The 114,791-nt window shown below is 41.9% G+C and overlaps 1 long non-coding RNA gene across 1 annotated transcript; it reads right to left on the bottom strand.

Moving 5' to 3' along the window:
• Nucleotides 1-11,464: 11,464 nt before the first annotated feature.
• On the bottom strand, nucleotides 11,465-111,308 carry LOC127189455 (uncharacterized). Its single transcript, XR_007830653.1, has 4 exons — nucleotides 111,168-111,308; nucleotides 34,854-34,956; nucleotides 22,463-22,718; nucleotides 11,465-11,656 (listed from the first exon to the last, which is right to left on the bottom strand). It is a non-coding gene; the product is annotated as an uncharacterized LOC127189455 (long non-coding RNA).
• Between the last annotated feature and the right edge of the window lie 3,483 nt (nucleotides 111,309-114,791).

Consider the following 114,791-nt stretch of genomic DNA (forward strand, 5'->3'; position numbering starts at 1 on the left):
CCTAAGAAACAGTGGTGTATAAAAGGTTTTCTTTTACCCCACCCCCAGGTGAGCACCACACAGCCTTTCTCCCAGGGCTTGACATGGAGTGTGCAGTGGTAAGCTTCGGTTGAAGGGAGTGAGGCTGAATTATGCCTAAGAAAAACGATGCGGATTTCAATTTGGGAGGTGTACACAAATTCCATTATCGCTAAACCACAGGAGCCAGAATCACATCTGGCAGAAGAAATAAAGCTAGAGATGTAAGGAATAAACAGATTAGGAGAAGCCATGAAAACAGGCAGCTGCGTATTAGGTTTGATGTGGTGGGAAATAAAGATCCCTTGAGGCACTCGGAGTATGGGAGTGCTGATAAAAACACCGATTGCGAAAGATGAAATACAAGTGGGACGAATCAGAGGGAAGCACCAGACACCGAGAGGAGGCAGTAATCCAGGCCCCAGGGAGGTGAAGGGAGCCAGGGTAATGGGAGAGAGAATTATGAAGTCTGTACAAATTAATTAACACATTCCTACCTCTAACTCACTTCACTAGCAGCTTACCACCTAGGATTTTTTTTTTTAATGCTCTTACTATATTTGAGAATGCAAAATAAACTCATGAGCAGCTGAATATTTTCATTAAAATGATAATAAAATTTTCATCTCTGTGAGTATAATAGTTGAATATAATAGTTTAACTGTCTGAGCATCCTGCTGAGCAAAAAGCTTTCTCATGAGTATGTGGAATGGTTTGTTGGGAGGAAATGGGTTCCAGGAATATTTACATCAGGCCTCTTATTCACAGACTAAACAAGCACAATGCAAATGGTTTAAGATTTTTGAGTAGTCCCTTGCTGATGTTGCCTAAGTGGCCATAAAAAAGATGTCAGTTGCAGACGAAGATGGTACTGAACTTATTGCCCATGCCTCTCTGAACATGTCCTACACAGGTCAGCCTCTGAGTAGCAGGAAGAGGGGGACCCCTATCATGTTGGGGAGCCAACATGATCTGTCTTGGCCCAACTCAGGGAACCCTGTACCCTAATCAACCTTCTTCTTTCTCAATATAATTCAAAAATGTTCCAAAGACTCACAAGTTATTTTCATTTAAGTTTAAACCTTCAAAAAAATCATTGAAGATATCTAAAGCAATAGTTTAAGAAATATTTTGAGGATGTACACATTTTTTGCCAATTAAATTAAAAGGAAACATAATGGTCAAATATTAAAATGGGGTTCCTTAGGTAAGGACAGAGGTGAAGGGCCCAGAACATCACCTCCTCACTCCCTGGCCCTCTGCTCTTCCTGGATGATGTGCACACACTATAGCAGCGTCTAAGGCTGTCAGCAGGACCCTAGGGTTCTGGAGAAAAGTATCTGAACAATACGTAAGTCTAGCCTCTGTCTCTGTCTCTGTCTCCCTCAGCCTCGTGTGTGTGTGTGTGTGTGTGTGTGTGTGTGTGTGTGTGTGTGTGTGTGTGTGTGTGTGTGTTTCTTGGTACCAGTATGAAACTGTGACCAAGAAAGCTTAAAATAAAACTTCAGTTTCAGTTGTGTCACACACTGAATAGCTGGAAAGCTGCACTCTAGTAGCACACAGAATGCTCCCAAGTACATACAATATCCATTTACTTATTTAATACCTGGACTCACAAGGACAGGACCATCAGTGTGCACACTATGAGCACTCTAAGACAAAGCAAATTCCCGATTCTGCGTGTATCCAAGACCTCTGGTGGCTGTGATTCAGCAGGTAGCGGGATTACTCTAATCAACTGTGCTTTGAGATTTTGGATTGGAGAGTGGGGAGTAATCCTAACTGGATTATAATTGAATAAAAATAAGATTCTATTTGGAAAAATATATATTCTCTCTATACTTACACACATACTCTCCTCTCTCTCTCTCTCTCTCTCTCTCTCTCTCTCTCTCTCTCTCTCTCAAACATTTATGTGTGCTGGTTTTCCATGTAAAGTGCACCTTTTTTTTTGAGTATAGAGAAAATTCTGTGATCTTAATGAGGCTTTTGGAAAACCCATATTCTGAAGCATGGTTTGTGATAGAGGAAAATGAGATTTGACCTAAATAGTCATCACCTGAGGAATGGCTAACTGTGTAGTGATCTGTTTAGGAAATGGCGCTCTACAAATTGGTTCCATGAGTTGCAGGCTCATGTTACATATGAATCAAAAGCTAAATTTCTGGGGAAAAAAATCCAAAACAAGTTGCCGAATAACATGTACCGTATGCTTTTGTGAATTTTACTCATGAAAAGCAATAATTCATCTCACTGAATTGCACATGTAAACAGAAAAGTATGTTAAGTGTGAATTACACACGTACACAGCAAAAACATGTACAAGCTGAATAGACTGCTATCATTGGGGTGGGAAGAAGAGAGCTAGAACTCAGGAAACTTCAACTGTCTCCGACGCAAGCCTGTGACTCTGTTGTGCTGTGCCAAGTTGGATGACAGCACACGATTTTGTTACTCTGTTCAGTTTAGTTGCTTAGGTTGACTTATAACATTTTCTTAAAGTCATAGGCAGTGGCCTGAGACACTTCTTCCATCAAGGCCAGATCTGCTCTGGCCAGAAATCTCCCAGAGTGCTCTCGCTCTGTGAAGGCTGAGCTGCTCTTTCACGTTCCTCGCTTGGCTCTGTGCTTCAACTTTGCTCGAATCCTACCACAGAATGTTAAGCTATTAGAGGGTCAGTGGAGAGATTATCTAAATATGAAAAAAATAAGCATGAGAGAGAGAGAGGGAAAGAAAATGAGGGAGGAAAAAAACAGCTTTGCGTGGGGGAACCAATCTATTTAAGTCAGAATATTGTTGAGAAACTGGAAAGCAACTGTATGTTGTTTCATATAACAGGAATAACTTCAAGTGGTAGCATGCTGTAGCCTTTAATTAAATTAGCTATTTTTTCCCCTAGTCTATCTTAAGGCCAAAACAACAGACAACGGACACTTTGGCCAGTACAGGGAGATTTATGGTGCTTTGGGAAAGCTCGGGGCAGTGGTTTTCTCGCTGGCTCCTCCATGCCCTCCACGTTACATAAGAGGCTCTCACTTCTGCCTCTCTTTTCAGATCAAATACTTAGTATAACCTTCAGGTCAACGTTTGCTTTTCAAGTAGGCAAGCTGAGCTTTCTGCTCTTATACGGGTGATGCTGGCAGAAAATGAAGATAACCCCGGGAATTCAGGGCCCGGAGCAGATCAGTCCATAGGGTTAAGAGAAATGGTCCTCAATTGTATCTTTGGAATGTTTCCTGCTCTGGAAAGGCTGCCCTTGCCGTGACCTATGAACACAATCCTGCTGGAGTACTGTTGAGCGCTCAGCTCTGCGCCCATACTCCTGCGCCTGGATCAACAGCCATGGGCAGCAACTTAGTTTTATTGAGCACGCACACATCTTAGTCACTGTCTCAGTCTTTACCACCTTCTCAGGAAGGTTCTATTGCTGCTTTGTGTTGTAGAGGAACTACTGGGACACATACAGGTTCCGCCATATACCTCAGCCTCAGGGTCAGCAGCAGGACTTACATCAGCCACGTGGGTCTTTTTTTTTTTTTTTTTTTTTTTTTTTTTTGTTTTTTGAGACAGGGTTTCTCTGTGTAGCCCTCGGCCATCATGGACTCGCTTTGTAGACCAGGCTGGCCTCGAACTCACAGCGATCCACCTGCCTCTGCCTCCCGAGTGCTGGGATTAAAGGCGTGCGCCACCACACCCGGCTTGCCACGTGGGTCTTAACGGTCCGGCCTTTTATGTTCCAGTCTTAATCTCACAGTAAAGATTAAAGTAAAAGAAGGTGAGGGTTGGAAGAAGACTCATTGCATAAAGCAAGCACTTGCCATGCGGTCATGAAGACTGGAGTTCAGATGTTCAATACTCACATAAAAACTCAGGGGTGTGGGACCCTTTCTATAATCCCAGCACTAAGGCAGAGACAGAAGATTCCCCCCAGGCAAGCTGGCTAGATAGATGTGCTAAATTAGCAAGCTCCAAGTTCAGCAGGAGCCCCTGCCTTAGCATGGAGAGTGATGGAGGAAGACACCTGACATCAACCTCTGGCCTCCATACACATATGCAAACACATACATGAGAAAACACACACACACACACACACACACACACACTAGACATATTTACTCATATCCATATAAAAATGTTTGAATGTGAAGAACTACCCTGGAGTGTTTTGTTAGGGGCCTCATGGATGCTGCTTCTGCTGCCGTTCTTCCTAATGGGACACTTCCACACACTGCTGATAGCTGAGCAGCACTGCCAAAAGCCAATGGCCAGTGTATGGACTTCTATTTGCCCAGACTATCTACCTCACCAGTAGAGACCTCACAGCACCCATATGTATTTCACCTTATCTAAGTCATGGTTAATTTCTATGTCATCAACGCCCCTCCCCCAGAAGATGGAAATACAGATGCACTTAGAATCAGAATCAGAACTGTTACCTGCATTGCTACTGCCAGCTAAATATATTTAATTATGCTGGTCTCATTTCAGTTTCTGAAAAAAGAACAATAACACCAAGCACAGAGGAATGTGGAAGTGAAAACACAGAAGGTCAGTAAACACCACACAGTGGATACATGGTTTTGTTTGTCCCATAAGATGAAGAGATTGTCACACCACAGTGCCCCACCCATCTCTAAAAGCACTGCATAGATCCAGAAGAACCTTCCTTTGTAGTATGAACATCTGTCTTGGTCCAATCTTGGACTGTCTCTATTTTATATAGAGTCTGGAATCCTAAGCTCTCTCCAATTTGGGCATTTTGTATTTTTATGTCCCAGATCTAGGAGATATGAATCCGTGGTACATGAAAGAGGTAGGTTGGGCACTTATTGGCAACTCTATCCTCCTAAGGCAAATGATCACACTTTTAAAGTCCCACCATATCCTAGGGGAAAGGTAAACAACTGCCTAGAGACACTATGGCTCCAATGGCCAGCAAGTCAGTATCAGAGAAAAGAGAAGTCGTAGAGATCCAACTTAGCAGGCCCCCTGGTAGAAACAGAGGTGGTAGTGTTCTAACACTTTGCTCTGCATAATGACAGAGGAATGAGGTGTGTAAGGCGTGATGACCTTTGAGAGAGACTACTACGCTCCTGTGATCTCATGTGACTGCTTCTCTGATAAGCATCACTTGAAAATGGCACCAGGCATGAACAGCTGTGGCGGGCTGTGAGCCACCCCAGGCTGCATGCCATAGCCTGAGGCATTCGCTGCCTCCCTGATTTTTTTTTTTTTTTTTTTTTTTCTGCAAAGGTCTCTCCCTGGGTAGCCACCAGCAGGATACATGTCTGACATGACAGCAGGGCCTTGAGGGGATAGCTGGAGCATGGCCTGGAAGCAGCTGTGTGCCTGCTGAGTGCTTTGCCAGTCCTTCCAGCACGAGACTGACCGCCCCCCCCCCCCCATTCCAAGGAAAGTGAGCCCTGGCTATACAGGAGAAAACCAGTCCCCTGGGGAACTGTACCTGGCAGGGATGGGTCCATCCCGATGGATAGAAGAGATTAGTTTGGAAGGATATTACCCACTCACATAGACCCCAGCAATCCCCTCCTCTGGGCTGTGACAGCTGTAGCAGATGATAGAAAATTCATAACCCACACTGTATTACACAGAGTTCAGCCAGCAGCCTAAGCTTTGTGAGTGATAAGGAGTGGAGATGCTAGTGCAGGGGAAGGGGGTGGGGGGAGTCCAAAGCCCCTGCAGCATATACCCACCCACAAGCCACCTTTCTCTCTAGCAGGCCAGGCCCACCCCTATCTTATTGCCTCTGCATTGACCCTTCTATCCTGAGTGACCTGGTTCTCTGGGCTTTCTTGATTGACTTTCTTCTACCACACAAGTCTCACTTAAAATGCCAATTTCTTAGACTTCATGCCCACAGCCTCCCTTAACTTACCAGCCTGATACTCTAGTTTATATTACCAGGCTCCTCACCAGCCTAAATAAGCCTATTCATTTCATTCCATGTTTATTGCCTCATCCCTTTCGGAATGTCCACTTAATGAGAGCCAGTATCTTCATCCATCTGCCATGAGGACTAGGAAAACTCCTAGCAGGTAAGGATACCTGAACAAAAATCAGTTTAATCAATTCATGAGTTCAAACTAGGGCAGGGATGCAGAAGGCATAAAGAGCTTCTCTGTGATTTGCACCAACAGAGAGGGTTCAAGGCTTGTGGGAACCCCCAGCACCCACCTTGGGACATCTCATTCTCTCCTGAGCCTACACTCTTCTCTCCTAATAGAGCTGAGCCACTGTCTGAGTCATAGTTGCTGTCTCCTGGCACTCACGTTTTCACTACATAACTCTTCCATTTAGGAACACTTTGGTTTTTTGTTTTTGTGTGGAGTTTTTTGTTTTGTTTTTTAAAGATTTATTTGTTTATTATTTATACAGTATTCTGCCTTCATGTGAATTGGTGGGCCAGAAGAGGGCATCAGATCTCATTATAGATGGTTGTGAGCCACCATGTGGTGTCTGGCAATTGAACCCATGGAAGAACAGCCAGTGCCCTTAACCTCTGAGCCAAATAATAATCAAGATGTTGGTTCAACAGAGTGGTTGTCGTCATTTTTCTCAAATAAGAAACAACCAGGAAGTTCCTAGGCAAGTGTCATGGTGGCAATGTGGCCTTCTCATCCTGCCACTAGAACATGGTTTTTATCTCATGTTTGTCATACTGTGATCACATATAGCTGCTGCTGCACCAGACATCGTGTCTTTGTCTCCGAGAAGAAAAGGAAAAGCAAAGACAGAGAGAGCCATGTCAGACGAATATGTCCCTTTACCTAAGGAAAATAAAAGCTACCCAGAATTATATCCAGCCAGATTCCAGCGTGGGCAAGCATGGAGACAGCATATACTAGAAAAGATCCCTTTTCTCTGAGCTTGAGCAGTTGTCACAGTCTTCTGAATAAGTCAGGGTTTTCATGGGAAAGATAATAATGCAACCTATTGCATATGCTAGAGCTGGGTAGATGACAATAGGCATTTGATCCCAAATAGGGCTTAGAAAATCCTCTTTCTCAAAAATTATAGTCAAGACACACAGCAATTGAGTCTAGAAAATTCCTTATGCTGTCAAGTTTTCATGCCTTAAGAGAATGTTTGAATTCTTTAAATTCTGTCTTTTGCTTCATTACCTTCCTACAAATCAATCTCCATGTCTTAAGCTCATTCAAGGTGGCCTCTGTAGTTTACAACCAAACCGTCTGTGTCACAGGAGCATCCACCCAACAGCTCTATCAAGTCGTCATCCTGCCTCCCTTGGCACATCTCACTAGACCCAATGCTACTTCTCTGGGGTGACCCAGGCAGTGTAGACACTACATCATCAGCTCAATGATACCCTGCCTTCACCTTCAGACAGTGTGTGCTGAGCTCTTGATGAGAGACAGCCCTTGTAGACACCGAAGGCCTGGGTGTGGTGGAAGGCTGGGGCAAGGGATGGGTGGCACATTAACCAGTGTAGCACTATAAGAACTGGTTAATAAAGGCCAATGCATGTATGCTCTGCCCTCTGACTGCTTAGCCAGGGTCACATGCTTGTCAAGACCAAGCTCAAGATGACTCATACTGTCATCCCTTCCCACAATTAGGAAAGTCTCCAGGGAATGCAAAGCCTGTGAGCCCAGCCCAGGGTGCCCCTCCCAACTACCCACTGTGAACATTCACATCCAGGGCACATTATGTGCTTTCCTTCCTTGTGAAGCTCTTGCTCTGTCACCTATTTCAATGCATATCTGGGTCTTAAGTTTATGCAGATTTGAAATAGGATTTCTTAAAATGTGTTGCTTGCAGGTTTTGTAGGAACAAATGGTTTCTCACTCAAGACACCCTTAAGCACACCTGCTTAAACTAAAACCTCTTCTTTGTTGCTGAGTATTCATAAACTTTCTATATCCCAGTAGATACAAAGGACCAGGGAAGGTTCAATATATCACATTTTTTAAATCTGTTGAATCACTGACATTCTTTTCCTTGGCATATAGCAAAAGTTTGATGCTCTGGGGGAATTGCACACTCTCCAGTTCAGGGCATAGACCAGACCAGTCTCAAAAATTCCTTTGAGAAGCACCTGCTAGTGTTCTTCAGGGGTCACAGCCTAAAACCCACTATTACCTCTGTCAGGTGTCAAGTATTAATGCAAAAACACAACACTCACTGCAAAGGGGATATTGCTAAGATTCCTTCTCTTGCAGAGAATATCCAATCCCTCCTCCTATGGCCCCAGTGATAAAGTGGGGCTCAATTGCAATGTTCATCTGGGGGTAGCAAGGATTTTATTAGGCTTACTTACAGAGAAGTGTGTGAGGGGTTATATATGGGCAGCCACAATAGAAGATCTGTACCCAGCATAGATGAGGACTCCCCCATGGCTGTGTATATGGAGTCCCTTCCCTTCACTCTTCCCTACCCATATACTCTCCCAGAGACCAACATACAATTAGGGCAGGATAGCATATGACTTTCTGGGGTGAGGGTGGGGTAGATGGATACTCAGTTGAGGGTCCCATGACATGTCTTCCACCTCCCTTTCCAGGAGGGAAGTTCAACATGACTGTGGACAAGAGGGCCAAGCTGGACTTGAAAACATGCCAGCAGTTTGGCTCAGGAGATAGTTCTGTAACTGAGAGATAAGAGATAGTCTATTCTGAACCCAAATCTGAGCGACCATGACTCAGGAACACAGAATTAAGTTTCTTCACAGTCCATGTTCCAATGTTGTAACAGTCTGATGATGTTTTTATGGTAACAGAACAAAGAAAGTCATAAAGATACTTTACAAATATATCCATAGAAACATCAAGTGAGTAGCTTAAAGGAAAAATGAAAAAATGCTGCATCCTTGGGGGCTATCTAACAGCTGGTTGGTTGGTTGGAAACTAATGTTCTATCTGAACCATCCAAATGACTTTTCTAATGGTCACAACGTTGTTAGGTCAGCTACGGAGGCAGGCAACAAATGACTATTAAGAAAAATGATGGCCCAGATAATTGGTAATTAGGCTCTAGACCTGCAACAGTCCAACCCTTCCATAGTCATTGGAGTTCTAATCAACCAGTCATCAACTCTGCAGAAGGTTGAGGTGAAGATGTGGCTTCCTTCTGGACACTTACATGTTCCCACAAGAAACATGTTCTGTGTTAGGGGTGAGTTTCAAAAGCCTCCCCTGTGTGTGTTGAGGTGTGTGTGTTGGGGGGGTGGTCCTCAGCTGTGAAACACTGCTGCCGTGTCCAGTGAAGCCAAGCCTAAGAAGACTTTGACTGTGGGCTCAGAAGGGGCATGTTGTTAGCCACCCACTTCCAGCAAGTATCTTGGGCCACACACAAAGAGGAAGAATGGAGTCACCGGAGTGGAGCTCAGCATTATGATATTTGTTTTCTGTTACAACAAATCAAAGCACTTTGGGTTGATGTGAAGATGATCAAGCCACATTGACCTTGATGACGTGTCATATGGCTGAAAGACACATCTGCCCTGTTTGGAGCCTTCTTCCCCAAGAGACAAATTGGTCCAACTTAAGAAAACCACTTTTCAACCACTGTACAAGGATGCCTCTCCAGAGTGCTACACTGACTCTGCTGCCTCCTAACCCTCATATGGCTCCAGTGTCCTTCTACTGACAAAAACATTTTAAGTGAATGTAATGCCTATATCACCCTGTCAAAGCTTTGCTTCCATGGGAGATGTTTCCTCCCATGGACTCAAAGGGAGGAAAACTGACATATGTGTTTATTATAACAATTTAATAACATAAAATACAGCTTATGAAATAATTCTTTAAAATTATACCTACAAACTTCAATATCATCTGCCCATCATACAGTAATGAAAAGCTCATAGTTATCCCCCAAATGAGTATATCTGTGCTATATTAATAATAGTCATTGCTGCCTGGAATTTACTTTGGCTTTATTTTACCCTAAACTGAATTCTTTGAAGTGTCTGCAAAAATTCTTAGTTCTAACTACACATTGATATACCATCCCAGTGTGAAAGAAACTGGAAAATGAGAATGCTGAACTTAGTGTGACTGGAATAAAAGCTAACGAAGGTGTTAAAGAACTGGGTTTCTCTCAGTCTCAAGTGATGTTAGTGGCTGAATTCTGCCCGCTCCATATTTCTCAGAATCCACTAATGAAGTCTTGCACCCCCCCTCCATGACCTCAGAATATCACTGCATTTGAATAGAGCATCTTTACAGAATCAATCCAGTTAAAAGGATATCATTATGGGTGTCTATAATCCAGTATTACTAGTGTCCTCAAAGGGAGTAGAATTTGGACACATGCGACCATGAAGAAAGATCTCATGGACAGACATGGAACCAAGGCAGTCACCAAGAAGCTAAGAAGAAAGAAGTAGGTGACATCTCTCTCACACACAGCTCTCTGGAGGAATAGCCTGCCAACACCTTGACTTTGGACTTTCATCCTCCAGAATTACAAGACAGTAAATCACTCTTTGAACAAGTTGAACATGGAAGGTTCTCAAATTATCCCTGGCACATTAACATAGCTGTGCCTATCAGTTACTTATTAGTTCTTTTTGTTGCTGGGATAACACACACAACCAAAGTTGGCTTAGAAAAAGACAGTTTATTTTGGCTATGGTTCTAGAGGGAGAGACTATAATGGCAGAGGAGGCATGGTGGCTGCAGTCAGCTGGAGCAGGAAGCTAAGAGATCACATTTTCAACTGCAAACACAAAGGGGGGAGAGAGAGAGAGAGAGAGAGAGAGAGAGACAGAGACAGAGACAGAGACAGAGACAGACAGAGACAGAGACACAGAGAGGAGAAAGACAGAGACAGACAGACAGACAGACACACACACACACACACACACACACACACACAGGACAGAGAGAGAAGGGGGGGAATAGAAACATACACAATGAGTCTTCAAAGCACACCCTAGTGATGCACTTCCTCCAGAAGGCCTCCACTTCCTGAAGACTCCATAACCTCTCAAAATAGTACAATAAACCAGGGACCAAGAGTTCAAATACTTGAGTTTACTGGGGACAGTTCTGATTCAAAGCACCATATACCACTCCTTGGTCTTCATAGGCCCACTGCCATAATCATAATACAAAATACATTTATTCCAATTTCAAAAGTCCCTCTAAGCTCCTAAATCTCAAGGTTGTTTTAAAGCCCAAAGACTCTTTTGAGACTGGAGGTATTCTCTTAACTGTTACGCCCTGTTAAAAATGAAAATGACATGTTTTCAACATTGAAGTGGCATAGAATATACACTACCAACCTAAAAAGGAGGAATGGAAGTATGGTGATAAAATATTGGACCAAAGCAAGACTGAAATCCATAGGACACTTACCAAATCCTTTAGCTCTGTGTCTCATATCAAGGGTGCTAATTTCCAAGGGCTCATATGGTCTCATCCCTCCAGTCTTGCTGTCTGCAATGTACTTGCCCGCTCATTCTGCTCTCTATATGATGTTCTCCTTGGCATATTTCTCACTGCTCTCCCACCTCGAACTTCTTGAGACCTTTCCTGAAGCTTGGGATTCACTCTCACGGCTTCATGCAGTAACCTTTTGTGGCCTCGTGGCTTCCGGGGGCCATCGCCTTGCAGTGACTCCAGCACCACCACACATTGACTTCAGCAACATTCTGAAAACATAGAGGAAGATTCTATTACTCACTCACACACACACACACACACACACACACACACACACACACACACACACACACACCACCACCACCACCACCACCCCACCACCACCACAACCACCACCACTACCACCACCACCACCAGAAGAAGAATTTTATTCCAGAATATGGCTGCTCTGGCAAGAAATCACATCCAAAGATCATCTAGGTCTCTGTGATCTGGCAGGAATACAGACACACCTTTAATCCCAGGAGACAGAGGCTAGCAGATTTCTGAGTTTAAGGCCAGCCTGGTATAGAGCAAATTTCAGGTAAAGTTTAGGTCCAGGTGTGGTGGTACACACCTTTAATGCCAGTACTCAGATGACAGGGGTTTGCAGATGCCTGAGTTCTAGTCAGTCCTGTTTGGGCAGTTCAGCTGAGTCAGTGAGATGAGAAACAGTGCAGTGGAGTTGAGGTTGTGTCAGTGCAGTTTGTGGAATACAGAGGCCATTTTACTGGAAGAGTTTTACAGAGTCAGGTTGAAGACCATACAAGTTATAGACACAGGTGAAAACAGAATGAGCCAGAGAGTGAGAGGGAGCTAGACCATTAGACCATATTACCAAAGTTAGTGTGAGTCCAAACACAGCAATTCAGTCAGAGGCCGAGCGAGAAGCCAGATTAAATCAGTCAGCTAGGAGAGGAGTTTGAGCCAAAACAGCTGAGTTGAACCAACCACCAAGAGTTCAGTAAGAAATATAATCTTCCTCAGCAGTAAGTCTCAGAGGCTGAAAACATTCTAGACCTACATTAGATTGTACAGAGCCTAGAAGCTTCCATGACTAGGCCTAGGTTAGCAGAGAGACATAATAAGCCCCCGAGACAACAATTGCATCAGGTGAATACAATATACTACGTTAATGCCCCCTCATGACTCCAAAGCCAGTACCACATGGATACGACTGCCAACTTCAGCCACGTGGTGGGGTGGTCTTGGCCCCTTCAGCCACATTTTCAACAGATTTTGTATATTGAAGCAATTGCTTTCTAGGAACAAGAAACTTTTACTTCTTTCTTCTTTCACAAGTCGGACTTTTAGCAGACAGTGGCGTCTTACCCTGAGGACACTCTTTGTATTACCTCAGTACAGAACAGGAAGTCTCCCTTTAATGACATTAAACTCCTGAACAGTTACAGCCTCTCTTTAAGCACAGTCTTTGGTTGTTAATTAAGCTTCCTAGTATTCTTTTTCTCTCCGAACTCTGCATCTTGTATCTCTTTTTGCCACGCTCGCTCTTTATCGTCATAGACTCGCGTAACAGTTGCCAGTACCACCATGGGACGCATGAAGTGTTACTCTGTCTTGAAATTTCCTTCACCAAAGGGATGAGACCATTTCATTTACTTCGGTCTCAGGCAAGTTCTTAGGGCACAGGCAGAAAGACTCTTCACTAAAAATCATCAGAATGGCCTCTAGCCCAGTCCTTAGCGGACATTGGTCCTAGCTGAAACCTCTTGAATCTCCATAGTCTACGTCATTCTCAGCATTTCTGTTTCACAGGCTCCTGCTAGGATGGCCTGTTACATTCTGCTGACAGAACACTTATAGTCCAAATTTCCAAAATCTTCCACATTCAAAAATAAAAACAAAAACAAACAAACAAACAAACAAAAACCAAAGCCTTGTGAGGCTCTTCACATTATCAGCCCACTATCTGGTACCAACTTTTGTATCGGTTTCTTGCTGTTGCTGTGAGGAAACACCATGAACAAGATTGACTTATGGAAGAGCAGGTTTAGATTGGCTCTTGGTACCAAAGGGAGAGTACGTAATGGGAACCACCACACTGTGTGTCTAGGTACATCTTTGAAAATCCATATCTGTAGCACTGGGGATGAATGGCTTTTGAAAGTCTTCATTTCTTCAGGTCTAAGATGGAGACAGCCTCTCCCCAGCCCTGCAGAGATCTTCCTACACAAATTTCATGAGAATGGATCAGAGACTGGTTGAAATATGCAGATTTAAATATCCTTCCTGACCATCCTAATGCATTTTTAGTAGTAATTTAGAAAGCAAAAGAGGCTCAAAGTGGTGCTCATGAAAAGGAAAAAAAAATATGAGTTCATATCTTTTCACTAGAAAGTCACCAGAAAACTAACAATAGATTCTAATATAAATGTTAGTGTGGGGCTCTGACATTGAGACCAATCACAAGCATCAATTATATGATAGGCTTCTCTGTGGTAAAACCTCTATGAACAAGAAAAGCACGAATTTCCCCCTCTTTTTGTGGTCTATGACTGGGCTCTCTTTCACTAAAATGTTAATCCGGAACCATGCTTCAGGGATAACTATCAACCTTCTGAGTGTTGCCATCCTATTCCATCTCATCAATAAAATGTTAATAGCAATAACTTTTGCATCATTTATCAACCTCTCCTCAGTATGTTTCATTTTGCTATAAGCCCACACCATTAATGCATCTTCAAAGCTGAAATATAGAAATGATGCCAAAATCACAAGGAGTAAGAGCTGCATCTTGGCAATAGAGAGTGCAATTCTAAACGCTATAAAGCAGAGCCGGTGCTCAGGCCCCTTCTCTGCTCTCTTGTGCCAAAGGAAATAGGAAGATAAGCATTTTGCGCTATACGTTTTTATCATTGCAGACTGGGTGACCTTCGTGAACAGCTGAACAGGCTGGCATAGCATCAACTACACTAAAAGAAAAGTCAACACACTAAGCAAACATAAATCCAGGGTTCACAGAAAACATCTCTGATTTTGGGTCACAGAGTGAAAAGAACATTCCTATGAGGATAATTCAAAGAAGAAGGCATGTTTACTAAGGAAGCTTCTTTTTTAATTTATCTATTTTTTACAAGTGTATATAAAGGTATAATAGAACCACAAGAGTTGACAGATGCTGAAACACTTTTGCCACTGCTGGGCCCCACACAATCAGAAGAAGCTACCAGAATGTGAAGGGAGAAAGGCACTGTGAAAAGGCATGACTCTAATGGTAGCCTCGCAAGGAGGAAACATCTTGCTTTTGCTCATCATCTTCTCATCAGTTTCCTACTGGAAGCTGGAGCCCAGTGATCTCATACACACAGGGACAGAAAGCATGGAGCCCACTGATGTGGGCCACAGGGGTTAGCACTGAGGCCAGATTAAGAAGAATTCAGTGGGTAAATGGATGGTGTGAGGCATTATGCTAAAGAACCCTAATAAACTCATTGCATTGCTGCAGAATTTGAGAATGGAAACATTGTTTCTGGTCACCATTTTATAGCCAGGTATATCATTGAAATATCAACTAGTTCTTCAGTTCACTATACTAACAACAACTAGGTGGCCAACAATGGAATTCCTTGGATACTTCTTAGCTAGTGCAGACTTCATGAGTAAAGCCATAGAGACAGAAGATGTCTCCACTTTAGACACGACCTTCTACTTCAGTCCAACCTACCACAGATTTAGGTACCATTCCCCATGTACACATGTGTTCAGGAATTTCTTAGAATGACTCACTGAAAGTAGGAAAGCTGCCTACTTTCAAATGCAGTTTCAATATGAGTGATACATCCAGGAACAGCCAGTGGAAGAGCTCCACGGGGCCAGGTAGAGGAAGGGTGTGGGTACTCCGAACTACCACGCCCTCTCTGGACATGTCATTTTCTCAGAATTGCCTTTTGTTTACCGACCAGGAAGCTTATATAGACCTAGGATTTTTATAGCAGCTTCATTCTGGAGGCACAACTTACTGAATCATTAGCCACTGGTGATGTAACTCTTTCCCCTGTCTCCAGACCATCCTCTGGAAGTAGAGGTGACATGCAGAACTCAGAGCTCTACTCCCCCAATCATGTATTTGGTTCCTCTGGTGACAAGCTTCTGTCCCTACATTAGTTGCCTCACTTACATACATAAACATTCCTGTCACTCAGAAAACTTCACAAGTTGGGGTTCTTTATGTTAGAAATTAGAACTAAGCCTAATGTATTTTTAAAATCATATCACTGCGACACATTGTACCACAGTGCCTGGCACACAAAGGACAGAAAATAAGGTAATAAGGTAGGCTACTCTGCAATAATTTCTTATTTCTCTCATAATAAAAGACTTTTTGTACATCTAAATTCTGATTTTAAAGGCCTCCTCTCCTTTTCGTTGGGTAATCTAAAGAAGACAGATGCTGATGGTTCCCAGAACTGGAGGACACTCCACACCTCTGACAGTTCAGATACAGGTAGGCTAGCGGGAGAAACAGGAAGGTCTTTCAGAGATGGAAACTGGCCTATTAACTTCCTCTCTACCCTTTATCTCTTCCTGCCTACATAACCCACAGGTTCTGATGCCCTTCAAATGAGGAGGAAACTAGAGTCGGATATGTTTGTGAGTGGTGGGATATTGAGTGTATATTATGCCACCCAAAGGAGTTTACATTCCAGATAGTTTCCAAGACTTATGGATCTCACCCTACTCTTTAAGAAACTCAAGTGTTCAGCATTACATACCACAAGGAAAACTGGATTTCTACCAGGAAAACCTAAAATCAGGGATGAAGAAAACAGAGTGTGGTAGGGCTTTTCTAAAACAATTGGAAGAGAGAAATGAAAGTGAAAATAAATTCAGCCCAATCAGGGATATAACACACTTTGAAAATAACACGCAAAATTCCCAGCATTGAATTGCTATGATCAAACACTCAACATAAACAACTATTGGTAGAAAATTTTTTTCTCGGCTCACAGTTTAGCAGGTTCACCTCATCGTGGTGGTGAAGGCATGCTGGCTGGAGCAGCTCAGTCGGCCAGGTCATCTTGCCACAGTAGAAGAGAAGCAGAGACCTTCAGCTGGGAGCAAGGCTGGGTCATAACCGGCAAAGGCTATCCCCAGTGGCCCCACCTCTATCAGCTGTGGCTCCTACCTCACAGCATCCATGATTCCCCAAACCAGCATCATCTACATACATAAGCCTCTGGTGGACACTTTAGGATAGAACTGTCACAAAGGACCACCAAGTAGTACCTGGCCTAATAAGATATGTGAAGACAATAAAACTCTAAGAGTGTATTTCTTCTCTGTGAAGAAAAAACAATCATGAGAAGAAGGGTGCTACATTTCCCCTCTATCCATGGAACTCAGAATGACTCTTATGGATTATTGGGCTTATAACCCACCTTCTAGTAGCAACCAAAATGGACAAGGCTCTACAATATCTAGATTTTTAGCTTAAATATGTGTCCTAATACGTGGCTAGATCCCATCAGAGGACAGATTTAGCCCTGTGACACACTAACAGCTCACTCTCTGGTGGAAGTGGAGTGCCCTTCAGCTTGGGTGAAAACCCAGGCTTCCTTTTTGTCAGCTGGCCGAAGCAGCCTCCATGGCTTTGATCAGCAGTACAAAATACTATCGCTTCAGGTCTCCAAGAACAGACTAGAGTAGGCAGCTTGCAGAAGTTAAGATAGAAACTCACCATTGGAAAAAAAAAACTGCTTAAGGTCACTGCTCTAAACTCAACTGGTGATGATCCTAGTGACTCAGAGGGAGGGCGCGTGCATAGATGAGTGGGCCGCTCTTGTCAAGGAAGGACACAATGAGAATGGGGTTTCTGTGCTCCAGCAGAGGTGTACTGACTCAAAATGTCTAGAGGGTGGTGTCTTCTAAAGGCTACACACCCCTTGTGACAACAGCAAAAGGCACACTAACTGCCCTTTCCATGGCTTTGAACTAGACTGTTCTAGATTGCAAGTGCTATGGTTTGAATATGAAATGCTCGCCCTCTCCCACCTTCTGTTTTGAACACTCGATCACCAAGTAGTGGCACTGTGGTGGGAGGTTCCTTTCACTTTGAGAGATGTGCCCTAGCTAGAGAAAGTAGGTCACATGGGAAGAGTTCTGGCGGGGGGGGGGGGGCGGTATCCCATTCCCAGCCACTTCTGGTTTCAAGCTCTGCTTTCTCGTCAGCATGAAGCTGTCCCTATCCTTGGCCACGCACTCTGTCTAATCCGATATTCTGTCCATGGATGTGACCCCATCTTCTGGAACCATGAGTGACATAGAGACTGGAACAGTGAGAGACATAAATCTTGTCTCCTTTAAGTCGGTCCTCTCAGGCACTTTGTATTTTGGTTGTAGAAATGCAGAAAGTAACAACCACAGTCACATGTGAATAACAGAGAACTAAATGAACACACACACACACACACACACACACACACACACACACACACACGAGGGGGAGAGGGGAAGAGGAAGGAAGAGAGAAAGAGAGAAGGGAGCAGAGAGGGAGGGAGAGGGAGAGAGAGACAGAGACAGAGAGGGGGAGGGCTGCCATCTTCCTATAAGATGAAGACCTGCTCTACCCACCCGCCCACAAGGTATGACTTGCACACTTGGTAAGAGCCCCCCAGGGGGCGCATCACCCCCTTCTTCTTCCTTCATCTCACGTGCCTACAGCTGGGATCCACTGTGTGTTAGCTCTACATTACACTGAGTTACTAAAAAGAAGTACAAAATTTGGGTCACATCTTAATTCCCCGCTGACATGCCTTAATGGAACAATTATTTAATAATACACACTTAGCTCAGCAATGCCTTACAGGGTTTATCGGCTTAAACGTTACATTGTTACAGTTTCCTGAAAATCTTCAATCCTGTGATAAGCAAGCAACACCCATTCTGTAAAGCAGTCCCCAATCCCGTGTCAGTAAAGAGAAGGTTCCAGTAGCTGGGCATGGCTATGCCTTGTTAACCAGCAGCAATGATGAGTTAACAACAGTGAGCATCGCCTCAGAGTCTCTGCTAGGACGCTGATGTGTTGGGGCCCACGCAGGAGGGACAGCATGATAGTTCTAGAACTCATAAGAGGTGGTCCAGTGGTTAGCGCAACCACAATGGGCCGGTCTCATAATCCCACGGCCTACATGTCCTGAGGACTTCAAGCTGTTAGGGAGCATAGCTCTGCTTGCTGCTCTGTGGCTACCACGTCCCTCATAATATAGGAGTTATATGAGAACTCTAAGGGGGCTTCCAGCCCCTCGCTGGGCAGTAGCACTTGTATATAGAATTTGGAAAAAATAGATTGTTTAACAAGGTTCCGTAAAGATGGTTTTGCTTGGTTCTGATGCAGAAAATCTTAGGGAACAGTTTGAAGTTTAGAAAAGTACATGCTTAATAGTAAAGCTAGGGGCTCTTTGAAGTTGGTGAGCAAGAACAGTAGCCCAGAGTAGCACTGGCTGATGTGATGCTCTCAAGTTGGGTGGGTGACTGAGATCGTGATTAATTTCCTTACACCTAGTTTTTGCTCTCAGCTTCATGGTACGATTTAGTAAAAATTATTAATGAGTTGATGTTCGCCTCAAAGATTTAAAGTAGAAGTAGATGATTGTTATATAAAGATTTAGGTTTGTGATTCTTTTAAGATTTTTATAAGATTACCTTTTAAGAGAATTGACTCATTGTAGCCACAAATTGCAGCCTACTGGTAAAGAAAAGCTGGCCTAGAAATTACCTTGCTTGATCACAGTTTGTTAGTGTATAAGAAGTTGCCCAGTTACAACTGCATATAGTTTCTTGGGGGAAAACTTGTTTTTCATATTTGTTTCCTGTACATCATTTGGTCATGTTAGGGTAACATGTTTTTTTAAAGTATACTCATTGTAATCATTCACTTAAAGAAAAATCGAATGTTACAGCATTGTGATTTTTGTACTGCTTGAAAGATCTTTCTGGCATATATAAGCTATGGCAAAAATAATAAATTTTGTTGGGACTTGCTCTTCAGGGTTTGTTCCATCCTCCAAATATATAATTACATATATACACAATTATATATTACATATATATTATATATGTCGCAGACATGAAGATAAGTCATAGAGGCTTTGCTTGACAAATTTCCTCCAACTGTCCAACATGATCTCTAGACATCCAGAGCGGCTCTTGAGGCTTTGCTTGACAAAGTTGCAGAGATCCCCAGCTGATCATCACTGACTCTAAATATTATGTATGGTCCATATGTTGTTTAGAAATGTGCTATTTTTCCTAAAACTGTCTTTTTCACTTTATTTCTCAGCCCTAAGGAAAATCATATAGAGAAAAATTTTCCCCACAGAGAATATTGAAAGAGGGCATCTGGCCAGAGGCTTGAGACAATGATAGAAGCTTTTGCTCTGACTGTGAGCACCCAAGCAGATGCTACATGAAAGAAGTTAAGACCTTGACATAACAGTACCTGGCTAGATACTGTTACCTGTAGAAATGTTTCCTTAGAATCTGCTTTGAGAGCAATAGAAGGTAGGCTTGGAATGCCATGCTTTACATATATTTTACAATAGAGGATCACTTGGCAGTTAGCCTAGGCTTGGATAGCACACCTGTTGGTCTTCGACTGGAAGTAGGTCAAGTTTTTTCTTTAAAGAATATCTAACTCAAGCTATGTTGCCATGACCATCTTGTAAACACATTGGCTTTAGCCAGGGAAATTTCTGATTAAACTTTCCTATGTATTGTTTAAAAAATAATGATCACATTCTTCTGACAATTGCTTGAAAATTGATTGATTTTTTTGTTGCTGTTGTATGCTTTGTTGTAGGTTACAGAACCTTTTGTATTTCCTTGTTACTCTGTTGATTTTTGGTTGCCCTAGTGATTGTAAAGATGGGGAAAAATCATAATGTAATCTGTAATGAAAAAAATTGAACTTCATTTCAGTAAAATACTAGAGTTAGCCCAAGGAGAGGGGACAAGCAAGTAACAGACATGAGAGAGTATGCTAGAGTGACATGGGGAACGGCAAGAGGGATGGATAGATGGGGAACAGCAAGAGACATAGGTAGGTGGGTGACAACAAGCAAGAAAATTAGAAAGGTGGGCAACAGCAAGCAAGGAGATAGGAGGATGGGTATCAACAAGCAAGGAGATAGAAGGATGGGTATCAACAAGCAAGGAGATAGAAGGATGGGTATCAACAAGCAAGGAGATAGGAGGATGGGTATCAACAAGCAAGGAGATAGGAGGATGGGTATCAACAAGCAAGGAGATAGGAGGATGGGTATCAACAAGCAAGGAGATAGGAGGATGGGTATCAACAAGCAAGGAGATAGGAGGATGGGTATCAACAAGCAAGGAGATAGGAGGATGGGTATCAACAAGCAAGGAGATAGAAGGATGGGTATCAACAAGCAAGGAGATAGAAGGATGGGTATCAACAAGCAAGGAGATAGGAGGATGGGTATCAACAAGCAAGGAGATAGGAGGATGGGTATCAACAAGCAAGGAGATAGGAGGATGGGTATCAACAAGCAAGGAGATAGGAGGATGGGTATCAACAAGCAAGGAGATAGGAGGATGGGTATCAACAAGCAAGGAGATAGGAGGATGGGTATCAACAAACAAAAGATATTTGGCCAGACAGACAGCAAGCAAGACAGAGACAGGAAAGGAGACAGAGAGAGGAAAAAGTTCTCCTGGGCTTTGAGACCTTCAGCTTGTACCACATATGCCTGAGTCTCCGAGTATTTCTTTTTCCTCCACTCCTTAATCTCTCCTCAACAATTAGTTCCTCTAGCTAGTTATTCAAGCAACGGTTGGTTTCCGTTAACCAGCTGTTCACCGCCTGCTCAATTCTCCCTACAGTGGATCCATTTCTCTTCTCTCCCCTTTGCCTTTCCTGGAGCTGGTCTTGGGAAGCAGCATATATGTATGTATGTATATACGTATATGTATATATGTATATGTATGCATATATAGAATATAATATCTTACATATATGTATATGTTGTACATATATGTATATGTTTAATAGCAAGTTGAGTTGGAACTCACTCTTCGGAGTTTGTTCCATCCACCAAGATGTGTGTATTAGTATATGTATGTATGTGAGGTTTTTGGAATCCATTTCCATCTACCCAATATGTGAATGTGTGTGTATGTTTGTGTGTGTGTGTGTGTGTGTGTGTGTGTGTGTGTGTGTGTATGTATGTATGTATGTATGACGAGCATGTAAAGTAAGAGAAGCTTATATAAGAAGCTTGTTGGAACCTACCTGCTGGAGTCTGTCTTATTTCATCATGAAGTGTGTTAAGTGTGTGTGTGTGTGTGCGTGTGTGTGCGTGTGCGTGTGCGTGTGTGTGTGTGTGTGTGTGTGTGTGTGTGGTCTTTTTTTCCTTCTTTCCTTTCTTTTTTAGGTGCTTTGCCACTACCAGTGGAAAGCCCACACTAGAGCCAACATCTCTAGCCCATGTTTACCATAATAGGTGTAAGCCCCCACCAGGAAGCTACCTTGCGCCTTAGCTGCCACTGGCTGCCAGTGGAAGCCACTGTAGGCAATAATCAGTTCCATCCTGGAAAGTTGTCCTCAGAGAAAGGCTATTGGGTGACCAGCCAGTTGTCCATCTATGCCCTGACTCAGTTTTCTCTGTAGTGTCGAAGCTGGTCTTCTACCAGGCCTCCTAGTATCTATGACCAAGTGATTCCCCAGACATTGGCAACACCTGTACCAAATAGCAAACTCTTAGATGTCTGGCAACTTAAGAAGCCAAATCTCACTTAGATTTTGCTTTTGTGTTACAATTATTTTTATTTATTATATTTCTAGTATCTACCAGCTGTCTGGTACATGAGACACAATTAAATAGTGGGTTGGATAAATGAATAAAGGCCATGATTTAAAATACCTCCTCAGTGTTTAGCATTGTATAAGATATGACCAGAAAATGCTTTCTGACAAGTTAAGTATTGTTAGAAAATGCAAGAATTCTTACTACTGATTATATGAAAAAGAAAAATGGGGAAACTAAACTTTTTCATACCTTGATGTGGCTAAGGTGATCGATCTACTGGCCTTTGAGGATTTTCAGCAAGGAATGTGAGTGTGGGAACATAGTCTCCTCATTTCCAGATTGTCAGTGAGGTGGGTGCAGGGCTCCTTTACCTCTCGGCCTCCTCTCTTTACCCAAGCTCATGCCAGGCTGCTGCAATCTCTCCCTCACTGCTTGCTGAAGTCCCATCTCCATAACAGGGTATGAAGAAGTTTCCTAGAGCCCCAGCTGTCAGCTGTCCTGCACCCTTACAGGAGACAAATAGAATGGCTTCAGTTCTGTGGTTCCTGAGGCTGGAAGTGATTTTGCCACAGGTCATTTGTTTAACACAGCAACATTTTTTTTTTTTCACAATCAACCCCCAGAAAATAATTCTTTCTTAATTAAGGCCTAATTCTCTATGTCTTGGGGTGTCTCACCTCTAACACACAGAGTCAGATGCAAAGGAGGGAAAGGTATTGCTACTACATACAGATCAACCCATACGACATTTCACACAATCTGGCCTTCACTGTCTATTTACCTAAACTCTGTATGCTATTTTACGTTTCTGGATAGGAGTTTTAATTTAACAGGTAATAGCACTCTCTAAGGTCGATCTCACTAGCCTTGAGCTTAAAGAACCACTGCATGCAAACATCCAAAATTACTAAGACAGACTACTCTAGCAGGCCAGAATATTTATTATAATTAAGGGGGTAGGGGAGGAAGAAAGAGCAGCCTGTTTGTAGACAAACACCTCCCACACAGCAGTGGTGGATGGCTGCTTACAAATTAGAATTACCTTGGGAGTGCTTGAAGGTCATGAAGTTGAGGTCATGATCCAGACTAACTAAATCAGAATTTTGGGGGTGATGCCGAGGTATTTGGATATTTCAAATAACATTTTATCTGAGAGTAATGTTAAGTCTGTAGATAAGTTGAAAAATGACATAGAATTTCCATATGCATCACACTCAACTTCTGTTGTTATTAATATGTAGTATTATTATATTTCTTATTAATAAGTCAGTGTTATTAGCCTCCTCCTCCTCCTCCTCCTCCTCCTCCTCCTCCTCCTCCTCCTTCTCCTCCTCTTCCCTTCTCTATTGCCTCTCTGGGATTGAAACGAGGGACTCTCAAAAACTAGCCAAACGTTCTGCCACTGAGCTTGCTCTTTAATCAATGATATATATTGCTGATACAAACTTCTTTCCTTAGGTTTTACCCAGCATTCATCTTTCTTTGCCAGGTTCTTATCTACGATATCCCACAGCATGCACAGTATCATGTCTCTTTGGGTTGCTTTTGATGGCAACAGTTCTTGAGATTTGCCTCTTTTTTTTTCAATAATTTATTCAGATTACATCCAGATTATTATCCTTCATTTGTATCTTCCCATTTGCCCTTCCTCCCTCTGTCACACTAGTCCCCTTGGGATGAAGGAGGCAAGGTTTTTTTTTTTTCAAGAGCACATGCATGGTCCAGTGTTCTCAGAGGCATGAGCAGTGCCTTTGTGCTTGCCTTGTATGATGAGATCAAGAAGCACACATAATGATGTCCTTGCTGTTCTCCCTGAGAACAGGCATACTGCATGACGTACCATATCTTGACCATTCTGGACAGACCCTCTGGGTTTGTCTGTTTTCTCAGTTGCCTTGTATTTTACGACCCTGGTTTGTTGCTGCTGTTAGTTTTTGTTTTTGAGGAGTACTTGTAAGATATTTTAGAAAATGCTCCTCACTTGGAGTCTGTTGATGTTTTCCTTCAGTATATGTGCTTTGGTACTCCTTTTCCAAACTATCCTTCTTGGAAGGAAAGGACTGGGCTCAACACTTAAGCAACAGGGAATTGTGTCTAATTCCTGAAATTCCTGAGAATAGACTATCTGTACACATAGCACAAAATTCTTTGACAAAGAAAATTATTTATTTAGTTACTTACTCCTTTTGGCATAGTCATATGTGTATTTATTTTAAACTTTGGATTTCAATCCATTAGGGATTTATTTCTTTTGTTATTCAAATGCCCCACTCTAAACTACTGGGAGTTAATTTAGTTAAGCTTGGCTAATTTGGTATATCCCCATCCATGTGCATATAATGATGCCTATGTTTAATGATCATTTCTTCTTTCCAGTGTTAAAGCTATTTTTATAAAACTGTGTTTGTTTCTCACTTTTTCTTTTAACCTGGCTATCACCAAATAATTGAGACTCTATTGTATTATTTATTAAACTAACTTCACAGCACAATAACCGAGCAGTTATTACTCTATTCTAAACCTTCTAAGTTAATCTTGCTTCCTCTCAGTATAAATCTCAGATAAACTTGCACTTTGTGGCTATCTTTCCTTTTATAGCTCCTCTCTCCTGATATCTCCTGGCTGACTCCCATACTTCCTTCTCTAACTCCTCCTCCCCTGGATGGCAGGAAGTCCGGCCCTATTCTCTCCTCTGCTGAGCAACTGGCTGTAATCTACTTTATTGGCATATCAGGGTACAATCAGGGAGCATCGTTTACACAACTCTGAGACAGGAGATTCTCAGAATAAGATTACAACCAGATATAGGGGGTACAAAAACCAGCATTTGAATTACACAATAACCTTATGTCTACATTCCAGTCTCATCTTTGATATTTCCCACCTTAGTCCTAGAATCGGTCATTTATCCAAATCATGTTCCTTTTATCAAGGAATGACATTGGAAATAGTGATCTACATAGTAGTTGTGTCTATATGCAGTGAAAACAATTTATATTGAAACTCTAAATCATACCATATGGATGATTCCAGACTCCTTCCTTTACGCATCTGTAACATTCCATGGCAACATGAGACACCTGGCTCCTTTGACTGTTCATGCCTATAGATGTTTAATTCTAGTATGCATGTATAGCTGTATGAAATTCCTAATATGAACTATCATGAGAAATATTGTCAACTATAGCATTATATATATATATATATATATATATATATATATATATATATATATATATATAATTTTTACCTTATAGATATCAATTATTTCCATACTTACTTAGGTTAGCCCCCTTTGGTCTGCAGACCTTTCAGTGAGGTTGTTTCCAACTTTACTAGTAAACTAAAGCTGTCACAGTACCATATTTCATCCCAAAACTTTTCCAAACTCCTGCACGATGCATTTAATTAGTATACAACATGGTTTATTCTTTGTGTTATTGAGTTTATATATACCTTTAAAATATATAATAGTATATAATTAAGGAACATATAATACAGAATAGCATAACATAATATATAATGTAATGTTATATATTTATATATTGTTTTATATAATATATTCCATAACATAATATTTTATATAATATATAATATAGTATTTTATATAATATGGAATAGGTTTACTTTATTAAACAGTTGCCAATGCTTCACTCATCCCCTCTTCACTGCTTCCTGAGCCTCTGAAATCACTGTCCTTTCTACTTATTTTTCTTACTGGCTTTCTTTTTCTAGAATACTATATAGTGGAATCATACAACAAACAGCCTTTTTGCAAAAAATTTGTTCTCTCTCTCTCTCTCTCTCTCTCTGTGTGTGTGTGTGTGTGTGTGTGTGTGTGTGTGTGTGTGTACTGTTTTTTTCTCATATGCCATCTAGCTTGCTTTTCTCTGTGTCTTTGAGATTGTGACTTTTGTTGGCCTGTGTTCAGTGAATATGGTAGATTGTCTGGTCAATGAACTCTGGAATCTCTCTCCCCAGTGCCGTCAATATAAGTGAACCACCAACACTTGGCTTTTTTTTACATGGGCCCTGGGGGCTTACACTCAGGTCATCAAGCACTTTGCCATTGAGCTCTCATCCCAGTCTTACAATGATCTGTTAAATGTATTTTCAATTTGTAATTGTCCATTTCTGCCCTCTCTGTTCTGCTGACCTTTGATGCTACTCTCTTAAGGATGGAATACATTGCAAAAAGGAACCCTTATAGCAGCTTTTGAAAGCAGGTAATGGGGCGTCTCTAGCTTTGCTCCTTTTCAGCAGTGTATCAGGCACGGCTACTTTTGATAACAGTCCAAATGATTTCAGTGCATAGCCAAAGCCTATGACCTCTGCCTTTGAGGCTGCTGGGGACAGAAAAAAAAAATGAACATGTGTTTTAGAGCCAAGTTTCCTTTGACAGTCTGTCTATAAAAAAGATGTCTTCCATCTTGGGCTTCAGTTTCCTACTCAGAAAACTCCATCTTAAAATGCTTCCTCGCAGCATTCTTGCAATAGAGTGCCATGGAGGACCCTGGAGTTGGGATGAGCAGCTGACCCGTGAAAAACAAGGGTTCCCTCCCCCCTCTGCTTTGAATGCATCCATGACTGTGTTCACAGAGTACTCACTTTTGACCATCTCATTACCCATATGATGAAGGACCAGTGTAGCTATTACCATGAAATACCATAACAGATTCATGAACACTGAAGATGGGTTATGGTCCAGAGTGAAGCTTCTCTTAGAAAAATGGTTGTCTGGGTAAAGAAATGAGCTTACTTGACAAACATTGTAGAAAAAGTGGTTCATTGTGTGCACACAGGGGAATTAAAATTGATCTAGTAATGAGAACTTACTGACTCTACAGAAGCATTAATAAAAGAATTGCAGGTGGCATAGTTTAAAGGGAAAAGAAGATGCTTTGAAAAAAATAAGGCAAATCAGAAATGATCAGAAAGATCATTTCTTGAAGCAACAATAAGTCTTGCTATGACTATAACTTTGTAAAATTTTAAAATTTGGATCATAGTTTTAGTATAGAGTTATGTGAGATTATTAGGTGTGTGTGTGTGTATGTGTGTGTGTGTGTGTGTGTGTATTAAAAACTGTCATATAAATGTCATCTTGCTCTCCCAAAACCCACCCAACATTTTACAGAGTAGTATGGTGTGTGTTTGTGCACGTGTATGTGTGCACAAGTGCATATGTGTGCAAGTGTAAGTGCACCTGCACACACCCAAAAGATAGAAGGAACAAGAAAACAAGTAAATGAACAAGAGCAATAAAATCAACTCAGAAACGGTGAAGAGACAGGGGAAATCAATCTCACAGTTATCAAGTGTGTATATGCTCTAAGCACCATGCTAGGTATTATACACATTTAAATTACTTAATCCTCATGACAAATTTAATACCATTCTCATTCCACAGAGTCTCAGAAAAGCTGCGCATGTATCTTGCCTAGAGGCATACAGCTAGCACTGCAGAGTCAGGACGTTCCCCAAGTGAGTCTCAAATCCAGGCTCCACATTCCCATGCCAGGAATCACCCCGCCATAATGGCCTGACTCTTTAATTTCTTAACAGGAAAATGAGCGTGAATAAAATTTTAATTTCACAAAATATTCCCAAAGTTCCTAGACATTTTCTAAGCTGAACCCTAACTCCTCATCGTGTTGTATGGCCTAAGAATGCCAGCCTGGCTCCTTCGGTGGCTTCTAAAGGAAAGAAATAATTCGTGCCTTACTGGACACAAACGGATGCATTTTCTCCGTGGTATCTCCGAGGCAGCAACCCACCTGTTGAACCTCCCCAGGTGTCCTTAGTGAGTCCCAAGGGCTTCTTCTATTCAGGCTATAAAAAGATCTGCCAGCCCCACAGCAGGGGCAATAATGAGGCTTAGCAGCAGCCTACCAGAAACCAGGGACTGGAGAGAGGCACCAGCCCTGCCGAACTCCCCACAATAAAGCTCACAACAAGATTCGGGAAAATGAAAATGCCAGGGGGTCAGATCTGGCCAGGGAAACCACTACAGAATCCAATTAAGAGTTGGTTTTCCCAGTTTCTCTCTTGACAGGTACTTTGTGCACAACTCCTTGCCATTTCCCAGAGGAGAGAGGATGAGCTCCAGCTGGCCAGGGAGATGCAGTTCAGTGAGAGGCTGTCATGGCTGCCATGGCAGCAGGTGCAGAGAGAATCTGGGGGTGTAGACAGTCTAAGAAAAAACAAGCCTCTGTCACTGTCACTTGAGCTAGCCGGAAATGTGGGAATGACCTACATTCTAAGAATTTAATACATTCTTTAAAAATGCTAATTGATACATAATGTATATTTGATTATATATGTATACACATCTGTATGTATGTACATATATGCATATATGTACATGTGGCATTGTTATATTTTTATTTCTATAGCTCTGATAAACATCCTAAGCAAAAGCAACACAAAGGAGGAAAGGGTTTATTAACCTTGCAATTCACAGTCCTTCACTGAGGGAAGTCGAGGCAGGAACATATTTTTTTGAGACAAGGTTTCTCTGTGTAGTCCTGACTGTCCTGGAACTTGCTCTGTGGACCAGGCTGGCCTCAAGCTGAGAGATCCACTTACCTCTGCCTTCTGAGTGCTGGTATTAAAGGGGTGCATCATCGCCACCCGGCAAAGACTTGTTTTATTTTATATGTGTGAGTGTTTTGCCTGTGTGTATGTATGCCCACCATGTGGGTGTCCAGTGCATGCATAGGCTACAAGAGTGTTGGACCTCTGGAAGTTTAGTTACAGATAGTTGTAAGCTGCCATGTGTGGGTGCTGGAAATTGAACCCAGGTCCTCGGGAAGAGGAATCAGTGCTGGTAACCTCTGAGCCATCTCTCCAGCCCAGAGATGGGCACTTGAGCTGCTAGTCACAGCACAGTCACAGTGGAGAGCAGAGAGGAAAGAGATGCATGCTGATCACCTGCCTGCTTGACTTGTCCCATCTAGCTTTCTTCACTCTTAAACACCCAGGGGAACACCTGGCCTGGAAAATGGTATTACCCACAGTGGGCTGCATCTTTCTATGTCAATTAACAATCAAGAAAAATCCCCTACAGACACGCCCAGCGGACCTGCTTTACACAATCCCTCAAGTGTGACCCTCTTCCTGGGTGATTCCTGGCTTACTGAATTGACACTTCGAACTCACAAGCACAGGTGGGGTGGTCATATGGGAGTAATTAGTATTCCCTTTCCAATAGTTTTCACTTCTTCTGAGTCTTCTAATGCCTCTTGTAGGTCCTTCTCCTCATAGGTAAACTGGAAATGTGGGAGTATTTTGCAAAAAAAAAAATCATATGGCCTTCTTTCTGGCAGCTTGCCAGCCAACAGAGCAAATAGGCCTCTTTCTCATCATCCCACAGTTAGCCCGTGTTCACTCCACGGTGGTTCTATATGACTCAGTGAATAGAAGAGGCACATGCAGGGCCTCTTGAGACCTTTGCTCAACACTCACTGGCACACTCACCCTTCCAGCAGCTTCTACAGACCACAACATATAACAGGAGGCCAGCTCAGGGAGAGGGGAGGAATTGGGCTGTATGCCCTGAGGGAGCAATAGCAAAGCCACACTGCATGAGGCCTGGCTACAGGGAGGGGATAATTACAGCTGCTTTGGCATTCATCTACCACACTTCCCTTACTCAGGCTCTTGGAAAGTGAATTAATAAGCAGGGGTTGCTTGGTGAATACAAAACCAAGTATAATTGGATATGCTTTGGGGTTATTTATACCAGGCTTCAAAATAGCTTGATGAACTGTATTGGCCCCAAACCTACAGTAAACCAGAGTGCCACAGATTCTTTCTCTGTGTCTGTCTGTCTGTCTGTCTGTCTGTCTGTCTGTCTCTCTCTCTCTCTCTCTCTCTCTCTCTTTCTCTCTCTGCTATACCCCAAGTATGCATCTGAAGATCATTTCTCAGGGTGGGCCCCTTTTGCACATCCCTGACGGTGAACCGAGAGTTCCATCCCCACACAGCAGGTTTGCTCTCTATGGAGTCCACCAGAATCATTGTTTGGCTTATAGTCGATGAAGTCAGAAAGAGATAGAAGAAATCTCTTTATCTCTCACCTGCTCCTCAGGGGCCCAGAGACAGTGGCTCTCCTGGAATCCAGAGAAAGACTCCTTCTTCTCGTCTTCTGACTAGCTAAAGCTGTAATGACCTGGGTGTCTCCGGTCCTTGTGATTCATGACTCGGTGACATAGCCCGTGTTTCTGTAAGGCTACTGGGCTATGGACACCAAGGAACATGTCCTGGGCTGATCTGAAGCTGAAATCTAGCTGTCCTGTGGCAATCAAGACACCTAAACTCCGTTGGAGTAAATAAACATTCTGCTTCTTGACATGGCTCTGGAATGAATCTTGCTGCAGAAATGAGTTCTCTAGGTCAGTATCCCTGCACACACCATCCTCCTTACCGAGCTCAGAGACAACCCTCTCTGGCTTCAGCATGGGAAATGGGCACTGCTTTGTAAGATTCGCGAGTTTGTAGGCGGCTCTTCCTTTCGACAACACAGATCCTGCATGTGAGGGCATCTCTTTTTGTGGATCGCCTGCTGGCCAGTTCTCTGCCAAATCTGAAACCCATCTCTGGCGTGTCTACAGACCCATCTGGTGTGAGTTTCAGATGTTAGCTTCACGCTGCTCTTGCCTTAGATGCCAGAGTTCCGTGTGCATGTGGTTCTGCTTCTTTGTCTAAATATTTTAACATTGATTTTGTCCAATTCCAGATACTGATTTAAGCAGCCTCAAGCACTTTATAGAACCTCAAAGAGGTGGGAGGGGATAAATAAATACCGCTTTCCCAAGAAACCTCTCATTTGAATAACTCTTTTTTGAGTACTAAAAAAAAAAATCCACAATTCCATGTATTTCAAAAGAAATCTTGTTTTTTAAAATCCAGATCCTAAGGATGAATCCATCACACTTCTCTGTGGTCCAGGCAAGACCCCTCCCATTCTTTCCCGTGTGTCCTGCTCACTGCCCACTGCTACAAGGTAACCATTCTGACCGCATCCTCTGGCTCCTTTGTGTTTTGTAGAATGCATGGTTTTGCTCAGGCCTTAACTCCAAGAGAAGTAACTTGTATAATAAGCCCACTCTGTTTCTTTTTCATCCAGCGCTGCTTTCGAGATGCAAGTGTTTTGCTAAAGGCTCGTTTAGTCTGTTGCTTCTCTGTGCTAAATAGCAGGAACCTAAGCTAATTTTGTCTTTTCACTTCCCACCATCACAAATGTGCTGTGAAGACCACTGCTGTGGTTTGCCTGGGAAATGTACCCCAGAGCTCCTGTGCTTGAGCACTCAGTCACCAGCTGGTGGCGCTGTTTGGAAGGTCGTGGAAACTTCAGGAGGTGCAGGTCTTGGGAGGTGGGTCTAGCTCCACTTCCTGTCTACTCTGCTTCCTATGGACAAGCAGCCTCCTGTCCCTACTGTGATGCCTCCCCTAGCAGGATGGCCTGCATTCTTAAACTGTAGGCCAAAATAAACCCTTCGTCCCCAAGTCTCTGGTTGGGATTTGGTCACAATAGTGAGAACAGTGGGTGGTACAGAAAATTGATACAAAGAGTTTTGCAGGGATAAGCTTGCCAGTGCGGCTTGTATACCTTTAGGATGGGTTTTCAGAAGGAATGTGGAAGACTTCGGAGGTACAGAAGCCTTAGACTGCTGTAAACAGAGCTTACTGGGCAATGCTCATGGGAATCTGAAGACAATAACGCAGAGAGACATGTAAGACGGCGAAGGCCCGGCTCTTATATTAAAGCAGATCAGTGACTCAAATGGGAACTGGGCTAGAAGGCCATTTGTATTATATTCTGGAAAAGACTGTGAACGTGAAGGATATCAAGATGGCTCAGCAAGTAAAGTGGCTGCTCTGAGAGCCTAGTGATGTGAGCTTCAACCCCCAGAACCCATGTAAAGGTGGAAGAAAAGAACCAACTCCATAAAGTTGTCCTCTGACCGCACATCTGTTTACACACACACACACACACACACACACACACACACACACATACACACACACACACTTGGCAGGGGTGGGGGGCGGGGGGCGGGGAGAGCCTGACTCTGGGAACTTGTGGCTGAATTCAAAAGTAATACCTGGCAGAGGAAGTCGCATGTCAGGACAGCATTCAGACTGGGCCCTGGTTACAGCTCATTGCTCTTAATCAAGTTCTACAGTGGGAGACAGTAGCAAACGCAGCAGGAAGATGCGAAAAATGTTAGCTTGTTGAAGAGAGTGAGTGAGTGAGTGACTGTAAAATCGCAGATAATGAGGGAGAAAGAGCAGCTAACAAGATAAGCCCTTTAAAGCGGAGGCTGGTGCTCTTCACTGAGGCCACAGGAAACGTGTCCCAAGGGCAAGGTCCCACCCACTGATGGTTCCAACCTGTGGACATGCTAATTTATTTGAAAGCAGAGAATCTGAACTGATGATAATGTTGCCAAAGGAGATGCCTGATCAAACTAAACTGCCCACTGGAAATGTTTTGTTATATTCCTCCACCGAGACAGGCAGAGGCCATCCCCTGCAGCTTTCACTTTGACCCAAAGGGACCATACTGTATCACAAGCTGGTTGTAGAACTTTGCATCAGCATCCACACAGTATTGGTTTTACAGGCATGTTAGATGCAACACTGAGGGAGCAATGGCAGCTCCCAACAAGGTTCCAGAAGACCACTGAAACCAGGCCCTGAAAGCTCTTTTTGTAAAGCTGTGAAGTCTAAGATACAGTGGAGATTCCACAGTGATGGGGATGTCAGGAAAGTAGCCCATCTTCCAAAGTAAGCAGCAGGTGTGGGGTGTTCCTGGCCAATGAGATATGTCTGTGCGCTATAGGTGGAAGAACTGGGGGGCAGGCTAACCAAGGCCAATGGAGTCCAGGTGACTGTCATCATGAGTCCCAAATGCTGTAACCGTAGCTACAGAATTTGTGGTCTGGCTTGTTGGGTTTGGTTCTTGCTTTGCTCTAAATTTTTTTAGGTATGCTCCTATTAACTCTTTTTGGAATGGAAATATTTACTCTGTGTCATTTTATATTAGAAGTATGCAACTTTTAATATTATAAAAAATTTTACAGGCATTCCCTGTAAAGATTACATTGAGTGTCAGAAATGACTTTGGACTTACTATTATTGTTTATTATTATTATTATTATTATTATTATTATTATTATTATTATTATTATTATTATAGCTTGTGTGTGTCTTTGGATGTCTCTGAGAATATACATATGCACTCATATATAGGAGTGGATCAGTGAAGGTGAGTCTTGAGGATTTGCCCATTACCATTTCTTGTCTGCTCCCTGCCTCCCAACTGTGAATTCAATGTGACCAGTCACTTCACATGCCTGCCACCATGCCTTCCCCACCATGACAGGCTGCACTTCCAGATGGTGAGACAATGCAATGTGATCAGCTGCCCTCACTCCTGCCACTATGCCTTCCCCACCATGACAGGCTGCACCTCCAGACTGTGAGCCAATGCAATGTGACCAGCTGCCCCCACTCCTGCTGCCATGCCTTTGCCACTATGACAGGCTGCACTCCCCCTTTTACTGTTCCCCAGAATAACTCCTTCTCCCCTTAAGTTGCTTCTTGTCAGCCATTTGTTTACAGCAATGAGAAGACAAGAAAAATAATACAAGTAGCCTCAGAGAGAGGGTGTATACTCTTGAAGTGAAAGCATAATTAGTAATTACACCAAGACAAGAGCTGCGTATTCTAACTGTCCCGAGCAAGCTGGGATACCTCCTTATCTGACTCCTATGGGGTTTTTGATGATTCCTTTGTGAAATGGATGCTCAGAAGTGGATTTGGCTTGCTGTAGCAGAGACAAGAAGTAGATCGAATTTTCTACTGCCTCTAGTGTGACCATCCCAGTTTCTATACCATCAGCAGTAGATGAGAGTTCCCATGAGATGAGATCTGTTCCAGCTTCTTAATTTTGCTTGCCTAACACACACAAAATAATTGCTCAGAATTAACTTATTCTATATTTTTTTCTGTCCATAATTAATATAAGCATCTCTTCCTATTCTTCCCAACTTCCAGAGTCTCCTCTTCTTCACAGTTTACTCCCTCCAAATCTTTTGCCCATTTCCCACTGGAGGTATTTCTCTGTCTGTATTGACTGGAAGGAGACAGAGCTTCATCTAGAGCACAAATCTTCTTGTCTTCTAAAGAGGTGCATAATGAGCAGGGCTACGCTTTCTTGAAGAGCAGGGTCCTGTGATGATATATAACAATGCAGTGATTACAACATGTTGCAGGATGCAGGCTTTCAGCAGAGAGGAGCCAATCGTCACACTCGTCATTTCTGTCTTTCTTCCAAGGTACAATGAAAGGCGCCCAGCTGTAAGACGCACTAAACAATGGCAGCTAAGCTCTCATTCCCAGAAATTATTCACTGAGCCAACGGCTGCAGAAGCCACATCCCAAATGATGTTTCTCAGACTGCAGCAAATCTCTTTTTAAGAATCATAGCTATCAGTGACTTCTGTCTTAACAGCATCTTCCACAGAGGCACACACAGTAGATGCTGGGTGTTGCCAGTCAACTCCTTCCCTCTCTTTCATGTAGCTCATTCTTTTTATTCAATGAGATATAATAGAGGATTATTCATCACCATTTCTGGCTGGAACTTCTGAAGGAATTTGCTTGAAAACAGAGACATCCTTCATCTTCCCAGGAGGGGGTAGGGTGGTGCAGAATCACTTCTGAAGATGTTACTGGAATAAGAGTGGGAAACCATTTTTTTTTCCTTCTTTTTAATACGGACAGAGACCACTACAGAAAACCACAACCAAGTCTGTTCAAAACGCAGAAACCCACTGATCACAGAGTGACCAGCCCAAAGGACAGGTCTACAACACAATTCCTGCACAAAAGGCTCACAAGACATCAGAGAAAGTGGGTAGAAAGACTGTAAGAGCCTAAGGACCGGGAAATCTGCTATGAGAATGTGTCTACTATAAATGACACGGAAGCTTCACCCGTGAGAGCTCAACAGCATAGTTGTCTGGGCAAGATCAGAACAAGGACAATACCAATGAACGTGATAACGTTGGAAGTGGGAAATCTCATGGTCCCCACCCAGAGACAAAGAACCACAGGCAACTCAAGAATGTTGAGAACAGGAGAAGCAGCCTTCCCTAGGCACAGTCTCAGATGGCTTATTTAATACCAAGTACTCAGCTTGGAAGTCACATGCATACAAACAGACTAAAAGGATCCAGAAAGTTGTGTTTATGTAATTTAGGTGTCAACAATAAAACAAAAAGAGGCCAGGAATTTGAGAGATGGGTGGAAGACATGGGAGGAGTTAGAAGAAAAAAACAAATAAAATGGGGAGAAATGATGTAATTATTGTTTAATTTTTTTAAAAAGTGAAAATAAAAATAAACAAAACTGGTGGGTGAGTGCATGGTGGAAAAGACAGGGTCCCTGCTGGAAGCTGGGATGATATCTATGGCACATGTTATCATAAGAGCCATGCAAATGAGCATGGTCGGGCTGCAGTCTAAAGCCATGTCAATGCCTATAGGCCATGCTGCTTCTGGGGGCCATATTGATGAGTGGCCTATAATACATTCTAATTCCATGGTAATGTAGGGTCCATACTGCTACAGAGGGCCATGTCTGGGTCCCTGGTCCTATGGCAATGGTGGGAGGTGGGGATGGGGGCATACTGTGTTGATGTGCATGGCCTGAGTTATCACCAAAGGCCATGAGGATGTCTGTAGTCTATGCTATAACCTAAACCCACATCGATGTCCATAGGTGTGATGCCACCACAGGCCATATTGATATGGGTGGCCTGTGCTGCCACCTGAGGCCATGTTGAAGACCATGGTCCCAGCATCCTCCAAGTGTCTTATCTGGATCCATGGCCCTACTATAGCAGGGAGTTGCATTTGTTGTTTATGCTGTCACCAGAAACAGTGTGGGGGTCCATGATCCCATGATCGTGCTCCCACTGACTATGAAGAGCAAGTAGGCTACTTTTGCTGTGATATTGATGACTTCTGATGCACAGTTAAGAAGGAGGGACATAGAAGGCTTCTGTGACAACCCGTCCCCTCCTCCAAACCTCCCCCCAAAAGAGTAGCAGCCTAGACATGAAGCTACCAAGGAGAACTGTTTAAAAATGTGTCAGGGATGCCAAAGAGTAGCTTTCCACAACTGATGGCTTCTGGTGGGGATGTGGCAGGGAAGGGATTGTTATGGGGTGCCTAATGAGAAACTCCCAGAAAATCAATAAAAATGTTATGTAGGAGAAAAAAATTAACAAAACTAAATAAAAATAAAATAATCTTTTTCTAAACTGTGTTTTAATGTTATCATCATTACTAAAATTATATATATATATATATATATATATATATATATATATTAAAAACAAATCTGAGCAATACACAAGCTCTGAAAACACCATCCAGAAAAACAAAACAAAACAAAAACCCCTTTTCCTCTAAGACATCCTTTTCAGGTATTTTGTCATAGTGATAGAAAGCTAGGTAGCATACTCACCCACATGTTTCTGTAAGATTCATAGTGTTTGTTATGGTAAGTTGACATATATTTATATTACCTCACTTAAACCCTAAAACTATCCTAGAAATCAGATGCCCATATAATATACATAGGTGGCTTTCCCCACATCCGATATGTGATGGAGCCATCGTCCTGACTGAGGTGTTCTGTCTTTAGACACCAAATTTTAAATCTAATATGTGACTCTTTAATTAATATTAACAAAGTTCTATTTTAGGTTCACTCTAGGTTAAACAGAAGAAAGTATATTAAACTTGTTTTAATTGTTTACCCCTTGAGAACTTAGGAGCATCAAAAACTGTTGTATGTTACTCACAATGAGCTATATAAAATAACTACATCCTTTCAGAACACAAGGATTTTTATGGGGAGTGGCTTCCATGACTCTCAGTTTTTAAAAGAACTTATTTTCCAACATACTGTCCTTCCTGATACCAGCTTCCTCGTGATAAAAAGTAGCTAGCTCAAATACTCTGATGCTGTTCTTAACCTTTTTTTGCTTCTTCAGTTACCAACAGGCTAAAGATGCTAGGATGATCTATGACTTTCCTCACCAGGGAAAGCTTGGAGGTTTTGGGATGGTATTAGTAACTTTTTTGTTTTGTTTTTGTACATGGCATTGGCATCTGGTATATTCACAAGCATCCAGTTTACTTCCTACACATCCATGAAGAACCACTGTAAATTGCCAGGATGAACTTTACTACAATTCCTCACAATACCTCACCACGCATGTGACAGCTGTTTACAGGACTCAGGCATCCTGCATGACTGGTCTCTATCAGACTTCAAATCCCCAGGTTACCAAGGCCTCTGAAGAACCACCTTGGGCTTCAAATTAATGTCCAATGACTCTACAGAAGCGAATGGGATGGGGTCCATTTCCTTACTACATGGTGAGCCTGTTTCACTCTGTCCAGAGAAGAACCAACTTCTGTTCTTCAGAGAGGTAGACTTCTCAAGTTTCAGCCATCTGTGAGATTCCTTCTTTCCTGGTCACCACATTTCCTCTTTAGTGTTCTTACAGCATCTACACTTAAAACTTTCAGGCCACTCTCTTTTCTCTATCTTCTACTGTCTCTCATTGATTTCCACATTCTCTTGCTATCTATAGTTACTCCTCTCCTGAGCCCTGCTGAGCTGTGACCATTCATTCGAGCGGATGGTGTGTTTCTGTTTCCACCTGTAGAAATGTACACATCCCAAATATCCCCCTAAGTGGCCTAGTGAGTCAAGTCATGTGTGTATGTAAGAGTATGGAAGGGACTGTAGCAATCCCCACACAAAGCCTGTGTTCCACGTAGTTCATGATGACTCATGCCCTTGACTCCCCCATCAAAAGCCAATGACAACTTGCAATTTTTAAAAATAAATCATTGCTACTTTCTTGTCACTGTTATTTCTATCCCTGTTGGCCCTGAAGCAGGGATGTTGAATGAGCAAAATTCCAGTTAGTTCAGTTACTGCAAGTTGGCTGTAGGCAGTCATCTCTCTATCAACGGCCAAGTGCGGGCTGACACTGAGTTTGAATCTTTGTGCAAGTCACTGTGAGTAAACGATGTGAAAAATGCAAGCCGAAAAATAAGAATCTGGACTGTGAAAATGTTTTTTTTCTCAACTTTTTTGATTTGGGCTGGTTTAGGAAAAAATCTCTTCTTGAAAGAAGCCAGGTTTAAATAGGAGAAAACCTTCCTCTCTCCTCATTTTTCTCATTATTCCAACGTTGGGTGTGAATACAAAAATATAAACATGCAGGCGCCATCTCACAGGGCTAGAGGTGGCAGAGAGTTGGAAGGAATGTCAGCTACTAGGCCACCATCTTAGCTGTGACTCTTTACCTACAGACCTATGTTATTAAATATATATTGGGATTTTATTTTATTTTATTTTGGTTTTTATTTTTATTTTTTTAATTAAATTAATTTATTCCAATTACATCTCAATTGCTATCCCATCACTTGTATCCTCCCATTCCTCCCTCCCTCCTGCTTTCACCCTATTCCCCTCCCCTAGGTCTATGACTGAGGGTAACCTCCTCCCCCACTATATGGTCATAGGCTATCAAGTCTCATCTTGGTAGCCTGCTTATTCTTTCTCTGAATGCCACCAGGCCTCCCCATCTAGGGGAAGTAGTCAAATATGGGACACCAGAGTTCATGTCAGAGTCATGTAGCCAATGGACAGGACATTCTCCACAGCTGTGTGGAGAGCGGGGACTGACTATATTGGGATTTTAAAACTGGAGGTAAAAATAAAAGCATGAGTTAGGAACCATTCTTCCTGCTCCCCACATGGCCTGTGTGTATATATAGACACTCCAGGAGCAAACATCTCACTCTGATCACTTCTGTCCAACAACAAAGATGCTATGATCAGGGCAATCAGTAACTTAGCATTGAGGAGGGGAAGGGAGAGAAGCTGGAAGGCATGCTGTCAGAAAACTTTCTGTATCGCCGATGTGTTAGTTTGTGATAGGAATAAAGGGAAAGAAACTAACGTTAATAGTTCGAGACAGGCCAGGCCTACCTTCCTACACCCACTGTTTCTTTCAAGGTGCCTTTGATGCATTGCTAAGAGCCTCTCCGCCATGAACAGACATGCTCCATGTGGCATTGCCACCTGTGATGACCAACAGCCAGCCAGGCATGTGGCAAAGGTGGGAGAAGGCAGCTGACTTAGGGTGGCCTCCAGCCAGCCTTGGAGAAAGAGAAGTTAAAACGGAAAAAGTCAGCAGCGCACGAGAGCCTGGAATGACCACGCCGTCACTCACATCAGTGGATCCGCCATGTCTCATCACGTTTTTATTTCTCCAATTCTCTTCCCCTGTCAGGACGGCAGGCACCAGCCAGAGCTCGCCATCCTTTTCAGGAGAAGGGAAGAGCAAGCTCTAGACACATGAACATACACCCAGGATCCCAGAGGCTAGGTCAGCAGCACAGAGAATGCCAGACCCCTCTCCGTCATCACCATCACCACAGTCCCCACGTCCTACGTGACCCCCGGTTTGGCCTGTGAAGTGTCACGCCTTTATGAAACCTCACCAGGGTTGCTTCTTTGTCACCATGCTTTTAACTTTGAAGAAACTAAGGCTTACCCTGTTCATTTACATTTTCCAAAGCTAGCAAAAGAAGATTCAGGAGTTTAACTCAGCTCTAAATGGCTTCCAAACTTAGGCTCCCCCCCCCAAAAAAAATCTGTCAACGTTGGCTCAACAGTGTTTGATCTATCGCTGTAACACTTGTTCAACACTTTCCCATAATTCATCTGTAGGAGCCCTTAGCTATTCGAGCTCAGAAGACCCCTCCCACTACTGCATCCCTCTCCTATCTGGTGTAGGGGATGCTTCCGGAAACAGCCTGTTCCTTCAGCAGCTGGTGATGCTCCACTTGATTAACACCGCGGGACCAATCTCCAGACTTGAAGATGCTGCCTAATTAGCTGCTTACATAAAAGACTTGGGACTCTCTGCATCTGGTTCACACTGACAGCCTCGGTATGTTTTCACCTGTGCAATAATATTTACATGATTAGGCAGGAGTCACTTCATGTTCTGCCATAGACCCAGGTTATGCAGGTGACTTCCCCAAACAGACGCCCTTGATAGTAGGAAGAGACCTTCCGCCAGCAAGAACCACAAGCCAGACTGATCTACATATTTTCCAATGACATGCTGTACTCCGATCAAAAAAAGCATTCATTGATCATGCATCTAGCCCACATTCCAGGCAATACCTAGCTAGGTCTACGAAGCTTAAACAAAACAGAGAATTTCTGAAAAGTCAAATCAGGCTAACTCAGATGTTTCCTCTATTTCCCTCTTCTAATTTTCTTTTTATTTTGTCCCCAGAATCTAGATACATAGGTTGTTATGTTATATAGAATCTAGATATATAGGTTGTTATGTTATATGAGAAATAGGTTATTATCAGATGGTACTTCGCAAGGCATTTGCTAAGGTCTTCCAATATGTTTTCATGAAAAAAGCGAAAAGCATATGGTTTTTATGAAAACATAATTAGGTAAATTGTTCTGTTAAATGACCTCTATGATGTGACTGGCAAATGTCAAAGTAGAATAAGGCAAAGAGCCGGGAAGACTGCTCGAGGTGATGTTTAAGTTGGTAATCTTGATAATGATAACAGAAAAAGCCACAGCTTCAGGTCACTGAAGTCTAGAGGAGAAAGTGTTCTGGGTGACACAATTCTGATGAATACTAGCATCATGAAGTTTAGTAGGAACAAAGGCCAAAGGACTACCAGCACTAGTGGCCATGAGTGTGATGAAGGGTTGATGACTGCTGTCAGCTCCAAGCTGAGTGTGAGGGGATGGTGGCCTGCATGGTCCAAACTGATGACTTCTATATGTGGCTGCACTTGTAGAGCAGAGAGAGACTGGTGAGTGGTGATTTACTTTAGCTCTCGAGTGTCTTTGTTTCTTACTTTCTTTCATTCTCAGAAGTTAGGCTGTCAGCTTGGTCCTACGTCCTCTTCTAGAATGCTTATCAATTCTAGGTAACTATTACCAAGAATAGGGAACTGTTTGAAACTGAATATCTTCTATATCTTCTTTTGTAAAGTCCATAGTACACTGGATCTGAGCCACCTCCACTGCTGAGAGTCTTATTATAAAACATATTATGTGCCATCCAGAGAAATGTGTGCAATTACACTTTACCTAGAGTCAGTTGCCCCACAGTAACCTTTCAAACAGAACTGGCACACTATGGAACTGGTATCAATGTCCTTAAAAGTATTAAGAATATAGCATTTGCTTTAAAAAAAAGAATTGCATGATTATGGGGGCTGGAGAGATGGCTGGGAGGTTAAGAATCCCAGCTGTTCTTGCAGGGTACTAGAATTTAGTTCAGCACCCACACCAGGCAGCTTTCAACCACCTAGAACTCTGGCTCCTAAGATCTAATGTTCTCTTCTGGCTTCCTTGGACACCTACACAGGATGGAAGGAAGAAAGGAAGGATGGGAGGAAGAAAGTAAAGAAGGAAGGAAGGAAGACATTTAAAAATTGCAGTGTTAGAGAAATAATTCAGTGGTTAATAGCATTTGCTGTTCTTCCAGAGGACCTGAGTTCAGACCCAGCACTCAACCACCTGTAACTCCAGTTCCAAGGAATCCAACACCCTCTACTGGCATGCTTGGGCATCCACACACACAATATATACAACACGCACACACTCTAAAAGTAAAATAAACTTTTTTGAAATAAATATTGCATTATCATGTACAGAATTCTCTCCCAAGCAACTAACACCCAGAAAGGTTTTATAATATTACATCATAAAAAAAAAATCTAACCAGCCACATATGTTATCATTAGATTCCTAGACAACAATCAGGCCTACTTTTCCTCCTAATGATCTGTGACTAGTTTGTGGGCTGAAACTTTGAGAACTTGAAGGTATCCAATGATGATATTAGTGACAAAATTCACCAAATATGAGCAAATTATAATTTTGTCCCAGTTGCCCCAGCCTAGCATACGTCTGGGATAATGAAATGTGAAAGATGTATTATTCAAATAGATCAAGTACAGTCATTCCCTTTGCAGGCCTGCCTTTGCCTCCTAGGCCTAGCTGATAACCCCAGCATTTTCCCAGCAGATGTGATAACCTCAGAGCACTTCTTTACTTATCTGAGTCTCCTTGGGTTCCTCGCATTTCCCTTATTTCTATTTTATATCCAATATACTCTATCTCAGAAATTTTCCCAGTCTTCTTTGTTTTCATTAATCTTTCTCATAGTTGAAAGAAAAGAAAGGAAGAAAAAAGGAAAAGGTCAACTAAGACTTTGCATTTAAAAGAAGACACACTGGCGCACATCTATAATCCCAGCACTCCAGAGACAGAGGCAGTTGGATCTTTATAAATTCAAGGCCAGCCTGCTCTACAAAGTGAGTCCAGGAAAGCCGAGCTGCACAGAGAAACTCTGTCTCAGAAAACAACAACAACAAAACAAACAAACAAACAAAAACGCTAAAACTGTAAGAAGACATGCTTGGGGTTAGGAAGGAATACAGTTGCAGAATGCTCAATTGCCCATGTTTTGGGAAGCTCTGGGCTTGTTGTCTGCCACTACTACCATCAGCAGCGCCACCGCCACCGCCACCGCCACCGCCACCGCCACCACCACCACCAACAACAACCACACACAAAAAAGTTATTTATTTAGGAGCTAGAGAGATGCCTCAGCAGCTAAAAGCATGTGATGGTCCTACTAAGGACCCAAGTTCGGTTCCCAGCTCTCATATAGGATGGCTGAAAACTGCCTGTAACTCCAGCTCCTGACCTCTTCAGGCACTGAACTCACATACACATACCTACCCACAAACACACACACACACACACACACACACACACACACACACACACACACACACGTACCCATAATTAAAAGTACAAAACAAAATGAACGTCTTTTCCAAAAATAGACAAGAAACACTTCTTTACTCATGGATTTATTAGGAAGAACTATACACATTTAGAATCCAAGAGACAATTATCTATTTTTGAGACAGGACCTCTTCATGTAATCCTGGCTACCCTGGAACCCTTGGTGTAGATCAGGCTGGCCTTGAACTCATAGAGATCTGCCTGCCTCTGCTTCCTGAGTGCACTAAGCTAAGAGGCTGTTATTAACCCTGCTGAGATAATCTGTAGAGAACGTTAAAATGTAGTTTCCACTAGGCTATCCTTATACCTAGTCACACTGATCTGTAGGTTGAAGGGTATGGGTAAAGGAGGAAATAAGAATATATATTTTCCAGAGTTGCCATTCCATTTAAATTCCAAACCACCAGGAAAAGGACATGACACATTTCCCAATTCATCTGGGAACAACTCTCTTGTCACACACTAATACAGATTTGAAATTAACGCTCCCAATTCTGCGTGTGCCACCGAAAATTTCAAATGGATGGACCATAATTCAATATATTCAAAGGGTAGATATTCACACCATTGTGTCCTTGATGTGATTGCCTAAAGGACATGCTGGAAGCTGTAATGGCTGAGCCTGGGCTATGCAGTGGCTAGAGAGGCAGGAAGCATGGACGTGGTTTTCTCTTATCAACCCTCTAGCGTCCCAAACACCTGCTGGTCTAAAGCCCCAGAGAACTCGATCTCATTCTGTACTCTCCAGCCCTCACTCAGCAGGGCCTTTTCAGGGGCAAGATGATCCGAAGCCTAATTAAAAGACAGCTCCATAATAAGGATGTTCCTTAGAGGATTGTCCTAATGATGGCTTAAACTCCAAAATATGCAAATCCCAGCATAAAGGGGCTGGGGAGCTGGGTTTTATGGCTGTGGAGAGCTCTGACATTCTCCCTTAATCACCTCAAGTTCCAGCAAAGTTCTTCTACATCTTGCCTTGGTTTAAGCAGATGATTGGTGGTTCTGTGGCTTTGGGGGAGGAGTGGGGGAGGAACAGGGATTTCTAATGTGGTTTCCAGACCTAAGGCGGGTCACTTCTTCCTTGCTATATAGAACCAGAAACGTCTTCCTCATAGCCAAGGAAGAGCCTAAGATTGACAGTTTCCATGCATTTCTTTCTCTTCAGGGCCTAAAATAGAGACTGGAAGTAAGAGTGGTCTAAACCCCAAACTGCTAAGAATTGTGGTGATGGAGGAAACACTGTGCCACGCCCCACCAGCTAAACACGCACTAGGTACCAGACCCTCTATTTGTACCACCTACCTCACTCGGCATTCACCAAACTCCATGAGTCAGGTATTGCTGTCTGTCCCCAATTTAGAAAGGGAGAGCCAAACACAGGCTAAGAGAAAAACAAAAACAAAAACACCATGGTCAAAGCCACATACAAATGGATTGAGTGAGGAAATGAAACCCACATCTGGTTCCAAAAGGCTCCCAGGCATTGGAAGAGCTTGAAAGTCAGTGAGGCTGAATAACAGGGCTGGCAGACGAAGTGATACAAAACAAGCACAAGAGAGCGGGTATTGCAGGAGCTAGGTGGTCCTGTCTCTCTTCATTAGGCAGTTCTTTGAACTATTTTGCAGTTTAAAAAAAAAAAAAGAAGAAGAAGTTGAAGGAAAAGAGGAAAAGTGGCATGGACTCAAGCAGAGGCAGATACTAGACCAAGCCAAGTCCATGTGTCAGATCCTTGGGTTCAATCTAGTTTGATACACATATACCAAGGACCACACCATCTGCCAGCTCAGGACGCTCAGGTGCTGTGCAGACACACATCAGAACACCTCTGGGGGGCCAAGTCCAGCAGCTGTCATGGACTTAGCCAAAGCATGTAGGCTGAGCAGCTGCCTTTGATAAAGAGACATAATGAACACCTGAAGTCTTAAAGGGATGGGTGGCTAAAAAATTTCAATGAACAGGCAAAATTGAACAGCGCCTGGAAAATGGAAAAGGTGGCAAAAGGCCCGAAGGAAGGGACAGGATAGGAATGAGGAGTGGTCTGAAGAGAAGCAACAAAATGCAGAGGAACTTGTGTTGATGTAGCGATGAAGGAGGGATGCACAAAATTGTGGGAGCAACCTGTGTCAGGCAAAGCCACATAGTTACAAGGGCTCTCCCAGCTTCACTTCGCTGAGCCTACATCTATCTGTCAGTAGAAGAGGAATAAAATGTGATCTTCTGGATGTTTCTCAAGGAATAAATGAATGAAAATAGAAAGCTTCTGGAGCGAGGTTAGCTGCAAGGCCAGCAGGGTTGTAAAAAGACATATTTGAAGACATATTTGTAGGTGTTTGGAAAGGCCAGAAGAGAGCATTAGATCCCTTGGGGCTGAGACTGACTGTGAGCCACCCTATGTGGGTGTTGGGAATAGAACTTTGGTCAACTGGTAATGTAGCAAGCACTCGTAACTGCTGAGGCATCTCTCCAGATGCCTTGTCAGTTTATTGAATAACTTTACTTCTGAGTTCACATCTCAGTCTACAAATTCAACTGTTACAAGATTTGACTTTATATTTCTAGAGTGACATATCAATCGAGGGTCACCTTCAGTGTTAAGTCATAGCATCACTCACTTCTATGTGTTCATTCTTGCTATTGGTCCTGGGGGCTTATTTGGTACCAGGACAGCAGAGGGATTCCCCCATCCCCCCACCCCCCACCCCCGTGCTGCATCAGCTTTGGCTGAGATGTCCTGCCAGCTAGTGGGTTTCTACAATTGGGCTGCCTCCTCCCAGGACTCCTACAGATTTGACACATTTTCTCTTGGCTTTTGGTACAGCAGGACAGACTATACTACTGCCTTCATACCACAGGGCTTCTCAGAAACCCTCTGGGCTCTTTGTCACTATTCTGGTGACACTCTGAGCACAGAAGCCCGTTCAAACACTTGCATGCTGTGTTTACAGCATGTTTTGCTCCTTGGGGCCGGCTTAGATCACATGTTCCCCACACAGCACTCTCCCACTTTGCTTTTAAGGTTTGCAGTCACATTGGTTTCTACCTGGGAACCAGTGGCAATGCCAAGCCATCTGGATACTGTCACCGAGCACTGTTCCCTGAAGGGAGCAGCAGGCTGTGGAGTCCTCAGAGCAGAGAAGGGCCGCAGCATCTGAGTGTTCTCTGCTTTTCCGTTATCCCCACAGCCTCCCTTTCTTTCTGAGCAGCTCACTCTGTTCTTAACGCTCTATATTATTTTGACTCCATCTTTGGCCAAATCCCTAAGTTACTTGCTTTCTGGTTCTTTCTTTGCTCCAGCTGACTCTCTTCATCTCTTCTGTACCTCTGCCTGTGGCTGAATCCACAGGCAGTGCTTACACAACATTGAGACAGGAGATTCTGAGAACAAGGATTCTAACCAGATATGGGGGAGGAGTACAAAAATCAGCATTTGAATTACACAAGAATCTAATGCCAACATCTCCCCCTTTTTTGGTCTAATAAAACGCTCTTTCTCTTACAATAACAAACTACATGTAATATAACAATTAGGAAAATTATTAAGTAAGACTTACATTTGTATAGTTGGCATCATTGGATAAAGTATTTTATAATCTATCAATTTCTATCATCTTAAACTATTTAAGTTTAACTGTGAGACTATAACTAGCTAGTCTTCAAGCCCATCAGAGACTTCACAAGGAATAAATATTACCTAAATATGTAGGAAGTGCAGGCAAGCAGCTTCCAGAAGTGTAGAAATGACAGAAATATTTGGCTTCCTGGACAGTTCCCCCCAAAATTCTCTATATTCTCTAAATTCTCTTTTGGCTCAGAATATTTGACAGACTTTTCTGTGAAGAAGGAATTCTAAAGGACTTGTCTACCTTGTCCTTGGAAAGCTTGACAGTCTCCTGGATCCATTTTGTCCTATTTGGACAGTATTCTGTCTGTAATTTTCATAGGCCATTTTCTCACACAACTGCTAGCTTGCCACATATGAAGCCTTTGATGCTCTTTGAAATAGAATGGGGTGTTGCCAGGAGTAGACCTGTCTCATTGTCAAAAAAAAAAAAAAAAAGCCTACGTTAATAAAATCTTTAAATGCCATATACTCTGTAGATTCCTGAGGTTTTTGAACACCATCTGTCTAACTGATATGAATTGTTTGTTTCTAGCTATTTTTTATCTGTCAAGCTAAGAAACATATTTTTGTAGTTAACTAAACTAGTATCTAACATAACCATAAGTTTGAGTGTCTGACTGCTAATATACATTTCTTAATTATCCTAAGCAAAAGAACTAGAACTTAACATTACAGCTTTAAGGATTACATAGGTACAATACCTTAGCCTGTTGTAACAAAATATAATACAAAGATATACACCAATGTAAGAATTTTGGCTTATTAATGTTCTTTAAACTCAAAGTGGATTCAATAATTTACCCTTTTACTTACCATTCCCATAACCAACACCTTTAAAACAATAACGAACATCTTTCACCCATAGACCAACCAAAAACTATTCACCCTCTTTTCGGAATGAGGAATCATTTTCTTAAATTGCTTCCTGGTGCTTTGGGACATGGTTTTTCTTTCGGGGGGCACAAGAAAATTTGGATATTGTTCAGTCTTAATAAAGTTAGCTATGACTTTTGCTGTCCAGTCTCTGAATGCTGAGAAAGTTCAGAGCTTAACCGAAGTCCTGACTGGAACAGTCTGTGAGGCTGGACAATCTAGATAGGCATTGGAAATTGTCCCAGATGCAGCTTTTCAAGGAAACATGGCCATTGAGGCCGCCTGTGAGGTATGAGGTAGGATCACCTGGGTTACTTGTCTTGTATTCTTTGTTATTTATTTGTTTAGGGTGTGTGTGTGTGTGTGTGTGTGTGTGTGTGTGTGTGTGTGTGTGTGTGTGTGTGTGTGTGTGTGTGTGTGTGTGTGTGTGTGTGTTATGATGGGCTGTACATTAAGTACAGTTTAGTTAAAGAAGGAAATTTTTGTCTACACCATTTTAAAGCATGGCATGGAAAGTCTTGATGAATTTATAGCCAAAGATTTATTGGACTGGTAAAGCTGAAGTCCTAGGTGGAAACATTTTCATGTCTCATTCAGTCTCAGAGTTGTTCCCACGTAGAGGGATCAGCAAGCTAATTATGCACGTTTTTAACTATACATATATGGAAACAGGTGTCAGTTATTAAAAACATCCTGACACAGGGTCTTCAGTGTCGACAGCCTTTTACATTTCCCTTATCTCTTAGGGACGCCATTCAGCCTCTTCATTCACAGGAATGGATGCCACCTCCTTGTTCTTTCGTCTCAGCATTTCATCCCTGAGTGGCTCTGTAAACAGTGCGGCCTTAATATCTGTAAATAGAGACACCCTCCTCCTCCGTGGTCACATCATTAAGGATTCTCTGCAAGTTTAAGAAATTCAGCAGAAGAACCATAAGCTTCAACCATCAAATCATATGACACACAGCTGTCATAAAAGTTATGTAGCCAGTGGCCTGATACATAGCCTTTGCCAAAACCATAGTGTAAGGTCTGCAGTCCGAGGCTACGGGATTGACAAGCTGCATGAACTCATAGGCCTCATCCTGCTACTGGGATGCATGGCCTGCCATGCCCTGCTTGCTCAGCTTCCAATCCCTGGATCATGCCTTGGGTGAGATGCTAGACTGATTTCTTTGGGGAAGTGGGTCTGTTCTCTCTCTCTCTCTCTTTTAGATGATGCTTCTCTCTCTCTCTCTCTCTCTCTCTCTCTCTCTCTCTCTCTCTCTCTCTCTCTCTCTCTCTTTCTCTCTCTCTCTCTCTTTCTCTCTCTCTCTCTCTCTCTCTGTCTCTCTCTCTCTGTCTCTCTCTGTGTGTGTGTGTGTGTGTGTCTTTCTGTGTGTCTCTGTCTCTTTCTGCCTGTCTCTGTGTCTCTGTCTCTGTCTGTCTGTCTCTCTCTCTCTCTCATTCTGTTTTGTTGCGGGTTGTGATTTTGTCAGTGTTGCTGATATTTGAGAGAAACAGAACCTCGGTTCTTTTCATTAATTGCCACCCCAGGTAAAGCTCTGGGTTTTATTCCTGAAAGTAGCCCTTCATTAGAAAGGCCACCACATTTTTACTGGTGCGTGTCCACAGCGATGACTTTCTCCCTCCATAAGAGCTCACAAGGATGTCACTCCCCATTAGGCAGAAAGAAACTCCCCTTGCAACAGATTAAAGGCTTCCTGCGTGTTAAGGACATGTTGGCAACTGAGTCATAATGATCGCTTTACCAATGGTCACCAGAAAAAGAGATAATTTCTTCCTGCTAATCATGCTACTTGGATTGCTTCACAATGCCAGGCTTCCTGCTGAAAGGAGCCTTCCTGAGGAGAATAATAGCATTCTCTGGGAAAGTGGGGAAGTAGACAATTAGAACCAGGGGGAACCCACATTACCAAGTGTGAGGGGAAGCAATGAGAAATCTATACCCTAATCATCTTACTCACGTTCATTTTATCTTATCGTTTCATTCTGTTTCATGTTTCCAGTGCTGGGACTGAACGTCAACAGGCCTTAGGCATGATAGAAAGTTCTCTACCAATGAGCTACATGCCCGGCTCTCACCTTCCATACCACTCAGAGCAGATGTTAACCTCACCCTGCTGAGCTTTTGTTCATTGCCACCCACTCAAAGTTGACTGTTACTTAACTGGAACTTTTCCTGAGCAATAAGACAAACACCTCCTCCCCAAACACATATATACATACACATTAGATCCTCACATGAGCATGTATGTCCCTAGAACCTTTCTGTCCTCCTTTCTGGTGGTGAAAAGAGAAGCTGCCCTTTACAGGAAGAGTGAAAATTCAGGTCACTACACTGACTCTATTAGACAAAGCATAAGGCTTCTGAAAAGCCATAAATCACCAACATCTCAAGCAGTTAAACTTTCAAAAAAGACCCAGAAACATATTTACTTAGTTGTGTGTTTATCAGTCCCAACCATTGTCTTCTTGACACTGTTCAAAAAGCGCAGAAATGTTTCCTCCGTCAACATCCTCTCACAAAGCAAAGCACACACTCACAATACATAACCTTCAACAATCCAGGCATTTCCCTTGGAGCACATAGAGGGTATTTTTCTAACTCAAGGCAACAATCAGACCTGCTAAACATTTCTCACCTCCTCTCATGGTTTCCATAAAGCCAGGACAGACCATATGCCTGACTTAAAGTAGTGTGCTGCAAGAGTCATCCACACGGAGAGTTAAACAATGAAATTGTCTAAGCAGATGCGTGCTGTGAGAATCAATAACCTCTTCGGAAACCAGCAAATTGGTTTCAAGTGTTTGCTTCACTGGTTCCATCCCACAGCTGAAGAGAAGAGGCCCACCCCCTGAGTGAAAGAAAAGGTAGAGATGAATTCTGGAAAACACATTCTCATCAGAATTCCTGTTCTTGCTGCATGGGTGGCATTTGCTGGCATTTTGCATTTAGTTTTGGAAAATACTCTTTGTTGAGATTTTGGTTTGGTTATTGTTTTTTGTTATGTGTGTTTGTTTTCTTCTCAGAGAGAGAGTCTCATGTAGTTCAGGCTTGCCTAGAACTCATTATGTGGTTAAGAATGATCTTGGACTTCTAACCTTTCTTCTCTCTCCTGAGTGTGGATGCAAGAATTACAGGGCTTGCACCACTGTGCCAAGCTCAGGCAGTGGTGCGGATCTAACCCAGAGCTTCTTGCATGCTAGGCAAGTACTCTACCAATGGAACTCCATCTCCAGACTTTGTTTTATTGGAATTTTAACAATAAAGTATTTTGCCAGAGTATGTGGTCTTAGATCATCTCATGAGAATGACTCATGACAATCTAGCTGTATTACTAAATATCTTCTGGGTGGTGGACTTTTCTTGACTTCTCAGCCAGACTCTTCCTTCCAAAAGAAAACTGGTTCTCTATGTACAAAGATTTGCCTGAAGCAAGTAGCCAATCTACCAAGCTCTACTTTGGGAATATGTGTCAGACAGCCCACTCACCAGAAGCAGCTGTGTCCCTGGCTCCCAGAGAGGCAGGCTTTCTCTTTATTGCCTGAAGCTTCTTAACTTTCCTCTTTGGTCATCAGTATTTGTCATCGGCTCCATGTGCTGCCTTTACTGTCCTTATCAGAAAGCTTTGGAACAGTCCTGACACCTTGGAGTCTTTCATCTTCTTCCACCTAACATCAAGTGTTTACAGAGAATCTTATCAAGCATACCGTTGCTGCTAGAGTCTGGGAGAGAGAGACGTCTTCCCCCAGCAGGGTGACCTTGTCTCAAAATAATAAGGTGGAGAGATATGTGAAGGACACCCAACATTGACCCCTGTCCCACAGAGACCAATACATGTACACACACACATGCACACACACACACACACACACACACACACACACACAAACACACACACATACAAAAACAAACATACATACACACACAAACACACACACCTCCACTACTATTACCAATACTGCCACCACCAACAAGAATATATTAAATTATAATTTATAGGATGGCTAGGAGCAAAGCTAACAATAATAATGTTTATATGCAATATCTTATAGCTTTACTTGTGAAGGAAACATTTCCATCATGAGTGACACAGTTCATGAGTCATCTATTCTCTAAAGCAGTGGTCCTCAACCTTCTGAATGCTGCGACCCTTTAACACAGTTCCCCGTGTTGTGGAACCCCCAAGCATAAGCTTACTTTCGTTGCTGCTTCATAACTGTAATTTTGCTACTGTTATGAATTGTAATGTGATGGTCCTATGTGACCCTGTGAAAGGGTAGTTCAGGCCCCAAAAGGGATATGATGCACAGGTTAAGAAGCACTGGTCTTGAAAGAATCTGTACGTTGTAAAAGCTAAATTATGTATGTCGTGTCTGAAAACAAAAACTAAGTTGAAGGCAGCTTTGCCCTGCTCCTCTGCTTACTTTTCAATTATTTATTTTGCCATATATTTATTAACTCGGCGATTCCTGTTGCCACCGTTACATAAACTGTCTGCTGCTGTGACCTAAACAAGTGAGCAAGGATGGATGAATAGTTCCATAGTAGCAGGAAGCCTAGTGAGAGAAGCCGAAGAAAGCTGGGGACAGAAAAAAATATTCCAGGAAAGAAAATTACATATGTAAAAGCCTCAGTGGAGTGGAAGCTGATAAGACATAGATCTAAAATGAACCCACATCAGGGTATAGACAGGGAGGGAGTGGACAACAAGACGAGCCAGGGCAGGTGTGGGAGTTGACAGGAAAAAAAAAGTAAATACGGTCATTAAAAAATTTTTTTAAAAAGTAAACATGGCCATTTAAATTTTCATTTGGAAGTGGTGAATATGGCCACTGATGGAATTCTCATAAGAAATAATGGCCATGTGTTCAGGTAGGTGGAGGCCAACTCAAGAGGCCATGAGATGGAGGAGCACACAGGCCTTGGTGATGGGTCTAACAGTAAGACTGCACGGCAGAGTATGAAGGAATAGCTTGGGCATCTCACAGACCCATTTGAATGCGTGCATTCTTGGCTTTATAGTTTAAAGCTATCTGTGGGTATTTCTGGTATTTCTTTCCTCACCTTAAGGAAAGTCTTTCTCTGGCTTCAAAAATAAGAATGCACAAAGCCCTTTAGTATTATTTTACCAATGCTCTGAAATCCAAATCCATTTTAATACTACAAGAATCCCCAATGATTTGCTTACAAGATTTTGGGGTATTTGTTTGTTTGTTTCAGTGCTGAGGGGCAAGGTAGGGCTGTGTGTATAATAAGCAAGCTCCATATTACTGGCCAACATTAATATCCAGGCCTGTTCATAATTTTAAAAACATATCTATCTGACCATTATTCCTTAGCCAAGCATAATTTCCTTTATTGAAATGGGAAATCCGGATGTTTGATGTTATAAAGGAATTTTTTTTGGGGGGCACAAATGAGGAAAACCAACCTAAATAAATTTTAATACTAAAGAGAGGGAATTTATTATAAGAATATAAAAGTGCCTTGTGGACACTGCAGAAATGCAGCCAAACAGACATGGTTTGGGATCCCTCAGGATTCTCGCCCCATTTCTGTTGTCCTTTCCTGTGTAGTGACTTCTGCCTTTCTGTGTTCATGTGATCTGGGATTTGCCACACAGACTGGCTCTCAATTTCCAACCTTAGGAATATGTACCCTGGATCCGTTCGTGCTTCACCTCTCGTCAGCTAAGCGTGAGTGGGGGTAGGTGGGTGAAGGAGTTCAAGGAAGGATGATGCCAACACCAGTTCTGATTTCCAGAGAAAGGAGAATTGTTATAAACTTGGCAAACTGCCCACATGGAGGAAGAGGGAAACAATAGCTCCTTTGCTTCAGTGAGCATGTGTTAAGAAAGAACCACGCTCCTGGGCCAGGCAAGGCTCATAAATATGAAACATAGACCTTCAGGGGCTGGAGATGCTTAGTGGCTAAGAGCACTTGCTACTCTTCCAGAGGACCTGGCTCTATTTCCCAGCACCTACATCAGATAGCTCACAGCCAACCAACTGTAAGTCCTGTTTGAGGGAGATCGAACACTCTTTCTGACTTCCTCAGACACCAACAAGTGTGCCACATGCACTCATGTACACACACAGACACACACACTTACTCGCACACACATAAATACACAAACAACATTTCAAAACTCACAAATTCTACCTTTAGAAAAATGTAACACACAAACAGCTGGGCCTGTATATGTGCTCACTCACCTATAGTATACACCTAAAACTCTGTGGTGTACTACAGAGAAACAAGCATGTGTGATGTATACATCCTGACTAGGATGTCAACATTAACTCTCACTTGAATAGAAAAAAAAAAAGGCAAAGATTTAATGCTTTATCCCCAGTGGCTGTTAGATGCTAACAAATAAGCAAGGTATAAAATTCAAAAGGTATACTGCAGAGAACTTCAGTATTTTTATTTCCTAACATTCACCCATCTGCAAAGAGAAAGGCTTTTATCTATACATTTGTTAGTGGAAAAAGCAAAAACCTCAACATCAAACCAGGGAAGGTGCTAGCTTAGGCCCAGACTGCATGCTTAGAAAACATCAGAATTTGAATGTCAGGTCCAAACTACTCCACGGTAGTTCTGTGACTTAAGAGGATGTGCAGTCATGAGCCTCTGTGATTGTCCCCTATTCACAGTCCACTCGGTGTAGAGAAGTGAGATTGGGAAAGAACTCAAAGTCTACAGTTAGAAAATGAAGGCCCGAGGAAGCAGTGGGCATAGATGTGGGCATTGTAAAGAGTTAAGGAAGTGGAAACGCAGGGCAACTGGTGGGAAGCTGGGAAGCTGACCTGACAAAAAGGCGTCCACGGAGATGCTGTGATAAGAGATAAGGCTGCCACTCAGATGGGAGCCTTCTACTGAGGGCTCATAAACAGCATAAAACAAGTGACAGCGGAGGAACAAAGAGAAGAAAAGTAAACAGGCTCACCAGAGGAAGACCTGAGATTCAGACCTGGCCTTTGATAACCTGGTGATTAGCCTACAGGATATCTGTTTTCTGTCTGCCCCATGCCTGACGTGGAATGTTTCTCACTTTGCAGGTTTTACTGTGTTTAATCTTTACTTTCCAAATAACACACAGGGTGGGGGGGAACCTGGTTATTGTAGAAACTTTGACCCACAAACAAGAGAAGTTCCTATTACTTCTTCAGCTTCCTTATCCAGCGAATTACCCTGCCATTGGATTGCCTCTCTAATGCTTTTATGTTTCCTTTTTACGACATTACAGTAGTATCCCTTGTCTCTCAGGAAAACCTTAATATCCTTTTCAACTTATCTTGTATATGGGCCTCAATCAGGTTCTTTTTTTTCATCTTCAGATTTCAGTGAAGTTCCGTTCATCTGTGCGAACATCTAAAATTAATAGTGTGACTTTTCTTTTAACCTTTAGCTGCCATTTCAATTTGATCCCAAATGCAGACCATGGTTGCGAAGCTGCTTTTCACAGAACAGGTAGTTAAAGCAGCACGCAAAACAGCACTTGGATGAATTCACTCCTATTTTTTAGAAGATGCTGCTTCAGTAGCGGGAAATTTCCCCGAGAGTTCAGAAGTTGTCTTTAAGAGTTCAAACACACCTGAGGTCATGACTGTTCCAAGGTTGGCTGAGGGCAAAGTTTTTATTGTAGTTATGAGGCAGAGTACAGCCAAAGGCCTCTAGAAAAGTCCAGAGGAGAGAAAGCAGTAGAGTGAACATTGCCAGCAGACTGGACGGGACCATGAAAGACAAGAGAGGGGGGGAGCAAGAGAGAAAGACAGAGTACCAGCAAAGGAGATCAAGTGAGAGGAGTAAGCAAGGGGTAGCCTTTTGTGGGTCAAATATCAGATATCCTGCATATTAGAAATGTATATGATAACTCATAACAGTAGTAAAATTACAGAGGGGACCAAGAAAGAAAGACAAAAGAGAGCACATAGCCAAAATAATGTAGATATAAGGCGATGAAGTGTTGGGAGACAAGGAGCCCATGGGCTGGAGAAGTTTAGGATAGGGTGAGAGCAAGAAAAGCTGAGAAGAGTCACTGGTATTTGTGGTACTGAGGAAGCCTGGAAGCCAGCATGTGCTTTAGCATCCTAACAGGCATCACAGTCATTTGCCCCAAGTTTCTTTTGGACCTAACTATCATAGTGATATATAGCCCCCAAATGTCAGCCATATCCAACCACATAAACAGAAGGACAATATATTTGTGCCATTAACATGTCACCAGAGGATGGAAGCAATTAGAGAAAACAAAGTCTTGAAAGAAAGAAAGAAAGAAAGAAAGAAAGAAAGAAAGAAAGGAAAAAAACTCATTAGTGGAGAAATAATAAAAAAACAACAAAAGAGTTGAAGAAAACATTTAAACATTTAAACTTTTTTTTTTTCAAAACAGGGCTTCTCTCTGTAGCTCCTTTGTCCTGAACTTGCTGTGACCAGGTAGCCTTGAACTCACAGAGATCTGCCTGCCTATGCCTCCCGAGCACTGGGGTCAAAGCATGTGCCACCACTGCCTGGCTTCTATTTTAATTAAAATATAGTTAGTTACACCTTTTCCCTCCATTTCCCCCCTTTTCCTCCAATGATCCCCCAAATATGCTTAACACCTATTCCTCCATCAGTCTACAAACAACTCAGTATTGTTATTGATTCTGCATCTAAACAAAAACCAGGTGATTAATATCAATTGGCTGAAATCAATCCTTTTTCCAGGCTGTGCAGAGTGACAATCAGAGAGGTTATATTCTGCCCCTACGGTGTTGATGGCAACCGCCCTACCCAATCTATGACATAACAGCATATCCATACTTTTAAAGCAATGGTTCTCAACTTGAGGGTCACAACCCCCTTGGGGATTGAATATAAGACATCCTGCATATTAGATATTTACACTACAATTCATAACAGTAGCAAGATTACAGTTATGAAGTAGCAATGAAATAATTTGATGGGTGGAGGTTACTACAATCTGAGGGTCACATGAGGGTATCAAAGGGTCACAGCATTAGGAAGGTTGAGAACCACTGTTTTAAAGTCTTTCCAGCATGACCAACACTATGGCGATGATAAATCTTTGTATGACTGCCCATGCATCATGGGACATTTAGCATCACTCACTGGTCTGGCCACTAGACTTCAGTTGCAACCAACTCTGTCTAACTGCCAGGTATTTTTAGATACTGTCAAACATTCCCTTCGCAGGGGTGGATGCTATGACTTGAATATAAGATGTCTCCACAAGCTCATATGTCTAATTCTTGGTCCTCACTAGTGGTGCTTTTGGGCAGTGGTAGGATCCTCCCAACAGCTCTATAAAGTAGATGATAGTACTTACCAGTCACATTTTATGAACAAAGACACCTGGTCCACCAGGACCATGGATAATAAAATAAGACTAGGGTAAGTGAATATTGATGTTGTTTGTATTTATTTCACAGATAAATAGGTGACTCAAATGAAACTATTTTCCTCACAAAAGGTAATCTACATCAAGAACTGTCATTGTGTTTACATTGAACATAGCCTAGTTCTGAGCACTGAGTCCTATCACAAAGTGAAAACGGCCTTAGTGACTCTCAAGGCCCCATTGTGCTCCTTCGTCACCCCACTGATAGACAAGAGTCAGTTTCTTGGAGGGGTTGCCTTTTAATCTGTTGATTTGCTTTATTCTTCTTACGCTCAAAATGAAATTACAGCAAACCAGTGTGTAGGATACAGAACACAGGTGGACTTTTGAGACTTTTATCTGTATCTGTAATAATAATTGAACAGAGGAGAGACCAAGAGTAGACACACCTTAACAAGATGTGTTTGTCCAAAGGAAGACAATGGTCGTTTTAAGTTTTATCTTTTAGTATATTTAAAGTTATATTAATTAGAGCTTTTAGTAAAAAAAAAATTGATGGATTAAGTAAATAAGGAGAATACTTAGGGGAAAGATAACTTGTATTAGACCTCATCTCCAATTTTGAATTGCCTATGTACTAATAAGAGTCCTACACCCACAGATAGCTGAGCCAGACAAGTAGTTTTTAATTCCTCTAATCTGTTAATCAGCATAAATAATGTCCTTTTCCAAATTTTCAAAGACAATTAAATTCAGGAAAAAATTAAAAATTTTTTTCTTCTTACAGATTGCCCTTAAACCTTACATCTACCCCTGCTTATTTCTAGAAGTTCTATGAATAGACATTATATTAACACATGAATGAATAGGAAATGAATATTTGGAGCAAAACTTACAAATCTAAGTAGCTAAAAGTACTTGTCTGGGGGGTATTCATAATCATGCAGAAATATTGTTTCCTGCTTGGTAAAAAAAAATTAAAAATGAGAAATTAAGAGAGATGGCTTTGCAGGTAAAGGTGCTTGCTTTGTGTTAATTTGAGTAAGAATGGCTCACATTGGTCATAGATTTGAATGCTTGTTCACCATTTGAAAGGACTGGGTGTGGCCTTGTTGAAGAAGGTGTGTCACTGGGGGTGGGCTTTGAGGTTTCAAAAGCCCATGCCAAGTCCAGAGTTTCTTTCTGGGCCAGCAGCTCAGGATGTAGCCCTCAGCTATTTCTCCATCACCATATCTGCCTGCATGCCACCATACTTCCCACAATTATGATGATAAACTAAACCTCTGAAACCATAAGCTAGGCCACATTCAATGCTTTTGTTTATAAGACTTACTGTGGTCATGACATCTCTTCACAGAAATAAAACATTAACTAAGACACCAGACGAATAATGCCAAGAACCCTCATGGTGAACAAAAAAAACCCCAACTCTTGTTGTTGTCCTCTGACTTCCATACATGAGCTGTGGTACACACACACACACACACACACACACACACACACACACACACACACACACACACACACACACCTTTTGAATATATGTTAAAAATAAAATAAATATGTTATGCCTCCCAAAACTTTAAAGTTAACAAGGAGACTCGGACTAAGTTCCAAGGTAGGTCTTCGTTTGATTTTCCTCCGTAACTCCGCTGGTGGTTTGAATTAGAATGTCCCTCTGGGCTCCTGTGTTTGAATACTTGGTCTCCAGGTGGTGGCACTGGTTAGGTAGGTTTAGGAGGTGTAGCCTTGGAGGAAGTATAGCAATGGGGATGGATTTTGAAAGTTCATCGTTTTTCCAACTTCCAGTTCACAATGTTTGCTTCATGTTTGAGTTTAAAAGTGTGATTGCTCAGATTCCTGCCTCATGCCACCCTGCCCCATGCCACCATACCTCCCCTGCCACTATGGACTCGCTCTCTGGAACCATGAGCCCTAAGCATCCCTTCCTTCTGTGAGTTGCCTTGGTTGTGTATCCTATCCCAGCAACAGAAAGTACCTAACACGATAGTGATCTCTACATTATCTTTTGAGATAGGCTCTCTCACTGAGCCCTGAGATGACTGACTGGATAGATTCACTAGCCAGCAAGCTCCTGGGGATCTGCCAGCTTCTACCCTCCATCCTCCAGCCCTAAAGGACATGGGTGCATGCACCTGGCTTTATGTGGGTGCCAGTGATCTGACCCCAGTTCTTCATGCCATGTGACAGTTACTTCACAGACAGTTACTTCACACACCCTCTTTAGTGCCGCTGTTGAGTGTTGATGAGTGAGGGCAATGAGGAAAGAGCGTTAAGTTTCTTAAGAAGAGTGAGAAAAACAAATGGCACAAGGACTCTAAGGTGACATGCAAGGCTGAGTTGGAGAGATGGACCGGCTAAGTTGTTCACCAGATTCTCTTTACTTCTCCTGAGCACACAAATGCTAGACACAGCATGCTTTGCAGCTGGACGTGGAAATATGATTGATTTATATCAAAAGAATGTGGGTAGAGGCAGGAAACTACTATGGACCTGGCCCATAAAAACCCCCACCTAGACAGGGGTGGTGGTTCGTGTCTTTAACCTCAGCACTCCGGAGGCAGAGGTAAGCAGATCTCTGTGAGTTTGCAGCCACCCTGGTCTACAAAGTAAGTTCCAGGTCCATCAATGCTATATAGCGAAGACAAAAGCAAAAGCAAAAACATTAACAAAAAAGCTGCCAGCCAAAGGGCTGGTGGGTGAGAAGTGCAGTGCTGTAGGAAGATAAAACCATGAAACAGAAGCAGTCTGCATCCTTAGAACCGATCAGGTGGACAATGCTAGACCGGCAACATCAGCAACACGATCCATCACAAGGACGGGAAAGATAAGGCTCAGCCTCTGACACTTTGATGCCTGGTATATCAGGCAGTCAGCTAACCTTGTGAATGCATTTGCTTCAACTTGAAGCCACAAGTGCGCAGGACCTAGTCCAGCACTGCCAGCTTCATCAGATAAACTGATTTAAAAAAAAAAAGCTTCCAACTGATGCTATCACCAACCTTCTAGAGACAACAGAACCACCATTTCTAGCATAAAATGGGAGTATGAATAACATAACACCCTTGGGATCACATCTGAACCAGTACCTATGAAATAAGTAAAGTCCTTCGAACCAAATACACTTTAATGTTTTTTAACTGTTATTTAATGTGTGTGAGTATTTTGCCTGTATGGACGTCTGTGTACCATGTGCATGCCTGTTGCCTATAGAGGCAAGAAGAGGGCATTGGATCCATGGGTGATAGAATTACAGATGATTAGGAGCTGCCACATGGGTGCTAGGAATCAAATCCAGGGTCTCTGGAAGAGTAACCAGTGCTCTTTTCAGCAGAACCATCTCTCCTCTCCCCAAAATGTACCTTAAAAGGTCATCTTGCACTTCTGTGTATACGTTACCAATTAGAGATATGTTATTAGGTCAACTACAAGTGCATGAGAAACTATGCAAAAGGATTGTCCAACATACCTACAGCATCCTGGATCTCATCCTAACCAGTCCCATTTCTCATTAAGATTTGAACATGAACAAAGCAGCCCTGTACGAGGATGCACTCTAATCAGGAGACAAACATACACATAGTCAGTTCTATGCCTTAAAGGAATATGGGTGATGCAAGGGCATCTACCTCATCTGAAAGTCACCCCAGCATGGATGGCTAGCGAGGAATGCTTCACTGCCAGTTCTTCCAGAACAATTCTAGGCAGCTCCACGTCAGCCAGCATCCTTTCCCCCACAATGGTTTGCAGTGGGAAGCTCACTCGAATGTTTTGTTGAGTGTCACATTGGAAAGCTTCATTAGCTTCCTGAGTTTTATGAGCCTTGCTCCTCTCTCCAGACAGGAAATGAAAACAAGAACATTTCTAGCGGAGGTCACAGAAGGCATCCTCCAACTCCTTGTTTCAGTTCTTCTAGCAGAAACTTGCCCTATTTTGAGCATATCTTGTGCCAGGCTTTCCACAGCACACATAAACCAACAGCTCTCATGGAATGCCAGCTAGTTACCCATTAAAAGAATGGAAACCAAGAATTTGAGCTCTATTAGACATGCATCTGCATGTTGGGGTCAACATCTGCTAATACTATGCAAATACTTGGGCAAACTATGTAACATCAAATTTAGTAAATTTATTTTCTTTCTCTCTGAAGTCAACAGAGGTTTTGTGGGTAACACCATGAGACTACACAAATTTCTTTTCTCCTCAAACTTCCGCCCACTGTGCTCAGCATTGGACAGTGGGTTCACCTACAACAATTATCATAGTGGAGGCTTTCTGGTGACAATTTTCTATGTCCAGCATTACCTTCACATGTACTTTTTGAGAAAAGACTTGTCACTTTGTCATACGCAGTTTTCATTACTCTTTATTACTTACTTGAGGATTTACTTATATACTAAAGTGTATCCAAAACTCCAATATTGACATTGTTATCCGTTGACAGGCACGTGCACAGTAGCAAACAAGAGTGAACATCCCTGTGCATGCCCCCAGCAGAGGCGAAACCAGGCTTTTCTGTTTTCTTGTTTCATCTCTTCTACTGGAGATGTCTATTTCACAGTCTATTTAGGGCCGGACTTGGTGCCCTTTTGAGCTTTCTTTGGTCATTTTGCTGTTTAAATTGAACTCAACCTTTCTGCAGGAGTGCTAGCTTGTGTTACTAAACACAAGAGTTGTGATAGGCAGGAAAATGTGCTTGAGACTTCATCCAGGCATGAGTTACACAGTGCTGATGGCTCTGAGCTCAGTATTAGTGAACTGAGATACATTGAGAAAGCGCACAACGAGATATGCTATTGAAGTGCGTAAGTATGAGGATCTTAGATTAACATTTGCTCTTGCAAATATATTTAAATTGAGATGCCTCAACATTTTAAATAATATTCTGGTAGAACACTATCCTAATTCACCAACTTAAGAAAATGTACATTCGGTACTGATCCATATATAATTAGCATTCAGAACCAGGAATGCAATATTTTGTATACTAGATCCTTCCTCTATGATAAGGAAAATTTTCAGATGATGCTGACTCCACTAATAACCTTGACTTCTGCCCATTTTAAGAGTGATGCCCCCTGAGCCACTTAGGAAGAACAGGTTGGGGGAACAAGCTGTGTAGTGATGTCTGTCAGAGTGCAAGGACCACTCTGCCAGGGTGTCAGGACCAATGGTGGAGGGAGAAGTTAATGTGATTCCTCCTCACTGATGAAATACTTTCTCCTCTCCACTTTCTCACATGACAAACTCATAGATTATTGGGTCTGTTGAAAAAAGAATGATGAGAAGCTCAGGTGGTGACAAGGATGGAGTGCTGTCCTGTGCTGTCTTACATGCTAATCCTTCTTTGCTTCGATTTCTGGGAGGCAAGAGAGGTTTTATGCCAAAAATTAAAATGAATATGTTTTGAACCATAAACATTACACTTGTAATTATTTTACCAAAATCTAATAACCCGTTTAGTTTTCCCTTTGTATTAAACATAATTTTTTTTTCTCCTACAATATATCCTGATTAGAGTTTCCCCTCCCTGTACCCTTCCCAGGTTCACTCTATCTCCCCTACCATCTGGATCCACTACCCTTCTGTCTCTCATTAGAAAAGAATGGGCTAGCCGGGCGTCGTGGCGCACGCCTTTAATCCCAGCACTCGGGAGGCAGAGGCAGGCGGATCGCTGTGAGTTCGAGGCCAGCCTGGTCTACAAAGTGAGTCCAGGATGGCCAAGGCTACACAGAGAAACCCTGTCTCGAAAAACGAAAAAAAAAAAAAAAAAAGAAAAAAGAAAGAAAAGAAAAGAATGGGCTTCCAATAGATCACAACAAAACATAACACAATAAAATATAATACTGTAAGATGAAAACCACCAGAAAACCCCTGTTTACACATCCAGGGGTCTCATAAAGGTACCAAACTGCAAGCTATGGTGCATATGCAGAGGAAATGGTGCAGACCTGTGTAGGCCCTGCGATTACTGTCTCAGCCTGCAAGAGTTCACATGAGCTCTCTTAGAGGGCTCAGCAGTTTTACAGGGCCTTGTTCTCCTGTGTCCTCCATCTCCTCTGTCTCCCCCACTCCTTCTGCCTTCTCTTCTCTGGGGTTCCTTGAGCTCTCAGGGGAGGGGCTTAATGGAGACATCTCATGTAGAGCTGAGTGTCCCAAGGCCTCTCGTTCTCTGCATAATACGAGCCTCTGTATTCTGCAGGAGGAAGCTTATCTGATGATGGCTGAATGAAGCATTGATCTAAGCGCATTTTATTTTTAACCTAATAAACACGATCAGTTTAAATAGTAAAATCTAGAATTGATGGAACTCACTTAGCACAGAACTAACACTGTGACCTCTTGTCTGCCTGAGACTTCGTCCTGACCAGTGAAGTAGCTCCCTTCTCTAGACCCTGCTTAGTCAGCTAATCCGTTTTAAACCCAAGAACAATTCAGATGGCATCACCTAGGGCAGCGGTTCTCACCTGTGGGTCCTGACCTCTGTGCGGATTGCATATCAGATATCCTACATACCCTGCATTTACATTACAACTCAGAAGAGTAGCAAACTTACAGTTATGAAGTAGTAACAAAATAACTATGGTCGGGAGTCATTACTGCACGAAGAGTGTGTTAAAGGGTTGCAGCAGTAGGAAGGTGGAGAACCACGGAGCCGGGTTATTACGAAAATCAAATTATTTAATATACATGCAAGACTTGGCACCAGGTCCAATAAACACTCTACATACAAGACATCTCACCACAATGAAACTTTTAAATAACAGCAACAAAAGTCCCATGTGTGCGCATCCACACTGAACAAATGTGTCAGGGAAGCAAGTGAGAAACACAGCCAAGTATTAATGCTAGGAGCCTCCAAGCAGGGGATTGCAGTGACCACCATTCCCTTTATTAGGTTTCCTTCTCTTGTTAAATTTCCCACAATAGATCCTGAAACATCATGTTTTATAAACCAGTCAAGATAAAAAGACAAAAAAAAAAAAAAAAAAAAAAAAAAACCACAAGGCTTTTATATTATCTCTTCCTTTCAGTGATACATTGTCTCATCATTTATCCCCCAGACAGACAGATGAGCATGTAAAAACATGTCATTTCTACCTGATCTGAACCTTCCAAATGAGTTAGAACATGTTTGGAAGGTGTCTTCATGGGCAGGAATAAAAAATAATAAAACTTAATCCAGGAGGAGCAGATGAGGGAGATCTGCAGGTAGTGGTGAAATTAGCACAAAGGAAGAGGCAGGGTATGAGGAACTCGGGGAGGAAACACTGCTAGGATTCTCACAAAGGAAGACTGGGCACTCGCAGATCACCTGGCAGAGCAGGTTTGGGTTGTGGCAAATTTTGTGTAAGAGCTGTCCATAGGAGTGTTTTAAAAACCTGCTCGACTTTTCCATTCTGGCTGAGCATATGAGGAGCTTGGAGGTTGCCACACCCCATCCTTGCAGAAGGTAAGTCCAAAGCAGAGAACACTGAAAATCATAGACCTCTTCTTGAGTCAGGGAGAGAGAACTGAGGTCCTACATGGGGTAAACTGCTTTCCTTTAGGAGCAAACAGTAGAAGCTGAGAACCATAGCTTTCCTGAGCAGAAACTCAAAACCCTTGGGGAAATTGGTGTGAGCATGACCTGATCAACTAACAATTAATTTGTATAACTTATTTATCCTAAACAGCCTGCAATAGCACTTTCAAAGTATTGGAAGTAAACCTTGTATTATAATTGAGCTGTATGGGTACAATACCTCATATTAAAGTAGACATATATACAATGTGCGTGAAGAATAATCTTACATCTGAATTCTATTCCAGTGTATCTAAATTTAAATTTACTTTGCATCTACATACAAAGTTCTATACTAGTGAATTAAAAATAACTTTGTGAATGACAATTAAGGCATTCAGTTGAGGAGTAGATTCACTAATCTACTGTTTGTTTTACCTTCCCTATATATTACTATATTCCCCCTTCCTGCCTCACAGATATGTCTGTCAGATATATTGGGCCAGAAGGCTGAGGATGATGCTCCAACGTTATAGAGGGTTTTGAGTGACTGTTCAGGTAGCAAACTGTCTCTGTCATCTTCTCGTTTGGAAAGCTACTAACCTGCTCTCCAGGCATACTCAGGTAATCAAGTTTATTCCTTCTCAAGTCTCTGATGGGGTTGAAGACCAGATAGTTTAGTTTTATTAAGCTTAGTTGTTTAGGGGTTAAGATTTTTTAGGTCTAGATAAATGTTTTAATGATGAGATATGATAAATATTGATTTTCATTCAGAATTTTAGACGTACCAAGACGTTTTCTTCAAGGTTGCCAAATTCAAATAGCCAAAACATTAAGAATATAACACTTATATAATTCCTGATTATGTCATGGTTCTTCTTGCTATAGGTAGTTTATTATATATATGTGTAATAATATGAATGTATATGTAAAAAATATTTAATTTTTAAAAACCCTTGGGAAGAAGCAGTGCTATGCTAGGGATCAACTGGTGGTCAACTAGAGGCTCTGTACAGACAGCTTTGACAGGAAGCCCCACCCCCAGGCCTCACAGCTTTACACTCCATCCTCTACCCCACTCCCCACCCGAGACCCTGCCATCAGGGGCCCCCACAGCCCACTCCCCACCCCAGACCCTGCCATCAGGGCCTCTCACAGCCCACTCCCCACCCCAGACCCTGCCATCAGGGGCCCCATACCCCACAGCCCACTCCCCACCCCAGACCCTGCCATCAGGGACCCCACAGCCCACTCCCCACCCCAGACCCTGCCATCAGGGTCCCCACAGCCCACTCCCCATGCCAGACGCTGCCATCAGGGCCTCTCACAGCCCACTCCCCACCCCAGACCCTGCCATCAGGGGCCCCACAGCCCACTCCCCACCCCAGACCCTGGCATCAGGGGCCCCACAGCCCACTCCCCACCCCAGACCCTGCCATCAGGGACCCCACAGCCCACTCCCCACCCCAGACCCTGCCATCAGGGGCCCCACAGCCCACTCCCCACCCCAGACCCTGCCATCAGGGACCCCACACCCCACTCCCCACCCCAGACCCTGCCATCAGGGACCCCATACCCCACAGCCCACTCCCCACCCCAGACCCTGCCATCAGGGCCCCACAGCCCACTCCTCACCCCAGACCCTGCCATCAGGGACCCCACACCCCATTCCCCATCCCAGACCCTGCCATCGAGGGCCCCACATATTTGCAGGTTTACCTCCTGGGTCTCTACCAGGTTCTTATAATGAATATTGAAGAAAAGCTGATTCGTGATTCCAGCAGGGTGAAGAGAAACTATTTTGAAATACATCAGAACATTTTGTGCTGCCTTGATAACACCTGGCACCAGGAGAAACTATTTAACTAGATTCTGATATCCTAGGCTCTTACCAGAACCTATCTAACCTGGGAGAGGGGGAACGCCCAAATTCCAGGCCCCTCTAGCCATCCTGTTTCACCGAAGAGAGGAAAAAACCAGAAGCCCTCATGGCGCTCAGAGGTCAAAGCCTAGGCCCTCTAAAGGTGGAGCCTGTCGCCGAGTGCTCACCATCACCACATTAGTCCCAGGTCTGTTTACATCTGCTAATTTTATCCACTACCTCATGGGAGGCTACTAGGAAAACATTCTGAGCATATTATAAACAAAAACACAGGCTAAAGAGCGCACACAAGCTTCAGGCTAAGACTCAGATACGGAGGGGAAGTTGGGTGATTAGACCGGAAGTTATGGCAACTGTGGTCACCTGTTGAAGATGCTACTGGAGAAAGCAGACAGCATGCTGTATCAGACCAAGGCAAGCAGAGTGGGAACTTCTAAGACAGACCTGAAATCAAACAAACAAACAACAAAAATGCTGACAACACAGCTGAGGAAAGAATCTTCTGAGCTTGATAGTCTCAGCAAATCTCTCCAAAATTAAAGAAAACAAAAACCTGGAAGGTTTAACCAGTAAAGCCAGAACATAAAAGAACGATGACATAGTTAATCATAGAAGATGGATATATACATAAAGAAACTTAGCTGAGGGGGGAAAGAAAAGCATATTTGTGTGTGTGCGCACGCACGCACACACACACACACACAAATATTGTTAACAACAATGTTTTACCAGGCATGTTAGCACAGGCCTTTAATGCCAGCACTCAGGAGGCAGAGGCAGGCAGATCTCTGAGTCTGAGGCCCTCCTGCGCTACAAATTTCCAGGATAACCAAGGCTACACAGAGAAATCTTTTCGCGAAAAACAAAAACAAAAACAAAAGCAAAACAGTGCCTTAAAAAATTCTTGTCAATCACAAAGTCAGAGATCTGTGAAGATCAAGAACCACCAGCACTAAGATGCGTGAAAAGAAACAAAACCCTAAATAAACAACAAGACGCTTTAGGTAGATAGATTTCTCTCAGTGTAGAAAGTTATAGGCTAAAAACCACTGAAAGAAGCTAAGGGAGACAATTCTTTTTCCCACAGAGGACAGCAAAGGTAAGAACTATATCTATTTTGCCCGGTGGCTGTTTTGCCACATTTGAAGCCATCTCCATAAGGAGGGTCTTTGATGCTCATCATCTTTGATGTAAACTGGGTGTGGCCCGGAGTTAATCTGTCTTGATGTCAAATAATCTTTAAAACAATAAAAACATCTTTAAATGCTATATTCTGTAGGTCTCTAAGGTTTTTGAAGAACTTATCTATTTTACCTTATCTTTCTATAGATAAGGTTACACCTAGAATGTATATTCTTTTGATAAAAATGGACTAGTAATTGACATGACCATGATTTGATCAACTAACAATTAACTTGTATTACTTAATTATCCTAAACAGCCTGCAATAGCACTTTCGAAGTATTGGAAGTAAACCTTGTATTATGGTTGAGCTGTATGGGTACAATACCTCATATTAGAGTAGAAATATTTATAATGTGTGTGAAAAATAATCTTAAATTTGAATTCTATGATGACCAGAGATGTTGAGCATTTCTTTAAGTGTGTCTCAGCCATTTGATATTCCTCTGTTGAGAATTCTCTGTTTAATTCTGAGCCCCATTTCTCAGTTGGGTTATTTGGTTTGGTAGCATTTAATTTCTTGAGTTCTTTATAAAGTTTGGATATTAGACCTTTGTCAGATGCAGGGTTGGTGAAAATTATTTCCCAGTCTGTAGGCGGTCGCTTTGTTCTTTTGACAGTGTCTCCTGCCTTACAGAAGCTTCTCAGCCTCATGAGGTCCCATTTAATAATTGTTGACCTTAAGGCCTGGGCTGTTGGTGTGCTGTTCAGGAAGTTGTCTCCTGTGCCAATGGTATATACTCACTTATAAGTGGACACTAGTCCAAGGGGCAGGTCCCATGAAAGTCTGCACCTACCAGGAAAGCGGAATAGAGGTGAGAACATCCTATTGAGACTCTAGGTGAAAAAAATATAGGGGATAGGGAAGTAGGTGGATCCAGAGGGTCCTAGAAACCTACAAGAGGAACATTATGATGGGTGGATCTGAGCCCAGGGGTTCTGCTTGATCAAAGGCACCAACCAAGGACAAAACGTGCAGTCATCATCAAACCCCTACCCAGATCTAATCAAGGGACAGAACATTCTCCACAGTTAAGTGGAGACTAGGGACTGACTTTCACAGGATCTCTGGTGCCCCATATTTGGCCATGTCCCTTTGTGAGGGAGGCCCAATGGCACTCGGAGGAAGGATAGCGGACTACCAAGAAGAGACTTGATACCCTAGCACCATATTCAGAGGGAGGAGGTCCCCCTCGGTCACAGTCATAGGGAAGGGGATTGGGGTGAAAGTGGGAGGGAGGGAGGAATGGGAGGATGTATGGGATGGGATAGAAAATGAGATGTAATATGAATTATTTTATTTTTCAATAAAAATGTGTTAAGAAATTTGAATTCAATACCAATGTATCAAAATTAAATTTATTTTGCATCAATATACAAAATTCCATACCAATGAATTAAAAATAACCTTATTTGTGAGTTAAAAAATTAAAGGCCTTAAGTTGAGGAGTAGATTCGATAATCTGCTTTTTGTCCTATCATCCCTATATATTTCTATATTTCCCCTTCTTTCTTTTCAACCCCTATCTCCAAACCTATGGAAGAAAGACAAAGGAAAACAGAGACATCCCTGAATCCAATCTTGTCTTCTCTCTGGATAAGACCAATAGTAACTTATAACCAACTCCCAATGAAAATAAACATCAGCAAACAAACCACTGGGCAAAATGTCCTCATTTCAGGCACAGACAGAATTCTGCCTAAAAATGGGCAGGCTCAGATACAGGCAGAGCTGATGGCCAAACTGCCAAAACAGGGAGGGTAAACAAGTCTTCAGTAGTTCCTGCCTCACAAAAATGTCTGTCATATATACTGGGCCAGAAGGCTGAAGATGATGCTCCAATGTTATACGGGGTTTTGGGTGACTGTTCAAGCAGCAAACTGTCTCTGTCAAATTTTTTCATTTTTGAAGCTGCTAACCTGCACTTCTGGCTTACTCAAGAAATTATTCCTTCTCAAGTCTCTAATGGAGTTGAAGACCAGACAGTTTGCAGTTTTTTCTTTGTTTGTTTGTTTACAAAGAAAATAAAAGTTTATTTCCAAGTCAAATATGCTGGATCAAAGCTTAGAGGACACAGATTTAAGTTACTCTGAGCAGTGTACTCCCCAACAGGAGAAGGTCTATTAATGTTCATAGTCACAAAACAAAGAAAGTCATAACTAACACATTTACCATATAAATTAGTAGGAGAATTAAGCAGGTGAGGAATGCAAGGACATATGTAGGCTATTTATGCTCCCCTTCAGCATTCTGTGCCTTAGGATTAAAGGAAGATATGTATATTAAGCTTTTCCATACATTATAATGTCAGTCAATAGTCAAAAGGTTTGGTGAGGCATAGCAATGGAAACTAAACTATTTTCAATGGGACTAAGATATACCAAGATGTTTGTCACCTTACCTGTATAGCATTCCACATTTTTACAGACATAAAATTGTACTAAGTTGTGGTCAAACAGCATCCAGTATATCTAATCTAGACTCGCTTTCTTTAAAAACATCAGTTTCTTAGTAAATTTTATTTTGAGATTTCTTGATTATCTCATGCACGTGCATGCTTTAACACATATGGATGTCCTGACAAAGCTAATTTGTATCTCTGTGATGTATATTTTCTTGGAACATTGGACATGTACCTGCAACTGTCTTGCTGACATCTCCATTTGGTTGTTCTATATACATGCCCAGATTTATATGTTTCAATAAAATGGTTTTATTTCTTAGCTAAAGTCAATCTTGTTTTAGGTCAAGGATCCCCACCCCCAAGCCCCATCTGCTAGAAAGGAGAACTTGCATCTACACCCCTTCTACCCTCTTTAATTCTACATTGTCAATAAATCACAAAGCTTCTAAAGTATGTACAATTTCCCTAAAGCCATCTAATTTTCTTCATCTTTCCTGCTGCTCTCCTATGTCCATGTCCTATTGTTCAAAAATTGCCACTTAACTTTTCTTAGTGTTCCTCTTTTCTCCTATTCTACATGTACTTATTGTACTAAATATATAAATTGTTTTTATGTATTTAAAATATAACTAAAATCTGAGTTTGTGCTCTGAAATGATGCATTTTGATATGCAAAATACCAAACTCATTTTGTTCTACAACCGTAACCACCATAGTGTTCAATCATGTTGTTTGTTCAGATAAGGGGTTGGAGTGATGTAGGGATGTCTCAGAAGTTAAAGATGCATACTCTGCTTGCACAAGATAGGAAGGTCAATTCTCAGCAATTTGTAACTTTAGCTACAAGCAATCTGATGCTTTCTTCTGGCCTCCAAACGCCACAACATTGAGTATCACACACATACATACCCCGATATAAGAAAAGTACACATATATGCACAAATTTTTTTAAAAAATGAACTTAAATGCTGTAGTGCATTTGCACAAGACTCTCCTCAGGTTTTTGTTCTTGTTGGTTTTTGTTTGTTTGTTCTGTTTTTGTCAGATTTCTTTTTTTCTTTTTTTGTTAAATACTTTTTACATATGCGTTTATACCATTACACATATATGCAATAAAGTACCTACAGCAAGAAGAACCAGGACAAAATCAATAATTATATAAACGATACATTCTTAGTGTTTTGGCTATTTTTATTTGGCAGCCTGGAAGAAAATATCTTTTCTATCTTGGTGTGTCTAAAATTCTGAATGTAAATCCAGATAACTTAGTTTTACAATTAAGCTTAGTTGTTTAGGGGTGAAGATGTTTTTAGGTCTAGATAGATGTTATACGTTGATAGAGATGACATATGATAGATATTGATTTACGTTCAAAATTTTAGACTCACCAAGATAAGAAAGATATTTTCTTCAAGGCTGCCAAATTCAAATATCCAAAACATCATCAATGTAACATTGATATAATTCCTGATTGTTTTATGGTTCTTCTTGCTGTATGTAGTTTACTGTGTTTATGTATAATAATATAAATGTATATGTTGAAAAGAAAAATAATAATTAAAAAATTTAAAAGAACTGTATCTAATGTATCTTAAAAAAATAAATGAACAAGAAAAGTGGAGTGAATATTTCTAGTGTTGAGAGAAAAGGGCAACCAAGCTAGAACTCTGAGCTGTTCTTACATCAGTTCTTCAGAGATAAAGAAAATATAAGCATATTTTTTCAAACAAAATTTGAGAGATCTGTTGTGAGAAACTAGCTTTCAAGAAATATTCTTGGGCTGGTGAGACCACTCAGGAGGTAAAGGTGCTTGTCACACAAACTTGGTGACCTGAGTTTTATCCCTGGATTACGAAAATGTGGGACAAGAGAACTGACTCCCACAAAATTTTTTTTCAACCTCCACATAAGCCCCTGTACATTCACACACATACATATTATATATATATATATATATATATGTCTCTGGTATAGCGCTAGGAAATGTATCCTCCCATCACCAAGCTATCTTTTTATAGTACTGTGTGTTTCCTTTGCTGTGAATGTTTTAATTTAAGGACATCCCCATCAAAACCCCAACAAGTATTTTGTGGATACAAACAAACTGATTCTGAAGTTTATATGAAGAGATAAAAGATCAATAATAAACAACATGATATAAACACAGCAGAAGAGAGTTGGAAGACAGACACCAGAGACTTCAAGGCATATTATAAAACTGTAGCAATCAAGACAATGTGATACTTGGTGAAAGAATGAAGAAACAGATCAATGAAACAGAATAGAAAGCCAGTAATAGAGCAACGGGCATATAGACAGCCAATCTTTCTGAAAGAAATAGATGCAATGCAATGTAGAAAAGAAAAGAGTCCTACAAATTATACTTGAACAACTGGGAATTCACATGAAAAATGTTTTTCTTTTAAAGAATCTAGGCATATGCATACTTCCTTCAGAAAATTAGACACAGAACTATGGACACCAATCCATAAAACTCCTTGAAGAGAAGAAGAAAAAAATCTGGGTAACTTTGAATTTGAAAATTACGCTTTGTTTTTAAATTTTATTTATTTACTTTACATCCTGATTGTACCTCCTCCTCCCCTCCCAATCTGTCCCCTGCACACCCTTCCCCCCATTCTCCTCCTTTTTCTCAGAGAAGTGGGAGGTCCCCAGTGGGTACCAACCTGCCCTGGCACTTTAAGTTCCTGCAGAATGCAGTGCATCCTCTCCTACTGAGGCCAGACAAGGCAACCCAGTTGGGGGAAGGGTACCCAAAGGGAGGTTCAGATTCAGAGCGGGCCCTTGTTCCTGTTGTTGGGGGATCCACATGAAGGTCAAGCTGTTCATCTGCTACATATATGCAAGGGGCGTAGGACCAGTCCCTGTATGCTCTTTAGTTGGTGGTTCAGTCTTTGTGAGTCCCTATGGGCCCAAGTTAGTTGACTGCGTAGGTCTTCTTGTGCGGTCCTTGACCTCTCCAGCTCCCTCAATCCTTCCTCCCACTCTTCCATGTGACTCCCAGAGCTCTGTCTAATATGTGGCTATGGATCTCAGCATCTGTTTTTATCAGCTGCTGGGTGAAGCCTCTCAGAGGAGTTATGTTAGACTCCTGTTTGCAAGTATGGCAGACTAACAATAATAGTTTCAGAGATTGGTTCTCTCCCATGAGATGTGTCTCAAATAGCGCCAGTCTTTGGCTGGCCATTCCCTCAATCTTTGCTCCATCTTTGTTCTTACACATCTTGTCATCAGGACAAATTTAGGGTCAAAGGTTTTTTTTAAAATTTTTATTTAATTACTTTATTCAGATTACAACTCAATTGTTATCCCATCACTTGTATCCTCCCATTCCTCCCTCCCTCCCACTTTCACCCTATTCCCCTCCCCTAGGTCTCAGACTGAGGGGGGACCTCCTCCCCCAATATATGGTCATAGGCTATCAAGTCTCATCTTGGTAGCCTGCTTATTCTTTCTCCGATTGTCACCAGGCCTCCCCACTAAGGAGAGGTGGTCAAATATGGAGCACCAGATTTCATGTCAAAGTCAGTCCCCATTCTCCACATAAGAGAATGTCCTGTCCATTGGCTAGATCACAGTATGAGTTCAATGTTTACTACTTGTATTGTCCTTGGTTAGTGTAATAGTTCGAGCAGACCAACTCTGGGCTCTAATCCACCCATCACAATGCAAAGAAAATAGTTAACAAGGCAGAATTTTAAAAACTAAATACTTCTGCTTTATAAGAGATATGAAGGCCACAAGATGAAAAATCCACAGAGAAAATGTCAGGCAAGACATATGATAAAGGTCTCACATGTCAGTTGAAACACATGCAGAGCTCATGCACTCAACAATATAAAAACTTCACTCAACATGTGATCTCAGCACATTAGGATGACATCAGAGATTTACAGGTGACAAGTAGTCTTGTGAAAAGATGGTCAGTTCCCAATCATCAGTGAAATAGAAGTCAAATCTAGTACCATCACACATCTCTCAGAATGGTACAAGTCCAGAACCCTGAACACACCCAAGGCTTCACCACAGATGTGGAGTAGGAGGGAATTCTCCTTGCTTGCTGGTGGAAACGTAAAACAGTACAGCTACTTGGGAAAGCAGTTGAGCAGTTGCCTACAGAATTAAGTGTACTTTTATTTTAAAAGTCAGCAACCATGCTTCTTGCATTTTACCCCTTTCCCCCATAAAAAGCATTTATGTTCACATATAAGTATACACATGAATGCTCATAACAACTTTACCTCAAATGAGAAAGGAACCAAGACATACCTTAGTAGGAAGATGTATAAAAAAGCTATCATGGGAACTACAGAGATGGCTCATTAACTTCCAGAAGACCCAGGTTCAGTTCCCACCACCCACACCAGGTGGCTCACAACCACCTGTTAATACCATCTCTAGAGGTACATAACACCTCTGGTGCTCTCTCTCTCTCTCTCTCTCTCTCTCTCTCTCTCTCTCTCTCTCTCTCTCTCTCTCAAAATAATATAATATACCTTTAAAAAATACTAGGTTTCTGTCTGCAAGCATAGAAGAGTACCATTAATTCCAGGAGTTGGCTGTCTCCCATGGTGTGGGTCTCAGGTTGGACCAGGTATTGTTTGTACATTCCCTCAATCTCTGCTCTATCTTTATCCCTGCACATTTTGTAGGTAGGGTTATTTAGTGGTCGAAGTTTTTATGGATGGGTTGGTGTTCCCCTCCCTCCACTAGGAGTCCTGTCTAGTTAGAGGATGTCCTCTTAAGTCTCCATGGCCCCTGCTACTAGTAATCTCAGCTAGTCACCCCCAAATCCTCCCAGGAGCCTACCTTGTCTTAGGTCTCCAGCTTGTCACAGAGATGCCTCTTCCCAAAGTTTCTCTTCTCTCTGCAGGTTCTCTGTCCTCTCGCCCCCACTCTCCTCAGGTTTGATCTCCACCCTAATTTCCCTTCTTTCTCCCACTCCTACCTTGTTCCTTCTCTTCAACTTCTTCTGTTGTCTATTTTATTTCTCCTTATGAGTGAGATTTAAGCATCCTCCCTTGTGTTCTCCTTGTTACTTAGCTTCTGTCTGTGCATGGTAGTATATTGATCCTGTACTATATGGCTAAAATTTGCTTATAAGGGAATACATACCATGTGTGTCTTTCTGGGTCTGGGTTACCTCATTCAGGATAATCTTTTCTAGTTCCAGCTATCTGCCTGCAAATTTCATGTACCACAGTTTCTTTATCCATTCCCTTGGAGAAGAGGAGAGACAGGACTACAATTGGGATGTAAAGTGAATAAGGAAATTAATTAATTAATTAAAATAAAACTATGAAATGACAAGAAGTAAACAAGTTTGTATTTAGGAAGTGAAGAAAGTTAATTGAACAGAATACACACCACACAATTTTAGCTTCATAACCTTCTGGGAAAATGATAGAAACAATAAAAAAATCATTTATTTCCAGATTTAGAGGGAAGTAAACACCTGTTATTATGTATTATGATGCTGAATACCTATTACTGGGTTTGCCTAAACCTGTAGTGCACACAATGATGAACCCAGTAAACCAAGGTTTACTAGTAAACCTAGCAGGATAATAATAATGGGTCAATAATCTCCCTGGGGAGGAAGATGATAAGGGAGGTTATACAAGTGTAAGATTGGAGGCACATGGGAAGTCTCTACCACCCATTCAATTTTGCTATGGATATAAAACTCAAAAAACTAAAGTCTACTTCAACACTTTGCTGAGAGCTGGAGATAGTGGCTCACACTGGCCATCCCAGCACCCAAGAAGCTGAGGCAACAGGATTATCACAAGTTCAAGGCCAACCTAGGTACTTAATGACTTCCATACCAGCCTAGCCAGAGAGTGATGCTGTCTCAAAAACAAGCAAAAATAAAGCTATTTTGTTTACAACATAAGGTACACTGAGTCAGAGTTTCCTGGGGTAAATGAGTTCTTCTATGTGGCTGAGTATCCTCCTCCCTTAGGGGCTCCTTTCCAGTCATGCCCATGGGTTAATGATTACTTTAGATTTGTTCTGAAAATTTGTAAAGAGACTTGTGACCATGATAAGGAAACAACAAACTACCAGATTCTGTAAAGAATTTTCTATTCACATTTCCTACTCCTCACAAAACTAAGTTGTCACTTAAGAACACTCTTTTCAGTGTTAGCCATATAACTGCGAAGCCAACGCCTGCTGAGAACTGCTGATCACCTTGTGTGATCCCAAGTAGACAAGGAGCTACCTCTGCTGCTCTCTTCTCTTGGATCAAGAACTTCACTTAAACCGGCATAGTGGTGCACATCTTTAATCCCAGCACATAGGAGGCAGAGGTAGGAGGATCTCTGTGAGTTCAGGGCCAGCCTGGTTTACAAAGAGAGTCCAGGACAGCCAGAGCTCTTACACAGAGAAATTCTGTCTTGAACAACAACAACAACAAAACAAAACAAAACAACCAAACAAACAAAAGCTCAGAACTTCACTTAAAATATGATGCTACCAAGTTACCTAGCAGTTATCACCCAAACAACATTTCCAGTAGGGTAAATTCTTGATGATTACTCGACCACTTGTAACGGTTATTACAATCTTTTCAAGGGGCCTGTTTACCACCGGTAAAGAAAGGTTCAGCCAGTGACCACAGGAGAGAATCAAGTTCACAGTAAAGCTAAGAATCAGATCCATGGAACCAATGAATCAGATGGCTGTCGCTCTACAGTTAGAAGAGGGCTAGTGTTAAACAGCTGCAAACTAAGATATGGTCAGCTATACACACAACTGAAAATAGAACTGAAATCATCTGACTTCTGGTTTTAGGGACAACTAGAAGATGCTTATTGATGAAACCTAAATGAATTATTGCTTTATTTTATTTATTTGCAGGTCTCTGTGTGAGTGCATGCCAAGAGCGTGCAGGTGGCTGCAGAGGCCAGAAGATGACACTGGCTCCCCTGGAAGTTTGAGTTATAGGTGATGGTGAGCTGCCTGACATAGGTACTGGGAACTAAAGCCAGGAGCCTTGGATGAGCAGCAAGCACTCTTAGACACTGAGCCACCTCTCCAGATCCCTAAATGAATGAAGAGCTACTAAATATGCTGTTAATAAACTAAACTTAGCATGTTGCCAGGGCTTACCAAGAATTTATTCTGTCTTCCGGAAATGACTCAGTGCCAAGCAATTCTAGCCAGTGTTTGCTTACTCCCATTGGATCCACCCCATATGCAAATAGAATCCTTGCAAACCTTTGGAAAGGTGCTGAGACTCATCACTATGAATTTGAATCAGTCAGGCCTGTAATTACTATTTTTTTCTTAACTATAAGTTCCTCTTACTTTGTCATCTTAAGTGTAGAATTAGTTTGTCACAGGTTGTTAATAGTATCAAATTCAGAGTTTCTGTCTACTTCCTGCTCTATGCTGGGGTCTTCTCAAGCTCATTTGTTGTCTTTTGGAGCTTTTAGAAATAAATATTACCTCATTATCATTAGGACCCTTTAGAGACAAATATCTATAAGTTGAAAAGTTAGGAACAGAGCACTAAACAACTCATTTAAGTTTACACAACAGGATACCGCAGAGCTAATGCTGAACTCATGGTCTTTATCTACTAAACTCCACTGTTGGGAACCCAAAGCAGGCATAGGTGTTACATAAACAAATGAACACAACTGTGTTACAATAAAACTTTATTTACAAATACAGGAAGCCAGTAGGACTTAGAGCTCACACCCATCACACCATTAACATTTTCCTTCTTGGATACACTGGAACACACATGGATCAAGAGAATAAAATGCCTTAACAGCCACAGTAAGACACAAAGACATTGCAATTCAAACATTATTCACCTATACTTTTATTGGTTTTAAAAAAAGATATAACATACACACACCCGCACAACAACACTTTCATTGGTGATTTGAGGAAGATTTGCTTGCTTTTTTTCCCCCTTAGAGTTGTAACATAATCAGAGAGCATGGTAGGTTTATTTGACTGTTGAAACTTACTTTGCAGTATTAGGTAAAATCTCATTAATCATTAGGCTCATTATTTTGCTTTTTTGTTGCTTCTTTTCTTCAAGACAGAGTTTCTCTGTGTAGCCCTGGCTGGCCTGGAAGTTGCTTTGTAGACCAGGCTGGCCTTGAACTCAGGAACTTGCCTGCCTCTGCCTCCGAGTCCTGGGATTAAAGGCCTGTGCCATCATACTCACTTTAAACCCATTATTTTAAAGTAAGTACATAATCCATATAGTTTTTGGTCATAATGCTTTATCTATTTTAGCTGAAACATGTGTAGTACAGACCCCAAGAGATATTTTGAATTGCTTAGGATAGCTGTAGTCTAAGTCTGCTGAAGGAAGAAGATCAGCTAAACTTCCAGAGCCCCACTGTGTTCTGGAGATTTTAAGTGGTGGGAGCAGGTAATGTAGCATTTAATTGTGTTTGGCAATTGTCTAATGCAATGGTGCCTGCTAAGGACTGAATTGGGTTTTCCCCAAATAATAAATTGAAGACCTAAGCTTCACAAGATTTTTTTGTTTGTTTTGTTTTGTTTTGTTTTGTTTTAAGGAGATGGTTAAGGTTAAATGAAGCCATTAGGGTAGGACCTAAATTCAATAAAAGTCCTGTTCTTATAAAAAGGCAAGTACCCTAGTGAGTGTGTTCCTTGTGTCTTTCCTTCCCTTTGCCCTCCCTCCCTCCCTCCCTCCCTCTTTGCTTATCTCCTTGTCTGCAACAAAAATAGTGCCTTGTACAGACATGGAGTTAAGATAGACATCTGTAAACTAGGAAGATGGGTCTCACCAGAAACTGTTGTGGGTCTGAGGTTCTTCAGAGATTCACCAGTCTGACTCAAGTTTTGGTTTTAGTAAATTAGAGACTTTATTAAATATTGGTGCTGGGTACCCATGGTACCAGGACGGCAAAAATATAGCATCTAGTCATATCACTCTAGGACTTGTAAAATAAAAAACAACAAGATTACATGTATTTTGCCTATGTGTGAGCAGGGGCTAATTTTGACATGTATATCTTTTAGTCACCCTAGTCATTGAGCAGAGTAAGCAAGCTTGACTAAAAAGCAGAAATAGAAGTTAGTCTTATGACCCTATTATGTTTCTAGAACAGCAGGTTTTACAAGATCCACCAGTGTAAGAATAGTCTTTTCCACAACATCTGGGGAAAAAAGGGAACAGGACTGCTAGGGTACAGCCAGTGCAAACTTGGGGCTCACGTGTTAGAGGCATGTTTTGCCTTTTGGTCTCTTAAGTATAATCACTCTAAATGTAAGGTCAGCTACATCACCAACTCTCTTTCTTTCTTAATTTACCTTTCCCAATTCCAGAACTGCTAGAAAGAGTATGTCACCGAATCCAGCCAACCGATAGTATTTTCTCATAGTAGCCCCGGTTGAATAGTAGAAGTTCCCATCATTTGAATGTAAAAAAATTATATGAATGTCTTCAAAACTGTCGTACATTCACTACAGTTGCCTGAGGTTATATATGAATATATTCATATTCATATACGACACATACGCACATACATAAAAAGAAATTTAGTAATACTTTAGGATATTACCAAACATAATAATACGTAACTATTTGGGTAAAAACATATACATATATATGAGGGAGGGGTGTAATTTCATATTTAGCCTGCAGATAATGCTAATCTGTTCTCACAGCCAGTTCCTTTGCAATATACTTCCATAGAGCTCCTGGCATGCTCAGTCACTGAGATAAGAATCCTACTCCCAGCTTCTTCTCAGTTCATTAATATTAGCACAGCCTGACTAAGCCCCTCTTTCATAACTCTCTCTTGGACAGAGAACATGACACTCATAGACTGACTCGTGTAAGTCACTCTTTGTTGTGGTTAATTTACCAGTATGACCTAATAATGTTTATTATTATGCCTATAATTATTATTATGGCAGTATTTTCTAACATACTAGCAATCAATCAAGATAACAGACACTTGTTATATTTTAAAATAGCCTTAGTTAACCTGGGGCAGGGCAGATATTAATCCCCTAAACTACTTCCCATACTGGGGCAGGTATAGGATACTTGTCCCAATCCCATGCCATCTTGTTCTAATAATTTCTATCAAGCTACCTCCCATCCACAATCCCAAATACTTGCTAATTATCATCATCTGGGCCAAGTCTCCATCCACGCCAGCCATGTGCTTCTCCTCCACCTAACCCATGATAGTGAACCTCCTTCTCCCTCTTTCTCCACTCTCTCTTCTTCCCAAGATTCCATCTGTCTCTCCCAGTCCTGGAACCTTAGCCACACCTATCCCATTTTTCCCTGCCCAGGTGTGATGGCCTTTTATTGGTCAAACAGATGGGTTATAGAGACCGCAAGCAGTAATTAGCATCAAAACACATCAGACCAACCTCCAAGGGCTGTTAGAGGAAACCTTCTAGTTACAAGCATAGGCAGAGAAGAGTTTAAGGCAAGGAAGAGTCTTATAGACTTAAAAGTTGGCTGGCCTGATGCGATCTACCTTATCACCTATCAGTTTCATTTGCTACAGACTGGAGGATCACAGGGAAGGAGGGCCAATTTCTTTATGCCACAGCCATGAGAAATCTGTCCAGGGAAGCTGCAGACAGAGAATGGAACCACCCTCAAGAGAGAGAAAAATGTGTCGCAGTCAGCAAAGCTGGACAGGAAGAACAACCTAAGTCCTTCACACCTACACAGAGCTACAGGATTTGGTATTAACCCTGCTGGGTTTGAGTCATACTTTGGTCTAGTAATTCCTCAGTATGTCCCAATTCCTCCTTCTTGGAGTAACTTTATATTCCATGTCATTATATATCAGAGGTATGAAACTTTTTTTCCCCCCAGTGGTTACAACTAAGAACTACCCTAAGGAGATTTTGGACACTTAAACAGTGCTGAGACTCTGAAACACTATAGGGATGTTTGGAGTTAGACTAAGTGAGTATTTTGCTATGTCATTGTTTGAGTCTCTGGGGGCGTGGTGGTGGCATGTGGTGGCTTGAATAAGAAATGTTCTTCATAGGCTCTGGTATTTGAACAGTTGGTCCTCAGTTGGTATTTTGTTTGTGGTGTTTAGGAGTTAAGACCTTCCTAGTGGAAATATAACACTTGGAATGAGGGGGAACAGGGGTTGAAAATATACCCTGACCTTATTTCCAATTTACTCTGCTTCATTCTTGAGGTGAAAGATCTCCCAGCTCCCTGATCCAGCTGACAAACTGCCACTTGCTACTATGATGCCTCCCCCCACAATGGACTCTTATCTCTCTGGAACTGCTAATCCAAATAAACTCTTGCGTCTATAATTGTCCTCAATCATGTATCTTTCACAGTAACAGAATAGCAACATATATAATCGGTAACCACCATTTTGCAGTCCCCTGTTGGAGATGGAAATCTTGGGATCTGCATTGTTACTACCCCTGCTTTAATTTTGATGAAGCCATTGGGGTGTCACTTCCAAGATTTGTAGTTAATAACTGTGATAGAAGCTAATCACTAATGGCCTCCATTAATGTCCCTTATGTTGTTTTTAAAACAAAATCTGAAATATTCCATTTTACCAATAAAGACTCAGGAGCTAGATGCCAAAGTGAAAGCCTACTAGCTCAGAGAGGCAAAGAAAGTATCCAGCTGACCTTCTTTCTCAGCCAATATCCCAGAAGGAAAAAGCTCCTTTGTCTTTCTGCATGCTGTCTTAAAAAACCCTTCAATCTGAATACCACTCCTTTCTACTTCCTATGCGTCTTTCTATCCTCAGGACTTCCTTTCACTCTATATATTTTTTCCCTATGTTTACTCCCTGCCAACTTGCTTGCTCTGCCTCTTGACCTATGTTTGAATTTATTTAATCCCAGTACAGAAAGCTCTTGAATTAAAGGTGTGTGGTAGGGCTGAGCCACACCATAACTGTTTACAATAACAGAAAGCTCTTGGATTAAAGGTGCATGCTAGGGCTGAGCCACACCACAACTAGAAACAAGTTTTCCCACTACACAATCTCAAGGTTCACAGTGTGATCAAATAGTCTGCAACACCCTTATGACCTCTCACTTTGCCCCAAGATTTGTGATGTTTTCCACTCATACTTTCAGCTCCTATATGTTTCTTGTTCTGGCCACTAGAGTACAGCAAACATGACAGAAACTTAGATCTGCTTCATGAGTCTGATCCAGTGCTTCTAGAAGAAAAATATGAGTGGCACATGAGTTACAGAAGAGTCATCTCAGCTGTAGAAAGGCTAGTATCACCATCCCCTGCCTACTTAGCAACTAAATAATCCTAGCTGAGATTAGTCATGACCAACACACACCTGCAGAAGCACCCAGACAACTTGACACTTTGGAAAAATTATAATAAATGAGTATGATTTTAAGCCCCTAAGGACTGCAGTAAGTTGCTCTACAACACACCTCACAGTTGCAGCAATCATGACAATGACCAGAGGGACAGGTCACCTAAACCAACACCTGTGATTGGTATCAGTGATTGATTGATGTCAGGGAGTTTTGTACAAACTTTAAGTTTCAGTTTTGCAGGATTCTGAAAAGAAAAATAAGGGACATGTTTCCACAGCCAGGGGTCTGGGAAATGGGAAGTCAAAACTCAGTCTAGCTAGCTTTTTGTTACAGGAGTAACAAAAGCCTTCAATATGACTGATGATAAATCTTCGAAAGAGAGGGCTGATAACCAATGTCTCCCAAACTTGCATGGTCATAGAACCTTCTCTACCTCCCACCCCATGCTGAGAGTCGTGCAGAATGGAATGTTTCATAGAATATACGTTGGGCTATAATTGAAGATAAATTTTTTAAGTCTTGCTTTAGGTGTCCCAGATGGCTGAAATGTACACACATTTGAACAATATAAAGCAAGGAATTAGACTATAATAAAGCCATCAAATAAGATTCTGTCAGCAGTGGCACATGCCTGTAGTTGTAGCAGTCAGAGAGGCAGAGGCAGGTGGAGCTCTATGAGTTCGAGGCCAGCCTGGTCTACAAAGCAAGTCTGGGACAAGCCATTTTTGAAACCCTGTCTCAAAACACCCAAAAAACTGAAACTAAAAAACAAACAAACAAACAAAAATATTCTGTCAGCTAAGAGAGTAGTCCTAAGGCAGATGTGGCATCTTTGTGATGTGACCACAAAGCACGGGACCAAGAACATACAGGAAATGAACACAGAACCTGGAGGATTCTGGCGGTGACTATTTGCCATCACTGGAAGCCATCTTCTCCTATAACATGACAAAGAATTCGGATTGTCCCTTTCAAACACAGTAGTGAGATATTTAGTTTTATGTCTGTTTTGTCTAACCTATCATGACCTATGGTTTATTTAGACACTAGCCTAAAGATTGCTGCTTTTTGTAGATATGATTAACATTCACACCTGGTGTATTTTATAACCAGGAAAATAGAGTACTCTCCATAGTGTGGGTGAGTCTGTAGGAGGGTATGTGGGTGGGCCCATGGGTGGGTCTGTAAGTGGGATTGTGGGTGGGCCTGTGGGTAAATCCGTGGGTGGGTCTTGCAGAATCCAGGAGAGGTGTTAAGATTAGAGGACGAGGTCTCTTGCAAAGAAATTCTGCTTTCAACATTGCACATGAAATCATTGCCCGAGCTTATCTGTGGTCAGCGTGGCAGAAATCTGGCTTTGCATGGTAATGTGAGCAAAATCACTAAAATAATTCAACTCATAGTCTCTCTGTCTGTGTGTCTGTCTGTCTGCCTCTTTCTCTTTCTTCTTAGCATTTGAGAAGAAGAGGCAGGAAGATTTCTGTGAGTTCCAGGCTACCAAGATCCACATGATGAGACCCTATTTCCCCTCCCCAATACATGAGTAAATAAAAAAATAAATTATAATAAAAATATTCAGAAATTCCATTCTATCTGCCTCTTTGTCTTGAATAGGTAAACCAGCAATAGGTTTTCCAGATTTCCTGTTTGGTTCTTGAGGATTTCTCTCAGCAGTCAGCAAATAAAAAAAGCTCATAACTGCATTATCATGCTAGCTAGCCAAGAGGTGACACTGCTCACATTTCCTTTTTAAGAGGAGCAGATGTTATGAGTCACCTTGGGTGGCATAGTAGTTTTGCAGCTATGCAATGTTTGTAAGGAACTGACAGTCCCTTGTGAGCCGCAGTGACCCAACTTGGCAGGGCCCTGGCACCTATTTATGGCCTGAAATACAGGGGAAGAGGTCACGGGAGGTGGTTCTCTCGTCATATGATAACACTGCGGGTCAGAGGTAACTCGATGTTGGCTTTCCTGCAACCTGTTCTCTGAATGACTTCCTGGCTCTGAGCTGAACCACTACAAAGTCTGTGTTGATAATCCAATACCCAGTAAGTTAGGGGAAAAAAACCCGAAAGAACTGGAAATTTAAAAGTAAGATTGAAAATTGGAGAAGAATAGCAAGCAGTGTGGTGACTGGACTACAGCGACCGGAACAATGTCCCAGCATGCACGGCGGCACTCTGTTCAGATGTGCTCCTCATTCTGCTGCGAGAGCCAACAGAACTAGGTTGTTTTTTTGTTTTTGTTTTTTTTGAAAACAAATGATGTGCCAACCAGTTATGGGTTTCCCATACCTTATCCAATATCTTATATTTCCGATACGTTATGCAATATCATAGCATGAGCTTTAAAATGTTCATCTACGGCTGGCGTGGTGGCACAGGCCTTTAATCCCACCACTTAGGAGGTAGATACTGATGTATCTTTGTGAGTTGGACATCAGCTGGGTCTGCATAGGTAGCTCTAGGCCAGCCAGAACCATGTTAAAGAGATCCTTTCTCAAAAACAAACAAACAAACAAACAAACAAGCAAAACCTGTTCACTTCAGGATATAAACTACTTCACTTTGTATAGTTAAAGAATATCTAGTCAGGACAATCTCATGAGCAGCAGCTATTTAGGCTAAAACAGGAGAACCACTTACATATAAACAATAGCCAAATAGCACTGACACCGAGACAACTTGGCACTGCCTACTCAGAGATAAACTCCAATAGGGTATCTGCTTCCAGATACACAGAAGGGTCTGTTGACACCGTCGTTACCGGAAGTACATTCAAGAGTTAAGGAGCTGTCTCAGTCGGTCTGGCTGTGGTTTTGCTCTTGCCAAAACCAACAAGACAGGAACAAAGGGCAACACGTGAGTACTTGACTAGTCTTCAGTGCTTTTCTTGTCTAACACCAGCCAAGCATTCCTGATGCAGGCCAGGAAACCATTGATAAAGATGCTGATGAGGAAATTCTTAAACATTTAATGCCTACCATTCCGTATCTCCCCGTGGTTCATTCATTACTTGATTGTCATTCTTAACTATTGCAGCTCTAGACTTGACCTACATACACTGCTGGCCCTAACTAGGTCCCAATTCCTCTAAATCAACCAACCATGGGTCAAAAGTATTTGCAGAAAAAAGAAGTGTATCTATATTAAACATGGACAGCCTTTCCTTGACATTCTTTCCTAAACAGTGTAGTAAATCAAGTAGTTATAGAGAATTTGCACTCTATTAGGCATTATAAAAGAGTACATTTAAAGCATAAAGGAGAATATGCTTAGGTAATATGCAAATACAATACCTATAAGGGGACTTGAGTAACATCTGATATGTCATCTCTGTGGAAATGAGAATTCCTGAAAACAGTCTCAAAAAAAAAAAAAAAAAAAAAGACTTCTCACTCTAGCAATGACCTTGTTATATATCTAGATACCTAGTATCTACGGGGTGGGTGAGAAATACTGTTAGAATGGATAAAATTGGAGGTTTGGGCTACAGTGACAGGATAGGGAGTAATGGAAATTAAGAGCTGTATTTTAGATGTAGTACACATGGAATGTGAAGTCACCAGCGTGTGGAAACTTGGGTTACTAGAGAGAAGCAGACTTTTCAAGAAAACAGACATGAGGGAATAGGGCCTCATAACCCTATTCATACAGTGGCTCATAACCACACTGGCCATGTTACTTTAACATAACTTCAAACACTAGTGCCAGCCAGTTGAGATAATATCTCAAAGGTCTTAACATACCCAAAGAAAGCATACATCAGTCAAGTGACATTTCTCAGATGGAGATGCATCTGAGATGCAATATATATATACGCTCACTGTTCTGTTGCATCTTGTATGGCTTGGTCACATCTTCCATGAATTGGTCTTAGAAATTTAACATGGATAGTGAGAAGAGGACACATATACAGAAAAGCTTGGATCCAGTGGGCTGTGTGTATATTCTATTGCAACTACAGCAACTACTGAGAACCTCAATTTATTTTAAATCTCTGAATCAAGGAAGTGGGTTTATTGTATACAACTGAATAAAGAAGTGGATGCATTGTATAAAAATTGAACTTGGAGTAGGTTTAGCCAATCTCTGAGGAGGAGCTGTCTCAGGATGTAGTCAGCACAGAAGAGGAAGTTGTGGTTGATAGTCTCTGTATACACTATTAGCACTGTTACGTGGATCGAGGGAAGGCCTTGTCAATTCCATGAGTCTGAGGCATTGGGGTCCTTGATATGGCTGTGCCAGTATCAACAACACACACTCAGCCAGGACTTCATCAGCTTCTACATGGTTCTTTTTGCAATAGCACCCAAAGGAAGTAGGGGTTTGCCAAATGATTTTAATTATTATGGTCCCATTGGCAGGGCTATGACTACTGCACGGATTGATAAAGGGAATTAAAGCCAATTGATTTCAAGCAGACTGGACCTTTTGCAATATAGACCTTATTGTGGAGATGAATGCTGATTGCTTGGCAAGCACACAGGGAGGAATAAGGAAAATCTGGCTACTGCAATCACAAGCAAATGGCTATTAATAGGGAGAGCAGGAGCTGAGAATAAAAGGGCACACATTGGGAAATCACTGGTCCTTGCCAAGGTGCAAGAATTGTGGTCAAACTGAAGTACTGCCTTCTATGGAAATTTAAACCCTTTTAGTACCTTTTTAATTAAAGGGCAATAAGCCTTGTCACACACCAAATTTTGGAAAAGAAAGGGCTGTAATGAATTTTCTTCAACCTTGGCTCTAGTTAGCAAAGAGCCTGGTAGATTGTTCCTGATGGCTGAAATATCAACATTAAATTTTGTTGGCTCTTGCATAATTCAGTTGAAAAGAAAATTATCCCTTGAAATGGCATCCTATTGACTGACCCTAGAAAATATTTATTAAATCTCTGTTAATGCATGAGATTTATCAAGGTTCTGAAAACAATCCATTCCACCTAAGTAGATATTCCAAATGATTGACTGCAACCAGCAGGCATACTAATACTTCAAGAACCCTGACAAAAATAATCTACAAACCGATTCCACTTTTTCTGGACTCTTGGACAAAGGGCGTGAAAGATTTAGATCTATAACCATGAACATTAGTAATCATGATGCCTTCAAAAACCACTCATTTCCGTCAAGGGACATATTTTTGCACTAAATAGCTAGTATTAAAAATAAAGTCAGGATGGCTTTTCTCAAACCCCTCTATCAAGCAACCATTTTCTCTTGACTGAGGCTGGTGTCTTCTACTTTATTAAGGTGCTGTGGGCTGAACTGTGTTGCCCCTAAATCCATGCAATGGGGTTATAATGCAGAGTGATGGTGTTTGCACACAGGACGTTTGGAAGGTAATTAAAGTTGCGAGACATCACAGAGCCGGTCCAATGCTTAGGTTGGGGTGCTCATAAGATGGTAAGATCTTGCTCTCTGTCTATGATAATATATGAAAGAAAGTCCCTGCAAGAAGGCTATGGGCTGCAAATCATGGATTATCCCTTACAAGAACATAAATCAGCTAGCATCTAGATCTTGGCTTCCAGACTCTGGAATTGTGAAGCATGGACGTCTGTAGCTAAAACTCTTTGCTCCATGGTGTTTGTTATGCCAAGCCAGAGTGACTTTTGATGGGCAAGCACATTTCCACTCGAGATTCATTGCTTTCAATCAGCTATGGCCCTACCTGACCAAATGCTGCTTAAACTAAATAATTCAATGTGATCTTTGTGTGGTGTATCTTTTGCTTTGACTGCTGAGGGGCTTCATTACCTACGTTCAAACTCCAAAATAACTTTCGGTATTTGGAATTTCATTACTTACATCTGTTTTGGACAGTTATAGTTGCAAGCGCTTAATAAAATAAATAGTGGGGGTCACGATTGTATTGTTTTTGCCTGAATTTAAGTAAAAAGAGATCAGCCTTCTGTGTCTCTCACGTCTGAATTAAGATAAAGATCGTAAAGTAAGAATTCCCTTTGAGAAAATAGGATGGCATGGTCTAAATGATAAAAGGCTTGGAGGGGGAATAAGAGAAATAGATTGGTAGCATTATTTTGTTTTGTTTTGTTTTGTTTTTCAGGGATAGTTAAAAAGATGGTTTTGGTTGTTAGCTATTCCTGGGGAATTTGTGAGTGGGTGCAGGGGAGCCCTGTAGCTAATGCAACCTCTAGAATAACAAAGTAATTAGAATGCAGGGCATCAAGCCTACTATTACTGGGCCTGGGTGACACAGTAAGAATAAGCAGCGAAGGACTGTTATTCACAGGGTAAATGAAGTGACTTCTGGCCAGTTTTTGGCATTTGATGTAGATAAAGGGAGCTAGAAGGGTACAGGGACCTTCTTCCCTTTAAGCAGTTTTTCTATGAATTTTAGCAAAATGTTCAAGACCAGGAGCCTTAACAGAATGGGCCCAAGGAATACCTGATGAGTCCTGCTGAAGAGAGGCCGTTTTAAGATTTCCAGTTGCTAATAAGGCCCCAAAGAGGGGGAAAAATGCATTTTGCAATTATTAGCTTGTTATTTCATGTATACATAATGCAATGTATACATTACGAGGGTTCCCGGATTTAAAGCAAGGGGAGGAAATGAAACTTAGTTATAAGGCAAATAAAGGAAGCATTTACTGATTTCAACTTCCACCTTTGGCACAGAGCCGAGAGAGTCATGCGGTGAATGTGTGTAATGAATACAAATACTATAGGGACTGGGCGCCAGAACTTTAGGAGTGGCAATCAGAAAGTGGAAAGTAACATAAAAGCAAGGAAGGAAGTCACATGACCTTCTCTGGTCACAAGATTCCCATCCAGAGGCATGGTTACATGGCTACCCCCTCCCTCCCAGGAGCATTTCCTAACCTGCCCCAGGACAGTGGCTCACATACATTAGAACGGCTAGCAAATGCTTGTACAGGATATAAGCTATTATTGTCACACATTTGTAACTACTCATTCTTAAGTCATCCCCATAATCTAGGAAAAGAAATTGCATTATTCTTCCTAACATATAGATGAGGAAGTAAGACACAAGAAAGCTTGTTCTTTGTCCCATAACAAACAGCTACAGGAGGACTTTAACTCAGGCTTGTGTCCAGACTCGATGCTTTCTCCCTTTACCATGTCAGGACATTACACACTGAACAGAAAGACAATGCCGAACCGATAGCACTGAGCTTGAGCAAAACCTCCCAACCCCACATCATTAGCTATGAATAACCCATCCCCGAGTAACTAGTTTCACACTCTACCTTCCATCTCCTCACTCGTTTCAATAGCCCATGTTGCCTCCAAACTGCAGGTGACAACCTGTCTCAGGAAGAACAACTTATCATAGTAACCACCTTATATCCTTAGTTGCTGAAAACTTATGTAATAGCTCACGAGCTTCCTGACTATTTATTCTCTGCACAGCTTTCAGTCAGCTGCCTGCGAGCAGCACCGGTAAAGACAGAGCTTGTTTGCCATGAATGACAGGGTAATTTCCCAGGAGGCTCAAGCTTATGGACCAGCAAGCTTAAACATGTAAAGTGAATTTGAAAATGCCAACACATCAAATAGTTTGAAAGTTTTCTCAGACTTTGAAGATTTTCCAAGACATGCACAGGAATGACCAAGCTACTCATATGTGCTGCTAGTTTGACTGGAAATCATTCCAAAGGCTGACTTTACATGGAGAGACTGGACAAACAGTTTCTTTTCTAAAATTTTCAACTGTTTGTTCCTCCGTGATCTGGATCCCACTTGGACTGTTTTCTGTTCTATTCTGCCACACTTTCCTCATACCCTGACTTGTATCAGCTCCATGCTAAGACGTAAAGGTTCAGGGGTCCTTTCCTTATTCAGTTTCTCTGACATCGTCCTTCTAAGCATTTCATTTGACAAGTAGCATGTGTCTTGGTGATTTCTCACAGGAATTTGACTTTATGCCTTGTCAAGATAATAATCTCCCTGTGTGTAATAAAGACTCTCCCTGCCAAAGTATGTCCATACTACAGCAAAGTACAAGCAGTGGGGGAGTAACCACACCAGATCTGTAAGGTAAGAAGAACTGACCAACAGTGATAGAAGAATTAAAAAGCCGAAAGGAATATGCTGCTGTTACCAGGGCATTCCCTCACAAGATTGCACTGCCAGTGGACCAGTAAAGGCTGTGGAGGTAAACCACACTGGAGATGGCAGACCAGTATCTGCTTTGTTGTATGTCAGCAACTATTTATATAGTGGAAGCCTATTGACTGATTGGTAGCACATTACCTGAGGTTGGACAGTGAATGCTCACACACCACGGTCTCTAAGCATGTAAAAGGAGATGCGCACAGTACAGACTTGTCAGCAGGCCAGCTATGGGCTACTCACGTTGCTTTGGGATCAGGGTTCTGACTTCTGGGAGTCCTCAGGGATGTGGTGTGCTGTGCTTCTTACTTCGAAGCACAGTGTACCAGGTAGACTGGCTGCCAGGTCATGTCTGCATTTTCTCCTTTAGTGATAATATACCCACAAGTTAGCAGCAGTGGCCTCTTCCACTGTGGGGGTGAAGAAAGTGAGGCAATGGTGCTGTTGCGGTCTAGATGGTGCTCAGGCAAGAGCTGGAACCATAGTGGGGATGAAATAACGGATAGACCTGGGGGTAGGCAAACAGTGAGGAAGGTACCTTGACTTTCCTCCAGGACTCTCGCCCTCCAACCTCCAACCAGTGTCTTCTTTGAGTTGCATCTACTCAAAGATGGAGGGAGGAAAGGAAGGAAAGGAATGGGAGGGGGAGGAAAAGGGGGAAGGGAGAAGAGGGGAGGGGAGGGGAGGGGAGGGGAGGAGACTAGAGGAGGGGAGAGTTGAGGGGGAGGAGAGTGAACACTGCTAGAGTCAATGAAATGATTTTGGTATTGAAGTGCTCTATTAAAAAAAAATCTTCGTTATTGTCCTTAGAAATATTTGTGAAAGGATTAAGAAAGTGATGTCCACAAGATGGCTGATGAGAGGCCCTGGTACACTTCCCGCTACAAGACAACAGCAAAACAAGAGAAAAACAAACAGAAAATACCCCACATGTGTTTGATGCCAAGGACTGTAGTCCATTGGGGATGTGGCAGATGCTTCACAGAGTACAGAGACGCACAGTAGCCTTGTACCGAAGGGTTAAAATAAGCCTAGCTCTAAAATCAGTCCTGAACCTGATAAACAACATGGAAGCAGGGGAGGGGCAAGGGAAGTAAGTTCCAGAGGGGAGACTACAGAAGTTGTGCTAACTCAGGGAAACCTGGAGTATTTGCTATAGAGAGACCAGAGGCAGTTGGAAGAGCTGTTGGGGTATGACATCACTGTGCTGCTCTGGAGATGGAGTCCAGCCATGCTGTACCTTGCGCAGGATAGTAAGCGCAAACGCTCAGCTATCCTCTGGGGACATTTGCCGGTTTAAGAAAGGGCGGTCAAGAGTTTACATAGCACTTTTGACACCATCAAGTCACAAATGCTGCAATCTTGAGCCTGGTATGGGAGCGTGGGTCACCTTGGCAGCCGTGAAGGAGAAGTGACTCCTGCTGGAATGTCAGCTTGGGATCATCTTCATGCCTGAAGTTGGACTGTGGTGATTCCTGAGGCACCAGCTGCCAGGCAACTGAGAGGAAATATAAAACCTCCCTTAGGAAGAAAGCCTCCTAGGCATCAAATTATTTCTACAAGTGAATATTCAATATAATATCTGCAATACAATAAATAATATGAAGAAGACAAGAGCAAGAGACTACAGAAAGATCAGACATGGAGACAGATCGGTAATGGATCTAGATGGCAGACTTGCCAGCAACAAAGGTCAAAGTAACTAAATGGTAAGTTGTTAAAACCCGATGAAAGTCATATATATTCATATACAGTCCTTTCTAGTATGTTATATTTTTCTTTTTAAGGAAAAAAGTCAGACTTGGAAGGTGGCTCAGTTGGTAAAGTGCTTGCCACGTAAGGAGAAGGATCTGTGGATTCCAGAGCCCGTGTAAAAAGTCAAGACGTAGAGGGGCCATACTTGTGATCCCAAAGCTAGAGAGATGGAGACAGAAGGATGCCTGGGGCACACTGGACAGCTAGCCTAGCTGGAATGGTAAGCTCCAAGTCCACTGAGAGAACTTGTCTCAAAAAACAGAGTAGAAAGTAATTGAAGGAAACATTCAGTGTTGACCTTTAAGCTTTGTATGCAAGCACATACAGGCAAACTCACTTAGACATGTACACATACATATCAAGAAACCCTCCACACACATATATACACAGCATAATAATAAAACCTTGCTCACATTTGCAAAGGACTAAAAGAATAGGTTGTAAATTAGGCTCAAAATATACATTATTTTAAGGACATATCAAATTAAAAAACATCTGAGCAAAACTTCAATGACTGAAAAACATAATAGAAGTGGCATTGTGGTTCTCAACCTATGGGTCATACCCTTCCGGGGTCGAATGCCCTTTTCACAAGGGTCACGTTTCAGAGGTCCTGCATATCCAATATTTACATTATGATTCATGTCAGTAGCAAAAGTACAGTCATAAAGTAGCAATGAAATAATTTTATGGCTGGGAGTCACCACAACCTGAGGGACTATATTAAAGGGTCACGGCATCAGAATGGTTGAGAATCCAGGAGAGATTCAGGGAGGAAAAACTAGTGAACAAGGGAACAAATGCAACTCATATGGAAGCACAGAGGCTCAAAAGGTTGGAAAATGTGTTTTAAAAGAAATTGAGAGGGTAAAGGAAGTAGAGAGAAGTCTTAAGATACTCCTGAGATCTGGGAGAGAAAGGCGGGAAGAATGAGGACAACACAACATCAGAGACAAGAGTGGCTGAGAACATTTCAAAATAGTGAAAACCGACAATCTTCAGATTCAAGACATTCCAGGAACTCAGGGTAAAATGGAGAAATCCTTTACCTAGGCCTGTCATAGTAAAATTACTGATATAGAGAGAAAGAAATGTAAAGAGTGCCACAGTAAAAGTAAAATTGTTTTCAAGAAGTGTTGGGGGCCAGTATCAATCTCTCAAGACACACGAGTGAAAGATGGATGTCAATGGATGATTTCATCAACACTGGCTGCCTTAATTAGGGGGAAAGGAAGGACAGAGAAGATGTTGGGAGACATCAGGCCCACCAGTGATGGCTTCCTCCCTGATCTGGCATTCACTCTGTGAATATGCTCGAGTTGGACGTTCATGGTCTCTGCATGCTGGGAATCAATCATGTAAATTTAAAGACTGCGTCACAGTAGAAAGAATTCTAACTATTCAATACCACACTGCCTTGGCTTTATGTGAAAGCAAACTTTATTGTATTGTAAAATCTCGGGCTATCCAAGGAAAAGGCTATTATGTTCGAGAAAAAGAGGTCTCATGAGTCCCAATTTACACCTAATGCTAGCAAACCTCACCTTCATTATTGGTGGTGGTAAGAAATCCTAGATGTAAGAAATGACTAAATATGTTGAGACGTTTGAAAGACAGTTTTCCTTAACTGTCCATCATCTACTCTTTGTGTTACTTGTTATTTGTTTGTTAAAATGTAATAGTCCGTTCAGGTTACTCACATGCAGAGTAAAGCATTGTTTATTGTACTTTTCAGGTGATTTATTTTATAATAAACTTTATGTAAAAGCTCTCCTGCTTTCAAAATAACAGGAATGAAACAGTGTCAGGCCTTTACCTAAGCTGCTTGTCATGCTCCCCAGGGCTGCCATAAAATTGTGAGGAGAAGCTAATTGTACACAGTAAGAGTTGTAATTGACGAGTGCCTGACCATCACTGTAATATGCACTTCCAGAAGCATCCCCGATGACACTGTTATAGAGTAGCATAGATGAGAAGAGTGGGACTAATTGGAGCAATTAATTAGAAAGCACAATTAGCTTCCATGGCAGAGAATTTTTTTAAGCTTTTTTTTTTTTTTCATTGCTTGAGGCCTGTGAGGGTTTTATTGAGTATTACTACACTTGGGCTGAAGACTAGAAAAGAAGGAGCTGGGCTCACAGCCTGACCAGGTAATGGGGTGTGGCAACTTTTCTTCTTGGTAAGGTGAGACTAGAACAAAGACCCTGGGCCGAAATGGGAACACTGGATGAGGGTCTATGTAACAGTGTAAACTGAAAGCTTGAACTCATTTGCTAGTCCTCTACCTGTAAAGGAGGTAAGGATTCTTTGTGTGCTTGACACGACAGAAAAGGATACATGAGTCATTAGTGTGTTGGCACAAAAGAATGCTGCCCTTTGCCACCGAGCCTCACGCCTGCCCAGCCAACAGTTGGGGGAACTTAGATTTGATAGATAATTTGTAGGATTAAGCCTGAGCTTGTTCTTTTTTGTGGCTCCACCTCTGAGTGACACAAAGGTATCAAGAACCTCTACAAAGATTCAAGAAAGGGACATTTTCTCCCCCCTCCTGGCTCAGCAGCCTGAGGCACTTGTCACCTTGGAACACTCCCAGAGCCTACCAAGAAGCCTGTGGTACAGGAGGGACCACACAGATCCCTCCTGCAGGAAAAGTCAAGGTGTCAGGCTAAAGTTTGCCCAGAGCCGGCTGCCACAGAGGAAGCAAACAGCACAACAGTGGACTCAGTGTGATGATTCTTCTTAGATGGCTTCCTCTGGAAAAGGCCACTGGCTAATCTCCTGTGTTACTTGTAAAAGATCGGCCTGGATTTTATTTTGTAACCCTGCCCTGGCCACTCTGCTAGGAAACATTCTACAAGCTTTTCTTTCTAGCACAATCAATCTCTGTCCCAATCAGATGAGGCTAGAATTATAGTCACAGGGCTTTGTAAAGAAGTTGCCAATGAACCCATAATATAAATTAGTTTTAAAGAAAGATCCTTTTCATGGGCGCTTTCAAGGCCTAGAACATGTGATGCCTGAAAAAAGATGAACTTGAGGATTCTTGCTTTAACCTTTAAATTCAAGGTCAAATTTGTAATTCCACATCATTTTCATGATAATTCCATAGATTTAAGATGCTCTGATGTAGCTGTGTGACAGTAGCCCATGCCTTTAATCCCAGCACTTGAGAGGCAGAGGTAAGTGGATCTTTGTGAGTTTGAGGCCAGCCTGATCTACAGAGTTCCGAAATCTATAGATAGGGCTACACCAAAAAATCCTGTTTCACACAAACAAACAAACAGATGCTTTGAAGTTAAATGTAGCAGCAAGACACTAGCCATTTCTGTAGAAAGAGAATCAGCGAATGCTCAGAAAATAGTACAAGCATCATTTTAAAATCTCTCCACTAAAAATGTGAAAGATAAGCTTGTGATTGCAGAGGGAGGAAGATAAATCCACTTTTGTTTTCCAGCTTGATTCAACACTTAGCTGCCATAGCAGTGGCTGAACATATGATGTGTTCCTCCTTAACCTCAAGGGATTTGCATTTTCTTGGCTATCCCCCAGCTGCACGCACATAAATCATAACTGCTTGTGTTCCGTAAATATGTGCATCACATACCCAATCAAAAATTTATGATGCCTCAGTGACTACTGCAAAATGCCAAAAGGTTTTAATTGCTTTGTATACCCAAGGCTTCAAGCTCACTCTATCAAAACCAATTACAGCGGTGGCCAGAACATTTGTAAGCACAGAATAAATATATGTAAGTTCAAATTATGTCCATTAGCAAAGCCATATCAATGATTAAGGATGAGCGAAAGTGTGTCAAAATTGGACTAATATGAAATACTTAGATGGCAAGAGGTACAGATATCCTGCCTTAGACATCACATGCTTACCTTACTAGGCTTGTACAGGACAGTAGTCTACAAGAAACTGGGGTATTTGCAAATAATTTTTATTATTCATGTTTGAGAATTCCCTGCTCCAAATTGGAGAGCCTGTAGAAGTTGGCACAGACAACTGTCTCCATTTGTTCCCATTGAATTAAAAAGGTAATCTCTCAGAGGACATCTATGTTGGGATCCACTTATAAGTGAGTGTATACCATGAGTGTCTTTCTGGGTCTGGGTTACCTCATTCAGGATGATCATTTCTAGTTCCATCCATTTGCCTGCAAATGGGAGAGTGGGGACTGCCTCTGACAGGAACTCTGGTGCCCTCAATTTGATCACTTCCCCCTGGTAAGGAGGCTGAGTGGCACACAGAGGAAGGGGAAGCAGGCTATCTAATGAGACCTGATAGGCTGTGGTCATATGGTATGGAAGGAGGTCCCCTTCGGTCAGAGGTCTTGGGAAGAGCAATAGGACAGAAGAGGGATGGAGGGTAGGAACAGGAAGATACAATCAAAGGGATAACAATCAAGATGTAATCTGGATAAATTATAATAAATTAAAATTTAAAAAATTTTTAAAAAGGTAAATAGATTTAGTGTGAGGCATGCTCGTATTCCAGCATAAGTCAGAAATCTAGTCAAGGATAGATAGCAAGAAGCAATGGCTTCTTCCAGTTCTTCATTCGAGTCCTGCCCGAATCTGACCACTGCCACAAGGGAGAAGGATGGAGGAAGAAGAGTGGCCTTAGCCTTCTTAGCAATGGTCATGGTCTTTAAAAGTCGGGCCTTACATAACAGCAATAGAAACAGCAAGCCACAATTAATGAATGGCTGACTCCAATACTGACTAATACATAGGTAAGCCAGGAATGTTTTCAGTCATAACTAAGACCAACAATATCTAACACAGGCTCAGGGTGAGTTTTTCTCATGCAAACATAGTTAGTGGATGCTGCACAATTCTGTTCATCTTTTTTCTCTGTGTTTATTAGCTCATGTTTATGGTCTGAGCATCCAAGTCCAAGCATGACCTCCTGAACCCAAGGCTAGAAGGGAAGAAGAGCCACAGTGACATGAGATTATCTTTTCCCCAAAGACCTTGACAGGATTTGGCTTACACATAGGGTGGAAGAACTGGATCATAGAGCCATAGGCTTTGAGAGAAGCCAGGGAAGTGAGTCTATAAAAAGCTGCACAGTTCTTCTCGGTGAAGACCAGCACAGGGCAACAATGAAGAAATGACAGTCTGTACGACCATATGGATAAATATCTGACCTGAAAATATGAGGTAAAATTATTTAAAAAGAAAATATTTTCTTCTCTTATTTCATAAGGGTATGGAAATATTTCAAGAAAGAGTAGAGCACTGGCCAGGGGCGGAGACACTTCTTTAATCCAGCACCGAGGAGGCAGAGGCAAGGAAAAGGCTAGCTTAGGCTACATAGCAGGCCTTGTCTTACAAATTCAAAGGCTGGACCTTGGAGGTAAAGACAGGAGGATCAAAAGGTCAGGCTCATCCTCCAGTATATAATGGGTTCAAGGTTAGACCCTATCTCAGAAAAAAAAAAAAAAAACACTAAGCAAAACAACAATAACAGCAACAACTTATAATGCCAAAACAAAACTGTAAGACATGATTTTGGGGACTGGAGAGATGGCTCAGCAGTTAAGAATCATTACTGCTCTTGCAGAGGACCTAGGTTTGCTTCCCTGCGCTCATATCAGGAGGCTCATACCCACCTGTAACTTCAGTTCCAGGAGCTCTGAAGGCCTCTGGCTGCCATGAGCATCTGCATACATATGGTACACATAAACTTACATGGGTGTACATACATACACACAATAAATAAACAGAAAGCATGGCTTTCCCCTGGTTCTAGTAGATGTATTTCTCTACCATTATTAATCCTGAGGTTATCTCAGTTATCTTTATTTTAGCCTTTATTTTAAAAAATAGGTTATATTTCTTTTCTTTTTCCTTCTTTCCTCCCTTTCTTTCTTTATTTCTTTTTGTTGTTGTTGTTGTTATTTTGTTTGTTTTTACTTGATAGTTCTCTGTATAGTCCTGGCTGTCCTGGATCTTGCTCTGTAGACCAGGCTGGCTTCAAATCCAGGAATCCACCTACCTCTGTTCCCAAGTGCCTGAACAAAAGGCATGTGCTGCCACCACCAAGGCTCTTTCTTCCTTTCTTTAAACAGGGTCACACAATGTAGGTCTGGGTGACCCAAAACTTGCCATGTAGACCAGGTTGGCTCTAAATTTACAGCAATCCTCTTGCCTCAGCCTTCCAAATGTCAAGATTACAGGCATGTACCAACATATCCTGCTTTGTGCCTTTTTAAATGGATAGTTATTTAATATTTCATTAAAATGACACAAATATCACACTGTTTAATGAAGTATAAAGATAAGAAGCAAAAGCACTTAGTAGTTAAACCAGATCTTGCAGTTAATAACAGCTCTTATAAGTGATATTTAAGTTGGTATAGAAGGGAAGTCAATTAATGGTGACATCAAAAAGTTGTCAGGGATGGAGAGATGGCTCAGGATTAAAAAGCTCACTGCCTTTACAGAGGACCCAAGTTCTGTTCACTGCACTCATATTGAGCATCTACAACTGCCTGTAACTCCAACCCTTCTGGACTCAGGGAACTTGTATGCACAGGCACATACCTATACATAGATACACACACATACTCATAAAAGACAAATTTTAAAATCTTTACTAAGTTTGTCATATCCAATTTAATTGAATATGTAATATTTTCTTCACCTCCTGATTTAAATGAAGCATCACTCTGTGTATTTATATCTTTATTAAATATGTGCTATATATCAACATCTAGTATTGTTTTGTATGCTTTAAACTTCTCATCAGTATTATCATGTGGCATCAATTCCTCTGTAGTTTATTTGTTTGGCCTTGAGCTCACATTGCTTACAAGGCTCCCCTCTCTTCACAACCCTTCCATAGGGCTGAGGATCACATACAGGGACTATATATACTTGGAAATTATCTCCATTGAGCTACACCTCCTGATCTGAGCTTACTTTTTTTTTTTTCTTTCTTGCAGCTGTTTCTAATATAATTTTTTTTTATTTGGGGATGAGCTCATTGGTAAAAACATTTACATCATGATAAGTTATTAAAAAATAGATGAGGGAGAACAGAGTATTATTATACCATCACCTTCCACACAAAGGGTAAGTGAGCAGGGGTTTCCTTGACTGACTCCTCCAGAAGCATGTTGACCCAGAAACGTTAGGTGCCTCCCTGAATTTAATCGAAACTGGCAGGTTCAACTTCCATTCTGTCTTTAGCCTTCTCTACTACCTATCAATTAAACAACATCTAAGACATGGGGGAGTTATGATGCCACACGATGATATAGAAGAAACCCTTGCGTTTGACAGTGCACATCCCAGTGCTAAAAATGAATAAACGAAATGTTTGACAATCAGTCAAATTGAACCGTGATGAAAAAGACAAGACAGTGTGAAATTCACCATCTCTGAGAAACTCCAAACAGAAAGTTTAGAGGTGAAGTAAGGAGAGCTCCTCTAAGCCTCATCTGGGTACCAATTTGTGAGATGATAAGGGGCACTGTTCACATGCAGGATGTGCTGAATTTATCCATATCGGAAGGTTCCAGATGCAAGTGAGAGATTCAATTAACTTTAAAGGGAACTATATTGGGGAAATTCTTTACAAGTACATACAGACTTGAGGAGTCATTATTTCCCAAATGATATAGTGTAGCAAGTCTTTACACAGAATTTGAATAGTATTAGGTATTATATATAACATAGAGATGATCTATATTAAATGTCAACAGTATACTTAAGGGGCTTGAGCAAAAGACTCTAGTTTCTAAATTGTGTCCCAGAACCAATCCCTGAAGACAGCCAAGGTACAAGTGTATAAAAGTGGAATGCCAGACTATTTTGGCCAGGATTCTAACTTTATAATATGCTTTCAAGCTAATAAAATAACCAACACAGACTACTTAAATTGTAATTCGCCTTGCAACCATAAGGGCTTTAGAAGAGAGCATTTTATTTATTCAATTAACAAAGTGATTCTACTTAGCCACCAGGGAAATGCAAATTAAAATCTCATTGAGATTCCATCTCACCCCAGTCAGAATGGCACTCATTGAGAAAACAAACAACCACAAATGCTGGCCAGGATGAGGTGGGCAGCCACCATAGCAATAAGTATGAGGAGTCCTCAAACAAACAAATGAAACCCCAGCATTAGAACCAAATTTTAAATGTATTTATTTTGAGGTAGTCTCACTATGTAGCTCTGCCTGGTCTGGAACTTTCAACATAGCGTAGGCTGGCCTCTGACTTATTCTGTCTTCATGACTCTACCTCCAGAGTGTTGGTATTTTAGGCATGTGCTACCAGGCCTGGCTAACACTGCTATTTTAACCAGCTAATCTCATTTGAATGCTTTGGCTCCCCTACTTTTCTCAGAAATTCCAACTTAATTGGTTTAGAACAAGGTCAACCATAGCCATATTTGTTGCTCTTTGTTGATTCTAGTATCAAGTGAAAGCCAAGAAACATCACAGAAACTCCAATACATGAAGTTTAGGACCATCTGTTTGAATGTATTTGTCAATATGTCAGATGTCTAAATAAATAAGTCAACACTCTTTCTAAGAATATCTTAAATAGGCAGAAAATCAAAGATTAATATACTAAAATATTGGTTTCAACATCATTAGTTTGAAAAAATGAAATAGTCTGACACACTTGCATTGAGAAAGGTTTTCAATGAAAAGTTCAAAATTGAGATGCCACTAATGACATTTGAGTCAAAGCAGACCCTAAGGATGCCTATAAAAGTTGGATTTAAATGATATACAAAATGCATGATTACAGGAAAAACAAGATGTCTATAGGGCATGGAAGCAATGGTCTCAAGGCAGTGTCACACCATGGTGACCACCTTTATACTTTCCTGCCTTTTAAAAAATATTCTATGTACTCACTAATTTTGTTATCAGATGAACAAACATTTTTTTCTAAATCCTTGAATGGCAGCATCCTTTGAGGTTCCCATTTGGCTGGAAAATCCTTACATATTCCAGCATATTGATTGGCTAGAGGGAGTTCTAGTCTGAAGGAAGAAAATGTAGGTTCTAATTATTAAACAAGTGGATCAAAGAATTCAAAGGAATGAAAACATTTTTTTAAGTTCCTATAGTTCTTCAGTAAATTAACTTTTTGTGTTTATGTAAAATACAATTTAATTCCATTTCAAGGAGAACAACTATATGGACAAGTTTGTGGATCTTTGGAGAACACGATTAATTTCCTTTTTTCTACCATCATCTCCAAATGCCTTGGCATTTACTTAACCAGAAATGTTTCTTCTCCTTTTTTATGATTTATTTTTTATTTTCTTTTATGTGTATTGGTGGTTTGCCTGCTTGTACATCTGTTTCTAAAGTTACAGACAGTTGTGGGCTGCCATGTGGGTACTGGGAATTGAACCTGGGCCCTCTGGAAGAGTAGCCAGTGCTCTTCCCCACTGAGCCATCTCTCCAGCCCCCATAAATGTTTTTACTACATTAAATAGATCATGTTATGCATGCTGTAATAAACAGCATAGGGACTCACTCACAGACATTCATTTGCAGCGGTAGTCTCCCATCCTGATACTCTCTTTCTCTTATTCTCTTTATCCTCATGATCTTCCTCTCTCAAAGGGAGCTACCCTGATGTCGCATTGTCCTATAGTATCATACTTATATTTACATGTACAACATTGACTTTTATTTCATGGCTGTGTACAGGTGACCAAGCATACGGCAATATTGGTTTCCAAGTTTACAATCGCCAGGGAAACTACTGCCTTAATGTCATGGTTGTTGAGTAAATTGGTGTTTTGATGACTAGGGATAATGGCTTGTAGAACCCTCTAATTTAATGTTTTTCAGAAAATGTGCAGTGGTTCTGGTGGGTATGAACATGAGTACTAGCTGAGTCACCCTGCTAAAGAAAAGAAAAGACGGAGGAGGGGAACCCTGTTGCCACACTGCAAGTTAAGGAGAGGACTTGAGTGCTGCTGGCACTGTGGAGCAAGTGCCCTCCCACTGTGGTCACTTACCAGCTGTTGGTAAGAGGAAGGGCTCTTGCTCAGTCAGCTGGGAGAGGCAGCCTTGAGCCTTTACTCTTCAAGTCCTGAGGCTTTTAGCCACCAGAGAGAACCGTAGAGTGGTTAAGTGATGCTCGAAGGAATACTGCAGCTTATATAGATTAACTTCAGCCCAATTAGTGAGAAAAGGCAAACCAAAAGCTGGTGTGATTAGACAGTCCACATTTGTTACAGACAAAGACAATGCAGTGTATATAGATTGTATCCTAAGCTGACCTAGCAAAGGAGCCGCGTGGAAATTAGCTCAGGAAAACCTAGAAAACAGACAGTTTGTCTCTGACACTTCTCCCCTGCTCTACACACAGGCTTTTCCTCAGCACCAAGCCTAGGGCTTATTTTTTGCTTTCGAAAGTCAGCCAATCTCACTAATTCTGATACCATCAAAGGTTGGTTTTGTTAACCCCACTCGGTGATGCTTCTTGGGTATGCTCACACTTTGGAACGAGAAAAGAGATGGATACTAGAACTCCAGCACAGAGAGCCTTCTGTGTCTGGTAGAACCAGCGGCATCTCTCCTTACAGAGCACCAACATACCTCTTCTCCACCAGCATCCCTCCTTACAGGATGTCAGCATTTCTCCTTATAGGATATTAGCATCCCTCCTTACAGGACGGATGTCTGTTGGCCAGTTTTAAATCTATTTTATTGGGCTCTTATACTTCTACCTCCCTTCCAACCCTTATTCCTCCCTAATCCCTTCTAGCCCCCCAACACTACGTAGGAGAGAAGATTACAGGGGGCAGGGGTGTCACCCTCCATAGGCCAGTTCCTGCTGATTAGGGACGTAGAGTTCCTTGAGGCAAGTCCAATCTTTGCCATCAGAATACCCAGTTGTTCAGCAAACCAGAATCCAGCAATCTAGTAATCCAGCAATAGCAAAAGCAACAGGAAAAGCAGCAATTGGACAAACCAGTAGCAGATGCCGCCGCAGAGGGAGCTGCAGCCATCACAGGCTGAATCCCCAGAATTATACTACCTGCAGCTGGCAAAGATCAGGCCCCTGCCAGTGCATGAGGCAAATCATAATTCTCTGCTGTGAAGCAGCCTCTTAACCCACACCTGGGATTAAAACAAAAACATATTCACATCCAAGTTCATTTAAAGGTTTAGCTAAATACAAGAACAAGCAAAAAAGGAGTGTCAAATGTTGGTTATTATAAAATGATGACTAGCTGTTTCTCCGAAATCAAAATATTAGAATGTTCTTTTAATCCTAGCACTTGGGAGGCAGAGACAGGTAGATCTCTGTCAATTCAAGGCTAGCATGGCCTACATAGTGAGTTCCAGAACATCTAGGGCTACATAGAGAGATCCTGTCTCAAAAACAAACAAACAAACAAACAAACAAATAACATCAAACAACAGCAAAAATGTTGAAACATAGCTGAATTTCTGGGCTGCGGGCAGAGTTGTAATGAAATCAGAGTAAAGTGTTCATAAATGTTCGTCACTTATTCATGATGCATGTGGCTGTTTGGTTTGCGTAAGTGAAGTCTTAGATGCTAGGGTCTTTCCTCCTAGCATGGTCATCATTAAGTCTGAGATACAGAAACCTCAGAATGGGGAAAGTGTTTTGCCCCAGTGACATACAAAAGTGGGTGGAGCCAAGACCAGACCCATGTAGCCCTATGACAAGGCTGTGTTCTAAATCACTGTAGACGGCAGGCAGAGGAACCGCAATTGTAGTCAGTTATGGCTACAAATCTGTGCTAAGCACTTGTTACATTTCTTTCTCTCCCCCAAATCCTCAGACAGCTTTGTTTCACCCCACTTTCTACCCCATATTGCATGTGACAACACTGAAATTCGAAGGGGTTCAATGAGTGACCTAAGGTCCCTAAGCCGGTAATTTCTAGAGTCAACAAAGAAACCACACATCCAGATGCCCCAGTGACATCTGACCCAATATTCCTGCCAACAAGAGTCACTTACTGAGAAGTCTGGCTGGAAATAAACACTTTGAGCATCTTTTTGGAGTATGGGAAATAACTCGCTTCATCTTTCTCTGTCTGATCTATGATGTCACTTTGTTTATTTCCCTTCAAAAGCCTGGAAAAGGAACAGGTAAGAAAGACTCCTAACGTTATAACTTAACCTTGAGAAAGAAGGCTCCACGGTGCAGAGAGAAAATGGATCAAATACTCTTTCTCACAAACCACCAGTTAATCACTGGGGGACATAGGACCAAAAAAGCTAAAAATGGAATATGCAAAAATAGAGCTGTTCTTTGGGAACACTGCCTTTTTATAGATGCTGAGACCCTCCCCACTGACAGAAGACACTAAGTGGGGCATGAGTCCTGAATTCTAGATGCCTGTCGGAGCCCATGACTCATCGGTTTATTTCCCTGGTGTCTGACGAAAGTGAGAAGGGCTGAAGACAGTTTTGGCAGGCTTTATACAAGGCTGATCAATATTTTCCGTTTCTCCGTTTATGTATCCCTACAATTCACTAGCTGCAAGAACAAGTTGACCAGATGCTGTATGAGAAAGTCCAGCCAACCCATAAGTCATGGCGAAGAAAAGAGTGATGGGAGGAAGCAAAGAGTTGGAGGAAGCAAAGCAAGCAGATGCTCGTAAAGGAGCCTGCAGACTAACCAGGGTGCATGTGCTACAGTACAGAAGAGAGACCTGGGGAGAAGGTTCCCTCACATCCTCAGTGCTAACCTAGCAGTGCCCATCTTGTGCTCCATGTCACAGTCAAGGACACCTGAAGCCCTGGGAAGCAGGGGCTTCAAGCAATCCCAAGAGAGACTCTAGACCCCAGGAGCTGCATCTAGGCAACAGTTTGGCCGCTGGAGTTGATGCTGACATCTCAGGCTTTAGGATCCCTGTCATGTGTTTAGTGTCTTGCCTCTAGGGTCTGCATTTATTCCCAGAGAGGTGGAAGATAGCAATAAAGGAAGGGTTGTGGAAAGCTGGCCAAATATTAGCCAGGTGAGCAGCAGCCTCTACCTGGGTCCAAGCTTGCTCTAGTGGAAGAGAATGAGGACTTGCTGAGAAGCCATTGTTCAGAGACTTCCATTAGACAAGAGGAGATAGGAGGTGGCATTTTGTACTTTAAGATGTAGTAAAGACGGTACTTTAAGACCATGAGAACCCATAATATGGCCTGAGAATATGGGACACAGCCACGAGACCAATAACCCTGATGCAGACACTAAACTATGGGGGAAGCAGCGACAATAAAGAGAACAAAAACAAACAAACAAACAAACAAACAAATCATCATAGTATCTGGACCATTGTGGATCCAAGTCAGCTTGTCCAGGAAATCTGGAGAAATTTGGAGCACTCACTGGAAATCGAGCTGCTCATACTGAGGGGGCTCTCAGAGACAGAATCCCAGCAGGAAATACAGATTCAGACTTGGACGAGCCTGGATGCACTGTTTAAATGTCCTAAATCTGAATATTTCCCACCAGTTTGCCCAATCTACTTACTCTCTGTACTATTTCTATAAGAGGCATTTATTACATTTTTTTTCCTGGATCACCTGGTACATGGGTTGAGCATGTCTTATCTAAAATGCATTGGACAGAAACTGTTACAAGTTTCAGAGCATTGTGGGTTAATGGTCTTCAAACTATCTCTTGATTTAATAACTCCAGAGCAAGAAAGCATCCTTTTGTCAAGCAGATGCTGACATAACTGCACTGGCAAAAGAGAGACATGGAGAATCATGTAGCTTCCTGAGACATTTGATATGTAGTCACCTCTAGAAAGAGGAAGATGAACAGACTGAAATGTAAATGCATCAACAAGGTTTGAGGGATAGCCAGATGGCTTCGAAGGGAAAAGCACCCTCCCTCCAAGCCTGACAATGTGAATTTAATTCCCAACTTCCAAGAGTTGTCCTCTGAACACATGGGGTGAGTGCGTGAGTGCGTGCATGAGTGTGCATGCATGAATGTGTGTGTGTGTGTGTGTGTGCATGTATGTGTGGTAAAATTATTTTTAACCTTTGATTTCACTTACAGCATTTTATCATCACAAAATAAAATTGGACTTTAAAATGTTAGTTATAAGTGTTGTGTGCTTTGCTCTATTTGTGTATGTGTGTGCGCGTGTGCGCGCGCGCGCGCGCGTGTGTGTGTGTGTGTGTGTGTGTATGGAAAGGAAAAGACTAAACCCTCCAAAATGAAAAGTAAAGAGGGTTGAGGAGAGCGGAAAAGATGGAGTACAGTTTGTCAGGAGATGAGAGGAGAGACTATGAGAAGAAGAAGAAGCCATTTATAGGGTTACTCGTGAGCCTTGGGGTAAGATGACAGGGGATCCCTCCATCAAGGGTTTAAGTACCCAAAGTAAAGGAAGAACAAAGAACAAAGATAAAGGTTCTAGAAAGGGGGTGTTTATTTATTTGTTTGTATGTGTATGTTGGTGTATGTGAGCTTATGTGTATCTGGGTACAATGGGTGTCACTAGGTGTACACATGGAGGCCAAAAAATGGCATGGGTGTTCTCTATTACTCTCTGCTTATTCCTCTGAGGCACAGTCTCTCTCTGAACACATTTTCTCTGCCCAGCCAGAACCTAGCAAGGCCCAGCAGCCCTCCCATCTCCATCCACCTTGCAGCTGGAACCACAGGAAAGCACTGGGTACCCAGATTACTGATTTTGCAGCAAGTGCTCCTAACCATGGAGGCAGCTCTTCAGAGCCCAAGATAAAGTTTCTAAAAACCACAATTTAATGAAGGAGAAAGTCTCTTAACCTAGGAGAAAGACCCAGCGACTCCCTCATAGGGATGGTGCCATCAGAACTCCAAAGGAAAGGATCTGAGTCAACAGGCAAATCCGGATGTCCCCAGAATTCCAGAGCTTTGGTCACCATGTGACATCCCCATCAGATCCTTTAGGTGGATCCGTGTCACTCAGCACCCCAGTGTTGCTCAGGATTTAAAATTGTATGCCGAACATTCACTTCACAGTCAAATTCTGAATCAATTCATCAGGTGGTTGGCAGTCTGGTCTGTATGGTGGGGGACCGTCAGATCTCTGAAACCCCAGTGAAGGTTCTGAAGAAGCCAACCACCTGGTGCTCACCCACCTGCTGTGCCTGACACACACAATGTGCTCCCATTTTGATAGAAAAGAGGGTTTTGTTTTATTTCTTACATTGAATATTTACTGTTAGAGATTTCAGTATTTAGTAGGTAAGCTAACAGCTTCTGAGACTTGCAGTGTTGGCTAGAGGAAGAGAACATTCCAAACACGCAATGACTGTTTCCTTTCATTAGGGGAATTCTAGACAACGGAGGGGGCTCCATCACTGCAGGCAGGACCCAGCCTCTCATTAATCCCAGATGCTTAATTAAATCAACCAATAGCCCCTAATTTCATTGTGTCTTTTCAGATACCTACATTCATTCATTTTGAAAGGAAGGTTTATAGATGGTTAAAAGTCACATTGGTTGAATTTCTAAGGTTATGGCCTCCTTAGCAAAGGGATTATTGGAGCCAAGTTAGTGACAGGTTCCCCCACACACACACACACCTTGCTTTTTAAGGTCATCAGAGACGAAAGTGATCATGTATTAAGATCCTGATTTCTGAGACCTTCATCATCTGGCCAGTAAAAACTACGAGAATTTAATAAAATACATTTTCCCATCTTTTTCTGGAATAGAAGTAACACAGAGACACAAAGGAGGGAAATGACCTGTATCAAAGCAATGCAGTAAAGCCATCTGCTCAGGATTTTAACAGGTGTATCAGGCCTAGAGGTCGTTCAAGTCATGTGTTCACAGCTGAAGACATAGCTCAGTAGAGTGCTTGCTTCCCTCGAATACAGAAGGGTTCAGTGTGAGTATCTCATACACACACACACACACACACACACACACACACACACACACACACACACAAATTCTGGTACCTGGAGCTGGAGAGATGACCAGACATCTGTATTCAGTGGTTCACAGTTGTCTGTAACTTCAATTCCAGGGGATCCAATGTCTTCTTCTGGCATCCCCAGGTACCAGGCACAGGCATGGGATCCATTACATACATGCAGGCACAACACTCAAACACACAAAAAATAAAATGAGCTTTCTTTTAAATTAATGTTTTCAATGAATTTCTTGTTGTATTAAGTAATCAGAAATTCTTGGTTTCTGGGAACGCTGGAAAGAAAATGGAAGTGAGAGGGAGAGGCAGGTGACTAGGCATTTGCATGGGAGTCCTAATTCAAAAGGAAGCACCATATCTCCTTCTGTAATTAATATTCTTGTTTGCTTCCTCCCATGCAAAGAAAGACATAAGAGAAGTTCTTGACTTTCTAAAATAACCACTTTGAAAAGAGGGGAAATTACAAGGTCATGTCACCTATTATCACCATCAGTGGCTGCTGTATTTTTACCATGGGTGAAAGGCAGATCTTACACCCACTTAAACTTTTAAATCTTTTCTCAGGAGGCACACTTGCTCTGTCTTGAGACTCACATAATTGAGTCCTCAGGCCCCAAGGCTCCTAAACTCTTTGCCTGTGTAAATTCCTGCAGACACTTTCTCTTCTGGTTCCGTTTTACTGGACTCTCTCCCACACCCAGGCCACATTCCCTGCCAGTCTCCTCCCTGTACTGGCTCTAATCTCCTTAAGCGGCCTCTCTGCTTAATTTCCTAGGGCATCACTTGTGGCAGGTGGCATATGACATACTTTATGGAAGGTCTGAAGCACAGTAAAGATTACATCACGTCACACCACACGCTCTGGTAATATAAAATGTAATAACCTATTTTATGCTGCTTGCTTAAGTGAAAAATCAAATGGATTTGTATGCACATCCTCGTGCTGTTAGCGTTACCCATGAGGAGATTTTTTTTTTTTTTTAAAGAGAGAAATATGCAAAACTGTGACAAGCAGTTAAGGTAATAAAATCACTATTAATTTTTTTCTTCCCCTCCCTCAAATGTTCTGCCTCTTCTTTGAGGTACTTGTCCCTATTCGTCCCTTCTTCTGCCTCACATGCCACATGCCACAGGTGTCCTTCTTCTCTTGCTTCGGGAAGGGAATGCTGTCACTGTCTGGAGCCTGGAGCTTTGCTCTCAGGTACACGCTAAGCAGAGCTGTGTCCTTGTGGCCATCAGAGGTCACCTCTAGCCCTGGGTCCCATGGTTCACATGCATTCAGTGACAATAAACAGTGAGGGTGCATGCCGGCCTGGAACTTATTTCTTTTCCTGTAGGGAACTAGACTTTGGCAAAATACCAACAAAGACCATTATACAAAGCAGCCCTGTACAATTGGGTGGCAGTCAGCACAGGGAAACTGAATCACCAGAGTCCAGCCTTTTTTTTTTTTTTTTTTTTATGAGTAACTAAGAAAATTGACTTCTGTTCTCTGCATGAGGGAGAAAGGAGCGGTCCCTGAGAAACCTCATTTCTCTTCAAGCAGGTGCGATTCATTTCCTTTTTTGTCCTGGTCACTAGGACATTCACAGACAAACTTTATTCCATGGGAATGCATTTTCTACAGCCAACTTCAGCTTGTAGCTTTTACTTTTTCTCTAGGTCCACATGTAGATATGTATGTATGTATCTATTTAAAGAGCCTCATATAGCCTAAGCTAGCCTTCAACTATTATTTTAGCCTAGGCTGGCCCTGAACTCCTGATCTTCCTGCTTCAGCCTCCCAAATGCTGGCATTACAGATGAGTACCAATCCATCCAGCTACACTGTGTCCTTTTAAAAAGCACTTTAATGTCTTTAGGAAACAAGGTGAGTTTTCTTGTGTGTTTTTATTGTTGATTTTATACAACTTAGAATCACCTGGGGAGAAAGAGACTCAAGTGAAAAAATATTATCCACCAGACTGGCCTATGGTCATGTCTGTGAGCAATTGTCTAGATTCATGATTGGAGTGTCAGGTTCCAGGCCGCTGTGGGCAGTACCATTCCCATGTAAGTGAACCTAGAAACCTTTGACTCCCAAATTTGTCTTATCTACAAGAAGTGTAAGGATAAAGACAGCAGAGATTGAGGGAATGGCCAACTCATAATTGGCCCAACTGGAGACCCACCCCATGGGAGAGAGCCAACTCCTGTCACTACTAATAAGACTCTGCTATGCTTGCAGACAAGAGCCTCTCATAACTGTCTTCTGAGAGGCTTCATTCAGTAGCTGATGCAAACAGATGCACAGACCCACAGCCACACACTAGACAGAGTTCTGGGAGTTGCATGGAAGAGTGGAAGGAAGAATTGAGGGAGCTGGAGAGGTCAAGGACACCACAAGAAGACCTATGAGGTCAACTAACCTGGGCCTATAGGGTCTCAAAGAGACTGAACCATCAACTAAACAGCATTCATGGGCTGGACCTATCCCTCCTGCACATGTAGCAGATGTGCAGCTTGGTCACCATGTGGGTCCCCTAACAATGGGAGCAGGGGCTGTCTCTGACTCTGTTGCCTGCCTTTGGATCCTTTTTCCCTTACTGGGCTGATTCATCTGGCCTCAGTGGGAGAGGATACACTTCGTTCTGCTGCAACTTGATGTGCCAGGGTGGGTTGGTACTCCTTGGGAGGAGGGAGCTTCCCTTCTCTGAGAAAAGAGGAAGGAAGGAATTGGGGGCACTTGGGGTAGGACTGAGAGTAGAGGAGGGAGGCCACTATGATCAGGCTGTAAAATGATTAAATAGATAGATAGATAGATAGATAGATAGATAGATAGATAGATAGGAGGATAAAAAGAAAAAAAGAATACCAACAGAGATCAATCCAGTAAGCAACATACTTTCATGGTTTTCATCTCCAGGTCCTGGCTTGGTTTTCCTCTGGGATGGATTATGACCTCAAGTGTAAGCCAAACAAACCCTTTCCTCTCTGAGTTGCTTTGGTCAGTGGTTTATCACAGCAACAGAATGAAATAGGGCAGAAGTGATGACTGTTATAAAAGGGAAAAATGGAAAATTACCTATTGAATGATAGCTGCATGTGATCAGAAATTCCCTTCGTTCTTGAGAAAGGGCACAGCCTGCATCTTCTTCAGAGGCACAAAACTGATAAGAGGAAAGAATTCACGTCCCCCCTGCAATGCTTTCTCCAAGAATCCAGGGCCTCTTTCCACTGCAATCTCAACCTCTTTTCTAACTTCTGAGCTGGCAAACTGCTTTCATAAGACACACACTCAAAGAGATTTTCTCTGTGCTTTGTTCCAGGAACATATATGTGTAGAAGGGAGCATTTGGTCACTTGCTTTGCATCACCACAAGCATACATTAATATTCATTCATTTTTTAAGTAAAAGAATACTGTAGGGTGAGTCACAAGAATTCCTCTTCCAAGTGCCTTCTCAGCATAGCAGTGGATTCCAGGGGAGCTAAGCATTGAACAGCAAACCTGAGGTTCCACAAAGGCCTTGTGGACAGCCTCCCTTGTGTAAAGGAGTCATTCTTAACCTATAAGTCATGACCCTTGGTGGTGGTAGAGGGGAGGGAAAAACAGAAAGTGCAGGCTTTGTATTATTAATTATAATAGTAGCAAAATTACAGTTATAAAGTAGCACCAAAAAAAAATAATTGTATGGTTGGGGGTTACCATAACATGAGGAACTGTATCAAAGGGTTGCAGCATCAGGAAGGTTGAGGACCAGTGGTGAAAGGTTCCTGCCTGGTGTAGTGATCAGAGGTTCCACTGGAACTCAGAATGGAGCATGAAGACAGGGAGGAGAGGAGGAAGGGGGCCACAGTTGGGATGTAAAGTTAACTAATTAATTAAAGAGTGAATCCCTTAAAGCCAGGAGAGGTGGCCTGTCTGTAATCCTGGCTCTTAGGAGACTAAGGTTGGAGGAGCTGAACTGAGATCTGCCTGAGATGATGTACAGGGAGAGACCACCCCCAAACAAGAACAGCAAGAGCAACCATGGATGCCCTGAGATGTATAGGGAGAGACCACGCCAAAACAAGAACAAATGCAACAGTGGATGCCCTGAAGCATGAGGAAGAACCAGGATGTTTACTCTCAGGCTTAAGCCATTCCATGCAATATGAACTAAAACTATTCTGATTTTTTTTTTTAATTCTTGCCTTAAGTATTGCTTTTTAGAAAAAAAAATTCCTTTGTGCTAGAAGGGGACTGCAACTTGTGATAGAGTTGGTCTATGTAGCCTCTGTTTTGCTTGACTTCCCTCAAAAAGTGAATAAATAAATAAGCTTCTGAGTCGAATGTAGTGTACACTGCAATCCCAGTACTTGGGTAAAGATAGAAAAATCAAGAGTTCATGGCCAGCTTTAGCTACAATAGCCTTTGTTCAGACAAACAGTAAAATAAAGCAATAAGCTTCCAAAGATGAGTGTCTTATCATAAGTAAGAGCAGCTAAATGGGGCAGGTTCTCGCCATGTTCCCGGGACCATGAAAAGTTCTTTATGAAATGACTCATGCCATGAAGCTGAAGTGCTCTCAGTGTTTGTGTCATTCCAGACTCCTCAAAGCTAGCCCTGAGCTCAAGGCAGAATCCTTTGCAGTTTTGTAACAAGATGGGACCTCGCACAATGGCTCACAGAGAGTATAGAGCATTCTAGCTCTGAGACAGATACCTTCAGACCATCTTAGAGGGCCACATCATCCACTCCAGCACAAAGATCTCTGTAACCTGCCATTGCAATTAGGGATTGAGATTTTTGTCCCTTTCTCCCAAGGAGAACTGCAAGATTCCTTGTACAAATTTACTTACTCTATTTTTACAGTGTTCTCTAGAACTCAGAATTCAGAATATCAACAAACATTACAGCACAAACCTCACTGGATGGCTGGACAAACCATCAACAATCGCCTCCATGCCTGTTTTCTCTTCAGAGCCAGATAAATGTTGAATAGAAAAGGCAACCATCTCTCTCAGTTGAACAAAAGTGAGGCCCAGAAGGAGTGAAGGAACTTCTGAAAGGGTGTGGAGCCCATAAATGGCAAAGCCTGGATGAAAACCCCAGCTTTTGAGTCCAAATGGCAGCACAGGTCACACTATATGAAGGTGATGAAAATAAAAAATGTCATGGCTATTCTACAGTCAAACGTGCCCCTTCTACAACAAACAGCACCTTGGAAACTGATTCTTTCTCTCTTAAGCCAAATAACTAGACTCGGCCTCTGGACAGGCAGAGATAATAATACTTAAAGTGCAGAGAACAGTTTCTAAACAATATGGGCCCCAAATCTTCACAATACACACTCACTCACAAACACATAGACTCCTGTCACCTCCTCAATTATTAATGGTCCCTGTCAGCTAGATTCTACGAATATCAATATTGAATCACTGAACACCTTAATTCCCAAACTCCCAAGGAAAAAGCTGGAAGCTTCGAGAGTGCCATTTTCAGGACTTTTCACAGCATCAGAGGACAGTTAGGTCTCATTAGCTCTAGAACTTCATACGACCAAGCTGGGAAGATGGCTCAGTGGGTAAAATGCCTGCTGTAAGAGCATGAGCACCTGAGGTGGACACTAGCAGTCTCTTAAAAAGCTGGTCATCGCCATGCGCCTCTGTATTGATGGAGCAGGGAGGCACAGGCAGACCCCTGTTGTTCCCTGGCCAGGTGATTTAACCCGTTAGTGGGTGGCAAGTTCTATGAGAGATCCAGTCTCAAATACAAGCAGGGAAGTGTAACTCTCAATGTCCCCTCATCAAAAGAAAAGGAAAAAAAAGGCTTATTTTTGCAGTAGAGGGCTACTATAGGCTCCATGGCTGCTCAGTTATTATGCAGATAATAAGTGACCTGAGATATCTGGCCACAGCTGGTGCACTTACAATATACCACGTGACCAAACGCACACCTAAGATGCAGGAAACATCTTGGAAAGAGGGACAGAAAAGTTGAAATTGACAAAGAACTACAATGAGTGCTGTGATTAAAGGTCTTCTAGACCTGGCGGAGATGATGACCCCATGAAATCTCAATAATATAATTGCCTAAACAAGATCTGAACAATGACAAAGCCAGTGAACATGCCAACATAGACAGGGAAGTTTTACGAGGTCCCACCCTAGACAAAGAACTAGCAATTAATGGCTTCTGAGAGAGGAAGAATCAGTTTTCTCCAAAGACTAGACTCCTGAGCAGTTATCCAATCCCATGTAGTCACTCTCAAATGCATGCAAATAAAGCAACACTAAATGGGCTCAGGCAGACAGAATAGATAGATAGATAGATAGATAGATAGATAGATAGATAGATAGATTGATAGAGAGATGATAGATAGATTGATAGATAGATGATAGATAGATAGATGATAGATAGATTGATAGAGAGATGATGGATAGATTGATGATAGGTGATAGAAAGTTAGATGATCATAGAAGAGAACACGCATTGTTTGAGAGGGAATGGGGGACATGGGAGGAGTTGGAGGAAGAAGTGAGAAGGGTAGAAATAATGTAAATATAAATATCATAAGCTTCTCAAGCTAAAATTAAAATTAAAAACATAGAGAAGAATCTAAAATGTAAATAAATAAATAAATACATGCATTCATACATAACTTGGAGGTTTCTGCTTCCTGACAGCCAGACTGGCTTCATACTCTTCACTATGACAGACTGTG

Source organism: Acomys russatus, chromosome 5 (assembly GCF_903995435.1).
Source record: "Acomys russatus chromosome 5, mAcoRus1.1, whole genome shotgun sequence".
Classification (NCBI taxonomy): domain Eukaryota; kingdom Metazoa; phylum Chordata; class Mammalia; order Rodentia; family Muridae; genus Acomys; species Acomys russatus.